The 122,928-nt window shown below is 47.7% G+C and overlaps 2 protein-coding genes across 2 annotated transcripts; one reads left to right on the top strand and one right to left on the bottom strand.

Moving 5' to 3' along the window:
- The first annotated feature begins 13,793 nt into the window (after positions 1–13,793).
- Positions 13,794–49,388, top strand: NRTN (neurturin). The gene is made up of 3 exons (XM_051971794.1): positions 13,794–14,330; positions 40,276–40,474; positions 48,555–49,388. The coding sequence occupies exons 2-3, from the start codon at positions 40,303–40,305 to the stop codon at positions 49,001–49,003; spliced, it is 621 nt and encodes a 206-aa protein (XP_051827754.1). The 5' UTR covers positions 13,794–14,330; positions 40,276–40,302; the 3' UTR covers positions 49,004–49,388.
- A 6,664-nt stretch (positions 49,389–56,052) lies between these two features.
- Positions 56,053–59,080, bottom strand: FUT6 (fucosyltransferase 6). The gene has a single exon (XM_051966578.1). The coding sequence runs from the start codon at positions 57,139–57,141 to the stop codon at positions 56,053–56,055; it is 1,089 nt and encodes a 362-aa protein (XP_051822538.1). The 5' UTR covers positions 57,142–59,080.
- Between the last annotated feature and the right edge of the window lie 63,848 nt (positions 59,081–122,928).

Raw genomic sequence — 122,928 nt, 5'->3', positions numbered from 1 at the left:
ATCCCTTACCAGATAAACGGCTAGGTAACTCAGTGGGCCATCTTATCCCTTACCAGACAAACGGCTAGGTAACTCAGGGGGCCATCTTATCCCTTACCAGACAAACGGCTAGGTAACTCAGGGGGCCATCTTATCACTTACCAGCTAAACGGCTAGGTAACTCAGGGGGCCATCTTATCACTTACCAGCTAAACGGCTAGGTAACTCAGGGGGCCATCTTATCACTTACCAGATAAACGGCTAGGTAACTCAGGGGGCCATCTTATCCCTTACCAGCTAAACGGCTAGGTAACTCAGTGGGCCATCTTATCCCTTACCAGCTAAACAGCTAGGTAACTCAGGGGGCCATCTTATCACTTACCAGATAAACGGCTAGGTAACTCAGGGGCCATCTTATCCCTTACCAGCTAAACAGCTAGGTAACTCAGGGGGCCATCTTATCCCTTACCAGACAAACGGCTAGGTAACTCAGGGGGCCATCTTATCCCTTACCAGCTAAACGGCTAGGTAACTCAGGGGGCCATCTTATCCCTTACCAGACAAACGGCTAGGTAACTCAGGGGGCCATCTTATCCCTTACCAGACAAACGGCTAGGTAACTCAGGGGGCCATCTTATCACTTACCAGCTAAACGGCTAGGTAACTCAGTGGGCCATCTTATCCCTTACCAGATAAACGGCTAGGTAACTCAGTGGGCCATCTTATCCCTTACCAGACAAACGGCTAGGTAACTCAGGGGGCCATCTTATCCCTTACCAGCTAAACAGCTAGGTAACTCAGGGGGCCATCTTATCCCTTACCAGACAAACGGCTAGGTAACTCAGGGGGCCATCTTATCCCTTACCAGATAAACGGCTAGGTAACTCAGGGGGCCATCTTATCCCTTACCAGCTAAACGGCTAGGTAACTCAGGGGGCCATCTTATCCCTTACCAGCTAAACGGCTAGGTAACTCAGGGGGCCATCTTATCCCTTACCAGATAAACGGCTAGGTAACTCAGGGGGCCATCTTATCCCTTACCAGCTAAACGGCTAGGTAACTCAGGGGGCCATCTTATCCCTTACCAGCTAAACGGCTAGGTAACTCAGGGGGCCATCTTATCCCTTACCAGCTAAACGGCTAGGTAACTCAGGGGGCCATCTTATCCCTTACCAGCTAAACGGCTAGGTAACTCAGGGGGCCATCTTATCACTTACCAGATAAACGGCTAGGTAACTCAGGGGGCCATCTTATCCCTTACCAGCTAAACGGCTAGGTAACTCAGGGGGCCATCTTATCCTTACCAGATAAACGGCTAGGTAACTCAGGGGGCCATCTTATCCCTTACCAGCTAAACGGCTAGGTAACTCAGGGGGCCATCTTATCCTTTACCAGCTAAACGGCTAGGTAACTCAGGGGGCCATCTTATCCCTTACCAGCTAAACGGCTAGGTAACTCAGGGGGCCATCTTATCCCTTACCAGATAAACGGCTAGGTAACTCAGGGGGCCATCTTATCCCTTACCAGATAAACGGCTAGGTAACTCAGGGGGCCATCTTATCACTTACCAGCTAAACGGCTAGGTAACTCAGGGGGCCATCTTATCACTTACCAGCTAAACGGCTAGGTAACTCAGGGGGCCATCTTATCCCTTACCAGCTAAACGGCTAGGTAACTCAGGGGGCCATCTTATCCCTTACCAGCTAAACGGCTAGGTAACTCAGGGGGCCATCTTATCCCTTACCAGCTAAACGGCTAGGTAACTCAGGGGGCCATCTTATCCCTTACCAGCTAAACGGCTAGGTAACTCAGGGGGCCATCTTATCACTTACCAGATAAACGGCTAGGTAACTCAGGGGGCCATCTTATCCCTTACCAGCTAAACGGCTAGGTAACTCAGTGGGCCATCTTATCACTTACCAGCTAAACGGCTAGGTAACTCAGGGGGCCATCTTATCACTTACCAGCTAAACGGCTAGGTAACTCAGTGGACGGAGTACCAAGCCCAGTGTCAGGAAGAACTAAGTTCAAATATGGCCTCAGTTATTTAGGAAGCTGTGTGATGTCTCTCCTATCAGCGTCTCTAAAAGTGACTGAATATCTGGTCTCGGTGTTCTAATCTTTGTCCTCTGGCTCTCCTCCGCCCTTGAACATTTCTCTGTTCCTGAAGCTGCCAGGTGGTCCAGTGGATAGAGCGGTACACTTGGAATTAGAAAAATCTCAGTTCAAATCATGTCTCAGATCTGTCCTGTTAGGGAAGCAATTCAGCCTCTTTGTTCTCATGTGTAAAATGGGATAATAACAGCACTTTTCTCACGGGGTTGTTGTGAGGGTCAAATTAAATAATGCAGGTACAGGAAGATTATTGCCCAAACCTTCTGACGCTATGCAAATGCTAGCTCTGTGTGTGTGTGTGTGTGTGTGTGTGTGTGTGTGTGTGTGTGTGTGTGTGTGTGTCCTTTGAGCAAACTGAGGCAGCTTTTCATCTGCTCTAATCTATGTCTCTAACTCTTGGCTTGTTGGCTCTGTGCTGATCTTTGAATTATTTTCCTAGAGTGAGGGGCTTGGAGGTAAGAAGCACAGGTGAATTCTTTCTCAGCTCTCACCCCTCTGGGAGAGCCTTGGCAATGGTCAAAAAGCCTGAAGGTTATTTGCAACTGAAATAAAATTCTCACCTGTGAAGTCAAACTGGCCGAATCCTCCACCTTCCCCAGCCCCAGCCAACCTGCCTGCTACCACCTCACCCCCCCTCCGGTAACCCTGATTTCCAGGGTCCCGATTAATCTCTCCTGTGCACACGCGCACAAGCACACACACAATCAGCCTCACTTTTCCTGCCGCACTCCTGAATGATGGCTTTTCCAAATGGCACCACGTTTTGTCCTGAGGGGGCTAATGGAGCTGCTTCCTGGCTCCAGGAATTCTAAGTCATCTTGCCCAGGTCGTGGCGGCCCCCTAGGCTCCGGATCCTAGGCTCTGCCTTTCCCACAAGTTAGCATCTGGACCCCAGTCTCTGACTTGACCCTTCCCTTCCCTTCTCTTCCCCAATGGGCCCAGCCTGGTCTGCTTTTCCAATTCACTCCCCAGGAAACTTTATAGCCTCTTCCTCCTCTCTGCCCCCTCCTCCCACTCTTCCCTCCTCTCCAAATCCTCCCTGGCCCTCAACACCCACCTCCAGACCCACCTGAGAGGTCAGAGGATCACAGGATTTAGGGATGAGAGGGGACTTAGAGACCAGCTAGTCCAGAGGTTCATCACCTTTTTGTGTGTCTTGGACTCCGTCTCAGAATAAGTTTGGTGCCTGGATTCATTTTTGAAATAAAAATGTAATTTTTTGCCCATTCCAGAAATCATTTTATAAGCCACCCTTTAATTCATCCGATCCCCTCATTTTATAGATAGGCAAACTGAGTCCCAGAAAGAGAAATCATTAGCTCAAGGTCATATAGTCAGTAAGTTCCCCTCATTTTCATTGTACTTTAAGGTTTATAAGTTTTCCTCATAGTGTTTAGTAAACTCTAGCTGCTGACTCTCAACACCCCGAGAAGTAATTAGTTCAAGCGTTACACCCGTTTCCCAGATAAAGAGACTGAGGGGCCGCTTATTCAGGCGCACAGGAAGACTCTGAAAGGGGATCCATGAGCCCCGACTCCAGGCCCTTTCACCATTCCGAGCCCATCAGCCTTCTCAGTTACCCCTAGGCTCCGACCGGATAACCCCCAGCCTCATCTCCGACTCTGTCTTCTCCGTTAATGGTTCTAGGAATGAGTCTTGTTTCCTCGGAGCCATCCATGTTGTAAATCAGAGGTCTGGGCTCCTGGGAGAGGACGGGGGGCCTGGGTCCTGAGCAGCCCTCTGTCGGGGGGCAGAAAAACGGGGTCACAGTAGACCCTGCTCCTGCCTAGGAGAGTCCGGGAGATGGGGACTCATAGGCTAGCCTGCTCATTCCCTTCTGGGGGTCACGGCTGGGGTCAGGGGCAGCACTTCATTCCCCCTCCCTTTTCTCCCCATGGCCCCCGGCCCCCCACTGGGCTAGGTCCCCAGGGGGGTAATGGGAGCTGGGCTCCACAGCCTGGCCTGGCCCTGATCCTCCACTAAGATGGAAATTTCTCCCTCCGCCAGAGGAGTCTTGGCCAGCAGCCGCCTCAACCTAGAAGGACCTCCCAGCCTCCCCCCATCCCTTACCCTGCTCCCGCGGGTGGGTAGTGGGAACACGGCTCCTCGGGGTCTGAACTGAGCAACGACGGGCGGGAAGGAGGCTTAGGGATCCAGGGTCCATCCCTGCCCTTCTCCATTGTCCCCGTCCTATCCCGGCCCGGAACTCTGCCCTCGGGAGAAGTGCTAACCTACACCCGGTGGTTACCTTCTTCACAGACGGGAACGCTGAGGCTGGGAGAGGCCGTCCGGCAAGAAAGCTCCTGCTTCTTTGTGTTCTAATGCTAAGCCCCAGAGCCCCCGGGGTTCAGCTAGGAGAGGCTATGTGGTATCGCGGCCACAAGACCAAGCTCTGAGTTGGGAAGACCCGGCTTAAGTCCACTTAAAATCCTGCTGCTTCAGGCTTCCAGAACTCTGTGACAGACAAGTTACTGATTTGCAGAAGTGGAAGGAGTGTCTGTACCAGAAGCTCATTAATAGATAAAATCCCAAGCCTTTGCAACCCCCCCACACCCAGCCCCCCGCCTCCCCAAAATGAGGCTAGGATGCTACAAGTCCAGAGTTTTGCGGGGCTGTGTTGTAGGTTTGAGACATTTCAAGGGTTTAAGAGTTTAGGACTCTAGGTTCTCCTCTACCCCCACCTCCCCACGCTCCAGCTATATACCCCCATTCTGAGAACAAAAATCATTCCTAGGGCCCCCCTTGAAATATCACCAGCCCCACAAGGTAAAGCGTCCCAAGGAAATGTCTGTCCTAGAAATATACCCAGCGCACTAGGGGAGGAGGAGAGGAAGAATAAACTGTACTATCTGCAGGCAATCTGTTGCTTGCTGTGTGATGCTGGGAAAGACATGGGAAAGACACGGCTCTTTCTGGGCCTGGGATTAGTCCTAGTATTTATCCCTCAGCACTGAGGGGCCCATCGCCTCAAGAAACAGCCTGAGATAAGGCATACATTTAAAATCAGGAGGTGTTTGTTTTTTAAGGGAAGGCCTGGCTCCAAATTTTATTCTGGCTCCTGAGGGGAACATAATTGGATGGTTGGAGAGGGGTAGCTGGGTAGGAGGGGAAGCAGGTCAGAAGGAAGGTTGGTTTGTCCTTAAGAGAACAAGATGTGGAGAAGGGGGAAGGGGAGATGTTCAAACTTGAAAATAAAGAAAATCCATAAATCTATTGAGCCCCTACTTAGACATACACACTGTCTCCCTCTCTCCTTTCCTCCTTCTCTCTCTCTCTCTCTCTCTCTCTCTCTCTCTCTGTCTCTCTCTGTCTCTCTGTCTCTGTCTCTCTCTCTGTCTCTCTCTGTCTCTCTCTCTCTCTCTCTGTCTCTCTCTCTCTCTCTCTCTCTCTGTCTCTCTCTCTCTCTCTCTCTCTCTCTCTCTCTCTCTCTCTCTCTGTCTCTCTCTGTCTCTCTGTCTCTGTCTCTCTCTCTGTCTCTCTCTCTCTCTCTGTCTCTCTCTCTCTCTCTGTCTCTCTCTCTCTCTCTCTCTCTCTCTCTGTCTCTGTCTCTCTCTCTCTCTCTCTCTCTCTCTCTCTCTCCTCTCTCTCTCTCTCTCTCTCTCTCTCTCTCTCTCTCTTTCTCCCCCTGTTCTCTGCCAAGGCTTGGGAACAGAAAGATTAAGCTTCCCCCTCCACATATGGAAGAAAGGGTGCTCCTGGGACTGGGACTCTGGCTAGAGTTTAGCCCCAGGGGTCTGCCCTGTGAGATGAGCACATTCGTCACCCTGAGCTCTCAGCCTGTAGCCTGGTAGTTGGTCCGGCAGCTTGGCGTTTTGTGGGAGGACACTCAACTCCCTCGATTTTACAGATGGGGAAACAGCTTTCCTGAAGCCTCGTGGGTAAAGTTTCCCACTCTCTCTTTAACCCAGTCCCTCTGGAAGGATGGAGGAAGAACACGAAGGCATTTGTTGGAAGAGCAGGGGCCAGGAAGTCAGGGGCCCTGGATTCTAATTCCACATCTGCCGTTTACTTCCTGCCGTGACGCTGGCCAGGCCACCCAACATCCCTCAGGTTTCCCCTTTGTAACCCGACAACAGCATCTAGATCTGAGAGCCGATGAAAAGCCTCTGTTAGCAGGGAACAGACAAGCTCACGGGGACAGGAAAGAGCCAGAGGGAAGCCCGAGAGCCTGTTCCAGGCCTAGGCCTAGAATTTAATGTAGTTGCTGAGTCACCTTAAGCAAACGCTTCCCTTTTTCTGAGCCTCAGTTTCCCCTTCTGTAAAACGGAGATAAAAATCCTTGCACCTCCCGCCTCTCCCGCTGGTGTGAAGTCCCTGGAAGGGTTCTAGAAACGGGAGTTATTATTATCTGGCTGTTCCCATTCTTCATCTCTGTTATTGCTAAGGGAGTCTCTCCCCCTCCAGGCCCCAAGCCTCGCACCTCTCCCGGAGCTACTGAGTCGGAGCCGCTCTGACTGTCTCTGCCTTCTCTGCCCGCCCCCCGCAGTCCCCGGGCTGGAGAGGGTTTAAAAATAAAACATGTAAATACATTTCTCTAATACAATCAGCCGGGGCTAATGCATCCCCCTCAGGAGTTGGCCCCTCCTTCTCAGGCCCGGGCTGGGAGGCGCCTTCTGGGGATGGGGGCAGGGAGGAGGAAGGTCCCCGTCCGTCCTTTCCCTCCCACCTTCCCTCGGGCCCCAGGCTCCCGGCCGCCCGCTGGACCTGGGGCAGACGGAGGCGCCCCGACTCGCGCCCGGGCCCTGCGTTTCCCATCCGGAACGAGGGGATTGGACTAGAGCCTCCCTGAGGCCCCGTGCAGCTCTGAAGCCCATTCAAAGAAATGAATGTTTTCCTGCTGCTTTTTGCACATTGATGTGAATTTTCAGGGCCACTCCCCCCAGAAGCCTCCCTGGTTACAGAACCACAGTTAAGCCAAACAAACCCACTCATTGGCCACATCACGGCTCACCTCCGTGTCCATCATCTCCGGGCTGACAGGAGGGGTATGTTCCCGGCTCTCGGCTTCCTCTGGAGATGGCCAGGTGGGCCGGGACCTGGGCCTGGAGGCCTGCAGGAGCGAAGCTCTCGCCGAGGGGCCCCGCGCAGCCGACGTCTGCCTTCCTCGGTTTCTCCTCTGTGAGAGGGGCTCATAACGGCGCCCTCTTCCATCAGGGTTGTGTGGGAATAACTGAGACCATATGTGTAAAGCTCTCAGCCCGGTATGTAGTGGGAGCTTAATAAATGCTCATTCCCTTTCCTCTCACTGGCTGCGTTATAGATCGGGGGGAGCCCAGGGCCCCCATGGGAAAGCAGAGTTACTGCCCCAGCCCCCTCCACCCCCGTCCCGCTCCCACCTCCGTACCAGGTGTCTGGCAATGCGGAAAATGGCCTCACTTCTTACCTAGCCAAGTCAGCCTGAGACTGTTAAAGGCCAAGGTCTCACTGCACCGGAGCCACCTCCGGCCGGCCCGGTCTGGCTCTGGAGGGGACAGTGAGGCAGGCGACCCTCCCTCATTAAATACGACTCATTTGCATGTCCCAGCATCATCCCCCAGGCGTCAATGAAGGTGTAGTAGGTGCTCGCAAATGCAGGCAGACTGATCCGTCAGCTCACTGACACCTGATCTCGGACCCCCTCTGGATTCAGGACCCCTTAGGGTGTCTAAGCTGCACCAAGAAAAGGGAGAGAGACACCTGCAAGGTACCTGGCGCCTATGGAAAGAGGGGGAGGCGAAAAGATGGAGGGAGGGGGTTCATTTTGGGAGGGAACCTTGGTTCCACAACCCCCTCCCATCTGCCCCTTTCCCATGGGACTGCGGGAGAGGGTGTAGGCAGGGAAGAGAAGGAGGAGGAGGAGGATACAACTCATGTGTGACTGTGTGTGAGGGTGTTTGATCTCCTGCCTGCCCCCCCCCCCCGCAGTTCCCTCGGCCCCAGTTCCCAGGCCATCCCAGAGGAAGAAATAGAGACTTTCAAGTCCCTGTTGCCAGGGGCAACTGTTTTATTAGAATCCACATGTTGGCCACATGTATCCCACTCCACATCTGTCTGGGAGGCAGGCAGCCTCGGGGCTCTGAGCCCCAGCCACCCCCTCCCCACAGCCTTGTCACTGCCAGACTCTGGGGACCCCAAGGGGAAGGGGAGGGCCAGGGAGGGAAGGAGAAAGCCAGGCTCATGGTGCCGCCTGGAAAGCCCTGGATTTGTAGCCACAGATTTATGTCATGTTCTTAAAAGTCTAGCTCTGCTACTTACTATCCAGTGATCTCAGGCAATCATTTCCTCTGTGAGTCTCAATTTCCTTCGTTGTAAACGAGGGGAACTGGATCAGATAATCTTAAGGTCCTTCTACCTCTCGGTTCAATGATCTAGTGAGTTTATAATTGATTGGGGGATGGAGGGGGTTGTGAGAAAGGAGAGAGAGGAGAAAGAAGGGAAAGAGGCAGAGCAGAGGAAGAGGAGGGGAGAGGAGCAGGGCAAAAGGAGAAGGGGGAAAGGGGAAAAGAGGGAGAGGAGGAGGAAAGAGAAAGAGGAAGAAGATGGTGGTGTTAATGGTGACAGATTAGGGATGATTGATGATGGCTTCAGACAGAGTTGGCAAGACAGCTTTTCCCTCTGGGGTGAGGGTGATATTACATATGAATTTGAGTGTACAAGTATGTCTATCTGGGAGGAGGGCAGGACTCACCAACCCTTCCTACTCTCCTCCTTGGTTGGTGGCCCAGCCCGAGGAGACCCCTTTGAAGTCTTCCCTCCCCACCTCTGGAAACCAACCTCCCACCTTCCCTCCTGCCACCCCAGGTGGTATGCGTAGGCCTATGTCTTTCTGAGGAAGAGGGGAGTGTTAATGTGCAAAGAGCTGGGTGTTTTTTGCATGCACGTATAAGTGTGTGAATGTATTTATGTGGGGGGGAGAGGGAGAGAAAGACAGACAGAGACAGATATACAGATAGAGAAAGAAAGAGAGAGAGAGAGAGAGAGAGAGAGAGAGAGAGAGAGAGAGAGAGAGAGAGGGAGAGAGAGAGAGGGAGGGAGGGAGGAAAAGAAGAAAGGAGGGAAAGAAGAAGGGAGGGAGGGAGAGAGAGAGGGAGGAAGGGAGGGAGGGAGGGAGGAAAAGAAGAAGGGAGGGAAAGAAGAAGGGAGGGAGGGAGAGGGAGAGAGAGGGAGGGAGGGAGGGAGAAGGGTGATAGAGACAGAGAGAACCAATGTGTTTTCCTGCCTAGATCAGAGCTTGCAAGTCTTCTTCTGTGTGAGGTTTGAGGGAGCACATACTCATCGTTCCTACTGCGCTGCGGCCTTGCCTCGCCACGAGCGGAGCAGGGAGCACCGGCACCGTTGTCCCCCTTGCACACAGAGGCTCCCTCTAAGAGAAGGGCCTTGGGCAGGGTCACAGCTGACGGAGCCCCTCTGACGCTCGGACTCTGACAGTCCTGTGGCCTTTGAGCCTTCCTTGGCCTGCCGTGCGTGGGAAGCGGGGCCTGTGTGCCTGAGAGCCGGTTTGGATGTCAGACCCAAGGGCAGGGACGGGGCCTGGACCAGCCCTTCAGCCTGATGCTCACCCTGGCCAAGCTCCCAGGGCCGGGAGGGGAAGGAGGCAGGAAGGGCCCCGGCTCCCCCTGTGTGAGGCGGGGTCCGCACCGGCTCCTGAGTGGGGACGTCCGTGCCTCTGAGTGCTGTGGGGGGGCACACAAAGGGGCGACTGCTCCCGTATCCCTGTGAGCGCGTCTCTGTGTGTTCTGTGCCCCGTGTCACAGTGTGTGTGTGTGTGCGCCCCCCAACAGAGCCTTTTTCATCTTCCCTGACATCTCCCCTCCTCTCGGATGACAATGAGAGTGAGTGGGAGGATCTGGGAAGGGGGGGAGCAGGGGCAGCAATTACTCTGTCAGTGATGGGAGGAGGGCGGGCGGGAGCCATGTCAGGTTTCCTCTGACTCTGTTCCCCCAGATCCCCCTGAAACTTAACCGGTCCTGAAGACGCCATGGATTCCACGCCCAGACACAAGCGCACTCTTACCCAGGGACCCCTTGGGGACCCGGCCCTGACACATTCTCATGCACAGTCACCCTCACACCTAGTTGAAGCACCCTCACCTCCCCCTCAGAGCTGGAGGGGCCCAGGAGGCTCCCAGTCCCACCCCCACCCCAGACTGCCCCAGAATCCCCGCTCCAAGATCCCACGAGGGGCCAGAGGGCACTTCCTCTGGCTCTCCCCCCTAGAGGAGCCACCCAGTCTCCTTCCCTCTCTGCCAGTGGCTTCTGGTTCAGCCTTCCGAGGCTGAGAGGGCCACATCCCATCCCTCCCCCCGGGGGGCTCTCTCAGGCGGCTATGACAGTCCCCCGGGGTCTTCTCCCACTGAAACATTCCCATTCCCTGCATCCGACCGTCCCCTGGGTCTTGTTTGCTCCCTGTTTAGCTTCCTGGACAGAGTCCTCTCGATGTGGTCAGAGCTGGGCAGAAGGCACCGGGCTGTCCAGGGGCGAGTCCAGGGCTTCCTTTAAGACAGACTTTGAGGGGATTTTTCTGGCTGCCATATCACACACAAGGATATTTCTTTACCAAACTCGGTTGCCAAGGAGCCTTCGGCCTGCCACCTCGGTCCAAGGAGAACAGGAAGGTTTACATTTCAAAAGCCCAGAGAGAAGAAGGATCTCAGATACTGGTGAGGGGAAAACTCCAACTTGACCTTAGCATAGGGCAGGCTGAAGGCTGCAAGTCCTGAGCAGGAAGGAGAAATGAAGGAAAGAAGCTTTTGTTAAGGGCTTATTATGTGTCAGGAATATGTGCTGAGTGCTTTATCTCATTTGACCTTCACAACAGCCTCGCGTTGGTAGGAGCTATTATTTTCTGCATTTTACATAGAGGGAAACTGAGGCAGACAGAGGTTACCTGAGGCTGTAGGAGCAGCTAGATGTCGCTGTGAGTAATGTCAGACCTGAATTTGGGGAGATTCATCTTTTAACTGGCTTCAGACACTTACTAGCTGTGTGACCCTGGGCAAGCCACTTAACCCTGTTTGCCTCAGTTTCCTCATCTGTAAAATAAACTGGAGAAGGAATGGCCAAGAATACCCCAAATAGGGGTCACAAAGAATCAGCCTCAACTTAAAACGACTGAATAAACACAATGAGTGGAACTGACCTTCCTGACTGCAAGCCCGGTGTTCCGTCCATGTCCCTCCTAGCTTGCCTGGGTTTGGGCCACTTCCCACATCCGAAGGATCGGGCAATTCTAATCCCTACTGCAACATCGTCACAACTCCCAGCACTGACCCCGAGCTGTCTAGATTGTTACTTCAGAATACACCCTCCTCCATGAACAGGCTTCTTTTCCTGCTTCCTTCCAATCCCTGCCCTGGACCGACGGAGTTAGAGATTGGAGATGGGGAGGAAGGATTGTTACAAGCTTGCAGGTTGCTTGGGTATGATGACATAGAGAGCTCTGGGAGTGGCGAGACAAGTGTTCAAATCTAGGCTGTTACGAACTCAATGACATTGATTATATCACTTTTCTTTCATGGGCTCACTTTTCCTGTCTGAAAAATGGGACTGCATGACATAGTGAATGAATCAGGAAGCTTTCTCTCTGACTCATCCTGACAGTGCCATCACAAGCAAGCCCTTTTACTTCTCTGCCTCCTGACCAGATTTCTAAAACCAGGACTCAAGCACTCTGATAAAAATCTCAGATCTAGACCTTTTAAAAGGGAGGCAATAACTCCCACCTTCCAGGACTGGGCTAAGAGGAACAGGATTGACTTATTGACTTGATGGTAGAATGATGATGCTCATGGAGATAGTGAGCTAGGAAATAATGTCCTCCTCCTAGTCTGTTTCCTTCTTTTAATAATAACTCACATTTCTATAGCATCTTAAGACTTACAAAGGGTTTTTTTCACCATCTTGTGGGGGTGGGGAGCACCCTATTTTATCGATTGAAACTGAGAGTAAGGAAGGAGATTTTAGCTTGAAAACTAGAAGACGAGATTATTCAGTCCTCATTTTATTGAAGCTGAGACTCAGGTAGAGAAAAGGTTTCTCTCTTTCTCTGTCTCTCTCTGTCTCTCTCTCTGTCTCTGTCTCTCTTTGTCTCTTTGTATCTGTCTCTGTATATCTCTGTCTCTGTCTCTGTCTCTCTGTCTCTCTCTCTGTCTCTCTGTCTCTCTCTGTCTCTGTCTCTCTTTGTCTCTTTGTATCTGTCTCTGTATGTCTCTGTCTCTGTCTCTCTCTCTCTCCCTGTCCCTCCCCCCCCCCAATCAGATTTAATTAAGAGACTTTACCTCAGATCCCTCCTGACCCCCCGGGCTGGCCCTCTAACCACTGCACCACCTAGCTACTCTGAGAGGTTTCTTTCAAGGTCAGTGGCCAGAATTAGATTGGGTTCTTCTGATTCCAGCCCAAGTCACCGAGGCTCGGAGGCCCCTGGTGAAGGGGAAGTCTCTCTCTCCCCAGACGGCCCATTTCACTTGAGAGTGATCTTCCTCTCCATGGCTTCCCACGGCTGCTCTCCATTCTGCTCTCTAGGACCAAGAAGGACACTGTCCCTGCCCACATGACAGCCCCTCAGAAACCTGAAGACATCAGTCTGTCCCCCATCCCTCCCTATAAATCTTAGGTGTAGGCTGCACGTGCCCGTTTCTTCCAACCGACTATCGCCCGGAAAGGCCACAAGGTCTCTCCCGGTTCCGTGGCCTTCCTCTGGGAATTCTGCAGGTGTTCTGTGACTTCCCTTCCCCAGGGCTACCAAAGAGGGGTCAGTGACAGCAGAGGTGGCGCCCCCCCAGATCCGGGGGGAGCCCCCCTGGGCCCAGGCCGCATAAAGTCTCAGATTTGGGAGCTGAGGACTTTACACCTTTTCTGCTAGGGTTCAGTGCCCCTAAAATGCAGGTGACAGGCCTCCCGGAAGCCAGGCAGGCAGCCCCGGAGAAGCCAGGCTGCGAGGCCCAGAGAGCCGGGGCAGGGCCCAGGGAGCACAGATTGACCTTAGTGTTCCAATGACTACAGCAGTGGTTCCTGCCAGGTTCCTGGGGATGGGGGAGTGGTGGCCAGAGACAAGTGTTTCTGTGTCACCTGGTGATGTGCCCGGAGGAAGAGGGAGGGAGGGAGGGGGCAGGGCCGCTGGGGAATGAGGTGCAGCCAGGACAGATTCCTCCCTGAGTCCAGTCGGTATTCGTCTGCGGGCCCCTCCCCGCCCCCCCGGCGCGCGCGCTCAGGCCCCCTCCCCCTACACCGAGTCGTGTCCACCCCGCCAGCTGGAGAGTCTGGATGGGGTTGGGGCCAGTGGGGAAGCTTGTCCTGGGTCAAAACCGAGGGCGCCGTCCAGGATCTGCCTTGGGAAAGATGGGGTGCTCTCCCTGGCTCCAGACTCTAGGACCCCGCCAGCAGAGTGGGCGAGGGGGCCCTCTCAGGCCTGCATGGGGGTGGGGGGATGGGAACGACCTTGCCCCGGCCGGCCGGCCTTGGGGATGGGACCGGGCGGGAGCTGCGGCTCGGACCTTGGCAAGGGGCGGCGTGCCGGCTCCTTTGCCTCCCCGGACCCTCCGAGTCACCTGCTCCCCGAGCTGCCAGTGGCCTCCGCCGGGCTGCGCCTCTGGCCCCTGAAGGCAGCCGGTCGGGGGCGGGCATAAGGGAGGCGGAGCGGGGCGAGGCGGGGCCGCGGGAAACCCGACCCTCCCCGGCCCCCAGCAGCCCGGGCCGCCCCCTGCTCCGCCCCCCGCGCGCTCGGAGCCTCCTGCGGCTGAGCCCTGCCGCCCCGGGGGAGCCGCAGAGCCGGGAGAGCGGGAGGGTGGGCGAGTCGTGCTACTGGGATCCCGAATCGGAGCCGGCTGGCGGGGCAAGCCCTCGGCACCGAACCCACGGGCCGTAGCCGCCGGGACCCAACACAGTCCCCCGGTCGCCCTCGGGACCCCCAGCCCAAACCCCTGCTCCGCCGTCGGGGAGCGGGCTCCTCCAGCTGCCCCGCTAGCAGAGCGCTCGGAGATCGCCCGCCGTCTAGGACTTCTGAGGCCCCAGCCGTGTCCGCCGCTGCCCCCCGGGCCCGGGATGACTGGGGCTCGGGGCTGAGGCCGGCGCCGGCGCCGGGACTGGACGGGGCGGCCCCCCGGCCCCATGGGCCAGCCGGCCCAGCCCCCCCGCGGCCGCCCCCTTCGGGCTGGGCCGGCTGGGATGGAGCCACGGCGCTGCCCAGGGGTCCCCGGGGCTCGGCCGGGCTCGGGTGGCCGGGGCCGGCGCCTCTGAGGGACAGCGCGGCCCGGGAGCCAGGTAAGGACGCGCCCTCCCCGCCAGTCCTCCCTCCCTCTCCTTCCCGCGGCCCTGGGGCATTGAGAGCCCTCACGGAGAGAGCTGGAGTCTGGGCCGCTGGGAAGTGACCCATCCGTGAGGTCCCGCCGGGAGCGGGCGACTCCCGGGGAGGGATAGTCAGGAGAGGCGAGCAGAAGGAGGATTCGCCCGAGGATGGGGGTTGTGGGACGCGGGGAGTGAGGGGTGGGGTCTCTTTGGCATGGGTCACCGTGTGGCAGAGGGACTTCTGCAGGTGGGAACGGGGGGGGACCGGCGGGAGGGCTAGTGGGAGGGGGCTGGGATGTGGGGAAGGGGACTGATAGCCTACGGACTGAGGAGACTGACTGGAAGGTCAGTACGGGGAAGAGGGGCATTTCGGGGGTCTGGGTTAGTGGGAGGGGAGGGGTCCTGGAGGAGAGCAAGGAGGGGGCCTGTTTGTGTGATGAGGGAATTTGAAGGGTTAGTAGGGCGCCCCGGCGGAAGGGGGGCCACTACTGATCTTGGGGTGAGGGAGGCTCCGATGGGAGGTCCCCGTCTTCCTCCGTCCCTCCTTTTGACCAGTACCTCCTGTCCTTCCTGAGCAGTGAATGCTCCCCCTCCCAGCTTAGCCCGGGTCCCTCCAGCTCCACTTGCCCACTCTCACTGCCATCAAACCCACCCCCGCCCCCACTGCCGCCGCCGGACGGGGAAAACAATCCTTGTCCCTTTGTGGCCCTCCCCGGGCTTGGGTCGGGGGCCGCAGGGGCCCCCTGGAGGTGGTGAGGGGCGGCCGCCCGCTCCCCTTCCCAGAGACAGCTGTGGCGGAGGAAACATCTGTCAGCCGCCCGCTCCCAGCCACCAGCCTGCTTTCTTGCCTGCTCACCCGGGACACGGTGTCCTCCCCCCAGGGCGAGGCCCTCCCCCCCCTCTTGGGGCGCTGCAGCCGGAGACCACATGGGGGCACCAGCGAGTAGGAGAAGCCAAGTCTGGTGGGTCTGGGGGCGGCGGGGGTGGGGGCGTGCGAAGGGGGGCCGCACCTGGCCTGACCAGAACGGAGGGAAGCCAGGTCGGGGAGTGCGGGGCTTTAAAGCGGCCCGGGCCATCTTCCCGAGTTTCCAGGACCTTCCTTTTACAGACTCCTAGGGACTATTAGGCTAATGTCCTTCCCCTTCCCGACTCCTGGAGACCCACCCCCTCCTGCCACCCGGTTTGTAACACGGGGGAAACGGAGGCCCAGAGAGGGAAGGGCCTTCTCCCGACAGAGCCGGTGAGAAACAGGGAGAGGACTCTGTGGGGAAGCAGCTTATAGAAGGGAGTTACATAGCTCCACATTTTTGTTTCAGCTAAGAAGGATTACGGCAGAAAGTCCGAAGGGGGCTCCCACCCACGAGGGAAGGGAAATGCCCCTTCTCAGCGGGTTTATCCCCAAAGGGAACAGCAAGATTTAACCTTGGGCTTAGAATATAGAGGGCCAGTCCGTGCCCTGTGGGCGCTGGGCGAGAGAACCCCAGGGGGAGCCGGGGAGTTGTGGGGAGAGGGAAGGGCCCAGGTGCTAAGAGCCCCGGTGGTCCTGCCCTGCCCTGCCTTTTCCCTGGCCTCAGGAGCCCTCCCAAGTGGCACTGTGATACCCTAACCCCCGAGTATGACATGTCCCCAGGAAGAGGAGGAGAGCGGGAAAGGGAGGGAGAAAGTAAGAGGAGAAATCCGGCCTTCCAAGCCTCAGACTCTTCCTGGCCCTTAATTCTCTGGGCTGTCTTCCCCTCCGAGAGTCCCCTCAACACAAGATGTCAGATCTGGAAGGGGACTCGGACATAAAGTATGCAAGCGGGGGCAGGCTTCGGGGAGCAGGCAGTCCGACCCCTGTCCGTGACCGAGGGAGAAACTGATTCACGGGGAAGTTAAAAAAATACCCGATTTCTACTTCTAGAAACTGCGGCTTTTCCACCCTGCTCTGCTCCTTTCCTATGCCTTTTCACAAGTAGGACTGTTCCCCACCACCATCACTCAAGAGTGTGTGGAACTTCGTGGTGGGAAGTTCCTTATAAAAATCACAGAATTTCAGATTTGGAGGGGCCCTCAGAGACCCCACCCACACACTCCTCCTTCCCAGATAAAATTCCTATTCTGAAAGCAGTGTGTGTGTGTGTGTGTGTGTGTGTGTGTGTGTGTGTGTATGAAATACATATATATTTATTTATATCTGTGCGCACACACTATATATATAGTCTTATCTATTCCTCTTCACAACAAGCCTGTGAATTAGGTGGTGAGATTATCCCCATTTTGTAGATGAGAAAATTGAGGATCAGAGAGGTTAATTCTGGCCCCAAGTTACCACATCCAGTAAGAGTCTATGGAAGGATGGAACTCAGGTTTTGGAGACCCTAGGTCCAGTACCGTCTCCATGATGCCATATAGTTATCAGCTTTCCACAAAATAGCTTATAAACGGGCTTTCTGGCCCCCGGTGAGGGGCCGCCCATCAGCTCTTAAGGAAATGTATCCCACTCTTAGGGAGTTCTGACTAGTCAAAAGTCTTTCCTGTGACCTCAGCCTCTGTGGTGGCTAAGATGTGTCGTCACTTCCTAACAAAAACCCGACAGAGGAGAAAACCGTGACTCCCGGAGGAGAAAGGTCTTGTTGAAAGTCACAGGAAGCAAAATGCAGAACTAAGGATTCGAACGCAAGTCTTTGGGCTTGAAACCAATGCTCTCTCTCTACAGTGCAAGTCTCTGATTCCACCCCGGGACCTGTGGTTATGAATCCAGGACTCCCTGAGGGGCAGCTAGAGACATCCTTGCCCTTTGCAGCTGAGAACCCGGGATTCTAGGCCGGACTCGGGGCGCTGTGCTGGTCCAGAGCTCGGGGACTGTGCTCACTCCCACCCTTGCACAACCGGCAGCTGACAGAGCCCTGGATTTGAACTTGAAGCAATTTATTCAATTGTGTTCAAATCTCAGCTCTGCTCTGAATAACTCTGACTTTTCATAGCATGTAGGCTTTTTGAAGACAGGGGATAGTTCGTGTCTGTATCTGTATCTTTAGCACTCAGCACAATCTTTGCACGTAGTAAGTGCTCAATAAATACTTGTGGCTAAAAGTCTCAGTATCTTCCTCTGTAAAATGGGGACATATGTCTTCTACCTCAAAAGTTCTCTATAAAGCCTAATAAGCTTTATATAGAGCCGGAAGAGGTCTTAGAATGACTATCATTCAGAGAAACTGGAGCCCAAATAGGGGAAGTTCCTTCCTCGAGGTCACACAGCTAGCAGAGAGGAGCAGACATTATATAATGCAAGTCACTAGGACTAGTGGGAGGCCTTTGGGAGCTGGTGTTGGAAAGCCTGAGAACAATGGTGGGGGGAGGCTAGAACAAGCCAGCGGTCGTGCTGGGGAGGAACCCCGAGGAGGAAGAGTAACGTACAGTAATGGACGGGGCCGCCCTCTGTAACCTCCAGAGCGTTTTTGTGGCCTTGGTGGCCGCGTTTATTATTCCTGTGGGACCGAGGCCGCCAGAGAGGGCTTCCTGGGGCACGTGGGCCTTGGAGGATGGGGGGACGTCAGATATTGGGAGCTCAAAGTTAGGAGAAGAGAGCTGACAGAAGAACCAGAGGAGAAAGGAGGGTCTGGAAGTGGGAGACCCCATGGGATTGGGAGCCGGAGGGGAGATTAAAGGCTGAGTGATCCTTGTTTTACTGGGAGGAAAAAGACCCAGGGAGTGCAAGATGCCCCATCACGGTCACTCAGGCAGCACCAGTAAGTACCGGGTTAGGATTTGAACCCAGTCCTCTCTCCACAAACTGTCCTGAAGTCGCTGCCATCTTTGGAGTAAAAGGCCTAGATGCTCTTTCTCCTCGGCTGCAGACTCCTGAAGACTCCATCCAGGGGACTGAGAGGCGAGATGGGGGGGGGGGGAGTAACAGGACTAGAGAGGTCCTCTAGGGCCAAGAGCCAGGGGAGAGCTTCCTCCGACTCACTGCTTCTGGGCCTCCGGCAGTCAGCCTAATCCCAGAGAGCCAGGTGCTGGGGCGGGGCGGAGGGGGAGGTCACTCCGTGTCACTAAGGGGGTCTGAGGTCTTTGGGAGGCAAAGGATAGGGCCTGTAGGGGTCTTTGAGGAGGTGGAGTCTGGGTTCCTCATGGAGGGACAGGGCCACAGAACGCCAGAGCCGGGAGGGACCTTGGAATATAGAGTGTCAGAGGCGGGAGGGACTTTAGAACTGACAATGTCCTAACTGAAACGACCTTAGAATATAGAACTGGGACGGGGACCTTGGAATGTGAAACGTCGGAACTAAAGGGTCTTGGGACAGGGAGTGTGAGAGCTGAAGAGACGTTGGAATGTTAGAACCGAAGGGACGTTGGAACCTGGAACGTTAGCGCTAGGAGGGACTTTAGAACGTGAAATGTCAGAGCCGGGAGTGACCTTAAAACCCAGGGGGTCAGAGCCGGGAGTGACCTTAGAACCCAGGGGGTCAGAGCCGGGAGTGACCTTAGAACCCAGGGGGTCAGAGCCGGGAGTGACCTTAGAACCCAGAGGGTCAGAGCTGGGAGTGACCTTAGAACCCAAGGGGTCAGAGCCAGGAGTGACCTTAGAACCCAGAGGGTCAGAGCTGGGAGTGACCTTAGAACCCAGGGGGTCAGAGCTGGGAGTGACCTTAAAACCCAGGGGGTCAGAGCCGGGAGTGACCTTAGAACCCAGGGAGTCAGAGCCGGGAGTGACCTTAGAACCCAGGGGGTCAGAGCGGGAGTGACCTTAGAGAGCATCTCATCTTACAGATGAGGGCCCAGAGAGGGGCAGTCCCTTCCTGGCCTAAGGCCACACAGCCTGTGAGTGGGTGCTTGGGCCTTGGAGTCAGGTCTTCCTGCCTTCTCACAGCTGGGGGTCCCAACTGTCGTGCCCAATAAAAGGCAGCTGGAAGCACAGACCCTTAATCTTGAGACGACCTCTGGACCATCCCCTGCATCAAGGCTCGGGGGAAGGGGGGACACACGAAGGCTTCAGAGTGCCGCAGGTGTGGGTTCTTTGAGGGGCAGGTGTAGGAGGTAGAAGCTGCGGCGGGGTCCGTGATAAAGAGCTCTAGGAGCCAGGAGCATTGGGTCCTTGTTTCAGCTCCACGGATTCCTTGTGTCAGTTTAAGGGAATCCCTTCCCCCCCGGGCCTCAGTTTTTCTGTCTGAGAAATGGAGGAGTTGGACTAGAAAGTAGGGAAGCTCTTTTCCTCCTTTGGCATCTTAAGAACCCCAAATCCCCTTTCCCAACCCAGGTTTCTAGGAAATCCTCGTCGGATTTAGAACTGGAAGGGACCCCCGCAACCCTGCAGCCCCCCCTCTCCTTTTACAAGGGCAGTGTCCGGGTTGGGAAGTGACTTGACCTAGACAGCAGGTCTCCCAGTTCCAAGTGGGACACTCCTCCCACCAGCCTGTCTGATCGTCGGCCGGAGGAGCGACTCCCTGGAGCCCCGCTGTGAGGGGAGAGGGGCCGGGATCCCGCTTCCCCACCCTGGCCCTCAGGATCCTGCACAGCCGGGCTCGGTCCAGGCGGCTCAGCAGTGCCAGCCCCAATTAGGCTGATCCTGTCACCTCCCTCCCCTCCCCTCCCCCGCCCCAGATGCTGCCCTGGGCGGGTGCCAGGCCGAGGCAGCGTGGTCAAGGTGGGAACTTTATGGGGAGGCCCTGAGGAAATAAGTGGGGATCCAGCCTAACTCCGCCCTTCCCCCCCACACTCTCTACCCCGTGCCAGGGACCCACTAGGTTTTTTCCACTCCCCATCAGTCTACCTAACTCCTTCCGCTCCCACCCCCTCAGATTCCACCCTCTCCAAGCCCATTGTATTTGTCGGTCGGGACTGAGACAGTGACTGTTCGGGATCCTTGACTCAGTTCTCAGAGCAGAGCCGGTCCTTGGAGACCTTCTAGAGCAACTGGCACATTTTACAGATGAGGAAACTGAGGCTGAGAAAGGGGGAAGGATCTGCTTCAGAGGGTCCCGTAGTCACGTCTCCTCTGACTGCCAATCCAGGCTCCTTCCCGTGAGGTAAAGCTGGAGAGCTGCCAAGGGACCTTAGAGTCCACCCTTCTTCCTCGTTGTTCAGAAGGGGAAACCGAGGCTCTCAGCTAATCACCCAACTCGGTGACAAAACTTGGACAAGAGCCCAAGTTCGAGGCTCTCTCGCCACTTCTGGTATTCTGGAACACGGGTTTCACAATCAGAAGAACTGGATTCCCTTCCCAGCCCTGCTCTTTCTAACCCTGGACAAAAATAATTTTCCTTTTCTGGGCATTTTTTCTTCATCTTTTAAAGAAAGGAGCAGGATTAAATGATTTCTAAGACACTTTCCTCTAAATCTCAAGACTCAGTGGCCTCCTCAGTCCCATTTGTGATCGTGGAGAAATTACCCTCTCTGTCTGGCTCTGTTGTAACTCCCTCCCACCCCACAATCCCCTAAGACTAGGAATGGAAGTCCCAAGTTACCCCACCCTAGGGGCTCCTGACCCCCCTACTGAGTGCCCCTTCTACGAGCAGCGAGCGCCCTGTCCCCGGTGATATCCTTGCCAGCTTGAGACGGATGCCCTCGGACGTCTCTGACATCTCTGTGGTTCCTGTCCTAACTCCCGGCTCCCAGCAAGACTCTGACATCCGAATTTCAGTAAAGGGAAGAAATTCAAGTCTGCAGATCAATACTGACCTCCCCTCCTTGCCCGGCTTTGTGCCTGGCCGAGCGCGGATCCGTTCCCTGAGAGGCGGAGGAGGAGCTGAGGAGCTTCCGGTGTAAGGAAGAGGGAACAAATGAGAATAAAAAAGGAGGGAAACAAGTGAGTTGGAGCAAATGCTGAGATTTATGATTTAGACTAGAAGGATTCTGAAAGCCTCCCGGGGAAGGTGGGCTTCGAGCATCATCGGCCCGGCCGGGCGAGGCTTCTCGGAGAAGCTCTGCCAGAGAGAAACATGCTTTATGTGTCATCGGTCCAACTATCTTATCTTATCCCGGGGAAGTGAGGAGCCATGTTGCTGATTAAGACTGAGGGGGCTTAGGAAGATAGGGAAGAGCAGCGGGGAGGGGGAGGGCAGACCAGGAGGGCAGGACCACTCGAGCTCAGTTTTCTGGCTGGGAAGGAGTCTAATGCACACACGGCAGAGAGGACCCCACCCTGGATGGGGCTGGAGGAAGGGGCAGGAGAGAAAGGATGGGGAAGGGCAGGCGGAGTAGGAGATGGCAACAAGGGTTAAGGCTAGACTCGGGCTCTAAAATACCAGACTGAGTTTGGACTTGACCGGGTTGGCAACTGGGAGTCACTGAACTTTCTTGAATAGGGGAGGGGACTGAATCAGACTTGGGTTCCGAGGATAGAAGGGAGAGATGGATGGTGGGAAAAGAAGGTAAGATGCTGGCTCTCTTGGGGTGGTGGGCTGGCACCTTTCGGGGCAGCATAGATCAAGTCATTTCCCCGGGGTCTCAGTTTCCTAATGTGTACAATGAGGAATTTAAGAGAGATGCCTTCGTGGAAGTTCCAGATTCTCTGGTTCTGTGGTTCCCTCTCTCCACCTTTTCTCACCACCCATAATCTCCCATCCTCCTCCCCCACCCCAGTTCATACAGACTGTCAGGTTTTGTCCCCAGCTTCATCTGAGGTAAGCCAGATCTCTGCCGTCTGGCCAGATCCCCCTCCTCCCCTACAGAGCGGCCCCCGTGTGCCCAGCCCCAACAGACAGAGCATCGGAAACAGCTGGCTGTCCAGATGTTGTTGGTTTTCTCCCCGAATGCTTGCATGTTGCTCGCCTAGGTTACCCCTTTCCTTCCTCGCTTCCCTTCTGCCCACCCCCAGCTGGCTCAGAGAGTCCTGCCCCAGCGAGTCCCTCCGAGGGAAGGGGGCTCTCCTCGGGGCAGGGCCTAGCAAAGGCAGGGGGCTCCGGGGCTCAGGAGGAAGGGAGGGCGAGAAGGACCACGGCAGGGATGAGGAGCAGAGAGGCCTTCTTGCGGGCTAAGAAATTTGTTTCTGGTTGGGGAGACTGTTCTTCCCGTATAGGAGCGGCCGAGGGTCCCCCACTAGTGAGACTGAGCAGATGTATTGGGTGGGAGGGACCCGAGAGCCCTGGTTCAAGAAGGTGGACAAATCTCTCTGGATCTTTTCTGGGATAATCCTCCTGGCAATACCTGCCTCGGAAGCTTTTTATTTGGCTGAAATGAGATAAGAGAGTCAAGGGCTCGGGAAACCCAGCAGAAATTGGGCTTGTGTCCCTGCTCCTTGAGGAGTCTGGGAAAGCAGACTCTTGAGATGGGAGGGCCAGAGGCCTTGGGGAATGCCCCGGGCCCTTGTGCCATGGCCCTGATGGGGGCTTGTCCAGCCTTCGATGGAAGAGGCCGGACCTGGGCAGCTCCCTCCACTTTGGGAGAACTCGGACGCTTGGAAGTTTTTCCTTACATGGAGCCCAAACGGACTTCTTGGCCACTCCCCTTCTTCCCTCCATCAGGCAGACCACAGCCCCTTCGTGACTTTTGCCTCTTGTCTGTGTCTATTTTTTTTATTATTTTTGGACCGGGACCTGGGATTTTGCTGCTCGAAGGGTGGTCCTTCTGCAGATTCGGGTCAGCGCCCCTCCACAAGCATCTTAGTTGTCCCAGGGACGCAGGGAGGTTGCTAAATGACTTGTCCAAGATCACCCAGCAGGCAGATGTCCGGGGCAGCACCCGAACCCTCGAGGCTGGCTGCTCTGCTTTCTACCGTGTCTCGTTACCGTTTATACATCATGGAACTTGGCAGTTCTGACTTGCCTCTCTCAGGCCTCCCTGACCTCATCCCCTCACCCCCACACAACTTATTTCTTCCAGCCTCTCTTTACCTCCCTAGAAAATGAGGATGCAGAGGTGACCTGTGTCTCTAGGTGGGGGACTTAGACCCTGGGGACTGAAGTTTTAGTTCATCCATTAACAAGGTGAGAACTCCTCCTGCCCCCCAAAATCCAGAGTCAATAGCAGGGCCAGGACTGGGCCTGCAGGGAACTCCAGAGACCAAGGAGTGCAGAACTGAGGTCTCGCAGGGAGAGGATGCTGCAGAGCCCCTGGGGTGCCCTACAGGATCATCCTTCTCCAGCTGTTTTGTCCTTATCCGTCCAAATAAGGGACAACAAGGGACCCTTCCTCAAACCCTCCTGGCTTGGAATCTCATTATCCTCCAGTCCAGGTGGGATCACCCACAGCAGTGTAGACTGTGGGTGTCATTTGATTTGGAATCCAGGGAGCGAGGACCACTTCTCTGCTTTGTGTGACTCTGGGCTAGCTAACTTCCTTCCCATGGGCCCTAAAGGACGGGGACAGGGAGAGGAATTGATTTCTCAATCTCTCCCAGTATCAGGCTTGCCCACGGTTACACAATGAGTCTATGGCAGAGCTGAGGCTCAGACCCAGGCAGGAGTTTGCTGATAAATATTTAACAACCGGCTTTCCAAAAAAAAAAGTATCCCTCTCTCTTTGAAGTTTAATCTACTTGAACATTTTCCTATCTTATTCTTTATCTTATCTCTATTTATAAATATAGACAATCAACAAAAACAAATCATGCCCTGATTTGTAGGGATTGATGATTTTCCAAGTTGTCAATGCCCAGACTGAAACTTTAATCATCGGCTCTCAAAGCTAGTAGGAGCCAGTTTCAGGATGGCCGGGAGCCCGGAACGCCTACCTGCCAGACTGGGGTTATCTCCCGTTCTGATAGGCTATCGCTTATGCAGAACATCTCTGGAGCCCATATGCTCAGACAGCAAGATCGCAGCCGGAGGTGGCTAGGGTGGAGCAGCCCCGGTGAGCTGGAAGGGGTCTGGGTGAGGAGAAAAGGAACGCCGAGTCTGGGGGCTTTTGTTCAGCTGTTTCCGGCCTGTTCTACTCTGCGTGCCCCCATTTGGGGTTTTCTTGGCAGATACAGAGCCCGCAGAATATGCTGCTGAGGGGGGTAGTGGGGTCTCCGAAGCAATGGGGAGAATGCTTTAAAATCAGCGAGGCAGGAGAAATGAGCCTCGGATCGTTTCCGTTGCTTCCTCATAAAATGTAGGTGCTGGACGAGAAGATCCAACCCATGAATGTGTGAGTGGGTCAGGGTCTAGCCCTGAATGACAGGTCACCTTGTCCTTGGACCCATTTCCCAGAAGGAACTAAAAAAGAAAGGCTTGGTCACGGCTAACCAAGAAGGGGCAGCATGGGGCCCCTTGAAATCAGAAAAATCTGGTTCTATACAATGCTCAGCACGTCTGTCCTCTCTCTGAGCTCAGTTTTTCCCTCGGTAAAAATGGGCACAATAACGGTACCTGCTCCCTTCACCCACCTCCCAGGTAGTTCATGGATGCCATTCTGTAAGGGAAAGGGATGCTCCACAGCCAATAAAAAGCATCAAAGAGCAAAAGCAGGCCCTTAGGGCCTGAGCCCCCAGTTCCGTCCCGAAGGCTAGAAGCCCTTAGCAGGGGGAGAGGTCTGCCTGGCCAGGGGGCCTCCCTGGAGAAGGGACTAGAGCGGCGGGGCCTTGAAGGACTGGTCGCCGGAGGCTCTCCCGGGGCTCTGAAGGAGCGAGCCCGGGATGGGAGCCTGGTCTCCACCATGAGGGTGCAAACACACTGAAAAGTCTGCCCTTTGGAGCCAGGGGGCCCAGGTGCCAGCAGGCTTGCCACCAGGGACCCTGAGCCATCTCCTGTAAAACGGGACGTAGCCACTGAGGGGGCTTTCAGCTCCTCCTGCTCGCCCCCCCAGTCAGCCCCTGAGGGCAGGGCGCACATTGGCCCCCCTCTCCCCGTCCCAGGCCGGGCACACAGAGGCCTCGGGTTCAGATGGGCGCTGAGGGCACGGGCGCAGGGCCCTGGGACCGGCCGCTCGCAGGGATGCCCCGCTCTTCCAGCAGAGTTGACTCCCCTGCTTTGAAGGCAAGGAAGTAAGCGCAGGGCAGGAACGCACTTGGCTGAAACTGGCTGGGATGGCTCCGTGTGGGAGCGGCCCTTCCCGGCGGTCCCCGGCTCAGCCCTGGGGTGGGGCTGCCAGAGCGGCTGCCCCCGACTGCCGCCCTTCTCACGCGGGCGCTCCCGGCCAAACCACGGCAGCCCTGGCCCCTTGGGCATGGCAGGTGCCCGCCGACACAGCCTTTCCGGGCAGGGCCAGGGGGTCCCCATCTCATTGCTGTCCCTCAGGCCGGCTCCCGGGAGGCTGCAGGAGGCCGGAGCGAATCCCCCAGACTCCGGGCCTCCCTTCCGCTCACCAGAGGGGCTGGGGGTTGCCAGGGGAGGGGGCGCCGACTCTGGGGCCCCGACTTCTCTCAGGCTGCCGGGGCTGTTTTTGGTATTTGTTGGGCACCTTTCCATGGGGCTAATGAGGCCCGCAGGTGCTGGCAAGGGAGGTAATTAGCAGTTTCTGGCGGCCCCTGCCCGCCTGCTCGCAGCCTGCCTGACTCACGGAGGGGACTCCCACAGGCTTGCTCCCCTCGTTCTGGGGATGGAGTCAGCACCCGACAGCCCCTGTCAGTCAGTGAGCATGCACTAAGCGCCTACTATGTGCCAGCTCTGTCCTAAGAAAAGAAACAGCAGGGAGTTCCCTTCCATCAAGGGAAACTCCCCCACCCATGGAAGCCGACACAGCACGCTGACAAAAGGAAAATGAAGTAACTGGGGGAGCAGCCGCAGAGGGCCGAGCTTCCCTGGAGGTTCCAGGTTTTTTAAGAGGAAAGGTGAAGAAGGAAGGCGTTCCAGGCGGAGGGGGGACGGTGCAAAGGCTCGGAGGTCGGAGACCAGGAGACCAGCAGAAGGCCCGATTGGCCAGAGCAGGGTCTGTGCAAAAGACTGGGCCGGGTCGTGAAGGGAGGGAGTTTGTAGCTGGCGCCCGAGGCCATCTAGGAAGCACTGGAGTTTATGGAGAGGGGTGGCCTAGTCACACATGCTTGGGGGAAAATGTCTTTGGCAGCTGGGAAGAGAATGGATTTGAGAAGGGAAAGAGAGCTTGGAGGCAGGTCAGCCAGCTAAGGCTATTGTAGGGGCTGGCTGTGAGGTGAGGGGTGAGAGGGAGGAAGGAAAGAGGGAGGAGAGAGGGAAGGAGAGAGGAAAGAAGGGAAGGAAGGAAAGAGAGGGGGAGGAGGGAAAAAGCTAAAGGGAGAGATGAAGGAAGGAAGGAAAGAGAGGGGGAGAAGGGGAAAGTGAAAGGGAGAGATGAAGGAAGGAAGGAAGGGAAGGAGAGAGGAAAAAGAGGGAAGAAGAGAGGAAAGAAGGGAAGGAAGGAGGGGGAAAGAAAGGGAGAGGTATAGGAAGGAAGAAGGAAAGGAGGGAACAAATGGAGGAAAGAGGAGAAATGGAGGAAGGAAGGAAGGAAAGAGAAAGAAAGGGAGAGATAGAAGGAAACAAGGAAGGGAAGGAGGAAGAGAGGGAGGAAAGCTGCATTAAGTACTTCTGTTGATCACTATGCTAAACATTCTATGGTAAGTGCTTTGCAAATATATGAAAACTAGGTGAGGGAGGCAGAGACTTGTGCTTGGTCACAAAGCTAGTAGGTGTCTGCGATGCAATTTGAACAAAGTCTTCCCGATTCCAGGCCCAGTAAAAAAAAAATATCCATAGCTGTTTAAATGACAAGCAGTTGGTTGGATCTATGGGGTGAAGAGGCAAGGATTACTCTAAGACTGAGAACTTGGACGACTAGAGGCCCTCTGCAGAAATAGCTCAACCAGCAAGGAGGGTGGGCTTGATAATGCATTTGTTTTGGACATCCTGAGTATGAGGTGTCCAAAGGACACCCAATGGGACACGTACCAAGAGAAAACAGAAAGCTGGCACAGAGCCTGAGGGTCGAGTCCCCCATCCTGAGCCAAGCCTGACATTTATCACTGTCCCAGCTTACTTCATGGTCGGGCAGAAGGGTGTGACTTGCCCAGAAAGTCTGCTCACAAAGGGGATGGGGTGATTCTGGGCTGAAAGTCAAGAGAGCTGGATTCCAGTCCAAGGGATCATGGGATTTTCAAGCAGGAAAAGACCATAAAGGTTACTTAGTCTCACCCCCCCCCCCTTAATTTTTCACATGGAGAAACAGATCCAGAGAGGGTAACTCACCCCCAAAGAGCAAGATTTACCTTCATCCAGTGCCCTTCTAGTAAACTTCGAGGGCCCAACACCTTCTGTAAAGCGGTTTTCCTATCTGTAAAAAGAAGAATCTCAACTGAATAATCTTTCCAGCTCCATGCGCTGCTGCAGCAGCCAGGAGCGTCTTTCTGGTATTTCTCCCAGATCATTTCTTAAAAATGTAGTTCAGCCCTATATACAGGCTGTCCCAAAAGTCTGAATATGAGTTTCAGCTAGTAAAACTTAAAACCGCAATTAAGTTTGGGGGACGTCCTGTACTTTAAACAGGCCGTTGCTTGGTTCCCGGGGTCTCCGTTGTTTATAACAGTGTCATGGACCCTAGAAAGGAGCTGAAGGGCCAGAGGGAAATGGGTATCAAAAACCAAGGGGATAACGAGAGGCCCATCCTCCAAGATCTGGCCCAACCGGGTCCCAAGGACTCATGGTTCCTCTGCTTCTAAAAAACCAGCCCCGTAAATCCCTCCAACTTCTCTGCGTCTTCCCTTTCACAGGGCATTTCTTTCCCTCCCCATTCACCTGTCACTGAATCCCCCCCAGTCCCAGAATCCTTCCCAGATTCTCGCGGAACCAGACCTATGTCTGTGCCCCTGCCAACCTCTACCTGGGAGTCCACGTACATAAACATCCATCGGGGCACGGTGCTGTAAGGGGCCGTATGTGCCTTAGCAATAGTAACAGCATGTATGAGGCGGTTAGCTGGCCCAGCCCGGAGTCAAGAAGATCTGAGTGAGTTCAAAAGTAGCCTCGGAAACTTCCTAGCTATGTGATCCTAGGCAAATGACTTAATCTCTATTTGTCTCAGTTTCCTCATCTGCAAACTGGGGACATTGATAGCACCTGTATCCTAGGGCTGTTGTTAGGATCAAATGAGATAATATTTGTTTTGGTTTTATCTTAGTTTATTTTTAATACACATTATTTTATGAATTATGTTAGGAGAGAAAAATCAGAGCACATGGGAAAATTATGGGAGAGATTAAAAAAAGAAAAGAAAAAAGAAGTGAACATAGCAGGTGTTGATACACATTCAGTCTTCTTAGTTCTTTCTCTGGTTTCAGAGGGCATTTTCTGTCCAAGTCTATTGGGATTCCTTTGGCTCCTGAACCACTGAGAAGAACCAAGCCTTTCATAATTGATTGTCACATATTCTTGCTGTTATTGTGCATAACGTATTCCTGGTTCTGTGAGATAATATTGGTAAAGTATTTAGTGCAGTGTCTGGCACATAGTAGGTGACTAGCTGACCCAGCTCTCTAGCCACAGCACTACCTAAATGCTTCTTCCCTTCTACCCAATTAAGTGGTATTTGATGGTTTCCTAAGTGCTTTATATTCATCATTCCATTTGAGTCTCACCATGGCCTGAGAGAAAGGTAATAATAATGATAATTGACATTTATAGAGTGTGTTAAAGTCTCATGAAGTGTTCTGTATATATTATCTCAGTCAGAGCTTTGCAACAACCCTGTGAGGGAAGATACTACAGGTGTCTGTACGCCCATTTCACAGGTAGTAAAACTAAGGCTTTGATGGGTAGTGATTTGCCCAGAGTTACACAGCACGTGTGGTCTTTCTGACTCCATGTCCAGCCCTTTATCCATTGCTCTATTACTTTGGAAATTGATAATTCTTTCCATCAATGAAGTGATTCAGAACAACAGACTTCTGATAGAGCCATCTGCATCCAGAGAGAGGACTATAGGGACTAAATGTGGCTCACAACGTAGTATTTTCACCTTTGTGGTTGCTGCTGTTGGTGGTGTCCTTGTTTTTTTTTTCTCATTTTTTTTCCTTTTTGATCTGATTTTTCTTGATAAAGATGGAAATATGTTTAGAAGAATTGCACCTTTACCCTATATTGCTATATAGGTTTTGCTGTCTGTGAGAGGGGGAAGGTGGGGAGGGAGGGAGAAAAATTATAAGGTCTTGCAAGGGTGAATGTTGAAAACTATCTTGGGATGTATTTTGAAAAATAAAAAATCGATTATTTTAAAAACAGATAAAGAAGTTGAGTCTTGGAGAAATTATACATATCTTGGATTCTCAGACAGTAAGTAGCCGAGCTGGAATTCAGAGCTTAGGGAGTAGCTCCCATTAGGCTCACCCAAATTCTTATGCTACATTTACTTCTTATATAATTATGGGGCATTTGCATGCATTGCCATGTGCCCGTGTCTGCATACCCATGTACAAATTATTCACACCCATGGAACTATAGGTGTTGTGTGTATATATATATATATGTGGCCACTTATCCAGGAGCAGGCTGATGTCAAAAGTACCAGACAGATATGATTTTAACTTAGAGCTGCGAGGGTCCCCAGACATCCTAGTCCAGCCCCAGCCCCTCCTTTTGGACACCAGAAAGGGGAAAGGGTTTTTTAGGTTATGTAGCTGGTAAGTAGCACAGCCAAAGGATCCAAACTCATCTCATCCACTGCTTGTTCCTTGCTTAGAGGGAATAAGGATGGGGACCCCATGCCCCTGATGTGGGGACAGCCCTGGGCGGGGAGCCAGGAGACTCAGGACCAGGACCCAGCTCAGCCTCTGACCATAAGGGCCTCCATTTCTAGGGCCTCAGTTTTACTCTAGGGCAAAATTAGGTTTCCGGTTGGTTCTGATTTTCTAGGATTCCAGAGGACACGTTTGGGACTTCCCCACGTGTCCTTGTCTTGCCTTGACAGCAGGGTCCAGTCCCTCCCCCAGGATCCCTTCCCTAGCTGGGAATGTTGATTTTGGGAGAGGGCAGGGAGAAGAGGCAGGAATCCTAAGCCTAAGGCAGCCTCCACTTCCTCTAAGCCCAATGCCACTTAGGGTTCACAGGGCCCCTAAAAAAAGTGCTTAAGGGGGGACGTAGAGGGGGAGAGACTGAGTTTGGACATGGAGGAGGGGCTCGCCTGCAGTCCCACGGACAGGCTTTGACTCTATCCCACACCGGCTTCTGGGGATGGGGGAGAGGGAAGGCAGCCCTCGCCCCGAATTCCTGCTTTATAGCCTGAGCCCAGCCTTCCAAACGGCTGCTCTCACAATGGGCGGGCAGGCAGGGAGGCTGTGCCAGGGAGAAACCTGTTGGGTGACCCCCCGAGGAGAAAGGCCCCATTGTTACCAGAGCCTTATCAGGGCCTGGCGCTCCTACCCCCTCCCAACAATTCCTTCCCCTTACCCCCAGACCTGAGGCTGAAAGCTGGCTCCTAGTGGGGGACGGGCATTCCAGGCACAGGCCGGGGGTCCCAGGCTCTCAGCCTCTCCAGCCCCACTCCGGGGCCTCTGGGTGCAGTGGGGGATGGGAACAAGAGCAGCTTCCCCTCGATCCCCTTCTGCTTCTCCATCCCTTTTCCTCCTCAGAGACTATTCATCACACAGACAGAGGCAGAGGTCAGAAGGCTGGAGGTCAGGGAGTCACGTCCCCGGTGGGGATCGCCTCTCCTGCCTGCGCGCCCGACTCCCCCACTTCTTCCTCTTCCTCACTGTCATCCTCATGCAGACCAGCCAAGCCCACCCATGGGCAGGGACACCCTCTGTGCTGGAGCGTGCCGTTAGTTCTGCAAGGAGAGGGGGCACTGGCTGCCCGGGCTCAGGGAATCCTGAGGTGACCAGGGAGGGACCGTTCTCAGGCCTCCTCTCTGGACCAGGACAGCGTCCTTGGGCCGATGCTGCTGGAACACAGGTGTGTCTCACCTGGAGAGCAGCGCCCGCCAAAGATAACAGCACAGGTACAAGCCGCGAGCTCAGGCCCAAGGAGCCGGGCCAATGTCCGGTTCCCCCTCCCCGACTCCCAGCCAGTCCCTAACTCCTCCCTGCTCCCCATCCCGTGGGAACAGCCCGTTCCCTCTCAGAGCCAGGCAAAGTACCAGCCTAGGTAGAGCTGCCCTTTCCCAAACCAGGAATGGCTGGCTGCCACCGAACTTCCTTGCTGGGGAGAGTCCAGCTCTTACTAGAGCATGTACTGAAGAGATGGACTCACAGAGTGACGAGCCTCGGCTCCTTCTCCCGGGCCGGCCCCAGGGGCCACAGGGCCTTTCCTGAATCCTCTCTGAGTCGCCTCCTGTACCTCCTTCTAGCTTCTAGCTCTAGGCCCAGCCTGCTCATCCCTCGTGCAGCTTCTTTCTTCCCAGGTCCTGTATTATCGCCTCTTGCACCCTGTGCCTTGGGCCTTTCTTTGGCTGCCAGATCTAGCTATAAACACATACATGTGTGTTTATATATATATATATATATAAACACAAACACATAGACACACAAATACGTTATTGTGACTGCAACATTGCAGTTTTGTCTGACTCTGAACTCATTTGGGATTTATTTGGCAAAAATTTTGGAGTGATCTGTCATTATTTTCTTCATTTCATTTTACAGTTTGGGAAACAGATTCTGGACAAGTTGTTTACCTTGGCCTGCCTCAGTTTCCACAACTATAAAATGGGGATAATAATAATAGCACCTCTCTCTCATTTGTTGTGAGGGTCAAATGAGATCATGTTTGTAATTATACCAAGGCACAATGCCTGTTACATAGGAAGTGCTGTATAAATACTGTTAGAATTATTAGGAAGAGTGATGATTTATCAGGTTGGTTCTATGACTGAATCTTATAATCAGTTCTCAAGAAGCAAGATATTATGTGGTCATTCTGTCTTCCATCCTTCAAGTCATGAGCTAATAGAGTTGAAAGGAGCCTTTAATGATCACTGAGTACTATTCTTTTAGTTTACAGATAGAGAAACTCTGAGTGCCATTGGCAATAAGCATTCTTTAATGCTCTGATCTGACTCTAAATTCAGTGTTTTTCTACTATATTTTCTACTACATACTCAGTCCAACCCTCATTAAACAGAATTATTATCTCTCACTTGTACATCACCTTCATTTCCAAATATATACACCACCACCAGCTCTGTCAGCAAACAGAGAGCCGTCTCCTCTAACAGAGAATTAAAAATGAGAGGAGAAAAGCAGGTCAGCCAAATTAACCAGCGTGTCAGCAGCGTCTCTGGCTGATGGCACGGGCTGCACTTCTAGTTCCCCATCTGTGTAAAAGCAAAACAACCCCACAAACCACCAGTCGATCCCTTTGTTTTATATAGACGGGAAAACTAAAATCCAGAGATCCCGAGAAAGATGTGCTGGATTCCAAGTCAGGTCCAGATCCTGACTTTGCAATTTGCTGCTTGTACCAGCTTCCTCATCTGCACAATGAGGAGTTGAAGTCTTCTCCAGCTTGCCCGTGGTTCTAGGGAGAGGATTCGCCCAGTGCCGTGTCCTCAAGGGCAGATCTCCTGCCTCTGTGCTCCCTCTTTCCACTGCATCTCAATGGGTTATTTTCTACCCAGGTTTTAATCTTAGGGAGAAGCTGGCTGAGCACGGGGAGCTGGGGAAGGAGGGGAGGGATAGTGCTGGACATTCTTCAGATCTCAGACACTTAGGACTTTGAATCTGAAATCATGTGGCCCCAAGCTCTTGGGACCTTAGAGCTAGAAAGGACTTCAGAGGCTCTTAGGCTAACATCTTTCTCTTCCTTGTTCTGGTAGGGGAGAATATCCCCTCCAGAAGTTCTTAACCTATATGTATGTTTGTATTCTGGATCTTTGTGGTAGTCAGTCTGACGATTTCTGGACCCCTTTTTCAAAACTGTATTAAATGCATAAAATAAAAGCCATCAGATTAAAAAGGAAACAAGTATATTGGAATGCAGTTATCACAGTATTAAGATTAATACAGGTTAAGAAAACCTGACACAGTATCTCTGAGGTGGTCATCCGCTAAGCTTGAAGACCTCCAAGGGCAGGGAGTTGAGGCTACTCATTTTCTCTGATGGGTAAGAAGCCCTTCCTTGCCCTGAGCCCAAATTTGCTTCCCCTGGGCCTCTCTCTCGGGAAGGGGTCACTGTCATGGTGCAGTAGAGAGTCTACTGGGTTCTGAGTTGGAAGAAATAGATCTGAGTCCCAGCTATGTGGTCTTGGGCAAGTTGTTCTACCTCCATTTTTCCATCTGTAAAATGGGAAAGAAGCAAGATGCTCTCTCTAAGGACCTTTCTAGGTCTGACATTCTATTTTCTATGTCCTCAGATGTTCTGAAATTCTATGTTCTAAGCCCTCGTCCATTTCTGGCATTTTTCCATTGTAGAATGCTTCCCATGTCAAATGTTCTTTGTCCTAGGAAATGCTGTCTAATATTAGCCTTGGTCCTGCCTGATAGGGCACAGGACAAATTTGCTCCTTTAGCTGAACAAACAAAGGACAGCAGTCATAGCTAAGCCTTCCACTTGCTTCCCAGATCCCTCTTCTTGCCTGGCCTCAAGAAGGGATTCCCTCCTCCCCTTTTTCCCTTCCAGCAGGGAAGCTTTCTTTTCTATTTTTTTGTAGGTTAAATATGTACAATTCTTTTAAACATATTTCCACATTTGTCATGTTGTGCAAGAAAAATCAGACCAAAAGGGAAAAAAACTGTGACAAAACAAATAAACAAAAAGTGAAAATACATTCAATTCATATTCTCCCTCTGGATGTGATTAGAATTTTCCATCCCAAGTCTATTGGAAATGTCTTGAATCACTTCATTATTGAAAAGAACCAATCCAGCACACTTGATCATCACATAATCTTGCTACTCTGTACAGTATTTCCTTGGTTCTGCTCATTTCACTCAGCATCAGTTCATGTAAGTCTCTCCAGGCCTTTCTAAAATCAGCTCATCATTTCTTATAGAACAATAATATTCCATAACGTTCATATACATAATTTCCTCAGCCATTCTCCACTTGATGAGCATCCACTCAGTTTCCAATTCTTTGCTACCACAAAAAGAGCCGCCACAAATATTTTTACACATGTGGATCCTTTTCCCTCTTTTATGATCACTTTCTAGTATCAAAAGGTATGCCCTTTTATAGTCCTTTGGGCATAGTTCCAAATTGCTCTCCAGAATGATTGGATCGTTTCACAATTCCACCAGTAATGCATTAGTGTCCCAGTTTTTCAGGGGAAGGTTTTCCAAGAAGAAAACTACTTGAGAATTTGTGACAATGGGCAGATTTAATTTAGATGAGCCCAAAGTCTGGGGTGTCACAATGGAAAGACAAACAAAACACTGGACACAGAGACCTGGGTCCAAATTCAGCCTCGGAAACTTAGGAGCCTTGCTGGTCTGAGCTTTAGTTTTCCCAAGGATCATAGTGGCTTTTGTCATCGTGACACTTACAGGTCTTTTATGGAAAGATTCCTGTGTAAACCTAAGCTATAAAAATATGGCTGCCTTCCTTTGTCTAGCCCTGGGAGACCTGGTCTCCCTGTTGCTCCCTTCCCAGACTTCTGGGCGCTATCTGAGACAAAGCCCTTAGGCTGAGGAGCCAGGCAGGGCCCTTCTCCCTCTTCCCATCCACTTTTTTCTTCACACAAGTCAGCTGGTCTCCCCAGGTCCCGGCTCTGTGGAGATGATGAGAAGAAAGGAAAAAAATATAGCAGGGAAAAAAAAAAGATTTCTTAACCCAACCTTTCAAATGCTGGAATTCAAGCATCTTCTGGAAGACAGACCCCCGTTCTTACTTTTTCAGTCAAGCATTTACTAAACGCCTACTCTGTGTCAGACATAATCCTAGGCTCTAGGGACATAAAGACAAAAATGAAACAATTTTTGTTCTAAAAAAGCTTGCCTTCTATTAGCAAGCTCCCCTTCTATTAGGGGAGATGACAAGTTTTATTGCCTATCAACATATATGCATAATCAATATAAGCTGATAATATCTAGTTAATAGAATTTTAAGGTTTGCAAAGAGCTTTACAAATATTGGGGGCAGATGAAGTGCTGGGTCTGGAGTCAAGAAGACTTATCTTTCTGAGTTCAAATTTACCCTCAGACACTTATTAGCTGTGTGAACTCGGGCCAGTCACTTAATAATTGTCTTAAAAAATATACCAAGAACACTAGCCAGGTTGTGAACCTAGCTGACTATATAAGCTATATAAAGACTTACTCTTTTTCCTTTTCTCTCTAGGCTATCTTTAGTGTCGTTAATGAATTGTCATGTGATCTGATCTCTAGCCCCTCCATCTTCCTCCAATTTGTCAGCATCCTACCTAAAATATGGCTCCCAGGAGGGAGGCCGATCATCTCCTTGTCCCTGGCTACCAGGGTTCTCAAAGCAACCCCAGATCTCATTCGCTCAAAGCAACGGCCCTTAAAGGAAATTCATTGTGAAGACGTGTTTCTAGACCTTGTGGTCTCCTCAGAGATCCTGATTCAATCCAGATTCTTACTACGGTGGGGAACGGGAGTGTGGTAATGTCTCCCATCTCTGTGCCTTAGCTCTGGCCATTCCCCCCTCCCCTCGCCCTTCATGGATCCCTCGTTTCCCCCAAACCCTTCCTTCTACATGAAGACTTTGCTGGGCCCCTCAACTGCTAGTGACCTCCTTAAACTACCTTGTCTTTAGCTGCCTTTAGTTTATTTGCATTTATTCTCTTTATAATATCTGTACATATGTATATAGAATATATATATGGGTATATATAATACACACAACACAGATACACATAAGCTGGGGAGACAAGTTTGTACATACAATAGTTTTACATAGGTAATATCTATAATACACACAATATGTAGCTGGATGAAGTGCCTTGAAAATAGGGATTGTTTTGTTCTTTGTAGCTCCAAGGGAATAAGCCTTTTAATAGTGCCTACTATGTGCCAGGTGCTGTGCTAAGTGTTTTTACAAATATTACCTCATTTAGTCCTCACAATAATCCAGGCAAGTGGGTACTATTGTTATCCCCACTTTACAGCTGGGGAAACTGAGGTAAAGAGAAGTCAAATGACTTGCTCAGGGTCATGCAACTAGGAGGTGACTGAGATGTCCCAGACTCCCACTCCAGGGCTACCTGCTGTGCCACATAGTGGGTGCTTAATAAATGCTTGTTGATTGATTGATTGATCCGGGGAAGAAATGCGGTTGGATTACAGAGGGAGCTTTATGGATGCTGTGAGAACAGTAAGATAGCATTGGGGAACAAAGGACAGGGAAGGGGATAAATTGCTTCCAGCCGCCCTGCCATCAGTAGCATGGGGAAGCCTGGAAGGCACATATTGAGCGGCTAAGTGTTGTTTCTGACCGCTTTGGTTTCCCCAGGCAACGGGCACCTGCTTTGTTCCATGTTGGTGGCTACCACACAAAGGGCTGCTATAAATGTTTCATTATATAGGGATATTTTTTTTTTGGGGGGGGGGTCAATGACCTCCTTAAGTGTATATGCTTAGCAGTGGATTCTCAGGGTCAAAAGGTATGGATATTTTACTTATTTAGAATTTTAAGTTTTATTATGACTGTTACTATTTTTTGTTTTGGCCGAGGCAGTTGGGGCTAAGTGACTTGCCCAGGGTCACACAGCTGGGCAGTGCTAAGTGTCTGAGGCCAGGTTTGAGCTCAGGTCCTCCTGACGTCGGGGCAGGTGCCCCACCCACTGCGCCCCCCGGCTCTCCCGAGGTATGGCTTTTTCAGTGACTTTATTTGCATAGTTTCACACAGTTCTCCCTGACAGATGTGCGGGTCCACAGTGGAATTTGCATTCTAGCCATAGGGGACAGGGGGCGGGGGCCAGAGAAGGCGGCTTTGCTGGGGAGAGCTCCAGGAAGGGCGCGGATCCCTCGCACTTTCCCTGGCGTCTCCGGGCCGCCGAATGTTGGGCTATCCCTCCCAGAGCGTGGGGGGGCATTGGGAGGATGGCTCCACATGGCGCACAAGGCCCTTGGGCAAGGTTGGGGAGCGGGGCTTGGTCTGGGGCCAGCAGAAGTGAATCTGGTTCATTTACACCATTCACCCGGCAAGACGGCGCAACTCCAGTGGGGGGTTCCCTCCCCCCGGTCCCCCCGGTCCCCGGGGTCCTACAGTACAGAGAGCCTGGGCTCTTTCGGGGATACCCTTCAGGCTCTTGCCCTTAGCGCATCTGCGCCTGCCTGTCGGCGGGGACGGGGATGGGGGCAGAGGGAGGTAAGCACGGCATTCCCTGGGGCCGCTACCCCCTGGCCTTGGCCTGGGCGCAGGAGGCAGGACTCCTTACCCTGGAGACGGCAATCTGGCCCGGCCCCTCGGGCTTGGGGGGGTGGAGAGCATCCCCCTCAGAGTCCCAACGCCCGAATTCAAATTCTGGTCCTGCCCCTGACTGGTTGTGTGACACCGGCAAGTCCCTTCCCCTCTGTAAAAGGAAAGGTTGGGCTGGATGGTCCGGAAGTCCCCCCTAGGACCAGAGGCTGCCAGCTGACACAATAGATAGAACCCCGGACCTGAAGGCAGGGGGCGCAAGTTCAAATCCCGCCCCGGGCAAGTCGTGGAACTCTGCCTGCCTCAGTTTCCTCCCCTGTAAAATGGGGCTATTGCCCACCTTGCAGAGTTGTTGTTGGGAGGACCAGATGACAGAATACTGGCCTGGCAGAGAGCAGGCGCTATATGAATGCTTATTCCCCTTCTTGCCCGCCTGCAACTCCCAGCCCTGCTCCTTCCCCTTCCCACCCTGGTTTGGATGTTGTCCGGGTCTGTTTCTTCCTCAGGACTAGAGCAGGGCTCCTTAATCACTTTGTGGGGACGTCTGAGGAAGCCCCTGGCATGTATTCCTTCCCAGAACTGTGCTTCGCCTCCATTCATAAAAAGAAAAGCTAGTATCTGTTAGGTGTTTTTTAAAAGCTGCAGTTTCCCCGTCCTCCAAGTCTCTGGGCCCCCAGAAATGCGACCACAGAGCTCTGGGGCATCCCTGGCCTCGGGCGGCAGCCCCCGGACTTTCCATCTCTAAGGTTCTCCGCAGGGTCCTGGGGCCGGACAGCTGTTTTTCCAGACCGAGCCTGACGGAGGGATCTCCCCCCCCCCCGCCCCCCAGCCCCCCGGCTGACCCCGTTCTGGCCACCGCACGTCCGCCCACCCACCACTGGCCCGGGCCGCTGGACACCCCAGCCCGGCCTGCGATGCTCCATGCAGGGCCTGGGCCTGGACCTGGCAGGCCCCGACTTCCTGTTCTGGAGAAAGTATTCGGAGCTGAGGCCCAGTGTAAATGTTTACCCGGCAGCCTGGGAATGTAAACGGAGCCCCAGCCGTCCCACCAAGCTTTCCGCCCCTGGCTCCGCCCTGGCCCCGGCTTTCCTCCCCCCCTCCCGCAGCTCCGCGCCCCGCTTCCAGCCCCCTGGGCCTCCCTCAGCCCCCTCCCCAAAGGTGGACCCGAGGGTCCCGGGACTCGGAGCGGGAAAGGACTCAATGGCTAGTTTTACCAAGGGGGAAACTGAGGCAGCTCCCACCCCTGCAGCGCCCATTTCTCCTAGTCCGAGGGTCGGAGGCGAAGGGAAGGGAAGCGGCCGCGCCGGGTATGGCGGGCTTCGGGGCGAGTCCTTGGGGGGCCCTGGGGCTGTGAGGGGCCTTCTCCGACTCGGCTGGAGCTTGAAGGCGAGGCGGCTGTCAGACGAGCATGGGAGCCCGGGATTTATGGCCCGGGGAGACTTTAGGTATCCTCTCGCCCCTCCTCCCTCCACCCCTCTTTTTATAGTCAACCATCCCAAGTGCCTGCCAATATCCACTGCTTCTGCAGCCTCCAGAAGGCCTTTGTTCTATAATCTTCCCTAAGTGGCTTGAGAATGGCCTTTTAACATGGGAGGGAGCCTCTCCAATCCAAGTCCTCTTGGAAGGATTAGGATCCCAGGCTTTAGAGCTGCAAGGAATCTCAGCCAGCATCTCGCCCAATCCCTCCTTCCATACATGGGGGGGGGAGGCCCCCCGAGATGGGCTGCCTTGCCTGGGCTCCCCGGGACTGCTCCCACGCGCCACCAGGGCTCTCACACCCCGAAGGCCGCTGAGGAGAGGCTGCCCCCTCCCCGGGCCAGGGCCCGGCTCTTTCTCCATGCTGATTCGGGTGCCAAGAGTCCCCCCTGCCTGCCCCCTGTCCCCCACCCCAGACTGCAGGCATTTTTCCATGGAGCCTTGGTGAGCAAGTCCGAACAGGGCTGTGTGTTAGGGCAATTCCTGATCCCAGATCTGGCAAGGACCCGGGCCCGGGGCCAGGGGGGCCCCGTCCCAGCGCCAGGGATACCATCCGGCTCTCATCTCCTATCTCGACTGGGAGCTGTCGGTCCTCTGGCCCCGGAGCCGGCCCCCACTGCAGCCCCTCAGATCGGCTCTGAGGCTCCTCTCTGCTTTGGGCCTCGGTTTCTCCATCTGAGGGGGCCGGACGGGCGGTCTCTGAGCCCCCTCCTCATGCATGTGAGCACCCTGGTTCCCCGGAGCCTCTCAGCGCAGGTTTCTGTCCTGCCTCCCTAAGTTCCTGAAGCCCAGAGCATCGGGTCTGGGCTCCTCGACCTTGAACTCAAAGCCCTTCTCCTGGTCCAGCTCGGAACCACCGGATGGGAAGAATCTCGGTGTATTTCCCAGCCCCCCATGTTACAGATGAGGAAGGGGCTCCGGGGAGGGGAAGGGCCTTGAGAGGCAGGGGCAGTGCCAAGGCAGAAGCCAGGCCGCCAGCCCAAGGCCCCGGCCTTCTCTACTCCTGCCCTCAGCCCGGGCCGGGCCACGGCCCCCTCCCAGGCCCGCTAAGGCTGCACCCCTCCCCACCGGGGGCCGTCTCCCCTTCCTCTTCCTTATCCTTCAAGGCCTGGCTTACGTCCCCCGCCCCTCCCCCTGCCCAATCCCTCCCTGATCATCCCAGCCCCTGGAGAGCTCCTCGTGCTCCCGGCTCTCCTGCACTTAGCGGGGCTCTGAGGGCCTCCTGGGCCGGGACTGGTCTCGGGTTTCCTGGACTCAGGCTTCCCGGGGTCTCGGGCTTCTGGGTCTCAGGCTTCCCGGGGTCTCGGGCTTCCCCCACTAAGTGCTGCTGCCCACATGTCTTGCAGGAGGCCAATGTCCCGCGGCGACTGACAATGAAGCTATGGAAGGTGGCGGCCCTGATCTCGGTGCTCTGCAGCTCCATGCTCTCGGTCTGGGTGTTCAGGGAGCTGGCCAGCAGGGACCGAAGACTTGGACCTGGTGCTCGAGCCTCGCTGCGCAGGTCTGCTCGGGCCTTGGACCCCCGCTGGGCCCTCATCTCACAGTGTAAGGCTCTCCCTCTCTGGACCTGGTCCCAGCCCTCTCTCCCCTTCTGTCTCCCCCTCAGTTCTTCTGTCTCTTGTTCTGTCTCTGCAATCTCTCCCTTCACTCTTTCTCTCACTGTGGCTCTGTCTCTCTCTCTTTATTTCTCTGTCTCTCTTTCTCCATCTCTCTGTTTCTGTCTCTCTGTCTCTGTCTCTCTCTCTGTCTCTCTTTGTCTCTCTCTCTCTCTCTTTGTCTTTCTGTCTCTCTTTGTCTCTCTCTCTCTCTCTCTGTCTCTCTGTCTCTTTGTCTCTCTCTCTCTCTCTGTCTCTGTCTGTCTCTGTCTGTCTCTCTGTCCCTCCTCTGTCTCTGTCTCTCTGCAGTCTCTCTCTCTCTCTGTCTCTCTGTCTCTTTGTCTCTCTCTCTCTCTCTGTCTCTGTCTGTCTCTGTCTGTCTCTCTGTCCCTCCTCTGTCTCTGTCTCTCTGCAGTCTCTCTCTCTCTCTGTCTCTCTTTGTCTCTCTCTCTCTCTTGTCTCTCTCTCTCTCTCTCTGTCTCTCTGTCTCTTTGTCTCTCTCTCTCTCTCTGTCTCTGTCTGTCTCTGTCTGTCTCTCTGTCCCTCCTCTGTCTCTGTCTCTCTGCAGTCTCTCTCTCTCTCTGTCTCTCTGTCTCTTTGTCTCTCTCTCTCTCTCTGTCTCTGTCTGTCTCTGTCTGTCTCTCTGTCCCTCCTCTGTCTCTGTCTCTCTCTGCAGTCTCTCTCTCTCTCTGTCTCTCTTTGTCTCTCTCTCTCTCTTTGTCTCTCTCTCTCTCTTTGTCTCTCTCTCTCTCTCTCTGTCTCTGTCTCTGTCTGTCTCTCTGTCCCTCCTCTGTCTCTGTCTCTCTGCAGTCTCTCTCTCTCTGTCTCTCTTTCTCTCTCTCTCTCTGTCTCTTTGTCTCTCTCTCTGTCTCTTTGTCTCTCTCTGTCTCTCTGTCTCTGTCTCTGTCTGTCTCTCTGTCCCTCCTCTGTCTCTGTCTCTCTGCAGTCTCTCTCTGTCTCTGTCTCTCTTTCTCTCTCTCTGTCTCTTTGTCTCTCTCTCTCTCTCTCTGTCTCTGTCTGTCTCTGTCTGTCTCTCTGTCCCTCCTCTGTCTCGGTCTCTCTGCAGTCTCTCCTTTCTCTGTCTCTCTCTCCCCCTTTACTTTCTCTCTCTGTCTATCTCTCTTTGTCTCTCTCTGTCTCTCTGTCTCTCTCTGTCTCTCTGTCTCTCTGTCCCTCCTCTGTCTCGGTCTCTCTGCAGTCTCTCCTTTCTCTGTCTCTCTCTCCCCCTTTACTTTCTCTCTCCCTTTATGTCCCCTCTTGGTCCCACAGACATCTCTTATTGCCCCTCCTGCTCTCTGCCCCGCAGCCCCCTCAGCCCTTCACTAGTCTGTCCCGCGCCCGGCTGGGAGCCTGGCGAGGATGGCCCAGGTGGCCGGTGGCCCCTCTCCGGGGACCTTGGGCTGGCGGCGCTGGCACTGACTGCTCCAGGCCTGGGGGCCCGCCCTGACCCTTGCCCTCGGCCCCGGCCGCTCTTTCTCACATCCGCACAGGCCCTTCTTTGTGCCTCAGGGCGGAGACAGGCCTTGCGTGTGGCTGGGAGATGTGACTGAGACAGGATCTTGAAGGTCCCTTCCAGGCCCCAGCCCTGTGGCTCTAATGGGCTTGCCGGCGTTTCCCTGGGGCTGCAGAGGTTCCCTGGGCTGGGGGGCCTGGCGGGAGCCTCACGCTGGCTGGGCAGAGCACGGTCCGGCCCTGGCCTCCCTCTGCCCCGGACAAACCAAGTCTCTACTGTGCGAGCGCTACACAAGCTGCGCCGAGACCACATTGGCTGCTAAGCGAAGGCTAAAAAGTAGCTGAAACCCAAGATTTATGCATCCCCTTCCACAGGCCTGGGAGCTGGCCGGTCCCCAAGGCCTTTCCCTCTACCTCCCGGCACCGCCACCCTAAGACCTGACCCAATGTCAATAACTCCCCCCCCCCAGCCCCTGCCCCGCCCCGCCCCCTCCCCGGCGCCAGGCTCCGTTCCCCACAGTCCGTGGCCCCGTGCCCGGCCCTGAGCCCAAACCGGGGGAATAAAAGCATCTCACACACACAGATCTTCCCAGAGATAGGGGCGACGTTCTCAAGGAGAATAGGAAGGATCTCAGAGCCACAGATCCGGCTGGAAGGTCACGCGGAGAGATGGAGACAGACACACAGACAGACCGATAGACAGAGCCCCGCACTCCCCGGGGCGCGCAGCCACCCGCCTGTGTCCCCCCGAGGAACAGTCAGCCCCGGGTGCCGGGAACGGGGCTGGGGCCCAAGGCAAGGAAAGGGCTTACGCTCTAACGGGCAGGCAGCGGGGGGATCATCCTGGGACAGGCAGAGTCCCACGGCAGGAGCCCTCGGAGGCCTGCGGAAGGCGAGCGTCCGACTAGGTCCTGCAGGGAACTCGGGCTCCCCTCAGTGCCGGCCCCGTGGCCTTTCTCAGGGTCTCCTCGGGGTGTGACCCCCAGGCGGCCCCAGCCCCGGGGTTCGGGAAACCGTCCCTGCTCCTAGCCTGGGAGACCCCGGGGAATGGGGAGGGCCGCCGGGCGTGGCCCTGCCCGCTTTCTCTGTGCCCGAGGCCTTCCTGGCGGCGGGATGGGAAGCTTCTGGACCCCTACCTAAAATAAAGCGCAGAGGGCCGCAAACTGAAGTAGTTATTGAAATACTTTTAAAAAGATCCCGGGATCCAGTTAAAAAGCCCCCGATCTCAGCCCGATTCCCCTGGAGGCTGGGCAGGGATGGCGTGGCCTGGGCCTTTGGGCCGACTTTCGGTCCAGGTGCCCCCGCCTCGGGAGGCCGCTGCTGGCCTGTAGCCGTTCTGCGCTCCGGGCCCCGAGAAGGGGAAGTCTCCGGGTTCCCGGGAGGGCCGGCCCTGCGGGGGTCACTTCTGTCAGCAGTCCCAGGAACGGCAGCTGGGCACACCAGGGCGCACGGGTTCCAGGCCGCGCCACGGGCGGGGTGGGGGGCACAGGGACGCACGTGCTCAGACAGGCGTGTGTGCGGAGAACGTGCACCGGAGCTTGGGGGGGCAGGTGCACATGCGTCCTCCCCGTGAGCACTCGCCCCCTCGCCCGGCCGGTGTAGACGAGTGTCTGTGCTCCCAGAGGACACAACGGTGCTCCTGTGTACGTAGGTGCGGTGCCATCTGCTTTGCCCACGCTGCCCTTTCACATGAAACAATCAAGCTTTATTGCATTCACAATTGACAAACAGGAGGGAGCCGCAGAGGCAGCCGCACTTCCTTCCCCGCCGCAGGCGGGAGCTTGGAAAAGCCTTCACGGGCTGCGGCTCCCACAGGGAACGACATTTACACCGCGGGCAGGGGGCCAAGGGCCGGAGGGGCCCCAGGCGGAGCCTTGGAGAGCTGCCCCAGAGACCAGGCAGGGCCGGGGCCTCCTCCTCCCGGAGCCTCCGAGCCCTTCCCCACCGGGGACCACCTGCCCCTCCCCCAGGACTTCTCGTCCCCCCCACCCCGGGGCCGCCCTGTGCAGGCCAGGAAGGTGACGGGGAGACCTAGGACTTAGACAAAAGGCCTCAGGGCGCAGGACTGGGCTACAGCCCGAAGTGGGGGAGCCCCAGAGGCCCCTTCCTGCCGCAGCCACACGTCCGCTCACACTTTAGGCAGTGACAGGTGTGTTTATAAACCAACGGCCACAGATTCAGAATTCCTCTGAGAGGCCCCGGCCAGTTCCCCGGGGGCCCCACGGCGGGACACACAAGAGGAGGGGCTGGGTGACCCCCTCTGCCCCTCCCTCGCCCCCGGGACAGTCAGGTACCCCCGCGCTGTGTGCCCCGGGGAATTAAAGAGATGCTGGCAGAGAATCGTCCAAGAGCTGAGGAGGTGCCATTCCTGGCACGGCCCGTCTCTGAAGGAGCCGGGCTTCCTCCCCTCGGCCAGGACACTGCCTCCTTCGTCCCCCTCTCCCCTGCCCTGCCTCTCTTTCCCTCTAAGGAACATCTAGGATCCTGCTCCCTGGCCGGAGGCTCGGGGAAGCCGCCATATGTAACTCCCGAGAGTCCCGTGTAGAGGGAAGAGGAGGGAAGAAGGGGGAAGAGAGGGAGCACATTAGATGTAATTTTGGTGGAGACCACTCCCCTCTTTTAGCTTCAGTTTAAGCATCTATTGAAGGGGACACTGAACTCGCAGACCCCAGTGGTTCCCCACTGACCCCAGCGGTTCCTCTCTGACCCCAGTGGTTCTTCTCTGACCCCAGTGGTTCCCCTCTGACCCCAGTGATTCCTCTCTGACCCCAGCGGTTCCTCTCTGACCCCAGCGGTTCCCCTCTGACCCCAGTGGTTCCTCTCTGACCCCAGCAGTTCCCCTCTGACCCCAGCGGTTCCTCTCTGACTCCAGTGGTTCCCCTCTGACCCCAGTGGTTCCCCTCTGACTCCAGTGGTTCCCCTCTGACCCCAGTGGTTCCCCTCTGACCCCAGCGGTTCCCCTCTGACCCCAGCGGTTCCTCTCTGACCCCAGTGGTTCCCTTCTGACCCCAGTGGTTCCCCTCTGACCCCAGCGGTTCCTCTCTGACCCCAGCGGTTCCCCTCTGACCCCAGTGGTTCCCCTCTGACCTCAGTGGTTCCCCTCTCTCTAGGATTCTGTGCCTAACTCTGTGGTCTGAGCTTCTGGTGGCGCAATGGCTAGAACACCAGGCTTGGAGTCGGAAAGTCCACATCCCAGCCCTACAGTAGGAGCCCGGGCGAGACATTTAACTGAGCCTCATTTCTTCAGCTTTAAAGTGGCTGTAATATTGTCTGTGGCCTGCCTCCTGGAGGGGGGATGAGGGGGAGAGGGACCGAGAGACAAATGAGAGAAAGCCTATGAAGCATTCTGCACCCCCAAATTACTGTATAAATGTCGACTATCATTCCAGCGTCTTGCATTTAACAAACGTCTGGATAAATTGTTCCCTCTCTGGGACTCTGTTTCCTGAGGGAAAGCTGAATTAGACAGTCACCAGGGTCCCTTCCAGCTCTGATTGTCAGTGGCGCCAAGTGACAAAAGAAAGGTGATAGTGGAAGACAGAGATATCTGAGACAAAGAGACCGACGGACGCAAACTAATGAGAAACCAAAAGGAACGAGGATGGAGAGAGACTCCACGCAGGAGTCCTTTAAAAAACAATAATAATATTTTGTTCCATTTTATTTTTTTCAATCAACAACTATGTCTTTTCTCTCCCTCCCCTTTCCCTGCTCCCACTGAAAAATTAAGGGAAAAAACCTTGTAGCACATAAGAATAGCCCAGCTAAACAAATGTGTAATGTGTGTGTATATATATATATATATACACACAATATATATACATTCTCCATCTGAACCTCTCATTTTCTTTGCAATCCTATGCATTTTATTCCATACATTTGAAACATTCTGAGCTTCCTGACTGCCCGCGGGGTCCAGACTAAGTACCCCTGTTTTGCATTAGATGCTGCCCAGGATTAGCCTCCACTCAGAGCCTCTGTGGGCCTTTTCTCTGTACTTTTCCCTAACCCAGCCGTGGACCTGACAGGGTCCGGCTGCCCCAGACTCTCCCATCCCAGAGCAGACACCTGGGGCCCCCACTGGGTTTTCTATTCCTCCCTTTGAAGTCCAGGTGTGGCCCCTGCTGCCTCTGGCGGGAGGAGAGTCTCCCTAATCCTAGGATTTCCTCTCTGAGCCACAAAGGACGAACAGGGCTGGGTTCCAGCTCCTGTCCTTGTGCTCCACCAGTAAATCTTAATTGTCTGGGATCCCTGGGTGGAAAAAGCAGGCTTGGGCAGGGCAGAATGGGAGCTCTAAGCCTGGGTGGCCCTCTGTGTGGTGAGGACTTCAGCGCAGAAACCACCAGATGCCCAGGAGGAGTAACTTACAGAGGAACCTAACTTGTCTTAGGAAGTCTGGGAAGTGAGGAGTTTGCCCTTGAGGGCTTCTAAGTTCCCTAAGGTCTCACCAATCACATCACTCCCTTAGGGCTCATCGGTGCTGAAAAGGAACTTCGATTCCATCTAGTCCAACTCTTTCACTTTACAGATGGGGAAACAGGCACAGAGGATTTGCCCAGTGTCGTACGGCCAGTCGGTGGCAGGACTAGAACTAGAATCCAGCACTTAGGACTAGAACACTTCCCATTACAGAGAAGGTTAGGGCTGCAGGGAGTCTCGGGGTTCATCTGTTCTGCCCCCCCCCTCCCTCCTGGACTTACAGGGAAGGAAAGGGACTGCGCCTTCCGGGCCTTGGTGCCCCATCCCTTCCCTGCTCTCCCTGGGGCAGGACTCGGCAGTGGCTAAGGGTCCCAAGGACCAGTAAGTGAGCATAGGTGTGGACCCGGGGGTTCATTATCCCGGGAGGGGTGCTGGCTCCTGACTGGCTGAGGCCAGTGTGTCCAGGCAGCCCGGACTTTTCCAGCTGACCCAGAAATCTCGCCCTTGCTGAGCCACTGGGCAGTTGTTCTGCTGCCCCGTCTCTGAAACAGGTTGCAAGGGAGGAGAAACGCAGCTGATGGAGGGTCAGATGCGAACCAGCTGGGTCCCACAGATGCGAGGGCTCCAGGCCCAGAGGACATTCCTCAGGGATAGAACTGCTGGAAATAAGACAGACAGCTGGCAGAGACGGCTCCCAAGGGGTGGCAACCCCCACTGGGCCTGCCACGGCCGGCGGCCACCGTCTGGGCTTGGTCCTGGCTAGACAGGGCGCTCCACTAGGACCAGACTCAACAAGGCAGTGGAGCGAAGGAGCCTTGGACTTGCCCCCAGACAGCCAGGGTTGGAAGGCTTTGCTAATCTGTGTCATGTTGGGAAATCCTCTTCCCAACCTCAAACCTCAGTTTCCTCATCTGTAAATGAGATGGTGGCGCTGGACAGTCTTTGTGACCAGCAAGAGGCGATATATTAATTACCTCGGGAGGATCCGGGCCTTGCATTTACCCAAGGGACCTGGCTTCTAGTTCCTGCTCCCATCCTAGAACTGTGACCTCAGGCAAATGTCTGGACCGCTCCAAACCTCAACATTTCCTTGTCTGCAAAATGAAGAAGGGGGTAAGAGTAAATAATCAGCAAGGCTTCTTCAATTCCAAGCCTGGTATTGCACCAAAACATGTTTCTCTGTAACATCTATGCACGGTCCCCAAAAATGAGACTCAGAGACGGAGAGGGAGGGAGGGAGAAAAGGGAAAAGAGAAGGAGGAATGAAGGAAAAAAGGAAAGTAGAACGAAGGAGGGAAGAATGTAGGAAGGAAAGAAAGGAGGAATGAAGGCTGGAAGGGGGAAGAAGGGATGCAGGGAGGAAAGAAGGGAAGGATGAAGGAAGGAAAGGAAAGGAGAAAGAAAAAAAAAAGGGATGATGGAAGGAAGAAGGGAAAGAAGGAAACATTAAGTACCTACTATGTGCTAAGCACTGTACTGTCCTTTACAAATAATATCTCATTTAATCTGCACAACCTTGGAGGTAGGTTCCCATTATTATTATTATTCCCATTTCATAGTTGAGAAAAGTGACAGAGGCAAGGTGACTTGCCAGGGTCACACAGCCACTAAGCATCCCTCCAAACCCAGGTCTCCCAACTCTAGCTCCAGCATTTATTTTTTATTTATTTTTGCTTTATGAATCATGTTCGGAGAGAAAAATCAGAGCAAAGAGAAAAATCATGAGAGAGATTAAAACAAGACCAAAAGAAAAAAAGCCCCCCAAAAGAAATGACCTCAGCTTGTGTTGATTACCATTCGCTCTCCTCAGTTCTTTTCTGGAGGCAGATGGCACTTCCTGTCCGGGTTCGGGCTTTCTTGGCCGAACCACTGAGAAGAACCAGTCCGTCACGGCGCCTTCTCACTGTTACTGTGCCCTGTGTATTCCCGGTTCCGCTTAGTTTGCTCAGCGTCAGTTCATGGGAACCCTTCCAGCCTTTCTGAAGTCGGCGTGTTCACCGTTGTTATAGAACAATGATGTCCCCGGGCTGTGTGGTCCCGGGCAAGTCCCTTACCCCGGCTGCCTCAGCGTTAGCTCGGGTCCCAGCGCTTGCCCAGCCGCCCCGCTCCTTTCCGGGTTCTCGGCGCCCGCACTAACCCGTCTCCGTCTCCCCCTGCAGACCGGGCCCTGTTTGAGAGCTACACGGAAGGGGAGCTCCAGGAGCTGATCGCGGCGCTGGTGGAGCGCTCGGGCCCGGCGGGGCACTCCGGCGGGCACGCGCTGCCCTTTCCGGGCCCGGCGGGGGCCCGGCGGAAGCGGGCCCGGCTCCGCCACCAGCCGTGCGGCCTGCGGGAGCTGGAGGTCAGCGTCAGCGAGCTCGGCCTGGGCTACGTGTCGGACGAGACCATCCTTTTCCGGTACTGCAGCGGCACCTGCGAGGCGGCGGCCCGGATCTACGACCTGGGGCTGCGCCGGCTGCGGCAGCAGCGCCGCGTGCGCAAGGAGAAGATCCGGGCCCGGCCCTGCTGCCGGCCCCTGGCCTATGAGGAGGAAGTCTCGTTCCTGGACTCCCGGAACCGCTACCACACGGTCAGCGAGCTCTCGGCCAAGGAGTGCGGGTGCGTGTGAGAGCCCCGGGCCTGCGTTGTCTACCTCACCGGGGGCGCCGGGAGGCCCCGCGGGGCCCAGGGGACCGCCCAACCTTGCCAGCCAACCCTGCTGAAGAGCTGTCGCTCGGAACCCAGGCCGCGGGAAGCTCCTCAGGAAGCCGACCGGACACTCTGGGCCCCGGGGGTCAGGGCGAGGCGGGAGGGCTCCCGGCCCCCTGAGACAGACGGAGGACGCCCGGGCTCGCGTCCCAGCAGCCAAAGGACTCTGGCAAACGGCGGTGGCCCTTCCAGGCCTGATTGTATATACTTCCCTGAGTAACTGACTGACCTTGTACAGGAAATTATATTCTATATATGTGAATCTCGCAATATCTATATCTATATAAAATATCAGTGGCCACTTCTGTCCGCCTCCTTCTAGCCTCCGGAGCCTATTGAGAGGGAGCCCGCGCTGTTGGACAGGAGGGGAAGGTTGACTTCCTGTGGGGCCCAACCGCGGCAGCAGGCTGGGAAACTCTCGGCCGAGCCGCCTTCCCTTCCCCCGCCCCGGCTCAGTTCTGTAAGCCTCTCCCGTGACCTAACCAAAGCCTGGAAGTGGGATGGCTGGGGTAGTTTCCATGGCTATCATGAGGGAATGGGATGGAAGGAGGAAGACAGGGAAGTGCTGTGGCTTAGGGCTAGTTTTCCTTAGTGATAAGGAGGCAGGATAATTAAGATAGAAATAAGGTAGAATAGATATAGAAAGGAAAGGGGAACTGGAGTAATTTCCATTGGGTAGATAAGTGGTAGCCCCGATGGAGTTAGAGTTTGTAGTGGGGACATAAGGAAGTAGGAAGAGCAGGTTAAAGTTTTCATTGGGATAATAAGGTGGTGGGATGGTTTCCAACCAGGTTCCTCTCCCTTCACCCACTAACTGTCACATCCAAACGGGGCTCTGGGACCCAAGGCCAGCCCCCACCCCCAGCCTTCCCTCAGCAAGCCCAAGCCCAGACCAGGGAGGCAATGACAGAGGCTCCCAATGAGTGGTGGGGGGTGGCTAGTTGGTTTCTCGGAGTCCCAGGTTCCCCTGGGGCTGGAGCCGGTTCAGTGGTTTGGAGTCACCCACTCTCCCTTTGAGGCCGCCCCCCCCCACATTCACCTTCTGCCCCTGAACACTCTCCGTGCCCCGAGGCCGAGGCCCCAGGGAGGGGGTACCAGGTCTGTGTGCTGGGCCAGACACAAGTGCTTAGGGCACCTGGGAGCCCAGTCATAGGACATGGGGCTTAAAGTTGGAGGCGGCCTTCGGGTCCGGCTGCCCCGGAGGGCCAGGGAGGACCAGACGTTCGCTGCAGATCTGGGGACTGGGAGGAGAACTGGTTTTTCTGTGTTTGAAGCACGGGGCGGTTTCCTGGCCCAGACTCTGGCATTGTCAGCCCCCGGTTTGGAGCTGAAGCCTCGAGCCGGGATCCCACCTTGGGTCTCCCCAATTCCAGGTCCCAGTGGGGGCCCGCTCTCCTGCCTCAGTGCTCAGGGAAGATGTCGGCCAGGCGAGTCTGAGGGAGCGGCCGGGTGCCAGAGGGCGAGGATGATTTGCCCAGTTTGCACAGGCCACTGAGGGCTTTGGTTTCCCAGCTTCCAGACCTTTCAGTTAGCACCCTGCCCCACCCTAGCACTTTCCTCCCCTCCTCTCAGCCCCCAAAGAAATTCCAAATCATCCATCTCCTTTCTTGGGCTAAAAATACCTCCTTTCTCCCTGCAGGGCCTGGGGGAGAGTGTTTGGGCCCCAGAGTGCCCGGCCCAGGGTGGGCCAAAGCTGGTGGTGGCGCCTGGCTAAATGGAAGCCCTTCCCCCGCTGGGCCCGGGCCCTGGGGCTGAGCAAGGGGGTGGAGGGGACAGGACATTTATGAGTGTTCCCAGATAGAAGGGCCCAGGTTTTATTTCTGTGCTGTTGTTGTCCCGATTCTTGACAGTCCCAGGCCCCCGGGGGGTATCAGATTTCTGGACTGCTGGCAAAACCCAATCCATATTCCCATGGCACAGGAGACGGGCCTGATCCCACGGCCCAGAGCCTGGAGTAGGAGGGAGACAGGGCCCCGGGGGCGGGGGGGATGTGCAGCCTAAGAAAGCAGGGCTCCTGGGCCCGGCAGCTGGGGACCCAACGGGCCTAGAGCAAGCCTGTGCCTGGGCTGGGGAGACTGTCCCCTTGCGGCGGCTGCAAGCCTCCCCTGCACTGGCATTGTCTGCCTCTGTACAAGCTCACTTAGCTTGGAAGGGCGCTGGAGGCAGACCAGGAGAAAGGGGTTGCCTGTGGGACACCGGGCCTGGCCTCCCTGGGGTCTCAGGAGTCGGGCCAGGCGTCTTCCAAGCTTTCCAGCTCTCAGGCTGCAGACCCGGATCTCCCTCCTGACACCAGCTGGTGCCCTTGGGAGCCTCTGCTTCCTCCTCTGTGAACTGGAGGGCCAGTCTAGAGGACCCCTGACCCCTTTCTGCTCAATCTTGCGATTGTTTTTAGGTGCACTGACAGAAGCATGGCTTCCAGAAGTACAGAGCCACTGAACGCAGTCCTGGCCCGGCCACAGACTCTTTTCTTCAGTGGGGGTTGACTCTTTGTGATCCCAGCCCTGACATTGTGTTCTAAGGGCCCTTCAAGCTGTGACATTGTGTTCTAAGGGCCCTCTCAGCTCTGACCTCCCGGGTTCTAAGGGCCCTCCCAGCTCTGACCTCCCGGGTTCTAAGGGCCCTCCCAGCTCTGACCTCCCGGGTTCTAAGGGCCCTCTCAGCTCTGACCTCCCGGGTTCTAAGGGCCCTCCCAGCTCTGACATCTTGTGTTCTAAGGGCCCTCCCAGCTCTGACATCCTGGGTTCTAAGGGCCCTCCCAGCTCTGACCTCCCGGGTTCTAAGGGCCCTCCCAGCTCTGACATCTTGTGTTCTAAGAGCCCTCCCAGCTCTGACATCCTGGGTTCTAAGGGCCCTCCCAGCTCTGACCTCCCGGGTTCTAAGGGCCCTCCCAGCTCTGACATCTTGTGTTCTAAGAGCCCTCCCAGCTCTGACATCCTGGGTTCTAAGGGCCCTCCCAGCTCTGACATCCTGGGTTCTAAGGGCCCTCCCAGCTCTGACCTCCCGGGTTCTAAGGGCCCTCCCAGCTCTGACCTCCCGGGTTCTAAGGGCCCTCCCAGCTCTGACATCTTGTGTTCTAAGAGCCCTCCCAGCTCTGACATCCTGGGTTCTAAGGGCCCTCCCAGCTCTGAGAGCCGAAGTTCTGTGTCCTGAGGTCCCTCGTAACTTTGTCATTCTATATTCCAAAGCCCCTCCTAGCTCTAGCATTCTGTGTTCTAAGAGCCCTTCAAGTTCTGATATTCTGTGTTCTACCTGCAAATATCCCTTCCAATTCTGACATTCTATGACTTGTTGAACTCCTCCTGTGGGGAAAGAGGGGAAACTCAGGGTGAACATTGCTGGTAAGGGCCAGGGAGGCAAGTTCTTGGAGAGGCAGTGGGGGACCCACCCCTCAGACAGGCCCACCAGGGTGGTCTGCTGTGGGAAGCCCTCCCTGTGAGCTTGGCTGGGAAGGTCCATTCCCTCCGGTCCTCAAGCCTGAGGTCTGAATCTGCAGGGGTTGTGGTCAAGCTGTGGTTTAAAACTGGGGTTCTCAGGAACCTCCTTCTGCTGATTCTGCAGAGGTCTCAGCCACTGGAGGGAGAGGAGAGGGTTCTGGGGTGAGCCTGGGAGCCCAGGCCCTGTTAGAAAAGCCCAAAGTGGGGAGTCGGATGTGTGTAGGGGTGAACAGGAGGCCCCACATTCTGAGCCCCAGCCCACATGGCAGTCAAGGGGAAACCGTGGCCCTGGGTCGGAGCATCTCCAGAACATGGGAAAGGTTTCCCTGTGGGCCCTCCCATATCCTGACTTCAGCGGGCCTAGAGGCCCCCGGATGTATGGGCGGTGGGGATCCTAGTTCATCTAGCAAACCCCTGTCTCCACCCCACTCCCCCATCCCAGGCTCTGGTCCTGAGAAAGCCAGCGAGGAAACACAAAGAGAAATAGATGAAACACCAAAAAAATGTATAAAGAAATAGATATATTCAGTCAACAAACACTTAACAAGTGCTCGTGCTTAGACATGGATGTAGCCACACAGACATAATATATACACGTAAAGACTTACACAAATACACAGACACACTCAGCAATGCAGAGAGACATACAGACACATACAGACAGAGATGGAGACAGATATTCTTTGGTGCTCTCTGATCCTGGTCCCTAGAATTCGGCCCTGGTCTGCCTCCCTTCCTTCCCACTCCTGCTCCCCTCATCCCTGCTGGGGTTCCCATATGTCACCCCTTTATGGGCTCTGAAGCATGACAGCAGTTTCAGGGTGCCCGTCCCCTTCCTGCTTCCAGAACACCCAAGGTTGGTCTGGAAGTCATTACCAACTTCCAGAACACCAAGAAAGGTGCCCCCCTCACCCCCTGAGCCTTGAAGCGGGCTCCCTGCTCTGCATGGACTTTTATAGTCCCCATCTCTGTCCACTTGCTCTTTTCTCCCATGGGGTCAAATTCTAATCAGAATTTTTCTCTCCTAGTACAACTTCCAACAGTTTGAAGCCAGGAAATGCTAATTTGTGAGCGTTAGGAATGCTCAGAGGTAGGGACTGCTCTCCCCACTCCCCATCTCCTGCCTGGAGGTCTTCAGGAAGATAAAATGACTGCGGGTTGGGTATGTTATGGGGGGAGGGGAATGCCTTTTGGGGTATGGGATAGACTAGATTATCTATGAATTTTCTTCCCATATTACTATTTCTATTGATTGACAATAATAGCTTCTGATAGTCTTTTCTCCCAAAGTGATTTCTCCCAATACTCAGTCAAGAGACATTTATAAACAGGCAGACTGGGAATAAGGAGGTTTCCTCATCATCTTATTCAATAACCCTTTATTTAACATCTACGTGGCAGGCGCCGAGCTCAGACAGTTCCAGCTTACTAGAGCAGAGAACTGAATTTGCAGTCACAGGACATGGGTTTGAATTACTTTTCTGGAACTTTGTACCTTGTCACCTTAGGCAAGTGATTTCATCTCTCTGGTCCACAGGATCCCCTCTTGTCAAAAGATAGAGGTGGAGTAGAGACTCCCCGGGATCTATGATTTTATTCCAGAGAGTTTTCCCTGATTACAGAGAAAGGAACCTTCAGCTCACACTTGGATCTCAGCGGAACCAATGTAAACTGGGTCTTAGTTTCCTAGTTTGTAAAGTGTGGATCCCATAAGGTTAGGGGATTAATCAAGGGCTAATTCAAGTCAAAAAGGATAATTAAGTGCCTACTGTGGACCTGGGCATTGTGCTAGTCACTGAGGATGCAAAAGAAGGCAAAACTAATGCTGCTAATGGAGGAAACAACATGCAAACAACATGTGCAAATTAACTGGAGGCAGAATCAAAGAGAAGGGGCCTGGGAAAGACTGCTTCTAGAAGGTAGGACTTTAATAGAGGTTTGAGGAAGCCAGGAGGTAGAGATGAAGAGGGAGAATTCCAGGCGTGAGAGACAGCCACGTCCCTGGGTAGGGAGGAAAGCATGAATGGACTGGGAAGTAGGAAAGTGGAAAGGGATGAGAAAGCCGAAGAGAAGGTTCTCTCTTTGGTCCTGGAGGAACAGGGGGCCATTAGAGCTTTCTAAGAGGGAAAGGACATGATCAGGCTTTTAAGAACACTGAGGCTGAATGGAGGATAAGTTGGAGAGAAGAGAGACTTGAGGCAGAGAGATCCACCTGAAGGCTCTTGTAATGCCATCATCCCGAGGACCACTTGTCCTTAAGGCCCAACCTGGACTCCCCCAGTCTCTCACCATCCCCCAAAACCAAGTGTTCACCAAGGCCTGCGTCTCCATTCTCTGCACCTCTCGAATCCGCCCCTTCCCTTTCCGGACACTGGGGCTGGCCCTCCTCACCTGGACAGCTGTGGGCATCCAGTGGCCTCCAGGATCAAATACAAAAGGCTGTCTGACATTCCCAGTCCTCCTTAACCTAGGCCCTCTTCTTACACCTCTTCTTCTATTTTTGAGCCAGGACACCGATCTCCTGGGTTCCATAAACAAGACCCTGCATCGCTCCGCTCAGGCTCTTCCCCAAGCCAGGAATGCTCTTCCTTCTCCTCTCTGCCTCCTGGCTTCCCTCGGGGTCCATCTTCAATCTCTCTTAAGCCTAGTGCCTTTTCTTGTCAATGGTTTCCTATTAATCCTGTGTATAGTTTGTTTCTCTATATATGTCTGCTTGTTAGCACTGGCACATAGTAAGTGCTTAGTAAATGTTGATTGATCTCCCTTATTTGACTGGGAACTCCTTAAGGGCAGAGCCATTTTTTGCCCTTCTTTGTAACCCCAGCCCTTAGCACAGAGACTGCCATACAGTAGAGATTTAGCAAATCTGTACTGACTAAATGATCCAATAAGGAGAGGAGAAAGGCCTAGTCTGTGAACCTGGAAGGCCGGAAGCTGTTGGCACCTCAAAAGCAATAGGGAAATTAGGAAGAGGGAAGAGTTTTGGGGAAAAGAAAATGAGTTCAGTTCTGGCCATGCTGAGCTTGAGACGCCTACAGTCTATTCAGTTCAAGATAACCAACTGACATTTGGAGATGTGAGTCTTGCTGTTCCTGTGTACAATGTATTCTTGGTTCTGCTGGAACTCCCTTGGGATCACCGGTGGCCAAGGTCACTAGTGAGAAACAGCAAAGGTCACTTTTGATGTCTCTGAGAGTCATGGAGAGGAGAATCTCAAGTCTCAAGAGTAGGATAAGCCACAGATCATGAGAGGCAAATGTCACCAAAGGTCATTAGTGGGAGATGTCATCGATGGAAAGATCCCTATGGGAGATGCCTCTGAAGGTCATGAGTGGGAGACATTACTGTGGTGGTCACCAGTGGGAATGTGACCCAACCTCGCCACTGGAAGGACATTACAAAAGGACGTCATCACTCGAAATATCCAGGGGGAGAGGAGGCCCCTAGGAAGGCAGTGTGCCATCCCGCCTCTTTTGAACATCAGCTCCCTTACCGCCACTAGAGGACCCGAGGGCTCTGATAGGAAGGGTGCCCCTCAGGAGAACCACTTGGACAGTGCCGGCAGGGTCCGGTACGTGGGGGGCTCCAGGAGGATCCGGCACGCCTTGCAGAATTCCTGGAACCAGCCAGCCCTCGTTACCACCTCCAGGTGCTTCCGCCACTGGAAGTATGACAAGTAGTGCTTCTCATCTGCATCCAGCTTCTTCAGGTAGGCGGCCAGTTCCTGGGGGCGCTTGAAGTCACTCACATGGATAAAGGCATCGGGCGGCAGGAAGCGCTCGTAGTTGGGCCTCGGCGGGCCGTACACTACGGGGACGGCCCAGGACTGCAGCGCATTCTGCCAAAGCTTCTCTGTGATGTAGTCCTGGTGCTGAGAGTTCTCAAAGGCCAGGTAGAACTTGTACATGGAGAGAACTCTCTGCTGATTTTTGACTGGTAATGGCAGATGATATCTCCCATAGACGTCCACAGGCAGGTAGGGCTGTAGCCTCCGGAAGTACTTTACCCGTGTGGAGTCTTCGTTCCAGTTACTCACCACCCAGGCCACCAGCTTGGTTTTGGGAAAGGGAGGTCGAGTTAAGGAGCCATTCTCCCGCTCCTGCCGTGGTCTGAGCCAGCCATAAGGGATGAAGATGTCCGAGTCGGTGCGATAGGTCATGGTCAGGTTGAAGAGGCCATCCATGGCAGCTAGGTTATCTAAGTGGCTGGGTGACTCCAGGCTGAGCCAGACCCATCGCTGGCCAGGGGGCCGGGGTTCGGGGGGCAGCTGCTCAGAGGGCATGAGACTCACTTCCCGATGGTGGATGATGACCGCATGTGCCCGCTCATACCAAGTGCGGTTCAGTGTGATTTGGCAGTTTGCCTCCCTGGCCCAGGGGCCCAAGCAACGGAGTCCTTGAAGGGAGTAGAACTCATTAAAAGGCCATGTCCACAGCAGGATAGTGAACACTGGGGTGACAGGTGGTGCGACCTGCTTAGGGGGGCAATAGTTCTGCATGGACTGAGGGAGCAGGTACCAATAAGAAAGGAGGCTCAGGGTAAACAACAGTTGCAAAAGCAGGAACAGGAAAAGCTGGAAATAGAAGTATTTTTTTTTGAAAGATGAGGTGGTCTCAGCCTTCATGGAGCAGCTGGTACTGGAAAAAAGTAGGGAAGAATGGGGCTGTTAAGCCAGTCAGTGACTGAGTAAGCATCCATCCTCCCCTTTTCCTCCCATTTTCCCTTATTCTCTTACTTCATATTTCCTGCCAGTTCCTTATTCCTCCAACTTCTACCTCGCATCTCTCACTATCCATCATCTCACAAAATCTTAGACTTGTAAGAGACTCTGAGGCCATCCAGTCCAATCCCTTCCTAACTGAGAATACCGTGCGTATCATTTCAGAAAAAAATAACCATTCAGCCCTGACTTGAGGATTTCCAGAGATTGGGAAATTCATTATCTCCCAAGGTCATCCATTCCACTTTTGCTTAACTCTAACTTTGTACTTCTTTTTCACAAGCCTAGATCTACTTCTAGGTACCTTCCAGCCTTTGCTCCAAGTTCTCCCCTCTAAGCCAAGGCTGAAAAGATCCAGTCCCTCCCAAATGATAGCTCTTCACATATTTGAAGATAGATGATTTTGCGCACTCCCAGGTTCCTCCAACCTATGCCCAGATGGCAGGCATCCTCCTCTGGCTGGTGGAGGGCTGCTTGCCATGCCCAAGACTACTCAGGTGGTCCAAGCAAATGACTCACACGGGAAGGATGTGAACCACTATAGGTGCAGAACCCAGATCTGATTGTTTGCCATCTCCAGAAGGGGAAAGGGGGAAACTCAAAACTGTTTTTAAAAATGGTTAAAAAGCCCAAATTGTTTTAATTATCTAATTGGGGGGAAAATAAGATTTTATATATATTAAAGTGATCTGACAACTCTGAGGTATCACTACACACTTCTCAGGTTGGATACGATGACAGGAAAAGATGGTAAATGTTGGAGGGGATGTGGGAAAACTGGGACACTGATGCATTGTTGGTAGAGTTGTGAACCCATCCAACCAGAATAAGTCAGTTTTTGATTCTACTCTACTGGGTCTGTATGCCAAAGAAATCACAAAAAAGGGAAAAGAACCTCTATGTGCAAATATATTTGCTGCAGCCCTTTTTTGTGGTGGCGAGGAACAGGAAACCGAGTGGCTGCCCATCAGTTGGGGAATGGCTGAATAAGTTCTGGTATAGGAATGTGATGGAATATTATTGTTCTGTAAGAAATGACCAGAGGGAGGATTTCAGAGCGGCCTGGAGAGACTTACAGGAACTGATGCTGAGTGAAATGAGCAGGACCAGGAGAGCATTATACAAGGAAACAGTAAGATTATACGACAATCAGTTCTGACGGACGTGGCTCTTTTCAACAATGAGGTGATTCCAGGCATTTCCCGTAGACTTGTGATGGAGAGAGCCCTTCACATCCAGAGAGAGAACTAAGGAGACCGAATGTGCATCACAATATAGTATTTTCAACTTTTGTTGCTTTTGTTTTCTTTCTCATTTTTTCCCTTTTTTTATATGACTTTCCTTGTGTAATGTGATAAATGTAGAAATATGTACAGAAGAATTGCACATGTTTAACATTTTTTTAAAAAGTAGTCTGAGGGGGATCCTATCGCTACTCTGCTCCCGCCATCTTGGACGCCTCCCCCGCCCTCAAAAAAAAAAAAAAAAAAAGTGCTGCTGAGGATCCCACGGGCTTTAAAGGTTGCCCCTTCCACTGGCCAACAAAGCCTCCGCACCCTGCCCACGCCTCTCCCTTCTCCCCCTCCCCTTAAAAAGCACCTACTTCTGAGGAGAACACATCACCACGTGCAGATCTCCCCAGACAGATGATTGAGGACCCACCGAGTTGAGAGGGAGGACTTCCTTTCCAGACAGGAAGTAGGGGAGGGCCAGACCCCGCCCTGCTCTCCACCCTCCCTCTGATTGGCTGGCCGGTCTCAGCCTGCGTGGCAGGGGCGGGGTTGGGGGAAGAAATACCCATCTTTGGTTCATGTTCCCTCTAGCCTTTGCCCTCCACCCACCCCCCACCCCCGGATCCCTGAGGAACTTTCATGAAAATTCAAAGGTTCTGAGGTTCCGAGAGCCCAAAGGATCAGAGATTAAAGTTCTAAGTGTCTACATTTCTAAGAGTCTAAACTTCTAAGTGTAAGTTCTAAGATTCTAAAGTTCTGAGAGCCTGAAGTTCTAAGCGTAAGGTTCTAAGAATCTAAAGTTCTGAGAGCCTGAAGTTCTAAGTGTAAGGTTCTAAGAATATAAAGTTCTAAGAGGCTAAAGTTCTGAGAGCCTGAAGTTCTAAGTGTAAGGTTCTAAGAATCTAAAGTTCTAAGAGTCTAAAGTTCTGAGAGCCTGAAGTTCTAAGTGTAAGGTTCTAAGAATATAAAGTTCTAAGAGGCTAAAGTTCTGAGAGCCTGAAGTTCTAAGTGTAAGGGTCTAAGAATCTAAAGTTCTAAGAGTCTAAAGTTCTGAGAGCCTGAAGTTCTAAGTGTAGGGTTCTAAGGATCTAAAGTTCTAAGAGTCTAAAGTTCTGAGAGCCTGAAGTTCTAAGTGTAAGGTTCTAAGAATCTAAAGTTCTAAGAGGCTAAAGTTCTGAGAGCCTGAAGTTCTAAGTGTAAGGTTCTAAGAATATAAAGTTCTGATAGTCTATAGTCTAAAGTTCTAAGAGTGTATAAAGTTCTAAGAGTCTAAAATTCTAAATGTAAGGTTCTAAGAGTCTATAAAGTTCTGAGAGTTTTGAGTTCTAAGTGTAAGGTTCTAAGACTCTAAAGTTCTGATAGTCTATAGTCTAAAGTTCTAAGAGTGTAAAGTTCTGATAGTCTGAAGTTCTAAGAGTCTAAAGTTCTGAGAGCCTAAAGTTCTAAGTGTAAGGTTCTAAGAGTCTAAAGTTCTGATAATCTATAGTCTAAAGTTCAAAGAGTTTAAAGTTCTGATAGTCTAAGAGTATAAAGTTCTGAGAGTTTAAAGTTCTAATTGTAAGGTTTTAAGAGTCTAAAGTTCTAAGTGTAAAGTTCTGAGTCTATAAAGTTCTGAGAGTCTAAAGTTCTAAGAATGTAAAGTTCTGAGAGTCTAAAGTTCTAAGTGTAAGGTTTTAAGAGTCTATAAAGTTCTGAGAGTCTAAAATTCTAAGAGTGTAAAGTTCTGAGAGTCTAAAGTTCTAAGTGTAAGATTCTAAGACTCTAAAATTCTGATAGTCTATAGTCTAAAGTTCTAAGAGTCTAAAGTTCTAAGTGTAAGGTTTTAAGAGTATAAAGTTCTGAGAGTCTAAAATTCTAAGAGTGTAAAGTTCTGAGAGTCTAAAGTTCTAAGTGTAAGGTTTTAAGAGTATAAAGTTCTGAGAGTCTAAAATTCTAAGAGTGTGAAGTTCTGAGAGTTTAAAGTTCTAAGAGTGTAAAGTTCTGAGAGTTTAAAGTTCTAAGAGTGCAAAGTTCTGAGAGTAAAGATCTGATCGATCTAAGAGTCTACGAGTGTCTAAGTTCTAAAGTTCTGCATATCTCTAAGTCTAAAGTTCTAAGAGTCCTTGAAAGACTAAGGATCTAAAGTTCTGAATCTATGAGAGTCTAAAGTCTCAGCATCCATGATAATATGAGTCTAAAACTCTAAGTGTATAATATTCAATTAGTCAGTCATTGAACAGTCATTAAGACCAGCTTTGTGCCAAGCAGGGTATCTAGGTGGCACAATAGATAAAGTGCTAAATCTGGAGTCAAGAAAACTACTGTTCAAAACCCAAACTCACTAGCTGTGTGACCGTGAGCAAGTCACTTAACCCTCTTTGCCTCAGTTTCCTATCTTAAAGTGAGCTGAAGCAAACCACCTTTGCCAAGAAACCCTCAAATGTGGGTCCACAAAACATTCAGATACAACTGAAAACAACAAATGTGCCAGACATTGTGCTATCCATTAGGGACGTAAAGGAAGGCAAAGACTGCCCCTGCTCTCAAGGAGCTCCTAGGCTGATGGAAGAGACAACAAGCAAACAATTATACAAGTGGTCAGTCAGTCAGTAAACATTTATTAAGCACCTACTATGTGCCATTACAGTTTTCTGTCCTGAGAATAGTAAGAAAAGCAAAAAAATATTGTCTACTCTCAAAGACCTTACAGTTTTGTTGGGAGGAAGGTGATGATACATAGATAGATAGATAGATAGATAGAAAGAAGGATTGATGGATGATGGACAGATGGATGGATAGACAATAGATAAATAGAAAATAATAATAGCAAACATTTTAATAAAGATTTACTGTGTGCCAGCCACTGTGCTAAGCACTCTACAAACATCAAATTTTTTACAAAGTTTAATTTGAGGTTTTTTTGGTTATATTTTACATTTTACCCTTCCGTCTTTCCTCCCTCACTCCCTTGTACTAGAGAAGGCACCAATAAATGTAGCTATAGATGTGTATATATATATATATATATATATGTGTGTGTGTGTGTGTGTGTGTGTGTGTGTGTGTGTGTGTGTGTGTATATATATATATATATATATATATATATGTAAAACCATAATATGCACACTTCTATTTATCAGTTTTTTATAGAGATGCTATATAGGCCCTTTGTAATCAATTTGAATATTTATAATACTCAGAATAGCTTTTAGACTCATATATTTTCATGGAGGCTTAGAACTTTAGACTCTCATAGACACTCAACACCTCATAGACTCTTTTCTTGGTTCTAAGATCTCATTTGATATTGATAATGACCCTGAGAAGTAGATGCCATTAATATCACTATTTTGCAGATGAAGAAACTGAGGCAAATAGAGGTTTAAGCAACTTGCCCAAACACATCTAGCTAGTATCAATCTGGATTTGAACTCAGGTCTTCCTACTTGCAAGTTTAGAGCTCTATTCTAGATGGTGGGGGGCGAAAATCACATAGCTAGTAGAAGTTTACAGCTGGATTTTAATTCAAATTCAGGACTTGAGACTCATAACCCTATCCCTATGCCACCTAGTGTGAAAGGTTCTTTGGACCTAAGATTCTAAGATTCTGGAATCATAGATCCTTAGGGATTAAATTTGAAACCCACAATTTACTTTCTGCCTAGAAAGATGATGGACTCCAAATGTAGTAAGAGACATGTATGCATGTATTTTTATATATTTAAAAAATTTTAATAGTATTTTAATTTTTCTAATTACATGTAAAGACAATGTTTAAAATTCATTTAAAAATTTTTTGAGTTCCAAATTTTCTCCTTCCCTCTTTCCCTTCCCCCTCCCTAAAAAAATAAGAATTTCAAATCGGTTATATATGTGCAATCATGTCAACCATATTTCTAGATTACTAAGAGTTCTATAACTTTAGAATTGATTGCATAATATGGGAGACACTGGTACAAGACTGCCCAGCATCATGTGCCCTCCTCAGAGAAGGTGCTATGCTCTATGAGCAAAGCAGAATTGAAATAACTCAAAAAAAAAAAAAAAACACAAGATGTGCAAAGTTAGAGACTCCATCCCAAACGTTCACATGTACTATTAGTGCAGAATCCATAGTAGAGCATTCCACACTCATTTTGGTCTGATCAGTCACAGTCAGACATATTGTAACTTGACTCCAACATAGTGATGTCATTTCCATATTAGTCATATTGTGAAAGAAGAAACAAACCAAAAGGGAAAAAAATGATAAAAAATAAAGTGAAAATAGTATGTTTCAATCTGCATTCAAATTCCATCAACTCTTTTTTTGGATGTGGATAAGCATTTTCCATCTTGAGTCCTTTGGAATTGTTTTAGGTCATTGTATTGCTGAGAAAAGCTGAGTTATTTATAATTGATCATCGTTCAATGTTGTTTTCCTGGTTCTGCTCACTTCACTCAGTATTAGTTCATGTCAATTTTTCTAGGTTTTTCTGAAATCCATCTGTTCAATATTTCTTCTAGCACAACAGTATTCCATTACATTAATATACTACAACTTGTTCAGTCATTCCCCAATCAATGAGCATCCTCTTAATTTCCAGTTCTTTGCTACCATAAAAAGATTATGCATGCATTTTTGAAATGACCAGGGAATTTGTTTTGCTGAGCTATGCATATTTTAAGAGGGCTTTATTTTTCATTTGTTGTTTGTTTTTGCTAAATGTGTTAAAGGAGGCTATAGTAAGAGGAAGAGATAACAAATGTGTGTAAAAATGAATGAATGAACAAGTACATAAATGTATTAATAAAAAGATAAAGATCAATAGATGAGTAGATGAACAAAGCAACTAATGAATGAATAAAAGACTTATAGTTTTAGGACTTTGGGATCAATAACTCTTAGAACCTCTTGCTATTCCTCCCATGATAGACTCCATCTCTTGATTCTAGGCACTTTCATTGGCTGTCCCCCATCCCTGGAATGCTCTCCTCTATCATTTCTTTTCTGCTTCCTGGCTTCCATGGCTTTTTTCAAGTTTCCACTTAAATCCTTCTTTCTGTAGGAGTCTTTCTTTCTCCTTAAAGCTAGTACCTTCCCTCTGAGAGTACCTCTAATTTATCTAACTCATAGAGTTAGAATTATAGATGCTTAAATTCTTAAAATTCTTGGAACCTTAGATTATACTGATAGACTTATTAGACTTATAGACTAATAAAACTTCAGCCTTGCAGACTCTTAGGACCTTTGGAATCTTACATTCTTAGAACCTTAGACTTAAGGGCTCTTAGGATCTTTATTAAGCTTTAGGATCTTATCATTTTACATTCCTAGCACCTTACACATATAGACTCTTGATACTCTAAATTTATAGATTCTTAGTCAATAAATCAATTAACATTTGTTGAATTCCTACTTTGTGTCAGGGACTGTGCTAAGATACAAAGAGAAGCAAAAAGCAGTCCCTGTCTTCAAGGAACTTTCAAGCTAATGGAGGAGAGACAACATGCAAACAAATATATGTAATGCAAGTTATACACAAGATAAACAGGAAATAACAGAGAAAGGGCATTAGAATTAAAAAAAGATAGGGAAAGTAAAAGATGAGATTTTAGTTGGGATTTAACTGAAGCCAGGGAAGTCATTAGGTGGAGTTGAGGAGGCAGAACATACCAGTCATGTGAGACAGCCAGAGAGATTGCCTAAAGCCTAGAAATGGAGTGTTTTGTTCCTGGAACAGTCAAAAGACCAGTGTCACTAGATTGAAGAGTATATATCAGGGAATCGGGTGTAAGGAAACTGGAAAGGTAGGAGGGGTTAGATTCTGAAGGGCATTAAATGCCAAGCAAAACATTTTGTATTTGATCCTGGAGGCACACACTGGAATGTGTGGGAGTGGGGTGGGGTAGGGAAGGGAAGGAATGACATGGTCAGACCTGGGCTTTAGGAAAATTACTTTGGCAGGTAACTAAAATTGGGAGAGACTTGCGGCAGACAGACCCACCAGCAAGCTACTGCACAGCAAGCCAATGCATCCAAGGATGCATTGTAGGGGACCTGTATTAGAGGGGGGTCAGTGGCAGAGGAGGGAAGACATGTATGTGAGACATGTTGGGGTGAGAATTTCATGGTGACCCCTAGGCTTTGAGCCTCAGGGACTGGGAGAATGGTGTTGTTCTCTATAGTAATAGGAAAACTAGGAGATGGGGAAGATTGAGGGGGAAAGATAATAAATTCTGTTTCGAACATAACAAGTTGAAGTTGTCTACTGAACATCTATTAGAAATGTCTGAAAGACATTAGGAGGTGAGAGACTGGAGATCAACAGAGATTGGGACAATATAAATTGATTTGAGAATCTTTGGCATTGGAGATGGTAATTAAATCCATGGAAGCTGATCACCAAGGGAGGTCATATAGAGGGAGGAGAAAAGAGGGCCCAGGACAGAACACTGGGAGGGAGGTTAGAAAGTGTCATCTGGAGGAGGATACACCAGAGGAGACAAGAGGAGTGGTCAGAGAGGTAGAAGGAGAACCAGGAGAGGAGTTCTGTGAAAATCTAGAGCGAACAGAGTATAAAGGAAGAGAGAATAAGCAACAGGGTCAAAGGCTGCGGAGAGGTCAAAAATGAGGATGGAGAAATGGCCTTTGGATTTGGCAACTTCCAGATCATTGCTAACTTTGGAGAGAGTAGTGTTGGTGGAAGGATAAGGTCAGCAGCTGTAGTGTAGGGATTTAATTACAAAGGACAGAAGAGAGAGGGGACGGGACAGAAGGATCTGAGTGAAGGGTTTTCTGAGGAGGAGGAGATATGGGCATGTTTGTAGGCAGTAGGGAATGGGCCAGCAGACAGGGGAAGATTGAAAATAAGTGAAAGAGTGGGAGCAATCTGTTCAAAGAAATGGGATTGAATGGGATCACTTGGCCATATAGGACGTTAGCCTGGGTAAATTTCCTTGGATTTAAGTCAAAGAATGGGTTTCCCCTCTTTGCCCCAGAGATTGGGAGATTGGCCCGGCAGCAGGAGGTAGAAATTGCCTTGTGCTGACACAGATGGAAGTCAAAGCTTTGGGGGGTAGGGGGAGATGGGGCAGATGGAAAATATCTAGCCTGACTCCTTCAGAGAGACTTTTAGAACTTCAGCATCTTAGTCTTTTAGAAACTTAGAATCAAAGAAACAACATGTTAGACTCATAGACTTCTGGAATCTGAGAATTTTAGGCATCTTAGTCTCTTAGACCATAAGTACTTACAAAAAGTATTATTGATCTTTTTATTAATATTGAATTCATTTCCAAGAAGCCATCCACTGTAACATAAAACAGAGCCTTTAGCAAAACTGACCGATACATTAACCCAGTCTGACAGAGTACCCAGCGTTCCAATCCATTTACCTAAAGCTCAGAGCTAAGTGTCATTTGATTATTTGATAAACTCCAATGGCTCTTTACTAACCATTAAAGACCTCTTCATATATTAAGTGCTTACATGCCATGTGCCAGATACTGTGCTAAATGTTAGGGGTATTAAGAAAAGTTAAAGACAGTCTGATTTTGATCAAAAGACTTTGATCATAATCTAAAGGAGCAACATGCAAATAATCATATACAACTAAGACATATACTGGATAAATTGGAAATAAGCAACAGAGGTAAGGCATGAGAATTAAGGATAAGGAGAAGCTTCCTATAAAAAGTGAGATTTTTGAATCTTACTTGGGATTTGAAGGAAGACGGGAGCCAGGAGGAGAGATGAGAAGGAAGAGCATTCCATGCAGGTGGGACAGCCAGGAAAATGCTCCATTTCCAGTTGGGAAATGGAGGATTTTATTCAAGGAATATAAAGGAAGCCAGTGTCAATGTACTGCAGGGTAAGCTATAAGAAGATTAGAAAGGTGTGCAGGAGAGGGTAGATTATGAAGGGCTTTAAACACCAAACAGAGGACTTTATCTTTGATCATAGAGATGATCGCCAACATTAGAATTTATTGATTAGGGGAGCAATGTGGTCAGACTTTTATTTTAGGTCCCTCACTTTGATAGCTGAGGGGAAGATGAATTGGAGTAGGAGAAACTTGAGGCAGGTAGACCAGTTAGAAAGCTGTTGCAATAATCCAGGTGGGAAGTGATGAGGGATTGCACCAGGATGGGGGCTGTGCAATCATACAAGAGATGTTGTGAAAACACAAAAGATGTTGGAAAGATTGGGTATGGGGAGTGAGTGTGAATGAAAAATAGAGCATGATGAAATCAAGATTTCAAGCCTGAGTGACAGGGAAGGTGTTAGTGCCCTCTACAGTAACAGGAAAGTTTTGAAGAGAGAAATATTTTAGGGGAAAGATAATGGATTCCCTTTGGGATATGATGAGTTTTAGGGCGCACAGGAATGTCCAGACTGCCCAAAAGTCAGTTGTAATTTGAGTTTGAGACCGGAGCTTAGGAGAGAGAGAAGGCTGGAGATACAAATAAATAGACACATGCATAAATAAAAGAGTAAGTGAATGTTTATATGTGTGTGTATGAGTGTGTATATATATATACATATATGTGTGTATTATATAGAGAGAGATAACTATATAGAGTTGAAAATTTAATCCATCAAATATCACCAAGTGAGATAACATGAGATGAGAAGGGAGCCCAAGACAGAGCCCATGGTTGGTGGTCATGATGCAGATGAAGATCAGCAAAGGAGTTGAGAAAGAGTGAGAACTTATTACAGTGGCTAAGAATAGTAATAAGTTCATAAATGCTTACTGGTGGATTGATAATTCTCCTCTACCTCTGCAAAGAAAGGAAAAGGGGGATATGTTTTCTCATCTCTTCTCTGGATCCAAAATTGGTCATTATAATGAAGTTATATATAATAATTATAAATTATACTTTATATAATATGTTTAACATATAATTGATAGTAAATTATATATAACAATTTTATATTACACAATATATTTAATATACAATAATTATGATTATAAATTATACAATATATTTAATATAATTACATTCTATTATAATTATATAATATTATGATTATAAATTATATAATATATTTAATAGGCAATAATTATGTTTAAATTATCTTCAGGATTCAAATCATAAAAGATTTGACAACTACAACACATTTTTGAATATTCACCTGGGAATAAATGATGCTACCAGAAGGAATCTAGAAAAGATTTCTAATGATTCCTGGGCAAGAAACTGATAATCAATTAGAGACATAGGTAAAGGTAGTCTCTTTATTGTTTGATGGGTTGGTTTTAATCACTGCTAAAGCCTGCAGATCAAAGTCAAAGGCTTCCAAAGAGAAAATCAGATCTGGGAAGTAAACATTTGGATAATAAAATAATGTCTGAGAAGAGGTTTTTCATTTATGGATCATAATTTAAAATGTTCTGTCCAGAAATGGAGTGTGTGTGTGTGTGCTGGGCAAACGATTCCTTTTTCCAGAGTCTTGCAAATCTAATCAGAAAAGGTTTAAAAAAAAAGAGAGAGAGAGAGAGAAGAAACCTCTTGCCAGTATATCTATAAAACTAGCTATCATAGAGAGTAGTTACAATGTAGGGGGGCAAATAGGAGACATGCCCATAAATGATCAAGAGACAAAAGCCAAGAAAAGAGACTTCAGTAAAACCCATGTCCTTAGATGTCTATACAGAAAGCGTGGTTGATGATGCAATTGAACAAGCATTTATTATTGAGAACTTCCTATGAGCATGCCGTGTCTAACCATTCTATGAGATTCCTTTCCATGCCTTCCCCCAAATTCACAAAGGGAGGCTACCTAAAAGCTGGGGACCTTCTTCAAATTCCCTTGGTATTGCAAGGATCCTAATGAAACACATGGGATTATTTCCCTCGTCATCCTTTACTCCTACTACAAGATTACCCATCTTTTTGAATTAAACATTTCTTTGATGGCAAATGTTGAAAGACCAGTTTGGGAGGGGAGGGCAGATTATAAACAGGACAAACTTTTTTGGAGGCTAAGCAATTAGGGTTAACTGACTTGTCCAGGGTCACACCATCTAGAATGTGTCTGAAACCAGATGTGAACTCTGGTCTTCCCGACTGTGGGGATGCTCTATCCACTGTAACAACTAACACCTCTAGGACAAACTGAATCTGTATTATTGACATTTTCTTCATTTAAAGTCTAAGCCAGATGTATTAAATTGTTATAGGTGGTTTGATAGGGACAGCAAAACTCCTGAGTGAATTGAACCAGATTAAAATGTAATTGGGAAATGTTTAACAAAACAAATAAAAGCATAATACAACATAGGTAATGTTAATTTGAGGTTTCCTAAATCAATATAGGTCCTTCAGGGATCCACTTTTATTTGAGTTTGATACTCCTGGTCTAGACCAGGGCTTCTTAAATTTTTTTCCTTTTGTGACCTCTTTTCTCCTGAGAAATTTTTACATGACTCCTTGTGTACAGATATATAAAATAGCCATACAAATCAAATATTTACTGATAAAATCATAATTTCCAGACCTCCACATATGAGGCTGTGACCCATAATTTAAGAAGCTTTGGATTCTAGACAATCAAGAAAAGGATAGATTAAGTCTGGATTAAATACTCAAACTGAAAATTAACAATCTCCTGAGGGTAGGTTTGAGCTGACTCCAGCACATTCCTTGAATTGTATTATAATAAGAATACACCAGAGAATAGATTCAGTAGCAAGAGCTGGGAAAGACTGGAGAGCTGTTGGATAAAAAAAATCAATGGAAACAGAAACAGGAGCGATATTATTGCTGAAGAATATCAGAGACCACCTGAACAGAAAGAGGAAACAGATGGGTCCTCTCAGATCATAGCTTGGCAAGCTTAATATAGCAATGATGGATGACAAACTGTTTAAATATCTTTCTGCCAATTACAAGTAGCTGCTCTTTTCTTGGCTTGGCTTAATAATGATATCAACTTCTTTAAAGGATTTGATCATTGACCATTTAATCATTCCCCAGACCAGAAAGCCCAGATGGTAATTACAACATTTTAAGGAGATGAAAAAAGAGATTTTAGAAAAGAATATTATAGATGAAATGAGAACCTGATATAAATATTTGAGAAGGGAATACATAGTTTAAGTATAGGAGATACAAAATCTTACCCGGACTCCCTGAAGATTAGACATTAGATAAAAATCATGACTCTATGAGACAACAAAAAATATGAAAAGATTGGGAAAAAAAATCAAAAGTAATTGACATGAAAAGCAGATCGATATGAAACAATTTAAAAATTATTGAACCAATTGAAAACCACATCAAAAGAACTCTGGATACCATATTTCGAGAATTCATAATTTAAAACTGATTAGATCTCTTAGAGAAGAAAGCAAAATAAAAAATAGAAAGAATCACCCATTGATTTATTGAAAAGAAATTCTTTTGGCCTAGGCTGATGACCTAAAGAGATGAGGGAAAAAGAGAAAAGACCCATATGTGCAAAAATGTTTGTAGAAGAAAAAAATATTTGTGGTAGTAAAGAACTAGAAAGCAAGAGGAGTCTGTCAATTAGAAAATGGCTGAATAAATCATGAAATATGAAAATGGAATAAGAAATGATGAAAGCTAGCATTGTCAGGAAAACTTGGAAAAATTTACACGAACTGATGAAGAGTGATGTGAACAGTAGAACTATCTTTGTGATAACATTGCAAAAAACCAACAACAATCCCAACACTGAAAGATTTAAGACCTCTGATAAGTACAAAGATCAACCAGAATTCCAGAGGATTAATGATGAAACAGACCACTCACCTCTTGACAGAGAGATCATAGTGTTCTTACTGATAATACAAGATAATACATTTCATTTTCATACATGGCCATTAAGCTGATTTGTTTTACTTGACTGATTATGCATATTTCTTACAAGAGTTTTTTTTTTTTTTTCAATAGGAAGGGAGCTTGAGAAGAGTAGAGCTAACAGTATTTTTAAATATTCTTTTTGAAAAAGAAGTGAATAACTAAAATATTTACAAATGCAGAGAAACAAACAGAAAGAGACTAAATAATTAATATTCATTAAGTGCTTGCTATGTACCAGATGCTATATTAAGAACTGACCAATTGCTAGGTTGCAGTTAACATAAATGATTGCACATTTGGCCACTGATTCACCTGCTTGTGTACTTACTAATTGATTTAGTCCATTTCCTTTAGGGAAGAAAGACTTGAGGGAGACCAATTAGAAAAGTAGTGTAATAATTTAGACAAAACATGATGAACCTGAACTTTAATGGCTACAGGAATGAAAAGGAGAAATATTTAACAGATGACAAGATTTGGTAATTGATTAGCTACATGGGATAAGCAAGAAAGAGAAGTCAAGGATGTCAACAAGGTTGCAAATTGAGTGACTGGAAAGATGGCTGTGCCCTCAACAATAAAAAGGAAAATCAGAAGTTTGGGGAAAAGACAATGAGTTCCATTTTAAACATTTTGTGTTTGAGAGACTGGGCAAGACATGCTGTTCAACAGAAAGTTGTTGATGTGGATCTGGAGCTCAGGAAAAAGACACAAATTGGATATGGAGTTCTAGGAGCTGTTTGTATTGAGATGAAAATTGAATTCATGAAAACTGATGAGATCAACAAGTGAGAGAATGTAGAGAGAAGAAAAGAAGGCTTAGGAGAAAAGAGCATTGGGGAATTCTCACAGTGAGTATGAGTAACAAGGAAAAAGAAAAGGAGACTTTTTTTGTAGTGGCAAGGAATTGGAAATTGAATGGATGCCCATCAATTGGGGAATGGCTGAATAAGTTATGGTATATGAATGTAATAGAATATTATTGTTGTATAAAAAATGATGAGTGGGCTGATTTCAGAAAAACCTAATAAGATTTCCATGAATTGATGCTTAGTGGAGTAAACAGAATGAGGAGAACATTGTACATAGTAACAACAAGATTATGTGATAATCAACTGTACTGGATTTGGATCTTCTCAGCAATTCAGTGATTCAAGGCAGTTCCAATAGACTTGTGATGGAAAATGCCATCCACAGCCAGAGAGAGAGCTATGCAGACTGAATGTGGATCAAAGCATGGTATTTTCACTTTTTAAATTCATTTGTGTGCTTTTTATTTCTCATGGTTTGTTTGTGTGCATCATTTTATTTTACTTTTTCTCTTTCATGTTCACTTTTTTATTTTAAGCAGTATTTTTCCCCCCAATGGCATTTTCCAAATGCAATTTCCAATTGCATTCCATTTGAAAGAAAACTTTCAACGTTAATTTTTGTAAGAGTTTGAGTTTGAAATGTTTCTCTCTCTTTCCCTTTCCTCCTCTTCCCCCAAACAGCAAGCAATACAATATAGGCTATACATGTACAATCATGTATTTCCATAATAGTCATGTTGTGAAACAAGAATCAGAACATAAGGGAAAAACCATGAAAAAGAAAAAAAAAACAATAAAACAAATTTAGAAAAGTACAAATAATATGCTTTAATCTGCACCAGATTTCATAGTTCTTTTTCTGAATGTGGATGGCATTTATCATAACAAATCTTTTGAAATTGTCTTGGATTACTGTATCACTGTGAAGAGCTAAATCTATCATGTTGCTCATCACACAATGTTGTTGTTACCACGTAAAATGTCTTCCTGGTTCTATTTACTTCACTTAGCATCAGTTCATGTAAGTCTTTCCAAATTTTTCTGAAATCTACCTGATCATTTTTTATAGAACAATAATACCCCATTACATTTATATACTATAACTTGTACAGCCATTCCCCAATTAATGGGCATCCCCTCAATTTCCAATTCTTTGCCACCATAAAAAGAGATAGCATAAATATTTTTGTACACATCAACCTTTTCCCCTTTTTTATGATCTTTTTGGATACATATCTAGTAGTGGTATTGCTGGAGCAAAAGGTATGTTAAGTTCAGATTTTTAAAAATTAAGCCTATGGAGGGACACACTGAAAAAAATGCCAATGAAGCAGTTTTACACTCCCAGAACTTTTAAATACATTTTTGCCACATACACTGGAGTTCCTCTCCAAACCCATATTTAGAACTTGCAGGTTAAGCTTCCAGAAGGCCACTACCCTCAGGGTTCTAGGGTGTTGTCATTTGATAGCTCATGAGCCCCCACTGTTGTGCTTCCCTCTGTAATCATCAATCAGACTTAGCTTTTAGAAAGAGGTGTTTACAATATAACATTCTCACTCTTTCTCTTGTTGTTTGCTTGCATTTTGTTTTCTTTTGCAGTGTTTTTTCTTCCTTCTTGATCTGATTTTTCTTGTGCAGCAAGATAACTGTATAAATATGTATACATATATTGGATTTAACATATACTTTAACATATTTAATGTATTGGACTACCTGCCATCTAGGGGAAAGGATGGGGGAAGGAGGGGAAAATTTGGAACAGAAGGTTTTGCAAGGGTCAGTGTTGAAAAATTACCCATGCATATGCTTTGTAAATAAATTAAAAAAAAAAAAAGAAAGAAAGAGGTGTTTATCCTTCAATTAATAAATTGCCAAAGGACATGAATAGGCACTTTTTTTTTTTTTTTTGCTGAGAAAATTGGGGTTAAATGACTTGCCCAGGATCACTCAGCTAGTAAGTATTAAGTGTCTGAGGTCACATTTGAACTCAGATCCTCCTGACTTCAGGGCTGGTGCTTTATCCACTGTGCCACCTAACTGCCCCTGAATAGCAAAAAATGACTATCAATAGTCATGTGAAAAAATATCCATTATCATTAATAATTACAGAAATGCAAGTGAAAGTCCTCTGAAATTCTAGCAAAATGAACCAAAAAAATCCTAGGTGTGCGACCCTGGGCAAGTCACTTAACCCCAATTGCCTCAGTAAAAAAATGAACAAAAAAGAAAAATGACTGATGTTTGGGGGACAATAGGGGCTGCAGAAGAACAGGCATATTAATGCACTGTTGATGAAGGTACGAATTGGTCCAAACACTCTGGAAAGCAACTTGTGATTATACCTGCAAAGTTACCAACCATTGCATATTCTTTGACCCAGCAATATCATTACTCCATCCCAAAGAGACCAAAGAAAGAAGAAAAACGCCCATATGTACAAGAATATTTATATCAGCTCTTTTTGTGATGGCAACGAACTAGGAGCTCAAGGAGTGTCCATCAATTGAAGAATGGCTGAATTATAGCATAGCACTGTCACTGTACATAAGAAAGATGAAAGAGATGATTTCAAAGAAATCTAGGAAGTCTTGTGTAAAATGATTCAGAATGAAGTGAGCTGAAGTAGGGTGATTCATATAAAAACAATGTTGTGAGGAAAGAACAACTCTGAAAGACTTAAGTTTGGGGCAGCCAGGTGGTGTAGTGAATAGGGTACCAGCCCTGAAGTCAGGAGGATCAGAGTTCAAATCTCACCTCAGACACTTAACACTTCCTTCCCTGGGCAAGTCACTAACTAATTGTCTCAGGGGGAAAAAAGAAAAAAAAAAAAAAAAAAAAAAAAAAAAAAAGAAAGACTTAAGGTCAATGCAATGACCAATTAGGATTCCATAAGACCAATGATGAAGACCTTTATCCACTTCCTAACAGAGAGGTGCTGGATTCATTGTGCAAGATGAGACTCATGTTCTTGGATGTGGTCAATTTTTCCCTTAGTGGAAAGTGCAGGTAGGAGAGAAAATAAATTAGTTGGCAGAAGATGGGGATGGGGATGGGAAAAGAGGCTTCCCCCTCCACCCCTCAAAAAAGAAAAGAAAAAAATATATTTATTAAAGGAGAAAAATAAATATAGTTGGTAGGATGTTTTCTACCAAAGTCTGGGGGACACTCTCCCAAAAGTACATATAAAAGCCAGGGGAAAAGGCATTCAAATGTGGAGTACACGTGACCAAGAAAGTAGTTCCTAACTCCTTTAAAATCCTTTTGCTGGAGTTCTCAGATTGCTCCCCTTCCACTGGTGCAGCTTTCTGCTCCTTGTAGAGTGCTGAAGCTGGCTTTCCTCGTTGTGTCTCGTGTTTGCCAGCCCTCACTATAGACCTTGCTGTAAGTCGTTGTTGGTCCTAGGATGCTGATGTTCATACTCCAATTGTCCAAATTCCAAGGCCATACTCTAGCCCAGAAGGAAGAGAGAGTTGAGGAAAAGAGAGAGGCTTTATTTCCTTTCTAGAGCTTAACAGGGCTTGTGCTCTCCTCCAAGCAACTAAACACAACAGATGATGGGCTCAGAACTGGCTTTCATAACCTTACAAAATGGTTATGAAAATTATCTAAAATTGACCCCCAAATATGGAAACTTTTCAATGGCATGGAATGGATAGACCAGGCATCCAAGTATGTATAAAAGATTACTATTTGATAAATTACAGGAAATAAAAATTTGATAAGGAAATTTTAAAAAATTATCCATGGGAAAATTGACTAGGTGTTTGGCTGGGAATATATTTAAACTCATATCTCTCATGGTATAAATTAATGAATTTCAACTTATGATAGATTTAAACATTTAAAAATGACTAGAAAAAATGAAAAAAATAGAATATTGCAATATCACAATATTGGAAAAGAGGTAACCTTTCCTTTTATCAAAAAGATTGATTATTAGAGACAAGATAGATGCACTTGAATTACATTAAATTTTTTAAATATCTCTGTACAATTAAAGGAATATATTTTTTTTATTAAAGCTTTTTATGCGTGGACAATTCTTCAGCATTCTTGCAAAACCTTGTGTTCCAATTTCCCCCACACACACACACTTTGCCCACCTTCTCCACTAGATGGCAAGTAGTCCAATATATATTAAACATGGTAGAAATATTTGTTAAATCCAATATATGCATATATATTTACACAATTATCTTGCCGCTCAAGAAAAATTAAATCAAACTAGGAAAAAAAAAAAAGAGAAGCAAAACAAAATACAAGCAAACAACAAAAAGAGTAAAAATGCTATGTTATGTTCTACCCTCTGTTCCCACAGTTCTCTCTCTGGGTGTAGATGGCCCTCTTCATCACTGAACAAGTGGAACAGGTTTGAATCCTCTCATTGTTGAAGAGAGCCATGTCCATAGAGTTGATTGCCATAAAGTCTTGTTGCAGTATATAATGATCTCCTGATTCTGCTCACTTCACTCAGCATCAGTTCATGTAAGTCTCTCCAATTCGCTCTGAAATCATCATGCTGGTCATTTCTATAAAACAATAATATTCCATAGCATTCATATAACATAACTTATTCAGCTATTCTCCAATTGATGGGCTCAGTTTCCAGTTTCTTGTCACTAGAAAGAGGGCTGCCACAAACATTTTTGCACATGTGGGTCCCTTTCCCTCCTTTAAGATCTCTTTGGGCTACAGGCCCAGTAGTAATACTGCGAGGTCAAAGGGTATGCACAGTCTGATAACTCTTTGAGCACAGTTAAAGGAATATACATAAAAGAAAAATCACAAACTAAGAAAAATATTTGTGGCAAAATGACAGATAAAAACTTGACTGAAGTATATTCACAATTTTTAAAAATGTATAAAAGTAATTCCCACTTCACAATGGATAAATAGTCAAAGCATATGAACAGTTTTCAAATAGAAGAATCACAAAAATGTCATGCATCAATTTGAAAATGTTCAATCTTATTCATCAAAGATACAAATTACAAGAACTTTGAAGTTAACTATTCTATCTGCAAAAATAATAAAAAAAAACAATGAAATTCAGTGATGAAACCACGTAGAAACAAACCTTGTTGATGGATTTAGAAACTAGAAGAATATTTTGGGACAAAAATCTAGCAATATACAGTAAACATTACAAAAATGATATTACTCATTGTTGAAAATATATCTTGAAAATGTTCTATAAAAAGAATTATTTATTCAAAGATTTTCATAGGATCATTATTTATAACTTTAAAAACATCCCAAACCTAGAAGCAACCTAAATGTCCAATATTAGAATGTTTAAATAAATAGATGCAATCAATGTAAAAGTATTCATTAAACACCTATTATAGTAGGTCTTATAAAAATGAGAGCTTCTACCCTCAAGACATTTACATTTTACTACAAGCGTGTATCAGTTTCACAGATAAGCAAATATACAATTTTGTTGTTCAGTCATGTCCTACTCTCTGTGACGCCATTTATGAAAGCTACTTGGCAGAGACACTGGGGTAGTTTGCCATTTCCCTCTCGGACTCATTTTACAGATGAGGAAACTGGGGCTTGTTCAGAGTCACACAGCTAATATCTAAGGATGGATTTGAACTCATGAAGATGAATCTTAATTCAAATATGTTGTAAATATATAAGACATACAAATAAATATAGAATGACATAGAGGAGGCACTAACAAACAGGGGGATCAGGAAAGTCCCTTTGTTGAAGACGGTACTTGAATTGAACCTTGAAAGGAACCAGAGTTTCAAGAAGTGGAGGTGAGGAGGACAGACCTCCAGGCCTGGAATGCAGCTATACAAAGCAGAGTTGGAAGATGAAATATTGCGCATGAGAATGTGCATGTGAATGAGAGGAGAAGGACAGTTTGACTGGAACACATAGTGAGGTGGAATAATACTTAATTGGTCTGGAGAAGTGGGCTGGAGCCAGATTGTGAAAGACTTCAAATGCCAAACAAAAGAGTTTCCATTTTATTCTTAAGATAATAAGAGGGTGTCATTAGAGCTTCTTAAGACATACCTGTGCTTTAGGAATATGTGTTTGGCAGCTCCATGGACTGATTGGAGAGAAAAGAGACTGGGTACAGGTAGACCAATTAGTCCAATTAGGAGATGAATGGAATAATCAAGAAGGGAGGAGGTCCTGGAGTAGGGTAGTTGTGGTATAAATAAAGAGAAGGGGAAGGATGAAAGAGTTGGAGGGGATGAATCAACAAGCTCAAGCAATAGATTGGATGAGAAACTTCAAAGATGGGTTCTAGGTTACAAATCCATGTGGTATAGTAATGGAATGGAATAGTATAATGTAGTTAAGACAGACAGATGTATGGATTATTAAAAGATCTGAAAAGATTTTAATGACGTAAAACAAAGTGGAGAGAGAGAGAGAGAGAGACAGAGAGAGAGAGAGAGAGAGAGAGAGAGACAGAGAGGAAGGGAGGGAAGGAGAGCAGAACCAAAAATATAGACTATACATAACCAACAATTATTTAAGTAGAAAAATGAATATGAAAGACTGGACAGTGAATTCTGATCCAGGTTTAAAAGAAATGACTGAAAAATTATCATGATGTTTCATTACTGAAATTAATATATTTATATAAATTTAGATAAACTATTTATATAAACAGTTATGAAGCCAGTTTAATTGAATTAATGATTAGTATTAAATTTACCATAATCAATTTTTTTAATGACATTGGGTCACACAGAAGCAATGCTAGTACTTAAATCCAAATCAATTGGTTATTTTTCTAAGGTACCCTACTTCTCTCCTATTTCATTTGGTGGGATTTAGAATAAGATCCCACTGTGGTTGCCTCATTTAGACATTTGGAAATATGGCCAAAATATTTCCATGGTCCATCCTCCCCAGAATTTGGCTGTCAACAATAGCTTTGGAAGGAAAAGGGTTGAGGAGAGGGAAATATTGTTAGGAGGGGGTTGATGACCTCCTTCAGGTTAAACTTAAAGATCAGGCATTTCTACACAGTTCATTGTGTACTAGAAATGCCAAAGCTTTTGGTCAAGGTTCTGGCTGCCTGGTCTGCCCTGGCAGGGGAAGTGAATGTCAAGTGGTAGTTTTTCTAAAAGTCTTATATGAATGTCCTATGTATAGGTATGTCTTGTAACATAAATTTTATGTAATAAGTTTTATTTTTTTGCAAAAAAAATTTAATACTGAGATAGCATATAAATTGAATTTTGCAAATTAAAAAGAAAGATTTTTTGATGTGCAGGAAGAAGAAAAGAGACTAAAGGAGGGAGAACTTCAGATCCACAGGACCTAGGGCTAGCTCTAGCCAGCCTCCATCTTCACACTGAAAGGTAGAGTCAGCTTGCAGCTGTGGATTGCATGCACTTCTGAATCATCCTGGCTAGTTGTAGATGCTATAGTTACCCAAGGCCCAGAGGACAGCCTTTCACTGTGGCTTTCAGATCAAGCGGGCTTGGATTCCTTCTGGAGAATCCTGACTCTATAGGGGAGTCAAGTTCTGTTTTGTTTTGTTTTTTGTCTGCTTGTTTCTCTGGTTTCATTATACTTTCCACCACCATCATTGTAAAACTTCAAAGAAAATCACTAAATAAACATTTAAGATTTCCCCAGTAATGAATAATTGTGTCCTTTTGGGAAAGGTACTTAATATACAAAATAGGTATCACATATAGGACAGCTACTTATTTCCTCCCCTCTTCCCTATTGATATTTTACAAAAGACTTTTACTTTTAAAACATGAAACAATAATCCAATCACACAATTAACATACAATTATACTCTTCTGGGAGGTAAAGACAATTTTGGAGGACTGCTAGACAGATATTTCACATTTATCTCAGATCTGTACTGTTTGAGCAACAGACAAGTTTGATAGGAATAGTCACTGGTTCAGAATAATTCTGTGGTCTTTTCCCCAGGGAAATAGTATAGTTTCAGGAAGCATTGCCTATTGAACCACTTAGACCAACTAAGAAACCTAGAAACTCTTGAACTCCTGAGTTATCAAGGCTGGAACCATCCATATGTCGCTATTGGTGGTCCAAGGCTGAAATACAGAACAGAAGAGGCAGCTGGCTACTTGTGATCCAGTCCCGTGAACACGATCTCTTGCCATTTATTCAAAATCTACCATGAGTGGTAATGGGAGCAAAAGAGAGAAATCCTCGGTCCTCCCTCAATGGAAGTTCAAGAGACAACTGACACTTCCAAAATAACAAGCTCAAAAGCAAGAGGGTAGAATCTTTCTACAGCAGAGCTTCTTAAACTTTTTCCACTTAACCGCTTTTCATTTAAGATTTATGCAGTCCCAGGGATATAAATTAAATATATAAATCAAAAATTTTCTGATAATAAATCATAATGAAATTTATTTTAAAACACGTCTTTGCTACAACATAATTTTATTATTTATTACAGCTAAAACAAATTTGCATACTGATGAGATGATTGCCATCTTTTTTTGCATAAAGAATTAAATCTTGGTGGAATATTTGATTCTTTTTACGGTTGCCAAATTTTTCACCATCTCTATGTTGAGTTACATGACCCCATTTGGGGTCATAACCCACATTTTAAGAAGCTTTATTCTGTAGCACATATGTACTACTGAGTAGCAAGATCAGCTTAGTTGCTAGTAGTCTTTGATACACTTACACACACACACACACACACACACACACACACACACACACACACACACACTGACCAATAAGGAATTGCTGCATCATCTCAGCAAATGAAGTTCACATTTCTCAGAGCAGACATGTCCCCACAGTTAGAGACCAGAGCACACGCTGAAATCTCCTGGAAAGGGCCTGGAACCCCAATTAGATTGTGGGATTCCCCTAATCATCCCTTCCTTTCATGCCATATTTTAATGAAATGAGGATTGGGACTCCTTGTGTAGAAGAAAGCAGTACACAGTATACTCTATATGTAAAAAAGGAGAGGTACCCCAAAGGGAAATGTGGAGTAGGGGGTATTGGATTGGTTCCTAATATGCATCAAGGACTGATGTTGTAGTTACAGATAGTTTAAGAAATTGTCTAATCCAGAAGTACCTGAATTCCCCCTTCCCTCCTTCCCTCCTTTGGCTCAAGTTCCTCTCTGCTGTCTGTGGTTTAAAAATATTTTTTAAAAAGACTTAGCATACAATGTGCTATATTCACAAAATTGCTTCATTTCTTTGGCCCCATCTGGATTGCCAGGAATATCTCCAAAATTAGAGTTCATGCCTCATTTCCTATTAATACCCTTATCTTTCTTCCCCATTTCACATAATCCAAGAAGAAACACACTCCTATTATTCCTTTTGTGCAAAATACCATAATTTTAAAAAGACACAGTAATGAATCTTCAAGCAGTGGCACTCAGCTAAAGAAACAGGGATCTTCACGATTAATAGCAGTCTACCTGTGCCCCATTAATTGTTGAGAAGCTCAGGGGAGGGAGGGATTCCTTTTTTCCCAGACTCCCATGTCCTCAATACCTGTAACCAGGTGAACTCAAATGCTTTTTGTTTGGGAAGCATTCTCTACTTCCAGAAAAGTCTCAGGGACAAAGGACACAGGATCATGAATAAATGAAAAAGCACTTATAAGCTAATGATGTGCAAAATGCTACATAAAGTGCTGAGGATGCAAAGCTGAGAGAGTCTTTGCTCTCTGGGAGTTGCAAGTCTTCTGTTGGTCATTTAAAGGTTGTCTCAGTTTGGACCCTTCCCGTCTTCCTGACATCTCTTTCCTATGTTCTGTGATCCAGGCGGGATGGGCTGTTTACCTTCTCCCCCATGATGCTCCATCGGCTGTGGACCAATCTTTGCCTTGGCTATTGCTCAGGCTCGGAATACTTTTGCTCCTCACCTGTGCCTCGGATGGTTTCTTTAAGACTCACTCCAACACTCAAGGCTTTTCCCATTCACCAGCTGCTATCCCTGCCCCCTTCCATCTTCTTCCTACACACCTGTTCACGATTGTCCCATTAGAATGGAAGCTCCTTGGGGGCAGGGACCATGTTTGCTTTTTCTTTGCGTTCTCAGTGCCTCGGCACAGAGCTGTTTCTTGTCCTTCATTTTCAGAGACGTGATTTTCAATGACATCACAAGGTGATGTCTCGCTTCGTGTGAATTGTATTTAAGGGAGCCCCCAGCCTCATTCTCGCTCCCAGAGTCCTCCGGATCCTGGGGAAAGACAAAAGTCAGGCAGGCTGGCAGTGCCCCAGGATGCAGGGGATGACCTTGGCACGTATAATACCTGACCAGGCTTTGCACGCTCTCCAGCATCTGCTGCAGCCGCCTTCATGGACCAGAACAAGGTGTTCCCATCCGCCCATTCCGCCGGGGAGTCTCCACTCGCTTGGGGCAGACGCCTCCCTAACTCATCATTGGGCTGGAGGTCTGACAGTTACTCCCCACCTGGTTCAGCCCGTCTGCCAACATGGTTTTGCTGGGGTGTGACTGGGCGTGCTGTGGAGCCCCAGCGCAGACTTGGGTACCCAGCGGCCCCCAGAGGTGGATGAGTAGCCCCGAAAAGGGCCCTCACCGGAGGGGCCAGTCCTCAGCGAGCTCTCTCACACCCCAGCCAGGCTTTAACCAACTCCTGGTGACCCATTGCCTGAAAGATACGCTGTCAGGAAGGACCCGGACAAAGCAAGAGGAGGAGGAAGGGGCCAGAGACCTCCTACCTACAGACTGGCTAAAGCAGTGGTTCTCAAACTTTTGTTTTCAGTATCTTTATCCTATTAAAAATTATTGAGGATCTCTCCAAAGTGTTTTTGTTTATCTGGATTATATTTATAGACATTTACCATATTGGAAATAAAAACTATTTTTGAATTTGTATTCCCTCTAAGGGTTTCAGAGATGCCCAGGATTCTCCAGGAAGTACTGCCCATGGTCCAGATGCAGCAGCTGAGGATGTTTATCCCCCTCACCCAGGGCTAGGAAGTTTCTTTATTTAAAGGCCCACAAAACAAAGTTTTTGTTTTTACTATGGTCCGACCCTCCAACGGTCTGAGGGACAATGAATTGGCCCCCTATTTAAAAAGTTTGAGGACCCTGCTGGAGTCTAGACCATACTTTGAGAACCACTGGGCTAACGGAATATGGAGATGCAGCTTGGGGAAGAGAAAGTCCGGAGGGATTTCTTGAGGTTAACAAAACTTCTCTCATGAACTGAAGCTTCATTTTACACATATTGCAAGGGTAACCAGAGACTCAAACGTTCATTTGCATCATCAGACTCTCCTTATTGGTAGAGATCAATCGCTCAGTTCCCACCTGTCCAAGAGTCTCCAGAACTGTGGGATTTTTTTGTTTTGTTTTGTTTTTTTGTTTTTTAGATTGGTCAGTAGTCTGTTTTATATGGTAGGATTGTAGATTTAATTAAAGTTAGAAGGGATCTTCAAGGCCCTCTACATCAATCCCCCCATTTTACTGGACTATGGCCCAGAGCGGTTAAGGGATTAACCAAAGGTCACCTAGACTGTAAGGTCCAGAAGGAGGATTTGAACTCCGGTCCTGATACCAACTTCAACACTCTTTTTATCTTGTTGCCTACAGATTCTACTCAGGAGTGATTATACTAAAGAGTGTTAATTTGGGGATGTACCCAAGGCTATGCTGGAGAAAGTGGGAGCTGATTATTAAATTTACATTGCAAGCATTTACACCTTAAGATATCAACAAACACTACCAAAAAAAAAAAAAAAAAAAAAAAGAAAGAAAGAAAGAAAGAAAAAAAGCCTGATTTGTTTGTTCGTTTTGTTGATTTCTAGATTTGAGAAAGTGATGGAGAAACATGTTAAAACTTAAAAGGGTTTCAGCACTTTCTGATGAGTTGGTTGTTAAACATTTACCAGCACAGTCCAGATATAAAACTGAAGTTTACTACTCTATAAAAAATGAAAGTATTGGAGTAAATGACCTCTAAGATTTATTTAATGATCTTTTAAAGGAGATTGAATGTAAGCTACATTTACTTCTTGTTTTTTAATCTCTCCCATTGTTTTCCCTTTTCCTGATTTTTCTCTCCCAACATGATTTATAAAGCAATGTGTATTAAAAATAAATTTGCAAAAAAAAAAGAAAAAAAAAAAAAAGAAAGATTTTTAAAAGATTCTTTCTAGCCTCAATCTTCCATCCTATGAATTCACATTTTCACTAGGTGTAATCAGAATCCCACCACCTTCCATCCACTCTAGCTATGAGAAAAAAGGATTATTAATAACCAATTATTTGGGGAAATCCAGAGTTCTCCCCTTCTAAAAACCTGATTTTTTGAAAAGTTCCAGTCTTTTAAAGGACATTGCTGGGAAGGAGATTGGACAATCTTGTTCAAGACTCCACCCTGGTGGAGTAGCCATTGTGTTCTGCTCAGGCTTGGGTGGGGCATATTCTTTGAATAGATTGCCCAAGGCTGGGGGTGGTCTGGCTATGGAGGTTAGTCTCTCAGTCCAAGGGTGAAATGATGTCATACTCAGCACCTCATTGAACTCTTCTGAGGGAATATAAACTGGCTATTGATGAGGTCCTCAGTAACTGGGTGCGGTTGGGAGAGAACTGGACGGGAGTATTGATGGAATTATTCCCTGGGGCAGGCAGGAAGGGCACTAACAGGGATCAGTTTAGCCTCTGTGGGAAGCCCCGCCTTGCTATGTCCAGTCAGAAATCTGAGTTATATCAAACCCCTGGAGACGGAATTTCCCCTATAAATCTGACAATGGCTCATGCCATTTTTGCTGAACCCTTTTTTGGGGTTCATGACATCTGCCTCATGGTGTCTTTCTCTTCACCCCTCCTCCTCCATGTTATGTGTTGTCTCCTCACCTCAAATGCTTCATGGTGTTTTTCTCCTTTTTATAACTAACTCCTTTAGGGTGCTAAAATCTATTCCAGTAGGAAAGGTATTTCCCCAGGATGGGAGACCAAGAGGGTGCAGTGACTCTCATGGTACTCCCATCCCCTGCTGTATCAAGCAGAAATATCGAGGATTACTACATCATCCCCTCATGTTGGATCTGTTAGGCTCCCGCTCAAGTGTCTCAGGTGAGTTATCAAGGAAGTTAAGTGCATGTTAAATGGGGAAAATTCTAATTGTGGCAATTAAGAGGTTCAAGAGGACCCCTGCTAGTGAGATCAAAAATTAGGAACATGTAGCATTAAAAACAGATCCAAAACATATAAACTTACCCAGATAAAATTTTCTTACTGGTAAAAGGGAGGGTCAGATCACAGCCAGAATCCTAACAAAGAACTCTTCTGGTAGAGAGCTCTCCAAAATAGGCCCAAGATATAAGGCAGTTTTTTGTTAAAAATCTAGAATTCAAGGCTCTGATCTCTTCAGATTCACCATCACTGTGACAATTAAAAAGGTTTGAAAGATACAGATTCTGGACATTGAATCATTTTATGATAAGACTAGCATGTTATTAATAAAAGGACGGTTCTTTGGCTGGTTCTCTTAAACCAGAAACAATTAAAGCTGATGTGGTTTAGGAGAACAATTACTGATTCCAAATGATATGTTTGGGGTTCAGCACCAAATGATGAGATTGTAGGCACCAAATGTTGGGGTTCAGTCATGAGAAGACTTCACAATGGCCATTCTTCTTCATTCTTCATTCTGGCAAAACGCAGGTTTATTTATGAGAAATTGCATATAACGTGAAGAGATACAACAGACAACAGGAATGGTAAAAATGAAATCTATTTGGCAGAGCAGTAGGTTTACCAAGGAAAGGAGTTTGGAAGAATCTGTTAAAGGAATAGACCATGAGGCAGGAGTACTCCATTACGGACCCACTAAATCCAAAAAGGGATTGAGCCCCTAAAAGAGAAGCGAAGGGGAAAGACACCATGAGGCAGAACGCCAAGGTGGGGTTACCCAAAAGGGGTTCAGCAAAGATGTATAGGGAAAATTTAACCTTGGGGATTTGACATAATTTGGATTTCTGACTGGACCTCCATCAAGGGTAGGACTATAAGACTGAACTGATCCCCATCAGTGTCCTTCCCTGCTTGTCTCAGGGAGTAATCTTATCAGTACTCCAGTCTTTTCATCACTATAAGATTTCTTCCCCATAGCTCTTCCAGGGCTTCTTGGAGGGGAAGATGTCCACCAGCACTAAGAACACCGGTCTGCCAAGCAACATGTGTGTTGGGGGAGATAGGACAGAGGAAGAGATGAAGGTGAAATTCCTATATTCCAATCCCACAAAATCTTCACATTTTGATATTTTAATTGTTAACCTTGTGGGAAAGGATAATAGTAGTTTTGAGTTATCACTGTTCTTTTAAGTCTTTGTCAATCTACACTTTTATGGAGTCAAAATGGTGGAATTGTTGGGGTCTGAGAATTGAGGTTTGAGAGATCCCCTAACAGCAATGGGATCCCCTTTGACCAGTGGCAGGTTTTGAAAGAATGTGTAAATCCCAGTAAATACAGGCAAAGAATGGGTATATTTATGCTCAGAAAGCAGCTTTCTTAGGGGGCAAACTCCTGATTAGAAAACAGCAGAGTAAGATTGACAGGATTTAGGGTTTTATTGAGTTTGCCCTGCCTTGGAGCTGGGACTAATCTTCAACTCAGTAGAGGAGTTGACCATGCCCCAGGCTGAGATTTCCAGTTAAATGAGATTACTTCTCTGGGAGTTACCCTCATGAATAGACACAAGGTTGAGCTCCTCCCGGAGGCCAGGAGGGTTTGAGAGTCAAGAGCACCCTTCCCTCAAAGGTTCCCTTCCAACCCTTTCCCCAAAAAGGGGGCACAGTTTACATCAGAATCAGAGTAAACATTTTTGCCCAGCTCACCCAAAACACCTCCACAACAACCTAGAGGATGTGCCAGACCAAATCCCAATTGAGAAAGCCAAGAAAAAAGTCATAGATGTTTTCCTAGCTCGGTGCACTTTAGGAAGATAGACAACAAATTCTGCGGACACTAGAGTAGGGATTGGCCAGGAGCACAGGAAAGCAGAGGCAGTAAGGAGTGACACTGCAGGAGCCATTCTAGCATCCAGGGATGGCGAGGGGCCCGAGTCTGAACAAGCGATGGAAGCACCAGGGCACAAAGAGATGCCCATTGCCTCCTGAATCAGCACTGGGAACAGGAGTGGGTGCCATTTAATAGCTCTGTTGCCAATTACCCAGTTCTAAGCCCCGGTTCCAGAGTATAGAGGAGCAGTTGGGAGCAAGAGAGGGAACGAGAGTAAGGAACAAACTCTCACAGCTCGTCTAAGGAACCTACAAATTTGCGTGTTAAAAAAAAGTATTAAGCATACAGAATTAAAATATACATTAATCATACTGGGGAAATTTTAGCTCACAGAAAATATGCAAATGATCTTTCATCAAAATGAGAAATTAGCTCAATCAAATAATTGCTTCGTATTATGATTGCACACACATGCCGGAGTCAAGTAGAAAAGATTCACAAGGAAGATAAAACCCCCTGGGTTTCCAGGGGGACGTACCAAAACACCCTTCGATAAAACAATTTAACCAACAGTGAGGTTTGCAACCAGCAATGAAGGTACTGTGGAGATAGGAGAAAAGGAAGCAAGGTTACCTGAGAGCTCTGGTGAACCATTCCGGCTGGGATTTATTGGAGCTCCTTGTTGGATAAAACATATATATATGAAAAAGAGAAAGATGATGGAGAAGGAAAGAGTGAGGTTGGAGGGGACTCCAAACTAGCATTCTCTTTCCCTCCATCCCTTCCTTTCTCTCTCTCTCTCTCTCTCTCTCTCTCTCTCTCTCTCTCTCTCTCCTTTCTCTTCTCTCTCTCTCTCTCTCTCTCTCTCCTCTCTCTCTCTCTCTCTCTCTCCTTTCTCTTCTCTCTCTCTCTCTCTCTCTCTCTCTCTCTCTCTCTCCTTTCTCTTCTCTCTCTCTCTCTCTCTCTCTCTCCTCTCTCTCTCTCTCTCTCTCTCTCTCTCTCTCTCTCTCTCTCTCCTTTCTCTCTCTCTCTCTCTCTCTCTCTCTCTCTCTCTCTCTCCTTTCTCTTCTCTCTCTCTCTCTCTCTCTCTCTCTCTCTCTCTCTCTCTCTCTCTCTCTCTTTCTCTCTTTCCTTTCTCTTCTCTTGTTGCAAAAGAAAATGCAGCACCAGCAAAACCCTGTGAAGGTCCATGGTGATGGTTCATCCCTTTTACTAGGAAGATTGAGCTCAGGAGTTACAAGCTGCAGAAGGGCTAAAATGATAAGTGTCCAAAGTTAGTCACCAACCAATATAGGGAGTTCTCAGCCACAGAGAGCCACCAGACCAATCAGCTTGTAAACAGAGCAAGCCAAAGGTTCTGGCCAATCAATCTGGCCAGTGGGCCTCTGAACCGCTGCCCTCACACTCAGGACAAGAAGACAGCCTCCTCCCTCTCAGACCCTGCCAAAAGCAGGGAGAGGACAGGAAGGACAAAACAGACCTGTCCCTGCTCTGCGGTGTCTTTGGGAATTTTTCTTTTTCTTTTTTTTTTTTGTCTTTGGGATTTTTCTTTTTCTTTTTTCTTTTTTTTGTCTTTGGGATTTTTCAAACTCTGATTCATAAAGTCATCATTGGCTCTCCCAATTTGCTGGGTCTTAAGGATGCTTATGGAAGTATATTCGTTGCCCAATACATGATGTTCCCTTTCAGTCTGACTTTGCAAAGATGAATTTCTTCTGATACTATACTAAAAATCAGTATAGCGGACTCATGTATAGAATTGAGAGTATACATTCTAATTTAGTCCCTCTATGTGAGAGGGAAAAAGGGAGCTGGGAAGAGGGGTGTCTGTGAGATCTCATTGTCTCATGTGGGGCAATTACAGATTTTGCGTAATTTTTTCATTGGATCTTGTAATATTCTCTCTAAAATATATGTTCTCTTGTTGGCATTTTCTTGGGATCTCTGGAGGCAGCCTTTGTTTCACCCCAAATGCCACCAGGTGTAAAAGTCCAAATCCTTTATTATGTCTTTCAAAGTCTTGTCTCTTTTCCTGGGGCTTCAGCTAGCTTTCTTGGAGGCCTTCTGTAGTCATGGTTCCAAGAGTTTGAACTCCTGCCTCCTTCTCTGCCCTCTGAATCTCTCCGAATTCCAAGGGTTTGTGCTTCAGCCCCCAGCCACAACAAAGGTGGAAGATGGAATGAATCTGTCTCAGCCTCAGAGAGCTTTTAGTGTGCTTGTCCTTCCTGGCCCTGAGAGCTCCTAGCTTGTATGCTGTGCACTGAGTACAAATCAATCATTATATCACTAAGAAATCATTATTTGTTGTAGGATTAAATCAATGCTAAACTGGATTTAACCATTGTCTCCTCACTTCCACTTAGTACCTTGTTTCAAGTTCTGGCCCATAACATCTCCTTGTAAGATTGAATCAATCATACTGAACTATGTTAGATGACTATTGTCTCTATCAATTCCACTGACTTAATACCTTGTAAGAATCCTTTGTTTCAAGTTCAGAGTTCTGGCCCATAACAGGATCTAGTTTTGTTTGTTTGTTGGAAAAAATTGGTTAAGGTCACACAGCTAGTAAGGGTGAAGTATCTAAAGCCAGATTTGAACTCAGACTACAGAACTAATGTTCTAACCATTGTGCTGCTTAACCATCCTATCTGGTTTCTTTTAAGACTGTTTGAATTCCTTCTTGTGCAGCAAGATAATTGTATGTATTGGATTTACATATATTTTTACCATGTTTAACATGTATTGGGTTACTTGCTGTCTAGGAGAGGGGGTGAAGGGAAGGGGGAAAAATTGGAACACAAGGCTTTGCAAGGGTCAGTGGTGAAAAATTATCCTTGCATATGTTTTGAAAACAAAAAGCTTTAATTAAAAAAAAAAAAAAAGACTGAATCCTAGATAAAATTTCGTTCCAGAGTTGCTGATTCCTATATGAAGTACAAGACTTCATACCATCCAAGGAGCAGTAATGACCAGGTTGAACAGATTTGGGCTCCTTCTTTGGAGGGAGGGAAACAAGGGGATCTGCAGAAATCTAAGAGCTGGGCTCCAGAGCCAAAGGGCCTCTCCTGGGTTCAAGTCCCCTCCCTGGCCCTCATCACCTGGGTAGCTTTGGAGAAGTCCTACTCTGTGGCCCCAGTTTCCTCATCTGTAGAATGAGGGGTCAGACTAGAAGAAGTCCAGACTGAGGTCTCTGCCAGCTCTAGAGCCATCGCCCATCCTAAGCCCACGGTCTCCCCTGGGGAAGGGGGATGGGAGGGTGGCAGGGGCTTCCAACCGCCCCCATACCCATCCACCTGGAACAGGCTCAATATTCAGATGTGACCCACAGAGACGGGATCAAGGTTTCCAGGTATCTCTCAGAAGCTTTTCTATAAGCAGTTCACAGTTAACGTTGGGAAAGAAAACTTGAGTAGAACTGAGCACCCTGGCTGGAAGACTATAGAAAGCAGAATTGGGCTCCAAATGAGGAACAATGATGAATGATTAATTTATGGAGTGAGCTAGGGCAGTCACTTACTTGCTTTCAGCCTCAACTTCACCATCTGCGAATGGGGATAACAATACCTACTTCACAAGGTTGTTGTGAGGATCAAGTGAGATAACGTATCTAGATGACATATAAATGTTATTATTATTATTACTAATATATATGTCAGGCACAGTGTTAAGTGCTTTATAATTATCTCATTTTATAGATTTTATGAGGCTTTATAATAATCAAATTATTGATTTGAAAATCAAATTATTAAAATAATTATTACTGACTATTATTAGCTGCTATTAGGCTATTATTACAATCTTAATTATTAAGCTATTTAAATAATTATTATTGGCTATCATTAGCATGAAGCTATTTTTAGCTTCATTTTACAAATGAGGAAGCTGAGGCAAACAGATTAAGTAACTTGCCTCACATAGCTTGAATTATTATTAATCTTTATTTTTATTATTATTAATCTTTAATTAGTATTAATCTTTACGTGGAGGCAGATGGCCCCTAGTCAGGATTATGGTAGAGGGGGTTCTTGATCGGTTAAGGGTTGGCTGAGATGCTCTCTGGTTCCTTCCAATTCTGAGGTTCTGTGATTCTGGACACAGAAGATGGAAAAGTGGCCAGGATGAAGGCTTAAATATAAATATGCAGCCCAGTCCCCTAAAAAGAGCACCAGAGGGGACTGATTCAGTCTAGACCAGCAAGCATTTTTTAAAGGGTTAATATGAACAAGGCTCCTTGCTAGGAGTGAGATAAAGAAGAGAAAAACGATATTAGATTAATCAAAAGATTCAGAGTTGAAACAGATGTGAGAGGCCGTGAATTAACCTCCTCTCCCCATCCTGTGGGGAGGAATGGTGCATTAGACAGATGTGAATGTTATAGAAAGGTTGAGGGGCAGCTAGGTGATGCAGGGGATAGATAAAGTGCTAGGCCTGGAGTCAGGAAATTTCAGGAGTTCAAATGTAGCCTCCGACACTTACTAGCTGTGTGACCCTGAGCAAGTCACTTAACCCTGTTTGCCTCAGTTTCCTCATCTGTAAAATGACCTGGAAAAGGAAATGGCAAAACCACTTCAGTATCTTTGCCAAGAAAGCCTCCAATGGATTTAGGAAGAATCATACAGGGCTGAAAATGACTGGAGAATCTCGGGCTCCTGGGGGCACTCTGCTTGATTTTTCCCTAATGGGGTGTGGGGATTATGAGTAAAAAGGGCTCCCCTTGCCCTTATCTGGGAGACGGTCTAGCCCTTATATCTTAGGGAAGGGGAGCTGAAATGTTCTTTGTCCAAAAGAGATGCGCCTGAGGGTAACAATAGGGAACAGTGTCCAGCAGAGACTACTGAAGAGCAGAATGATGGGCATAAGCCAACAATCACTCAATCAACAAGCATTTATTGTCTGCACAGTTATAGCTGTGTTGGTCAAGCAAAACAGAGCCACTAAGAGGGACATATGGTTTGTATGACCTCACATGTATAATCAATAACATATTTCTTGCCTTTTTAAAGGGTAAGGGAAAGAGGGAAAGGATTTTGAACTCAAAATTCTAAAAAAATGAATGTTAAGAAAAATTTTTACATGTAATTGGGAAATATTTAGCAAAATAAAACTGTGTGTGTATAAACAGATAGTTTTTTAAAAAGGAAAACAGTCATAAAGTCACCATGTCCGAAAATGTCTGTCTTCTTCCATACTTTGAGCCCTTCACTTCTTTGATAGCTCTTTTGATAGGTAACCCATAGGAAGTGGGTTACCTGAAAGGGCCTGCTGGAGCTAGCTTAACCCACAAACTGATGGCTAATTTTCTTTGGGACCATATACACTTTAGAAATCTGCAGGACTACAAATCAGGTCTTGAGTTGTTATTCGACTGTATAAATTAAAGAGAATAACAGAAAAATGTTAATAATACAGATTAAGGTTTTTTTAAGAGCCAGTTGTTAAATATTTACCAGAGCACCACCGGCACTTACATATTTCATTACAGGTCTGCAGGAGAGATGATTGCTCACTGCTTTAATCAAGAGTAAAATCTTGAGGATTTCAAAGTTTTTTTTCCCCCCCACATTATTGCTGTTACTCAAGCCAAGACAAGACAATAATCATTTATTAAATAATAAGTATAGGCTAGCGCTGCTGAAGCTTAAAGAAAGACAAAAAACAAAAAAAACCCAAATCCAAACAAACCAGTCCCTGGCCAGGGGATCAACACGCAAATAACTATGTATAAACAAGTTATAGAAAGGATAAAAAAGGAAATGATTAAAAGAGGGAAAGCACTAAAATTATCAGGAGCTTGGGGAGATGGTTGAAGACTTCCAGTAAAAGATGGATTTTTAGTGGGGACTTAAAGCCAAAGAAGTTAAAAGTCAAATCAAAGGAGAAATAGTGTTTCAGACACCAGGATGGCCAGAGTAAATGCCCAAGGCAGAGAAAAGCAGCATCTTGTTTGTGTAACAGCCAGGAGACCATGTTGAAGATTGAAGAACACCTGACATAATTTTGGAAATTGGAAAGGTAAGAACAGGTTCCTACTTTTCCCTTTCTGGGGTTAGCATCTTTGTTGAGCCATCCCTTACTCCAATTCTATCCTCACTTGTTTCCATGTTGAGTTTGATATATTTCTACACCAAACTGTATCTATTGGAGAAATGGGGGTCAACCTTACTTTGTTTACTTCAGATAAAATGGAGGTTTATTTGATATCCATTTCTCCTATTTTTCCCTCCATTTTTGTATATGCTTCCTCTGGATCTGAGTTAAGAGTAATGGTAAATGCCTTCTTTTTATTCCTCTTTTCTATACCAGTGTATTCCTTTTATTCTTCTTTTCTATACCAGTGTATTCCTTTTATTCTCTCTTTTCTTTACCAGCTTAAAAATCTCCATTCCCAACAACTCTGTTTTTCTTATTTGACTACCTCATTGACTTTGAAGACTTTAAGATCAAGAAGGGATATTCGTTACTGCTCCCTTTATTAAAATGTTAGTTCTTTATCGTCATACAGAGCTTTATGAGGGCTCAAATAAATAGCCCTCTTTCTCTCTCTCTCTCTCTCTCTCTCTCTCTCTCTCTCTCTCTCTCTCTAAAAGTGGGGAAGCTCTAATTTTTGATTATGACACTCCTGAGATTTTTACTTCTGAAAATTTTTTTTAGGTTTCTCTTGAGTTTCTGGGTTTGGAAATAGAAGGGAATATACATTTGTACAGCACCTACTATGTGTCAGACATTGTGCTAAGCCTTTTTCACAAATATTTTTTCATTTGATCCTCATAACAACCCTGCAAGGTAGCTGCTGTTAATATCCCCAATTTACACTTGAGGAAACTGAGGCAGGCAGAGGCAGAGTGCCTCAGTAACTTATCCAGAGTCACAGAATTAGTAAGAATCTGATGTTGAATTTGTACGTCCTGACCCCAGACCCAGAAGCGTATTCACTTTGGATTTCAAAGTTCCTACTCCACTCTGATCTTTTATATCAGGAATGTGGAAAGTCCTTTATCCATTAAAGTTCCACCTCTCCAATAACATCTTCACTTCTGCCTTGTTTTCATTTTATAATATCTTTTTATTGACAGAATCCATGCCGGGGTAATTTTTTTTTTTTTTAACAACATTATCCCTTGCACTCGCTTCTGTTCCGATTTTTCCCCTCCCTCCCTCCACCCCTTCCCCTAGATGGCAAGCAGTCCTATACATGTTAAATATGTTTCTGCCTTGTTTTCAGTCCCCATCTAGGATCATACTCAGCTTTGCAGGGTAAATTGTTTTAAGCCCCTATCTATTACTTTTTGCAGTATGTTATTTCCAAATCTTCCCTCATTCACAAGTTATCAGATCTTGGGTGATCCTGATTTTGATTCCTTGATACTTGAATTCTTTTTTCAGGATACTTGCCATCTCTCTCTGTCTCTCTCTCTCTGTCTCTCTCTCTCTCTACAAGTGGGGAAGCTCTAATTTTTGATTATGACACTCCTGAGATTTCTACTTCTGAAAATTTTTTTTAGGATATGATCAATGTAGTCATGTTTTGTTTTATTTTGTTTTTTCACTTTGTTCTATGGTACTTAACAGTTCTGAGCAATTTTCATTATAACAAACTTGTTTTAAATTGGGGTTTGAAGTACTTTGACACATTAAATTATCTTCTCTTGAATTGTTTTCCAGATCAGGTTTTTTTTATCTTATATTTTTTCCTCCCATCACAGTTCTTTTAAGTCTTTTGATTTTGTTCCAATATTTCTTGCGTATCATGGAGTCATAGGTTTTTGATCAGGTTATTCTAGTTTTCAAGGAGTTAGTTACTTAGAGTAAAATTTTCCACTTTCGCTTTTAAGCTACTTATTTTCTGTCCAACTCTTTCCTCTAAGACTTTCACTTCATTATTTACAGCTTGTTTCATTTCTTTTAACATTCATATATTCCAAATCCATTTTTTCCCTTTGAATCCTGGCTTGTTAATGTTAGGAGTTACTAACTCCTTAAATTTTAACATTTATTTTATTATTTTCTTTTAATACCTTAAAAAAAATTGAGTTCTAAATTATTTTGCTTTCTTTGGACCCTTTCTCACTCATTGAGAAGGCAGTCAAAATTATGTCAATTATACATATGAAATCATGCAAAACTTACTTTCATATTTGCCATGCCACCAAAAAAATGAAAGAAAAATAACACGAAAAAAGTAAATATTAATTTGCACTCAGAACTCATCAGTTCTCTCTCTAGAGGTGGATAGCATCTTAGATTACTATATTGACCAAAGGAGCTAACATTCCCTTCTTCAAGATAGGTTTTTATATCAGGAAGACCTGAATTCAAATTTGACCTCAGACACTCATTAGCTATGTGATCCTTAAAAAAAAAATCTCTGTATGCCTCAGTTTCCCCAATTGTAAAATGAGTATAATAACACCTATTTCCCTTGGTTGTTGTGAGAATCAAATAAGATCATATTTGTGAAATGCTTAGCAGGGTGCCTGGCACAGAATAGCACTATGTAAATGTTATTCATTATTATCATTGATTTAAATTTTTTATCATGATCTGTATCTTCTTGTGGGTTAGTCATCTCCCCAGTCTTAATACTGGAAATGGGGCTTAGAGTGAGCCAGTCTTTGCTCCAGTTGTCTCAGAGCCTTCTTGCTCATTATTCATGTGTGGGTGCTAGCTTTTTGGATGGATTTCCTTTCTGTTTCCCTGGACTTCAGGCTGACTCTGTGTAGTTCTGGGGTGAAAAAAGTCATTTGGCTTTTCATTGGGTTTCTTGATCATCAGTCAGTCTATAATTTTAAGTTTTGGGGGAGCTGGGCTGTTTGCCTCTTCTCAAGCAGTCAGCTTGTCCAGAAATCCCCCGTGAGTTATATCTTGAAGGAAGTTAGGAACCTGAAGGGATGAAAGGGAGGACGGAGAGCATTCCAGGTATGGAGCCAGGAGATGGGGCACCAAGTTCAGGTAACAACAAACAGGTCACTTAGACTAGTATATAGAGAAGAAAAAAAAGATCATAGACCTGAGAGGTCAGTCAATTCAGGAGTCGGCAAACTGGAGAGCTGGCCAAATACAGCAGGCTGTTTTGTATTTATGTATGGTTTTTACATTTGTTAATAAAGTTATTATATATTTTTTAATTTTTAAATTTTAAAACATTCTTAGCTAGCAGCATGACAGAAACAGGCTTTCTGAAACTGTTTCAGAAATTGCCTTTGTGGAGGCAGAATCAACCAAAGGAAAAAATAATGATTTGGCTCAAAATGAGCTGGACTGGTAAGAAAAATTAAAGACACAAAAAGATTTGTTTTGGGTTTTTAAACCATATTGAAGAAAAGAAAAGGCTCAAAGAAGGGACATGAACACTGGTAGAGAGACAAAGGATAATAAAATAAAACAATGAAGAGAGAAAGCAGAGTTATTTAACTTTTATTTTTTAAATTAATTTCTTTGGTGGGGGGGAGGTGAATTAATTCTCATTTTTGGAAGCATCTGGTGGCTCAGTGGATAGAACACTGAGCTTGGAGTCAGGAAGATTTGAGATAAAATTTGACCTTAAACCCTTATTAGCTGTGTGACCTTGGGCCAGTCACTTCATCCTGTTTGACTCAGTTTCCTTATCTGTAAAATGAGCTGGAGAAGAAAATGGCAAACCGTTCCAGTGTCTCTGCCAAGAAAACCCCAACTGGGGGTCAGAAAGGGTCAGAAACAGCTGAAATGACTGAACAGCAAATCTTTATTTCTTATTCTGTCCCAAGGAGTGTGATCTTTGGGCTAGGAAGGACAGAACTATCATGATTAATAAGGAGCTGAAGCTCAAGATAAGCAGTTATTTTGAAAAAGATCTGGAGGTTTTGGTGAACTCAACCCAAGTCGCAGGATTATGTAGTAGGTAAAAAAATTCATTTGAGTTTGGGCCTTCCCGAAGGGCACAGCTTCTAAGAATGGGGGAGCCAGAGTCCCCTTTAGTCTGCTCTCATCCAATGATATCTGGAGGACAATTCTGTTCCCAAACATTATACTTTTTCCCTTTGTATTTGAAGCTCTTTCTAATCATCTTCAGCCTGAGTTGAAGACTTCCAAAGTTTATTGCCTATTGTTCTCCTATATATACTCTCAAGTTCAACAAAAGCAGCCAATTTGTCATTCCCTGAGACTTAGCGTAACATCTGTTGCCTCCTGCTTTTTCTTTTTTATTTGGTATTTTATTTTCCCCCAGTTACATGTAAAAACAATTTTTAACATTTGTTTTTAAAACTTTGAGTTTCAAATTCTCTCCCTTCCTCCATCTCACCCCCTCTCATTGAAAAAGCAAGCAATTTGATATAGATTATACATGTGTAGTCATGCAAAACATTTCCAAATTAGCCATGTGGTGAAGGAAAACAAGCCAAAAACCCCACAAAAAAACAAATCTCAAGAAAAATAAAGTTAAAAAAAAAAAAAAGCTTCAATCTGTATTCAGACAGTGTCAGTTTCTCTGGGGATGATCAGCATTTTTCATCTTAAGTGCTTCAGACTTGCCTTGGATGATTATTGCTGAGAAAAGCTAAGTTATTCACAGCTGATCGTCTTACAACATTGTTGTTACTTCGTACACAGTACATTTCTCTTTGCATCAGATCATGTGTAAGCTTTGCCAGATTTTTCTGAGAGCATCTTGCTCATAATTTTTAATAGCACAATAATATTTCATCATAATTACACTTATTTGTTCAGCCATTACTCAATTGATGGGCATCCCCTCAATTTCTAATTGTCACCAGAAACGAGCTAATATAAATATTTTTGTACAAAAAAAGTCTTTCCTCTCTCTCTTTTTTTTTTTTAAACCTTTTTGATATAGAGATTGAATAGTGGTATTGCTAGGTCAAAGGGTATATATGGTTTTGTAGTTCTTTGGGCATAGGTTCAAATTGTTCTACAGAATGGTTGAATGAGTTTGCAACTTCATCAACAATGCATTAATCTTTTATTTTTCCCACATCCCCTCCAACATTTCTCATTTTCCTTTTCTGTCCTATTAGCCAATCAAAATAGTTTTAATTTAACTAATTTTGATAGATTTTATTTTTGGAAATTTGACTCAATTCTCTATGTTTGAGAATGAGAGCCATTATCAGAGAAACTTGCTTCATTTTTCCCTCCATTACTATTGCTTAGTTCCCTCCATTTATTCCCTCCCCCTTTTATTCTATTCTCTTTCTCTTTTCATCACTCTTCAAAAGTGTTATGCTTCTGACTACCCCCTCCTCAATCTGACTTCTCTTCTATTACTGCTCTACCCTCTTACTCTTAGACTCTTCTCTTTCTACTTTCCTGTAGGGTGAGATAGCTTTCTATACCCAAATGAGTATGTATCTTATTCCCTTTTTCAGCCAATTCTGATGAAAGCAAAAGTTAACTCACTCCTCCTCACCTTGCCCCTCTTTCTTGCCATTGTAAAAGGTTTAGGGTTTTTTAGTCTTTTTTATATGAAATAAATTACCCCATTCTACTTCTCCCTTTTCCTTTTCCTTTCTACCAATACATTCCTTTCTCACCTTTTAATTTTATTTTTTTACATATCATCCCTTTATATTCAATTCACACCTGTGCTCTCTGTTTCTATATATACATATATATACATATATTCCTAACTTCCCTAATAATGAGAAAGTTCTTATGAGTTACTTATGAGTTATCTTCCCATGTAGGAATGTAAACAGTTCAACCTTATTAAACCCCTTACGATTTCCCTTTCTTATTTCCCTTTTTATGCTTCTCTTGAGTCTTGTATTTGAAAGTCAAATTTTCTATTCAGTTTTGGTCTGAATGCTTGAAAGCATTTCAAGAAAGATTTCAAGAATGCTTGAAAGTCTTCCATTTCATTGAATATCCATTTTCCCCCCTGAAGAATTATATTCAATTTTACTGAGTAGGTGATTCTTGGTTGTAATCTAGTTTTCTTGCCCTCTGGAATATCATATTCGAAGCACTTAGATCTTTAATGTAGGAGCTGCTAAATCTTATGTTTGCCTGACTGTGGCTCCATGAGACTTGGATTGTTTCTTTCTGGTTGCATGCAATATTTTCTCCTTAATCTTGGACCTTTGTAATTTGGCTGTAATATTCCTAGGAATTTTTATTTGGAATTTCTTTCAGTAGACAACCAAAGGATTCTTTCAAATTTTATTTTATTCTCTAGTTTTAGAATATCAGGTAAGTTTTTCTTGATAATTTCTTGAAAGATGATATCTAGGCTTTTTTTTTTTTTTTTTTTTTGATCATGACTTCTAGGTGACTTTTAATTTTTAAATTATTTCTCCTGGATCTATTTTCCAGGTCACTTGTTTTTTCCAATGAGATATTTCACAATGTCTTCTACTTCCTCATTCTTTTGGTTTTATTTTATTGTTTCTTAATTTCTCATAAAAATCATTAGTTTCCATTTACTCAATTCTAATTTTTAAGTAATTATTTTCTTCAAGGAACTTTTGTACCTCCTTTTTCATTTGGTCAGTCCTGCTTTTCAAGACATTCTTCTCCTCATTAGCTTTTTATTATCTCTTTAACCATTTGGCCCAGTCTGTTTTTTAAAGTATTATTTTCTTCAGTGTTTTTTGGTGTTGCCTTTTTAAACCAAGCTGTTGTTTCATTTTTCAAGATTTTCTTGTATCATTCTAAGTTCTCTTCCCAGTTTTTTCTCTACCACTCCACGTTATTTTCAAAACCCTTTTTGAGTTCTTCTATAGATTGAACGCTTTGGATGTAGGAACTTTCATTTTATTATTATCTTCTGAATATGTAGTTGGATCTTCCTGGTCACCATATTAACTTTCTATGGTCAGATTTTTTTCTGTCATTCCTTCATTTTTTCAGCCCATTTCTTGACTTTAAACTTTTTGTTCAAGAAGGGCTTTGTTTCCAGGGTGGATGGCACACTGCCCCAGGTTTCAGGGGTTTTGTGCAGCTGTTTCAGAGATTCTTCCAGGGACCTAGAGTTTTCAGTTCTTCCAGGGTGAGATGCTAAGAAAGGTGTGTTTAGTACTCTCCTGGCCAGTGGTCTGGTCTGTGAGTGACCACAAGCACTCTTATCTGGCCTGGAACTGTGATGAGGGACCTGCCGCACGAGGGCCCGAGTTCTGGTGTGCCAGTGCTCCCCCTGACTACGGGCAAAGCCACAGAGTTCTGCCTCGATGCTAGCAAAGAGACCCCCGTATCTTCTTCTGACCCCCTGACTGCCTGTTGGCTGAGAGCTCCAGAGGCAGCTGCTGCTGATCCCCCGGTTCCCAGTCCTGGTGTACCAGGGCCCAGTTTGGGCTGGCGTACCTTCCCCGGGACCCAGATTATCAGACATTTCCTGCTGATGTTCTAAATTGTCTTTGACTGGAAAATTATTTCACCTCCTCTTTTTACTGATTCTGCTGCTCCAGGAATTGTTTCATGGAATTACGTAAGGGGGTCCAGAGGGGCTTTGGGGAGAGCCTTTTCTCTGTCATCTTGGCTCTGCAACCCAGACAGAAATTTTAGAAAGATATTAATAAGCTTCATGGCCCAGAGAGTGGCCAGGATAAAGAAGGGATTTGCTAGAGTCCAAGACACAGGAGGATGAGTTGAAGAAAGTGGAAATGTTAATCTGGCCAGGTGTGTAACGAGTGGGGTGGGGGAAAGGGTGGGATTTCATAGCTGTCTTCCAGTATTTGAAAAAAGAAGGATGGGATTCGTTCTGCCAGACTCCAGAGGGAAGAACCAGTAGCTAGGGATGGCAGCGACATAGGGCAGATACAGGAAAGCATTTCCCAATAACTAGAGCTGTGGAACGGGCTGCTGCAGAAGGCAGGGGAAAGCTCTCTCCTTGGAGATGTTTGGGGCTTTTTTGTGTTTATCCATAATTTATTTCATGTCGTAATATAAACATGTGATGAGCTTGTTTGAACTGTAAGTTAACATGCCCAGGAATGGAAGTCCTATAGGAGGGCACCAGCCTTTTCTCCTCACTGACAGCGTAAATCAAATCTGTTGGCAACTCAGTCTGCCCTGCTGGGAACAATCTCTTAACTACAACATGGTTCAGAGAGCTTTTGCAAGAGGGCTATTCTCAATATAGACTATATTCTCTATTTTAGTGGTTCCCCCAGCCATCCCCCCCCCCCAGATGCCGGGACGCCTGAACTTTCCACTGGGACACATTCCACTGGGACTGGTGGTCCCTCTCTGACTGCCTTCTCTTAGTCCCGTATTATATCATTAAGAATCTCAAGGGAATGGGATTAGAGCTGTAAAACAGTGGAACCAGTATAAATGGAGAGAGACTTCCTTGTTTGCCTAAACTGGGTGAGAGTATTAACAAAGATTCAGAGATGGATTGTAAGTAACAAAAGAAATATAAAATATTCAGGGAGTTTTCTGACCTGCTAATTCATCTTCTGGGAGATTTAAATAAAAGTTAAAGAGGAAGGTGGAAAAACTGATTTATCTGAATGAATACATTAATCAAATATTGTTGTCTCCCCGGCTGGTAGAAGGCCAAAATTCAAGTCTACTTCTATGCCTCGGTGTGACCTGGTTTTAAGGACAGGGAAAAGGGAATGCTCAGGCCACTGATTTGGGCAAGTTTCTTAATTCTCTTTACCTCAGTTTCCTCATTTGTAAAATGAATGGGAAAAAGAAAGGCAAAATCCTTCAGTATTTTTGCCAAGAAAACCCCAAATGGGGTCATGAAAAGTCAATGACAGCAAATCAAAGATTAACCATAAAACCAAAACTTGATTTCTGCCCCCCCCCCTGCTATTACTTCCAGTTCCATTGTCATAGGTTAACATTCTCAAATCACTCTCATTTAAATCCAGATTCCCTCACCATCACCTCATTCCTCACCAACCAGTTTCCGAACATCTCATAAAAACCTTACTACTTAGTAATGTCTCCCTGAGTTCAGCTGTCCTATAATTCCCCCTTGGGGCTAACTTGACTAGCTCTTTTCAACTCAGGTGTTTGTTCCAGCACTTTTTTAGCTAGGAGACAATCTTTACTCTAGAGCTGAAGAAGTTTCTTCTCTGACTCCCTTAGACCCTCAGCTCTGAGATGGTTTGTGAACTCCCAAGCAAAAGATGGGAGAATCTTTCTGAATCAAAAGTCCCTTTCCTCAACAAGCCATTTCACGTTGCCTCAGGATGACAAGTTTCAGGTGATTATAATACCCTCATCCCTATTCCTTTGAGAGTCTTAGGAAGATGAGGAGCTAGGGTATGAAAGCAGCCTGTGCCCGTGACAAGTTCCTTGCTTAATACGCCATTTAGATATTTGTTTCCTACCCCTTCTAGGAAGGGGAGCATCTGTTTCTCATCTGCTGGCATTCACCTTTATATTTTTATAACTCTGTCTTTTAGCCACTTCATATCTTCACCTTTTGTCTCTCCGGGGCATCGCTCTCACATCCTCAAACTATAGAATAAAAGCTATTTCTAGTCATTAGAGAAGCTATCATTTTCACAGCACGTTTAGGTCCGTAACTCACTTTACAGCTATTATCCCTCTTGATCCTCAGCAACCCTGCAAAGTAGACACTCTGGGTATTATTGCCCTGATTTTATAGTTGATTAAACCAGGACTCACAGAGATTGTGACCTATCTCTGGTCCCATAGCCAAGAAGTATCAGAGGTAAGGTTTGAATTCAGGTCTTCCTCATTCTTTGAAAAGTCTTTAAGTAAGTTAGGAAGCCCAAAGGATAGAGCACTGAGTCTGGAGTCAGAAAGACCCGAGTTCAAGTCTAATTTCAGATTCTTATTGGCTATGTCACTAAATCCTGGACAAGTCATTAAATCTCTGTTTATCACAAATTTCTCATCTGTAGAATGGGTATAACTGCCTCCCAGAACTGTTGTGAGGATCAAATGAAATAACAATTGTAAAGTACTTGGCACATGGTGTATAAACAAGCACTATATAGATGTTAGATTTTATTATTATTAAGACTGATTCCTATCATGTATAAGTTGAACCAGATAGTCCCTTCCATCTCCCGGAATCTGTGATAATAATGATAGTACAAATATCATCATTTCATTTTTAATTCTTGCAGTAGGCTTCAGAGGGGGGTGCCATTATTATTCCCATTTTACAGCTAAGGAAACTGAGACACAGATTGTATGACTTGCTCAAGATCACATAGTATCTGAGGTTAGATTTTAAATCAGTTTTTCCCTTCTCTAAACCCAGCTCTTTATTCACCTAGCTGCTTGATAGAAATAATAAATAGAGAGATATATAGTTGACGATGATGATAAGATTGTAAGAAAATATCTCACTGTACACTATATCACAGAGTCCTGAAGGAATTGGTGTTTGGGATCTTTATGGTCAGATTGTGACATATGGAAGAGGTACTCCAGAAATGAAGAAGAGAAAAAGTTCTAATTTTTTAAAAAATGATAATAAAGGAGACCCTAAAAACTACGAGCCAGTGAACTTGACTTCAATTCCTAGCAAAATTATAGAATCTACCATCAAAGCAATGGCAAACTTCCAGCCAAAGGAGTGTTGTTAACAAAAGTCATCACAGCACCATCAAGAAAGATCGTGGAAGGCAAATCCTATTTCCATTTTTGTCAGATTTTCCAGATTACTCTCTCTATAACGTGTTGTACAATGAGTTTGCCTGGCAAATCATTTATCAGAATTTCTTATGCTTTTCTTGTGGACAAGAAAGAGAAATATGGTTAGATCCTAGGGCATCAGGAGGAGGATTGGACTTCCACCCAAGTGGAGGGTCAGTGATAGAGGGCGCAGGGATGTATTCTTGAACCCATGTTACTGAACACTGGCTTGGATCAAGTTACAGAAGGATGTTCATCGTATCTGCAGGTAACACAAGATGGAAACAGATAAGAGTCAGGAGCCAAAAAGCCCTTGACAGGCTGGAGCCTTAAGCTGAATTAATCCATCCACATTTATTAAGTGCCTCCTACAGCCAGACACTGTGCTGAGCTCCCTCAGTGCATCCTCCCGACACTACCTGGACGTGAATCCCTTCACCTTGCTCTAGATTCTCCAGATTATCAAAATTTCTCCTAAAGAGCAGGATCCAGAACTGAATACAATTCATCTCATAAGATGAAAAGCAGCAGGTAGGCGTTTTCCTGGAGCCGGGTCTGCCACCTGTCCCTCAGACTTCCAAGGGACCCTCAACTGCTGATGGTTTTTTCTGCTACTACTACCTTGAGACCCATTGTTCAGGGACCCCACTTACATTGAATCGCTTGACTTGGGAAGTTTGTGCAAAGGGATGTTTATTTCACAGATCTAGCAGGAACACCTGGATAGCATCCCCCCAATATCTGAGATAGATTCTTCTCTGCACCACACCGATCCCTAGGGGATCCTAGCTTCGCTCCTAGACAGCCTCGGTCGGTCCCACCAAGTTTGTGTTGAAAGATGGAATCATTGCCACGTGAGTCCTTCCATTGATCTGGGGTCTGAAGACCCCTCCCCAACTTGGGATTCCCCAACTGTGACTCACTGTCCCATAGTTTAAGAATTTAACTTAGCACCAACAGTCCAAGGGACCCAGTGGGAAGACCAAGGACCCAGGCGGGTCTCCCCAGGGCCGTATGGCTTCAGGGGGATGGGGGTCTCAAAGCTCTGCTCCTTCCGACAGAGTCTCTCCCAGATGCCAGGCACTGGGGTGCAGCTGAAGACTGGAGAAAATAGAGGAAGCTGACTCAATCCTTTTTGATGTCGCCAGCTCTGGGGCCAATCGTGGGGAGCTTACTGGAATCAGTTACAGCATGTCTACACATGCTCCACAGTTTCTCCAAAGCATTTTCCTTACACATCATCACTATTCTCTTAGAAGCAATCCCCCCAGCATCCTCCATATGGAGGCGGCGTTTGATGTGCTCTGCGTACCTGCCAGGCATAAAATGTAAAGGCTTATATTTGGGTTCACAAAAACAGCTTACTGAGTTCAAGAACAAGGAGGAGGGGCTAGATAGCATTTGGTGTTAAAAAAAGAAAAAAAGGACCCCGGGGGGAAGAATACACTGGAGAAAAAATAATCTGCAGTAAACGTATCCAATCAAGCAAGGTCTGATATCTAGAATCTGTAAAAACTATTATCTGACTTTAAAACTTTAAAATTAAATAGATATAAATGATTCTCATATATTCATATAGATATGAATAGCTGATTTACTAAGAAGGAAAAACAAATATCGATGAACCACTATGAACTTCATCTGCTTCTCTGCAACTTACCTCCATCAGTCATGGATGGAGCATTGGACGAAACAATGAGACAGAATCAGGAAGATCTGAGTTCAAATCTGTCCCCAGATACTTACTAGCTATGTAATTCACAAGTCACTGAACTGCTGTTTACCTCAGTTTCCTCAACTGTAAAATGGGAATAATAACATCGTCTACCTTAATAGGGTTGTTGTAAGGATCAAATATGTGTGAGTGGGAGGGGAGGTTTGTTATACATGCATTCTTTTTTTTACATATTTCCTTATGAATAATGTTGGGAGAGAAAAATCAGAACAAAAAGGAAAAACCACAAGTTGCAAAATTATCAACAGAATGGAACAAAATAATGAAAAATGATAATATCTGATTTGGGCAGTGCTGCATGTGGGGAAGTGCATTCTATGTTATATTGGGCCAAAATCTGCCTCCCCCATTATTGCCTGCTCTGCCCTCAGGGGCTGGGTTGAACAAGCCTCATGACAGTCCTTCTGACATTTGAAGACAGCAATTATTTCCCCTCCCCTTCCATGCTCCCACCCTCCTAAATCTCCTTTTCTCCCCCAGGTTAAATAAACCGGTTCCTTCCATGGATCCTCCTTCACTATCCTGGTCTTCCTACTCGAGACACTCTCCAGATTATCAAAGTTTCTAAAAAGTGTCCAGAGCTGGATACAAGATGGGGGCTGGCTGGGGTTCAGGGCGGCAGGACCATCATTTTTCTTCTTCTGTCTGCCTCATGTGAGATAGCTGATACACACACATGGGTTGTCTAAGTATGGACATGTGAATGTGGATGTCACGGATGGATCTCTCTGGAATCTGGACCATTTCTTTCTAATTGATGGTCAGTTTTTGCAATGTGTGTGTGTGTGTGGGGGGTTGTTATACATGTACATTCATTTTTTTTTTTACATATTTCCTTATGAATAATGTTGGGAAAGAAAAATCAAAACAAAAGGGAAATAAGAGGGAAAAAAAAACAGAAAAAAAAAAAAGACCAAAAAAAAGTGAACATAGCACGGGTTGATTTAAATCAGTCTCCATAGTTCTCTCTCTGGACATGGATGATAGGGATCAAATATTTGTAAAGCACTTACTTAGTACCCTTCAAACAGTAAGTGTTCTAGAGATGCTTTCCCCCCTCCTTTGCCATCTGGAATTGATCTGAACAAGTGGGATCCCTCTCCCTCAGGCCAGTCCTTCAGATAGTTGAACACCTCCCACTTCACCCTCTTCCCTTTAGCCCGCCCTCATCTGCCATCTCAAGAACTACCCAGGCTGTCCTCCTTGGGTCACTGTCCAGCTCATCCTTTTCCTCATCCCCATCCTTGTCAATGTCCTTCTGACCAGGAGATCTCCAGAACCTTGCCCCAGGTTCTGATGGGTTCTGACCCGGATAGAACCTAGAAGGAACATCCCCCCCACCGACCCACCGGGGATCAGACCCCACTGGCTCTCTTAACATAGCCTAGGATCTCATTAGCTTTCTCACCTGCCATATCCTATTGTTGACTCACATGGAGCCTTGTGTTATTTTTTTTTAAACCCAATTACTATAAACTTAATAACTGCCAACAAAAACAATCCGAGAAAGACACACACACAGTGAGGAGCAAACTCTTACTCAACAGTCCCAGGCTTGAACGGGGCAGAACCAAAGGAATTGGCAAACAACAAAGCAAAGAAAACGCTTTTGTTCTGGGTCCCCATCTGGTTTCCCCACTTGTGTTTCTGTTTTCCTTTCTTTTCTTTTCTTTCTTATATGGTTTTCTGCAAGGGCGTAGACGGTCCTGGTTCTGAGGATTTCATGGTGCATCACAGGACCGTAGAATTACAGATTTCATGCTGGAGGAGACCAAAGAAGCCATCAAGTCCAATTCCCTTTTTATAAATAAGAAAACTGAAACCCAGAGAGATTAAGTGCAGTGCCCATGATACGGCAGCGATCAACCATCCGACCTGCTTACTCTTTATAGGTATTCCCATGTTTCCTTGTGTGCTTCAAGCTGATAGTTTTTCTTAAAAAGCACGATGATATTTCACTATATCAACATTCAACATTGTTCAACCATTCTCTGATTCTTGAGCACTTAGGTTATTTCTAATTGTTTGCTATTACAAATAAAACATCAATGAATATTTTTATACAGAGAGGTTCTTTTCCCCATAACATGCTGTTTGGAGGACAAACTGACGGCAATAGAGCCAAAAGATATTGCTCTCTGAGATAATTGCGCCCACCTACAGTTATACCAGCAATGGAGGAAGGACAGTGAGAGACAAAAGTCCAGAAAACTGAGACCAGGATAGCAAAGGGTCTGGGGATCATTCCATCTAAAACACAATTAAAGTAACTGGAGGAGAGCTCCAGAGTAGGGAAGACCTGGTTGTTTCCCTCAGGTGTCCGAAGGCAGGTCACGGGGAGGAGGGATGAGTTTTGTTCAGCCCCAGAGGACAGTGAAGGGCAGGAGTGATGGATAGACACTGCAGGGAGAAACTTATAGGCTGAATGTAATGAGACACTCTCTCATAATTAAAGCTATTAAAAAAAGTGGAATGTGGTGCCTTGGGAGGTAATGGCTTCTCCCCGTGAGAGAATTTCAAATAATCATAATAATGTGCCACATTTGCAGAGCACTTTAAAGTTCACAGTGAGTTTCTGCATATACATAATTGAGACTCACAGGAACCTTCTGAGGGTGGGACCTTTGTCTGGAATTTAGATTTGCCGAGGTTTTATCCTAAGCCCCCCCCCCCCCACCTCAAATTAGCAAAGCTATCAGGTGAGTCAAACCAAGACTACCACCTCCCCACAGAGGTGCAGATGATCCAGGACCCCTGGGCCCTGGTGGTGCTTCCCAGATTATCAGCTCTGCTTCTAGTTTGGCCCAGACTTGAGGGACAGAAGGGGAATAAATATTAAGCACCTACTATGTGCTAAGCACTTTACTAATATTATCTCATGTATCATCACAATCACTCTGGGAGATTATCCCTATTTTATTATCTGTATTTTAGTTATCCCTGTTTTACATGGAAGGAAACTGAGGCAAAGTGATTAAATGATATAAATCACACAGCTTTGAAGGCAGATCTTCCTGATTCCAGGCTGAAAGTCCCTAGGATAGCATCCCCCACTCCCAAGGCCACTGGCCCAGTTTCTAGTTTAGCCTTTGCAGATCCTGTATCAACATGGCCTGGCACCTGCCTCTGTTGGGGATGCAGCTCCCATGGACCAGCAGCCTAATCTACTGAAGACCTGGGGAGGAAGTTCTGATCCCCAAAGGCCTTCTCGCTGGCAAATGGGTCAGCATCAGAACAAAGATGCATCATCAGTGGATTTGCTGCTGCATCCTGGGGACCACGGGGCCTTTCCATCTGGACTTGCAGCTGAAACACAAGCTTCCTCCCACTACAGGGTGAGCTCCTTGAGAGCCGGGACTGTCTTACTATTCTGTTTGTGTCCCCAACACTTAGCATAGCACTTTGCACACAGTAGGCACTTTGTGAATATTGGATCCTTCATTTAGTCGTTCAAAAGATGGAAATAACCCATTTTGGAGGGATCGAGGAAGGACTCTAAATTCCATATTTAGCCCATTGGGAAGGGCTAGATGAACTGCAGAACAGGAATGTAATGAATCATTACTATGTTTTAGGAAACAATGAATAGGAGGAATTCAAAGAAGATGGGAAGACATAAGAATAGCTTAATGATTATATACATGTTTATAGTACTGTAAATATTGTTGTTGTTCTGTTGTGACTTACTCTTCATGACCCAATTTGGAGTTTTCTTGGTAAAGATAATGGAATAGCTTGCCATTTCCTTCTTTGATATGTTTTACAGATGGGGAAACTGAGGCAAATAAGATTAAGTGATTTACCCAGGGTCAGACAGCTAGTAAATATCTAAAGCCAGATTTGAACTCGGGATTCCTGACTCTAGGCCCTGCAGTCTATCCATTGAGTCGCCTACCTGCATTGTAAATATAAAGATCAATAAAAACTGAATACTGGAAAAATATAATAATATATACATTTAAATTTATTTATTATAATTATGTTTAAAATTATAAATCCCAAAAGACAATAAATGTATCTCCTTCCCTTCTTTGCAGAAGTGGGGAACACCAGTGTAAAACAGTGCATATGATGTCAGACTAAACTAGTGGATGGGTTAATTTTGTTAAACTGTGGGGTTTTCTTCCTTTTTTTCTTTTATAATAAGAAATGGAAAAAGGGAAGGATAAATTGGGAAATGAAGGTAATGCAAAAACAAAAGAGAGCAATAATAATTAAGCTTTTTAATTAAAAAAATTAATTAACCAAAAATATTTTCTTCTTTACCACATATCACAAGGATAGGGATGGACACCCTTGTAACAAATATTCGTAATCAAGCAAAACAAAATTCTACATTTGCCTCAGTTAAGTCAGTCAAGTCACAAGCTGTTATGTGCTTACTATGTCCTGGTAAATCATCTTATACATGAAGGAAAAAAATAAATCTCTGCCCTCAAAGAGCTTACCTGCTAATGGGGAAGTATAAAAGGAAATATAGTGGGAAATAGTTGAGGTGATAAGAAAAGGGAACCAGAGTCAGCAGCAGAACCCTGAGAGAAATGAAGAAATGAACACGGCCATGGAGGGGCCCTTCCTTAATTTTAAAATGAAGGTTCTGGGTAAAATGGAACAATCAGAGGAAAGCCCTGGGACAGAGGTGAAATCTATCTGCATAAAACAGGTAGAGATAGAGATAGAGACAGAGATGGAGACAGAGACAGAGACAGAGACAGAGACAGAGATAGAGACAAAGACAGAGATAGAGACAGAGACAGAGACAGAGACAGAGACAGAGATAGAGACAAAGACAGAGATAGAGACAGAGACAGTGATAGACAGAGGCAGAGACAGAGACAGAGAGAGACAGAGACAGAGACAAAGACAGAGAGAGACAGAGGCAGAGACAGAGACAGAGATAGAGACAGAGATAGTGATAGACAGAGGCAGAGACAGAGACAGAGAGAGACAGAGACAGAGGCAGAGACAGAGACAGAGACAGAGAGAGACAGAGACAGAGATAGAGACAGAGATAGACAAAGACAGAGACAGAGAGAGAGAGATAGGTATAGATATACACATGGATACAAATATAGGTAAAGTTATACACATAAATATAGATAAAGGTTGAGATATACATATGAATATGGGTATGGGTATAGATATACATGTAAAGATAAATATTGATTTAGGTATAGATTTACACATAAATATAAGGATATATAGAGATATAGCTATGGGTACAGAGATACAAATAAGTACAGAGATAGGTATACATATAGGAATAGGTAGGGGTACAGATATATGTATAGATATAAGTATAGCTATAGGTATGGACACAGATCCAGATCTAGAAACATAAGTAGAGCTGGAGATGGACATTGTTCTCCCGCTTTCTCTCCACAGCAGCCGCCGTCCCGGACCTTGGCTAAGGGCCCTGCCCTGGCCCCCGGCCCGACCACTCCCGGACCCCTGCTCTGCCCCCAGACTCCTATCCCGCAGGCCCAGCCCCGTTGCTCTGGTGAATAGGCCGTCCCACGCCTGTACCCGAGCAGAGCCAGGAGCCCGGGCTCAGACTGGACGCTCAGGAGCACTGCAGAAGCCGCCCAGACAGGCCGGGGAGCTGCCAAATCCCCAGACTGCAGCAAGGACTGAGCTCTGAGCCGTCCCTGAGCCGGCCACCGATCCCTGAAGGGGGGGATTAAGGAAAGAGGATTAGGACAGATTTGGAGCTGCTGCTCAGGGGGCAAGCTAGAGCCAAAGCAGGGAGCAGACAGGTGGGATGAGCCTCGGGCTGCTTCTCCAGGGCCAGACTCCGAGCCACAGGCTCCCATGAATCCCCTCAGAGAACATTCAGCCCCAGCCTGAACTGCCAGAGAGGCCCTGCTGGCCCGGGTTTGGTGGTGGGGTCTGAAGCCCGCTTGGGCTTGTTTGGGACCTACTCGTTTCTCTAAGGGGGAACAGGTGTCTCATCTGTAAAGGGAGGTGAGGATCAGAGGGGCTCTGGGGGCCCTCCCAGCCCTGACCTCCTGGGCTCTAAGGGCCCTCCCAGCTCTGACCTCCTGGGCTCTAAGGGCCCTCCCAGCCCTGACATCCTGGGCTCTAAGGGCCCTCCCGGCCCTGACCTCCTGGGTTCTAAGGGCCCTCCCAGCTCTGACAGCCTGGGTTCTAAGGGCCCTCCCAGCCCTGACCTCCTGGGTTCTAAGGGCCCTCCCAGCTCTGACATCCCGGGTTCTAAGGGCCCTCCCAGCTCTGACACCCCGGGTTCTAAGGGCCCTCCCAGATTTGACACTTTACGTTCTAGAATCCATCTCAGTTTAATACTATTTGAGGGGAAGGGCATTCCGGGCAGCAGACCTGCCTGACTAGAAGGAGATAGACTTTTACCAGCTCCTCCCAGAGCCCCCTCTGCTCCCAGCCGGCCCAGCCCCTGTTCCTGAGCCTCTGCCACGGCTGGAGGGCAGACCGGGCTCCGGCACTCAGAGACCCCCACCCCGTCGGGGTTTGTATCTGTAAGTAGATTTGGACGTGCCCCCAAGTGCAGGGATGAGCTGGTACCCCGTGTGCACCCATGCACATAATATATTGGATGTCGTTATAGATACCCACGGGGAGACCCACAGACACACATCTCTACCATGTTCACTGCCGGGCACTGGCTAAGAACGTCATTTGAAGCCCCAACACTCTCACGAGGCAGGTGCTGTTATTTTCTTCCTTTGACAGTTGAGGAAGCTGAGGCAGAAGAGATTGACCTGCCCAGGATCCCACGGAAGCTGGATCTGAAGGCAGAGCTCCCCCCTGCTGCCCCAGCATTCTCTCTGCTTGGTCACTTAGCTGCCTTGTTTAAAATTTTTAATTAAAAAAATTCATATTTTAAATTAATTTTTATTATTTCTGTTTTGTTTTTCCAGGGCAATCCGGAGATCTCAGAGATGAGAGATGGAGATGGGTTTGGAGCAAGAAAGGGCCTTTTTCCAAGACCATCGTGCCAAATCCCTTCATTGGAAAGATGAGGAAACAATGGATCAGGATTTTTCCAATGACAGCAAACGGTTCGAACCTGGTCGGCTGGCTCCAGACGTCTCTCCCTCCCCAGAGTGCTGTCAGGGCTGCTTCCCCTCCCGGCTCTGGGCCCGTGCGGGGAGGGGCAGGGGGTACGGTCACCCCTAAACCTGGAAGGAGAGGTGGGGGAGGGCCGGCTTCCAGCAGAGGAGTTGAGCTGGGGGATGCTGTGGGCTGGGGACATGCTGGGGCCAGTGTGTCGGGGGCCTGGGGCAGGTAGAGGGAGCCTCCTAATTAGTGAGGCAGCTGGTTGAAGGCCCTCCTGGGCCGGGTTGGGCTGAAGTCAGGGTCTGAGGCCCCCCACCGACCCCCCACTAGGCCTGTGACGCAGCCACTGCCCCTGGTGGAAATACCCTCTGGGGGGCCCAGCTCTCCCCCTCCCCAACCGCTGACTAAGTGGGAGGGGGCATCCTGGCAGACTTCCCTGTTCTTTGTCCCTGTCAGCGCCAGGGGCCCAAGTTGGCAAACAGAGGCGGCGGGAAGTGTCCTCAGGGGCCCACCCCAAGGGGCGTAGGCGGGGGCTCTAAGAGAGGTGGGGAGAGACATGGGGGCTCTGCAGGAAGGGAGATGGGGACTCAGGAGGTCAGTCCAGGGTGAGCTCGGGCTCCGCTCGTAGGAGCTCAGGATTTCGAGCTGGAAGATTATAGCGATCGGAGGGTCCGGGAACATAGATAGAAGGGAAAAAAGTAAATCTTATTTTCGCTAATCTTTGGTTTCCTTTATAATCCCATACACTGTATTTTCTGCGTTTGGACAAGCCACTGCACTGGTTTCCTCTCCTGTAAGTGCTCCCTCCTCTGACTCTAGCGGGGATCCAGCTCCTCCCTCTGAGAAAAGCTTCCTCGGGCCCCCGAGGGTCCCTTTCGGCTGAGCATCCTGCAGCATCTCGGATGGGGATTTTTGTCTCTGGCCCATCCTTCCTTCCCCACCTGGGCGGCTCGCACTGTTAGCATGTTTTTAAGCTGCTGAGCAGCCCGGGGAGCTCACCAGCCGGGCCAGCTGAGAGCTGGGAGGGACAATCAGAAATAACCTGGTCCACGTCCCTAAGTTTCTCGATGAAGAAGCTGGGGCTGAGAGACAGGAGGCTCTTCTCCAAGCATCAATAGACTCTCTGGTCCTGCTGACTTCAAATCTCTTCCTCTTTCCACTACAATCAATCATTGAACATTTATTATTCACCAAGGGGAGGAAAGGAATAAGCATTTATTAAGCACCTACTATATATCAGGACTGTGCAAAACGCTTTACAAATATCCCTTTTGGTTCTCACAACAATCCTGGGAGGGAAGGAGGGAGGGAGGGTTTTTTACAATCCCTTTTTACAGGTGAGAAAACTGAGGCAAATGGAGATTTAAGCTACTTGCTCAGTAAGACTGGATTTGAACTCAGGTCTCTCTGGCTCCCGGCCAGCTCTTAGGTTAGACACCAATTATATAAAGACAAAAGAGAAAATCTCCCTGCCTTCATGAGGCTTAAGGGAGTCAGTAAGGACACGCATAATTTCACGCATGCATATGCATATTTAATATGAGTATAGGAGTATAGAGAGGGAGAGGAATCACAAAAGGCTCCCTGTAGAAGGTGATTCTCAAGCTGAGTCTTGAGGGAAGCCAGATTTCAAGAGGCAAAGGCATGGAGGGAGCACATGCTAGGGATGGGAGACAGTCAACGCCCAGGATGGCTAGACTGAAGTGTGCACAGAAAGAAGTCATATATTAAAAGCTGGAATGGTGGGAAGGGGCCACTTGGTGTAGGGTTTTACGTGCCAAATAGCAGAGTTTATAAAATTGATCCTGGAAGGAATAGGGAGCCACTGAAGTTTATTGAGCAGGGGAGTAACAATAAGATCTGCACTTTAGAAAAACCACTTTGGAAGTTGGATTGGAATAGAGTCTTAGCAGAGATTTTTTCAGACCTGAACTAGGCAGGGTGAGGTCTGAGTGTAGAGGAGGTTGGCCATCCGAGGTGTATGAGCTTCAGAATCATCCAAGTCCAGGACATCAGGCAGGGGCTCCCTGAGGCAGGGGGTCTTCGTGGCTGGCCAAGCTCTAGCCTCCTTCCCGGCCGTGGGATCGGATTGTTCTCATCCGTCCGTTGCACCAGGTGAAGTCTTCACCCCCTGCTTCACCGATGCGTTTCCCTCAATCTGGTTTAGCTTGTCTGCAGGGATGGCTTTCCCGGGTGTGGTTGCTGCGAATGCCCCACCTTCCTGGAGCCCCAGGTGAGAGCTGCACAAAGGTGGACACCCAAGGGGGATGAGATGCCCTTGAACACTCATCTACCTCCAGGGGAGGGGGTAGAGCCCCGGAGATGACTGAAGCTGGGAGGGAGAAGTCTACAACGGCAACAGAGCTGCAAACCTCATTGACTGAAAGATAGGGAGGTCTGGAAGAAGGGGCAATTTGCAGGGGAAAGATAATGAGTTCTACATGTGTTGAGTTTGAGGGGTCCATGGGATCTGAAACTGGAATAAGCAGATGATGAGTTTGGAAGAGAGATCACTAAGAATCATCGGCAAGGAGCTGGTAATTAAGCCCAAAGGAGCTGATCAGGTCAGCTGAGAAGGGAGTGAAGTTAGAAAGGAGAAGAGCGTCCAAATGAAACCTCGGGGTTCTCCACAGTTAGTGTCCATAGCACAGGAGGCTCTGAGGAAATAGTTATGGAGATAATAGAAAAAACAGGAGAGAGAAGAGGAAGGGGGGCTTAGAAGGAGAGGCTGGCCAACGACGTCCCATGCCAGAGGAAGGTCGAGAAGAACAAGCATGGAGGAGAGTCCATTAGACGGGGCAACTTTGGAGAGAATAGGTAGTTGAATAAGGAGGTTTATAGTCAGATAATAAAAGATTTAGAAGAGAAAAGGAGGAGAGGAAATGGAAGGATTGACTCTAGAGTTCAGCTGAGAAGAGAAGACATATGTAGAAGCTATCAAAGTTTGTTTTTTTTTAAAGATTGAGAGAATTTTTGTAGGGAATAGGGAAAGAACTAGTAAATAGGAAAAGGTCAAAGAATAAAGTAAAGAAGGATGATAGGGATGGGATGGAATCAAAGGTACATGTAGAAGGATTGGTCTTGGCCAAGAGAAGGACCACCACCTTTTCATCAAGGACTGGATTAAAGGAAAAGATGGTGGGCGATGGCATCAAGGTAAAAAGGAGAGAAGAAGAGAAGTCCTCTGAGAATGGATTTGCTTTTGTCAGCAAAGGTCACCTCAGCTAAGAGGCTGAAAGGGGAACATGACTAGCTTTAAGATGTTTAGAACAATTATGGGAAGTGGGATAGGACAGTTTCTTAAACTTTTTCTACTTAAAACCCCTTTTTGCCAGAGAAATTTTGATGCAACCTCAAGTGTATAAAATAAGTATACGAATCAAACATTTATTGATGATTAATAATAATTTCCCAATCCACACTTTCAGTAAGAGCCCCCATATGAGGTCATGATCCACAGGTTAAGAAGCTCTGGATAGAGAATAGAGAAGAGTAAAAGGATTTCCTTGATGCAGGGAAGGCCCAGGTGAGATTGAATAACAAATTGTAGTGAAATCAGGTAGCACATTGTGGGTCTTATCCAGCTCTGCCTTACCCAGCACAGGAGCAGGAGCCCCTTGGATCCTCATCTGAAGGATGGAACCTTTCTCATGGGGTTGTGAGAATCACTGAGATTGTACAAGATGTCTAGATTTCTGTACACAAAAAGCACTTTGCAAACCTTCAAAGCCTCACATAAATGTTAGCTTATTACAAACAACAGCACCAGTTACTTCATCAACATCTCACAATCTTGGGGAAATTGCTCCTAGACTCATACCCTGCTTGGCTCAGCTCTTCATGGTGATCGGCACAGGAGATTCTCCTGCAGAGGCAAAAGCTCTGGACTAGGAGGTAGGAGAATGGAGTTCTGTGTCACCTTATATGTGTCACTGTTCTCTTAAAAAGGAGATAATTGGATTCTAGGATTATTTCTAGTTCTGACATTCAATGTCCTAAGGTTTCTCCCAGCTCTGATGTTCTAGACTCCCAGAATTGGAGAGCCAGAAGGGATCCCAGCAGCCATATAGTCCAAGCCATAGTGAAAGAATCCCCACTATAATGTACCCCACAAATGATCATCTAGCCTTGAAGACCTTCAAGGAAGAAGAATCCACTTAAAACAAGCCAGAGTCCTTTGGACGAACTCTTTGTTGACTTCAAGCTTACATCTGCTTCTTTGCAATTTCCACTCAAGGCTCCTCATTCTTCAGGGACCAAACAGAAAAATCTAATCCTTTTCCCCTAATAGTCCTTCAGATACTCGAGGGTACTTGGCAAGTACCCTCACCCCCACCCTAATCTTCTTTTCTCTGAGAAAAGTTTACCTGAGTTCCTTCAACCAAATCTTAGCTGTGAAACGCAAAAACTTTCACCATCTTGGATGTTCTTCCCTGGACACTCCCCAGCTTATCAATCTCTTTCTTAAATCATGAAGCCCAGAGTGGCTAAAATACTCCAGCTGAGGTCTGAAGAGGGTAAAATTTAGGGGGGATTTCTGGGAGCTGTGCCTTGGATAATAGTCGGGATTCAGGTCAATGCACAGGTTTTATCTTTGGAGACCTTGGGAGAAGGGCCAGTGCTGGGGGCTGCACTTTGTGGTGGAGATTGGGAAAAGAGAGTGAATTATACCCAGATGTGACATCAGATGTGAGTGGGATTTAGGGAGAAAGAGGCCTAGATTTGAGGGCAGAAAACAGCTTAAAGTCCCAATTCTGATTTTAGCACCGTGTGAAAGGAAACTTTCCCTGTCTGGGGATTCCTCATCTGTAATGTTCTCATCCTTCTTCTTAATGTTCCTATTATGACTTTAGTGTAGGGGTTCTTTATTTGGACTCCATGAATTTTCAAAAATATGTACATATTATGGAAACATCAATATTATACAACTGAACGTGACTCTGCAACTGTGAGATGATGGAAGCCATTTCCACTTGTTCAGTGATGAAGAGAGCCATCTACACCCAGTGGGGACTGAGTGTGGACCACAACATAGCATTTTCACTCTTTTTGTTGTTGTTCACTTGCATTTTGTTTTCTTACTCATTTTCTTTCCTTTTTGATCTGATTTTTCTTATGCAACAAGATAATTGTATAAATATGTTTACACATATTGGATTTAACATCTATTTTAACATGTATAACATCTATTGGATTGCTTGCCATCTAAGGGAGGGGATCAGGGGGAAGGAAGGGAAAATCTGAAACATAAGGCTATGTAAGCGTCAATGTTGAAAAATTATCTGCATGTTCTGAAAACAAAAAGCTTTAAAAATTAATAAAAAATGCTAAAGAAAAATAATAACATATGTTCACATATTTCATAATTGCATTTCTGTATCATTTATTTCCTTTGCAAGCCTATGTATTTTATTCTATGCATTTAAAAACATTACAAAAAGGGATTCATAGGTTTCACAAGACTGTCAAATTCTTGACACCCAAAAAGTTAAGAATTGACAGTAAAAAAACTCTCATTTTACAAGTAAGAAGTCAATAAGAATTTATTAGGCACTTAGTTTACACCAAGCACTGTGTGAAGCATTAGGATTACAAAGAAAGGGAATAAAAATCCACAGTACTTGCTCTTGAGAGATTTACATTCTAATCAGGGAAAAAAACACATCATCCCCATTAAATAACTACGCAGAAACAAAATATAAGCAAAGGGAATGGAAATTATATACAAATATATAGAAAGCAGAGCAGAAGGCTCTAACAACTGTGGGAAAGGGAAAGACCTCTTGGCGTAGCTGACATTTGAGCTAAATTGGTGAAGGAAAAGCAAAAATTTTGAGAGAGAAAGAGACTGGCTCAACATACTAGAGAAAGTCATTGGAAGGGCTGGGCCCAGGACCCGGGATCTGGACTTGGCTATTACTGACCCACTTTTGGGTCTGCTCAATTTTTATTTTTTGAAGCACTCAGGGTCACACAGCTAGTAAGGGCCCGAGGCTGCATCGAACTCAGGCCCGCCTGATTCCAGAAGCAGGAATCCATCTCTTGCGGCCACTTTTTAAGATAGCCGTGGAGGACTTACAGGAGAGGGATGGGAGATGATGGGCAGGGGAGGAGGGAAGGCAGGGAGCCAGCTGTGGCTCCGCAGCCCTAACCACTTTGGTAGAGAGCCATCGTGTTTGCTCCCTGGCTGGGAATCAGGGGTGGAAGGTGGGGCAGAAAGGGAGAGGCCCCTTCGAGACTCCTTCCCACTCCTCCTGGCTGGTCAAGCCCTTCTGGGAGCTGGCCCACCCCTGCCACTGTCCCACACGGGCACAGTTCACACGGCTTAAGTTTCAGCCCCTTCCCGGGCAAAAGGGGCATGGGAGGCCCAGATATGACACGCTTAATTTTCAATTTGCCGGAGACAAAGGGCCCGGCCTGGCCACTTCCTCCTTCTCTCCCACGAGGCCGGGACAGGGGCGCTCCGAGACAGGGACACCCCCCACTCTCCCCGGGGGGCATTTGGCTGGTCCCTGGCCCAGCTGCAGCTGCCCGCCAAGGAATGTCCCACATGCCACTCCACTTGATGCCGAATACAACCAGAAAAAATGTCTTAGGGGGGTCAGGGATGCATTTTCCCTCCCTTTTCCCTTTTTTTTCTAGGCTTTCAAATGTCAAAGTCATTTTGTGAAGAAAATGACAGCTTTATGAACTCAAATAGGGAGACAGACTGAGATGCCCTGTCCCGAGGCTGGCACAAGGCAGGCAGGAAGCAAATCACGCTGTGCTTTTGATCCCCAATTCCCATTCCCCCCAAAGAATTTCTAGAAGGTTCGTGTCCCCCGCCCAGCTCTCACACCTGTCCAGCCCCACAGGACTTGCTGCCCCCAGAGGGAGGGGAGGAGGGGAGACTTACAACTCCCACTAGCAACCCCGACTCCCGGGCGGGAGAGTGGGAGAGAGCAGAGAGCCAGGGAAGTCTCGGGTTCGGGTCTTGCCTATGAGGCTCCCTGTTTGATTTGGGGTGGGTTAGAGAGCGTCGCTTAGCTCCAGGACCCATAAAATGAGGGAATTGGACCAGAGAGCACAGGAGGCCCTTCCAGCTCCAAATGTACGACTCCCTGTGACCTCTGGCAGAGGAGAGAAGACTCCAGAGCTCCTTGGAAGGTCAGGATTGCTCCTGGCTTGGTGACGCAGGAATCGAAGCCAACACTTTTCCCTGTTCTCTCAGCCTCTCCTAGGGTTACAGTACATGCAGAAAGGCAGCGAGACCCCCAGAAACTGCCTGAAGGGGCGCCCCGAGCCCACCCTCGGAATCCCAGTGCAGAAAGCGGCTCCCCATCCCCAGGGCAGGGGCCAGGTCGGGAATCCCACCAAGCCAGGGGTTCTAGGGCCCTAGGATTTGTATCTGCCATTTGCAGGCATCCAAAGAACGGGAGAAGCCCTTGTTAAGGCTGGCAGCGAACAGCTACTCGCCCTCCTGGTCCCAGAGATCAAGTGTCCTGGGTCCTGCTGAGTGGGCTAACAGGACCCCCCACGCCAAAGGCCTGACTTCTACCTCCTTCCTCCAGCCGCGCCCCCGAGCCGAGTTAGCAGCCGGGATGCAGGGGGGCGTGGGAAGGCCTCCCCTCGGCCCACATTCCGAGCCAGTGCCTTCTCCTGGGGCTTCTCCACCGTCTGACACAATGCCATCCAGTCAGTGTTTTGAGGGAATTTAGGGATCATTTAGACTGATTTCCCTCCACTCTTTCCTTTTACAGATGATGAAATGGAACCTTTGGAAGTGAAGGGATTGCCCAAATAGTGAGTAGTAAGTAGCAAAGCCGGGACCCCAATCCCTCTTTCTTCTGACCTCCTTCCCTCAGAGCTCTCCTGTCCCACCCCCTCCCAACCTGCCTTCCTGTCCTCTTCCTTCCCTCCTCACTTTTCTCACTGCTGTCCCAGTCCCCATCCCTCCCCACCCCCTCCCCCCCCTCGCCACCCCTCCCCCGCCCCCCTTCTGCCCCGATCCGGGAAGGACCCTCCTGGCCCGCTGCCTCTTTCCCAAGGGGGCCCAGCTCAGTGCTTTGAGATCTCTTCTTGCCGAATTAGAATTGAAGCAAGTGACTCTCAGCAAAAAAATTTGGCCCTGCAGGAATTAATAAACGGGGCCCTTGTGTGGCGGCTCAGCCGGGCCTGGTGGAGAAGGGGGGAGGGGAGGAAGCAGGCCTTTGAACTGCACACGAGATGGGCTTGTTTGGAACAAAAGAGAGGCCAGGGGCCGGGCCGGGGGAGGGGGAATGCCACCAGGGCTAAAATTAGCTTCTCCCCGGCCGCTTCCGCCCCATCCCTCCTGCCATTTACCAGCCCCCAGCGTGGAGGCCCAGCCTCCCTCCTGGGTCTGAGGCAGGCAGGGCCCGAGCGGCTGGGAGCCACCGGGGAGCGCCCGGTCCGTACAAGGCTCCCAAAGCCCTACTGACCCGGGAGTCCCCAGGCATGGAAGCAGCGGGGAAGCAAGGCTCGGACCTGCCCTCAGCCGGGTCTCATTCCCCTAACTCCGGCCTATTCCCATTCCCAGCCCCATGCCCATCCCTCGCTCCACCATCCAAGTCTCCTTCCCCATCCCCGTCCGTGACCCCATCAGGCCCCATCCCCAGCCCTACTCCCGTCTCCATCCCCACTTCCATCAGCAACCTCGTCCCACGCGGCCCCCGCCCCCACCCTTCCCTGTGCCCCGCCCCCATCCCCATCCTTCCTGCTCTCCCCGTTCCCAGCCCCGCAGCTGCTGCTCCCCCTGCCCCACCAACATGGGGTTTGCGGTTCCTCCGCCCGCCGCCAGGGGGGCGCTTGTCACCTGCACACACGGTGTGACCACGTGCGCCCGAAGCGCCCCGCCCCCCCAACCCCGACGCAGAGCAAGCTTCCCGGGGAGGAAGTCGGAACGGGAGACGGACGCAGGCAAACCTGGCGTGTCTGGCCCTGAAAAACGTGCCCTCTGTGTTAGGGAGGGGCTAGAGCGCCGGCGCTGGGCCGGGAGGCCCTGAGTTCGAATCCGCCTCAGAGCTTTGACCCTTGATTAATGTGTGACTGTTAAGTCAGTGACGCTGATTGCCTCAGAAAAGGGGGGAAGGGGTCTCGGCGTCTCTGGCAGCTTCCCTTGGGAAGACCCCACCCTCTCCCCTCCCCGTTTCCCCTTCTCCGGGGGGACTCACCGCTAGGGCTGCCCTCGGAGCCCGGAGGCCCGAGGTTGGGGCCTGGGAGTCGGAGGGGGCGGTGCCGGAAGGTCCGAAGGCTCCCCCTGGGGTGGGGGCGCTGGGACTGACTGTACGGGAAGCAAAGGTTGAGGCTGGGGGCCAGGGCAGAGGCTGGGGGCTAGGGCTGGCAGCCTCCTGCAGGGACAGGAGCTGGAGGGACGGGCTGCAGTCACGGGGAAATTGAATAAAGAGGAAATAAAACGCTCAATTGGAGAAAGAAGCTGATTTATAGCCCCCGCGGGAGCCTAATGAGTTTCTCAGGAGCAATGAGCTAAGGCCAAACTGATGGGGGAGAAGGAGGGAGCCTGGAGGCTAAAGCGAGGGATAGAGGGGAGGGGGGGCCAGAAACAGATAGGGGCCAGGAGGAGGGGCCCCCAACAGCTCCCCAAGTCCCGCGGGGGTCCCCTCCCCCTGCCCCAGAAGCCCTCTGCCTCGGCCGCGCAGTGGGGGTGGGGGGAGCCGGGAGGGGCTTTCTTCTTTCCCCCAGGGCTGTCGACCCCTCCTCGGAGCTCTGGGCAAGGGGGCCAGATCTTGGGCACAGAGGGGCCATCTCTAGCTGCTCTCCCGCGGGATGGGCCGGCTCAGAGCCCCTGCCCAAGCCCTGCTGTCTCGCAGCCTTCCCAGCCTTCCTGGCGCTGGACGCCATCTCCCCCTCCCTCCTACCTCCGGGGCGCTCCTACACTCACCCCCGCACAATGGAGTCTCTTTATTTGAGCCTCTTTTGATTTATGGAACAGTTGTCTCCCCACCCTAAAGTAAACTCCTCAGGGGCAGAAAGGCTCAGTCTCCTCTTGTCTGCCCTGGAGCTGAGCTGGGCACACAAGGAGTGCCAGGTAAGTATGAATGAACTGAGTGCGTCAGAGGGACAGAAACCAGCTGTGGGACCTGGGAGCAATCATTGACTTTCTTTGGGACTCAGTTTCCTTCTTTGTAAAATGGGGGACCCGAATCAGATGATCTTTAAAGACCCCTCCACTCTTGGCATTGTATGTTCTAAGGGCCCTCCCGGCCCTGACCCCCCGGGCTCTAAAGGCCCTCCCGGCTCTGACCCCCTGGGTTCTAAGGGCCCTCCCGGCTCTGACATTCTATATTATATAAAGGCTGAACAGAATAGAGAGAATGAAAAACTGTAAACTGCCTCAAAAAGGACCTTCCACTCCCCAGTCCCCTCTCATAGGCACCTGACTGTGCCCTTTGTCCCCGTTGCCCCCTCACCCCAGACTTTCTGCAGAGGTCACACTAAGTCACCTCCATCCATTGATGGGTTCGGGAGGGTTTCCCAGGTGTGTCTCACAGGCTCCCTCTCAGCCCTGGAGATGAGGGCCGGGGAAGGGAGCACCCGGGTGCTGAGCCCCTGCTTAGGTGGGAGCCCGGCGGGGGAGGGGGTGACATGGAGCACGCCCGTTCTCCTGGCCGCAGGACCGGGTCAGAAGGCTGGGGACCTCCTCCTCCTCCTCCAGGTGTCCCGGGACGCTCCGGTCCTGTGGGCAGGTGGGAGGGCTGGGCCAGGCAGGGTCCAAAGTCCAGCCAGGGCTTCCTGGCTCAAGCCGGGCCCTCCCTCAGCGCAAACGTGGGGCCTGTGTTTCCTCCTTGATGAGAAAAAGCAAGCGCTCGCTGGCAGGCCGGGCGCAGGGGCAGCCGCCACATCTGGTTGTGTTTGCCCTCTGCCCCCGAAGTGTGATCTGCCGCTGTCCAGCAGCTCCGGGATGAGTGGGAGGGGCCGGCGGGAATGGCCCCCGGGAGGCTGGGGGGGAGGGGGTGATCCTGCCTGGGAGAGGCAGGCACCAATTACGGAGGGAGGGGCGAGGGGGCCGGCCACAGTCTTAGTGGAGTCCAACTACGGCAGCCGCCCAGGCAGAAAATGGGCCAGAGCCTCCCCGAGCAGGCCGGGCTCTGCCCTACAGGCTGCCCTGCGGGGGTCCAGGGGTTTGGCCCCCGAGGCAGCTCCCGGGTCACCAGGAATCCCAGGCTGGGGAAGGGGTGGAACACAGGCTCAGGGTCGGGGGTCACGGGAAGTCAGAGCGGCCAAGGCTGCACGGAAGGCTCAGGTACAGGCAAGGACAGAGAATGTCCGAGCCGGAGGCTCTAAGAAAAGGGTGTGAAAGTCAGACTGAGAACCGGCAACAGGAGAGCGAGGGCGTCTGAGAGCGATGTGGAAACGGAGAACCAGACTGACCGTAGAGGCGGCCGGGGCCCGAGTTCAAATGTGACCTCAGACATTTCACACTAGCTGTGTGACTCACCCCAATTGCCTAACCAGGAAAAAGAAAGAAACCGTTCCTCACAACCCTTCCTTTAGGAGAATACAGGGCAGAGAAAGAAAAGGACCCTTCGTTGACAGGAGGAGATGGATGGGGACCAGG

Source organism: Antechinus flavipes, chromosome 1 (assembly GCF_016432865.1).
Source record: "Antechinus flavipes isolate AdamAnt ecotype Samford, QLD, Australia chromosome 1, AdamAnt_v2, whole genome shotgun sequence".
In the NCBI taxonomy this organism is placed as follows: Eukaryota; Metazoa; Chordata; class Mammalia; order Dasyuromorphia; family Dasyuridae; genus Antechinus; species Antechinus flavipes.
Note: the sequence above shows the minus strand (reverse complement) of the source record. Positions and strands in the feature narration are given on the sequence as shown.

What these genes read in the sequence shown, in the direction of transcription:
- NRTN (XM_051971794.1), top strand. Translation starts at nt 40,303, where the DNA reads ATGAAGCTATGGAAGGTGGCGGCCCTGATCTCGGTGCTCTGCAGCTCC. An exon ending in CTGGGCCCTCATCTCACAGT is followed by an intron (nt 40,475 to 48,554) that starts GTAAGGCTCTCC and finishes CTCCCCCTGCAG; the next exon opens with ACCGGGCCCTGTTTGAGAGC.
- FUT6 (XM_051966578.1), bottom strand. Translation starts at nt 57,141, where the DNA reads ATGAAGGCTGAGACCACCTCATCTTTCAAAAAAAAATACTTCTATTTC.